We start from the raw sequence: 144179 nt of genomic DNA on the forward strand, positions 1-144179 counted from the left end.
GCCCGAGTTACCTTTCTGGAACACAGATCTCAGTATGTAAGTTAATGTGGCAGCTTCCATGCCAAAACTCTGCAGGCTCACCTTTGCCATTTCTTAATATTGCAGTTTTCCAAATTGCTCATCTCTCTCCGAAGTCTTGACTTAGCCTTGACATATAAAGATTCATGCAGAATGCTGTCTCCCGTGTTCCTCCCCATGGACTAACTCAAAGTTTAGCTTTCAAGACTTTAATCTGAAGTTACATCTTGGCAGATCCCTCACACCCAGTGGGCTCTGTACTGTCTTATGTGCTCGAATAACTCCACATTTCTTTGTGTTTAATACCCTGTATTATAAATATGCATTTATTTGTCTCCTTCCTGGATACAGCTTTTTATTTCTGTGTCCTGTACCTACCACAGAGGGGTACGTTAGACATGTCCTGAAATGTGTGTTGAATGGATAAATGTGTAAGTGAAGATCAAAATTTCATAAATTTGAACAATCTAAATTGTGACATCAGAATTGAAACAGCATATTTGAACAGAGATAAGCAAGCTTTTATAGCTTGTGTTGCTCTATTACTTTGAAAAACACATAGTAAAAGAATAAAAAGTCCTGTCAGAGTTTAATAATGCATCAATATCTAGTGAACAAAGGGAGTTCTGATGCCTAAACTACTATACAGGCTATGTTGCTTTCAACTGATTTAAATTCCTGTTGTCTTCTATTTTCCTGGGCAGTACAAATGTTAACCATATTTTATCCTTTATTTTAATAAAATAATGTGTTGACTTTAGGAATTTTAGCAATTGGAGTCCTTTGCACAGCCCTGTAGCGAGTGTTGATATTTCTGCCCACTCCACTAACTTTCTCATTCCTCCTCCCCACCAATACCTTCTAGTCCTTTAGAACATCTCAGAATCCAACTCAAAATTTTATCTTAAACAAAAAAATTTTTTAAAGAGCTTTCATTGTTTAGTTTTGATCACTGAAAGTTTGTCTTTAAACAAATTCATCAAAAGAAAAAAATGTCGGTTCTGCTTGCTTTTTCCCTGGGTCTTCATCTTTGAGGCATTTAAATCGATTTATGCAAAATGAATTACTGAGTATCTACTCTACTTCTTTATAGAAGATGACTCTTTCCTAGTTGAAGAAGGCTATGCAATGAATCAGGGCCTTACTCCCTGTTAGCATTGCTAATCTGTAGGCGGGAGTAAGTTCCAGTATGTGTTCCAGTATTCATGAAAAGGCACAGTGACCTACTTATGGCATGTTCTGAATTAATGTGTATTAAATGAGTGAAAAATAGGTGAATGATTCAATTATTTTGGAGTCTTAAGTTATACATATTTACGTAATGTCTGCTTTGATTGTGATTAATGAACTGAATTTATCCTACTCTAGTATAGATAAAAAGAAAACTGGAATTATGCATAAATTCATGATGCATTCATGACATACGCATTTTTTTCATTTGATATTTACAAATGTGTTTGCACTGAATCTAGAAGGTCAGTTACATGCTCAGTTTGTCAGTTGAGCTCTTTATTGAGGATATATCATATTACTACATAATAATAACTGACATTTGTTGAGCTCTTAGCATGTGACAGGTGCTGAGCTATATGCTTCGAAACGTGTTCTCTCATTTAATCCCCACATCATCTTATGCTCTAGGAACTCTTCTCATAGACTCTTTTATAGACGAGGAGACTAAAACTTAGAGAGATCAAGTGTTGGGAGCTGGCATTGAAATCCAAGGAGTCCTTCTCTAGAGTTTAGGTTTAACAACCTTGTTGAACGGCCTGGGCCTGCTACTTACATGCTTCTTAAAAAATGAGGCTATTATCTATCAACTTTTTTTTTTCTAATTTTACTCCTTTAGTTGGTCAGTTAAATAATCACTTCCATAATCTTATTCTTAAAGCTCATTGGACCTATGCTATGGCATACTTATGTCCTTGCAGTGGTGCTGGGGAATCAACACACTTTGGAGAGTCTTTTTCCCCTCCCCGCTTTAATTTTACTTCTCAGTAGCTAGTGTGACCATAAAATTTATCATCCAGATGCTGAGAATGAAAGAAGGTGCTATTTCTGATTTCACCAGGACATCAGGCAGAAGTGGACTGCGTGGTCACACTTTTAGCCTGCAGAGGGGAGCTAAGTACTTTCCGGATGCTCTAGCCTACATATAGCAGTAGCATCTGTGGCAAGTTTAAACAAAAAACAGAAATTCACTTTCAGGGAAAGAATTACTTTTAGCAAATGCCAGGTGTGTCTAACTATAAGAAGTGCCTATAATGAGACAATTTAGTAAGCTTAAAGATTTATTACTTTCCAAATGTAATATGATTATGATTTATTATTCAAAAGTGTGATTCATAAATTGTAAGAGAAGCTGGAAAAGAAAGTCATGTTTTTCATGGCCTGTGAAATGAACTGGTCAGTTCTCTCAACTTGCTTATCTTCTTGATTAATGTGTTGCATTAATAATATCTGTGTGATTCTCAATGAATCAGGAATGCCTGATTATGCTTTTGCAATAAAATTTACTTAGGAAATTGGTGAAGATCACTCATGAATAACATTGTAAAAATTACTTTTAATCACATGATTAACCTTTACCATCTATATTTCTTGCTCTTTCATTTCCCAAATGAGAAAATGCCAGGGAAAATTCTTTAGGGTATTAGTTGAAATCTGTATATTATTTTGGTGTGTTATCTATTATTTTAAAGAAATTTTGTTCATAAAAATTGACTTTATTTAATTTGCAATTTATACAAATTCAGACAATGTAACTAACTATAATGGTATTTAATGTTACAATATCATAAAAATATGATTATATTAATTGCTTTTGAATCTTTTAAGATAGAAATTTGCCCATAAACTTTACCTATTTTAAAGTCAAGGACCAGAAATTTATTATGACATATTTCCTAATAAAATTTTCCTTTTTTTGCATATGTGTCTAAATTCTCATTAATGCCTTTCTGTATTATGTAAATAGCACAGAAAATGTCTGTGTTGGAATGTTTTAAAAAACATTTTTTGTTGCATATAACTCAGGATATATCTAATATGCAACCAAATTCAATAAAAGGTACTCTGAATTAAAGATTTAAGTGAGTACTGGAAAATATATTTTCAATTTTCCATTTTTAATAATGGTTTAAAAGTAAATTTAAAGGCACTAGATAATAGAAAGTAATGATTTTTTCCCTTTGTTATACTCATAACAAATTCAAGTTTTGTAAAACAATTCATCCTTCTCAAGCCCAACAAAAAAGTGTGCCTAAAGTGGGAATCTTATATTTTGACTCATCAAATAGGAAGTTAGAAAGGAATTTTCAAAACATACCAAAATATATTTGGAAAATTTAAAAGACAACCATGGCCTTTACATAAATGGACCAAAAAAATGAATAATTTCAAAAATGAAATTAGTGCATAGAACATATTTGCTTGTTGTCCTGGGTACATTTTTTTTCAACTTTGCAGTGTCATTTTAAATTGATTCAGCAAAAATAGTTACAAAATATTTAAAAATTTGCATTCTGTGAAAACGTCTGTGCCATAAAAGAGAATCAGCATTCCAAATAGGGCATTTTAATGATTTTAACCATCAAGGAAAAAGAAAACCATGAGGAAGGATAATAGAATATTTCAGTATGTGTTATATTTGAGTCAATAAAATTTATTAAATATATATGTTAAAATGATTAATGCCCAATAAAGAAGTGTTTGTGTTCTAAAGCATGTGAGGCCAATTTACAGCAGTGACTAATTGTGTTTGGGCACTGACCACATTAAATAACAGTGGTTAGGGAGATCCACTTCTGGCGAGATGAGGTAGACATGTTTTCCCCTATTCCTTTCCCTACTTACAGCTAACAACCTTGGGCCTTTTTGAACAAACACTAAGAGATTCTCAAAGGTGAAGAGACGAATTCAGACCAACTAGGTACTTTGGGACATGAGGTATGACACACCAATGAGATTCCTGATTTTTTTTTTTTTGCTTCATATGTACCAGACTAGGTGCTGGGGAAGCCAACAGCCTGGAAAATGCTAAAGCGTTCAGATACAGAAAGCTTCCCCAAAAGCCTGCTCTCTTTAGCCAAAAAACCAGAAAAGGACAAATCTAGCAAGACAGAAAACATTAGATAATAACTATTCTACTCTGGCCAAACACCACCACTGTGGACTTACCTGCACGACCAGCAGCAAAGGCTGAGTGGGGAGCTGAGACTTCCACCTCCGCTGGTGGTAGTGAGGTGCACTCTTTCCACTGCTGGTGGGAAGCCTGAACTCCCACTTCCTCCTTTGAGGAAAAAGGTACCCCTCCTCCCCTGGAGCATCAATGGAGGCAAAGTGAAGAACATGTATTTCCAAATCCATGTGACGGTAATGAGACAAAATACCTCTTTTCCCACCAAAGTGTCTCATAATACCTAAAATATCCAGGTTCTAATAAAAACTCACTTGTCATACCAAGAATCATGAAATTCTCAACTTGGGTGAGGAAAATACAATCAACAGATGAAAACACCAAGATGAAACAGAATTATCTAGTGATGATTTTAAAACAGCGAACTTCAAAATGCTTCAATGAGTAATTATAAACAAATGAAAAAATAAACAGCCTCTGCAAAAAATAGAAAGTATCAGAAAATAAATACAAGATATTAGGAAGAACCAAATAGAAATTTTAGAACTGAAAAATACAAGAACTGAAATTTTAAAAACTCAGTAGATAAGCTCAACAGCAAAATGGAGATGGTAGAAGAGCAAACCAGTGAAACTGAAGACAGAACAGTTAGAAATTGCCCAGTCTGTGTACACCAGAGATAATAATAGAGCAAAGAACATGGGCAGAACCTCAGAGTCCTGTGGGACCATAACAAAAGGTACAACATTTGTGTCATTGAAGAAGAGAAAGGGTGAAAAAGTATTCCAAGAAATAATGGTTGAAACTTTCCCCAAATTTAGCAAGGGACGTAAACCTACAGATTCAAGAAACTGTGCAAACTCCAGACAGTAAACCCAAAGAAATCCATGCCAAGACACATTGTAATCAAAACTGTGAAAACTAAAGATAAAGAAAAAATCTTGAAAACAGTAATAGAGAAACACTATCTATTGGGAAAAAATCAAATGACAGTGGATTTCTTATCAAAAACCATGAAGGACAGAAAGAAGTATCACCACATTTTTCAAATGTTCAAGGTACTGTAAACCCAGAATTCTCTGTCTGGTGAAGTGATTCTTCAATAATGAAATGGAAATCAAGACATTCTCAACGAAGGGCAACTGAGAAACTTTGTCACCAGCACACCTACCCTAAAAGAATGGTAAAGAAAGTTATCTGAAGAGAAAGGAAATGATAAGAGAAGGAATTTTGGAAGATCCTGGAGAAAGAAATAATAATAGAGTAAAAATATCAAAAAATACAATAGACTCTTCCTCTTGATTTTTCTCTATTATGTTTGTTAAAGCAAAAATTTCACCATTGCTCTGGTTGTCAATGTAATATAAATATTTAATATACTTATATAATAAATGGGGATGGTAAAGAGACATAAAAGGAGGTAAGATTTGTACACCTCACTCAAACTGGTAAGATGTTGACACCAGTAAATTATAATACATTGTGTATTATGATGTGATACCTAGAGCAACCACTAACAAAGATATACAAAGACATGCAGTAAAGGCATTATAGATAAATCAAAATGGAATTCAAAAAAATGTTTTGGTAATGCACAGGAATGCAGGAAAAAGAAAATAGAGAAAGGAAAACAGAGAAAAATTAGTGAGAGGATAGAAATATATGCCATGTAAACTTTAATCAAAAGAAAGCAGGAGTGAGACTATCAATATCAGATAAAGTGGTTGTCAGAGCAAAGAAAATTACCAGAAACAGGAAGGGACATTACATAATGATAAAAGAATCAACCCACCAAGGAAATATAGATCGAACAACAGATTTGCAAAATATGTGAAACAAAAACTGATAAAGAAGAAATTGACAAATCCACATCTATGGTTGGAGACTTCAACATCCTTCTCTCAAAAACTGATAGATCAACCAGACAGAAAAATGGCAAGTTTCTAAAATAATGACACCATCAGTAAATAGTATCTAATTTACATGTATAGAACACTAACCTAAAACACTAGAATACACATGTGCCCATGGAACATACACCAAGATAGTCTATATTCTGGATCATAAAACAAGCATCAACAAATTTAAAAGAATTGAAATCAGGGTATGTTTTTTGACCAAAATGGAATCAAACTAGAAATCAGTAACAGAGAGCTAACAGGACAATATCCGTATTTAGAAATGAAACAACACACTTGTAAATAAGAAAGTGTCAAAGGAAATTTAAAAAGTACATTGGACAGAAAGAAAATAAAAATACAACATATCAAAATTTATAGAACACAGCTACCGCAATGCTGAGGGATATTTATAACAATAAATTCTTTTGTTAGAAAAGAGGAAAAGTCTCAAATCAATTTAAGCTCTTACATCAAGAAACTAGAAAATGAAGAACAAAATAAATCCAAAGCAAGCAGAAGGAGGAGAATAATAAATATAAGAACAGAAATCCATTAACTTGAAAGCAAAAACAACAGAGAAAATCAATGAAACAAAAATCTGGTTCTTTGAAAAGATCGATAAAATTGACAAACCTCCAGCAAGACTGACAAAGCAAAAAGAGAGAAGACACAAATTACCAATATCAGAATGACACAAGGTGCTATCGTTACAGACCCTGCAGACATTAGAAGGATAATAAAGAAATAGTATGAACAACTCTACACACATAAATTTGATAACTTAGATGAAACAAAACACACAACTACCACACAAACTACGATGAATCACACAATGTACAAAAGATAATTAGATAGCTCTAAAACTATTAAGGAAATTCAATTTGTAACTTAAAACTCTCAAAAAAGAAATCTCCAGGTCCAGATGATTTCACTGGAGAATACTACCAAAGATTTAAAGAGGAAGTAACACTAATTCTACACAATTTCTTCCAGAAAACAAAAGAGGAAATAACATTTCCCAAATCATTTTTATAAAATCAGTATTACCTTGATACCAGAACCAAAGACAATACCAAAAAAGAAAGCTACTGACCAATATCCCTCACAAATATAGAGCAAAATCCTTAACAAAATATTAGGAAATGGAATTCAGCAATATATAAAAAAGAGTTATACCCCACAACCGAGTGGAGTTTATTCCAGGGATCTAAAACTGGTTCAATATTTGAAAATCAACTATTGTAATTCACCATATTATCAGTGTAAAGAAGATAAATCATAATATCATATCAACTGGTGCAAAATAAGTATTTGACAAAATTCAATACCTAATCGTGATAAAAACTTAGAAAACTAGGAACAGAGAGGAACATCCTCAACTTGATGAAGAATATCTCCAAAAATCCTATAGCTAACATCATACCTAATAGTGAAAGAGGAATGCTTTCTTCTTAAGTAATTGGGAACAATGAGGTGGTGTCTTCTGTCCCCACTACTATTCATCACACTACGGAAAGTTCTCGGAAGCTCAATAAGGTGAGAAAAGGAAAAAAAGACATACAAATTGGAAAGGAAGATATAAATGTGTACCTACTTGCAGATGACATGATGGTCTACCTAAAAATCCTAAGGAATGTAACCCAAACTCCTAGAACTGATAAGTGAGTTCAGTAATGTCTCAAGATCCCAGGAGATCATACAAAAATTAGTTGCATTTTTATATAAAAGCAATGATCATGTGGAAACTGAAATTAAGAATTTAAGAATGATACCATGCATAAATCTCTCAAAATAAAAAATGAAACTCTTAGGTATACAGCTAACAAGACATGCAGATGACTCCTATGCTGAAAACTACAAATAACTGTTGAAATAAACCAAAAGAGCTCTAAATAAATAGACATCCTGTGTTCATGGATTGGAAGACTGAACAGAGTTAAGATGTCAATTCTCCCCAAAGTGATACACAGATTTAATGCAATTATTATAAAAATCCTGGCAAGATTTTTCTGAAGATAAAAGCAAGATTATTCTAAAATTTATTTTAGGAAAGGAAAAAGAAATTACAATAGCTGAAACAATTTTGAAGAATCAGATAAAGTTGGAGGAATCATTTCATTTGCTTTCAAGATTTATTATACCACTACCTGTATAATCAAGACTGTGTGGTACTGGCAGAAGGATAGATATACAGAACAATGAAACAGAGTAAAGAACTCAGAAATAGCTGCACACGAGTACCACCAAAGAGTCTTTTCAACAAATGTTGCTGGAGGAATTGGATATCCAAAAAGATGAACACCATCTTAAACTTCACACATTTTTCAAAAATTATCTTAAAATGGATCACAGATTTAATTATAAAGCTTAAAACTATAAATCTTTCACACCTATGTTCATAGCAGCACTATTCACAATAGCCAAGAGGTGGAAGCAACCCAGATGTCCATTAACAGATGAATAGATAAGCAAAATATAGTATATTCATACGATGGAGTATTATTCGGCTTTGAAAAAGAAAGCAACCCTGTCACATGCTACAGAACTTCGAGGACATTATGCTAAGTGAAATAAGCCAGTAAGAAAAAGAAAAAAACTGTATGATTTCACTTTTATGAGGTATCTTAAGTAGTCAAACCCCTAAAAACAAGGTAACATGGTGGTTACGAGGGCTGGGGCGGAGGGGAAAAAGGGAGCTGTTTAGTGGGTAGAGTTTCAGTCCTGCAAGATGAAAAAATTCTGGAGATCTGTTTTACAACAATGTGAATACACTTAACACTACTGAAATGTACACTTAAAAATGGTTAAGATGGTAAACTTTATGTGCCCTTTTTTTGCCACAATAAAAAAAGAGTGATAGGATAAAAAAAATAACCTATAATCCTTTAGCAAAAAAATAGAAAATCTTTGGAACCTCGGCCTTGGTAAAGAGTGCATGCATGACACCAAAAGAATGATCCATGAAAGAAAAAATTGATAAATTATCAATTTTAAATCAAAATTTAAAACTTTTACTCTGCAAAAGACCCTCTTAAGAGGAGGAAAAGACAAACTATACACTGGGAGAAAATATTTTGCAAGTCACATATCTGACAAAGAACTCCTATTTAGAACATATAAAGATCTTTCAAAACTCAACAGTAACAACAAAACCAACAATCTAACTAGAAAATGGGCAAAAGACATGAAGAGACATTTCACCAAAGAGGATATATAGGTGGCAAATAAGTACATACAAAGATGTTCAGCATCACTAGTCATTAAGGAAATGCAAATTAGGATCACAATGAGCTATCACTACATAGGTTTGAGAATGGCTAAACTAAAGAATGTTGGCAATACCAAATGCTGGCAAGGATGCACAGAAATGAACTCTCTCTTACACTGCTTGTGGAAATATACAGACATCCTGAAAGGCAGTGTAACAGTTTCTTTTTTTTTAAATTTTTTCCTTTTTCTCCCCAAAGCCCCCCAGTACATAGTTGTATATTTCTCGTTGTGGGTTCTTCTAGTTGTGGTATGTGGGACGCTGCCTCAGCGTGGTCTGACGAGCAGTGCCATGTCCGCGCCCAGGATTCGAACCAACAAAACACTGGGATGCCTGCAGCGGAGCACGGGAACTTAACCACTCGGCCATGGGGCCAGCCCCTGTAGCAGTTTCTTAAAAGAATCAATATACGCTTCCCATATGACCCAGTAATCACACTCCTAGGCATTTATCTCAGATAAATGAAAACTTATGTCCACATAAAAAACTATGCATAATTGTACATAGCAGCTTTAATTATAATAGCCCCAGAGTGGAAGCAGCCCAAATGTCTCACAATAGTGACTATTTAAATAAACCATGTTACATCCATACCATGGAATATAACTGAGCAATAAAAAGGAACAAACTATCGATGCATGCAAAAACTTAGGTGGAGTTCAAGGACATCATGCTGAGTAAAAAAAGCCCAACTCAAAAGGTATGATTCCATTTATATTAGATTCTCAAGATGACAAGATTATAGAGATGGAGAACAAATTAGTGTTTGCTAAGGGTTAGGAATGCTGGGAGGGAAGAGGGGGTGGATGTGACTACAAAGAGAGCATTGGGAGATCTTTGTGATGATAGGTTAGTTCAACATCTTAGTGGTTATGACCCGACATATGTGATAAAAGACATGGAACTGTACATACACATTAGACCAATGTCAATTTCCTTCTTTTGATATTGTACTATAATTACGTAAGATGCAACCCTTGGGGGAAATGGGATAAAGGGTAAATGGGACCTCTTTGTACTATCTTTGCAATTTCCTATGAATCTGTAACTTTTTTCAAAATAAAGTGTTTAAAAAAGTTTGAATCAATTGAGCAGTCTAAGCATTAAATGGTTAGAATTAAAAAAGAATATGGTAAAGATTTTTTTCACTTTTTTGTATAGGTTCAAGTAGAAAATCAGCCTAAAAGGTCACCTAAAACCATTGGTAAAAGCAAAGAATAGGTACATTACAAGCCCATGTGCTCAGATTATAATGTCTTATCAGATAGTCCTCGCCAGAAAAAAAAATCTGTTTCTTATTCTTATTTAAATGATTGTGTGTTTATAAGTTCCACCCCATCATCAAATGATTGACAATGTTTGTATACAAACTTGAGAAAGATCATCTGAGCATAAGGATCTTTATTTTGTGCTATTGTAGTTACATAAGAGATGGAATTTATATTAAATCTCTCATTGTAACTAACCGTAACTACAAGAACCACTTAACTTTATCTGTCAAAGAAAGGTTATTTTATTTTGGAAATAAATCCATAATCAAGGTTGAATCAAAACCTTGCACATTTACAAAAATATATCTGCACATACAAAATACCAGAGTAGACATTAATATTTATGTCACTTCCCTATCAGAACTATATTTACTCATATATTTGTTTCTTTGAATTGGGGTTCTGGAGCCATTATTGTCGCTACCATGTGGAGCAGGAGATAAGGGTGATCATTGGGGTCCACAATGATTTGCAGCGGCAGGAGACTGTGGCTAGAGATACCATTTGGCAGCCCGTGTTTACAAGGGAGACACATCTGCCTCTTATAACACCATGAGCCAGCCTTTTTGCTCTTCCAGCAGGGATAGCTCAGAAAGCTTTAAAATTCATGCTTTAAGATATATTCTATGCTTTTAAATCTTCTCCTGTAATTCTGAAAATGATGATCAAATTATCCTTGGATCCTGCTCTTAGTGATGTCCTGAAGGTTCCTGCATTGGGAGAAACAAAAACTTTTAGTTAAATACAAAATAAGATAGTTTAAAGCAAAATGAAAAATATTTTATCTAAAGAGAAACCAAAGTTTTGTGCTTTTTAAAAGTTATGAAAGCCCATGAAGAGATGACAAAAATGATACAAATCTACTTATAGAGGAGAAACCACAATTAAGAAAATTAATCCTCAGCCATGAAAATTAGATTTCCGTTCTCGTACCTATTAAGTAGTACCTTGCTATTTTCTATGGTATTATTTTGAGCTTAGCAACTCACAATGAAAGTACAGTTTGAGTTGATGATCCACAAACTTGTCCATTAAAGTCAGTGGTAAAAAGAAATGATGATGTTCTCTTGTGAAAGGGCAACAGACATCATCTTATTTGGGGCTCTAATCTGACTTTAAATCATGTGAAATTTATCTGTCATTCTCATTTTTCTGTTTTAATCATAGGAATTTGCCAAAGTACTAATTCCTTTGTATCTGTGTCCCCACCATTGTGCACACACACTAAATGGGCTCCAATTACTATGATAATATGTTTCAGAAAAGTAATCAGTATCTACAGGATTGAGCATAGCCTGGAAGCTTCTCAGCCCAAATGACAGTGGTCAAAAGACAGGAGCTGAAAGGCCTTGCACTGGGCTGACTTGAGAAAGAACATTGCCAAACAAATGAACTACGACACAGTTGAAAATTTGCAAAATCCTGGGAGCTGTGGAAAAATGTTTTACTTTCATGAGCTTTGAACCACTGAGATCATAAATAAGAACTTACATGTTCATTTTCTATCAATTTTCCTTTTACACTACACAGAATGTGGCGGCTTACTAAGTTACATATGGCAAAACTGTTGCTAACTAGTATCTGTAAGGGAGAAAGTAGGGCCTCAGCCAGTCCTTTCTTTTGCTTCAGTCTCAGAAATCCCAAGAACTTACATTTGGGGAGGGAAGTTAAGGTATTTAGAGAGATCGTAATTTGAACATGTGCTGTTTTCTTGGAATTAGGTCACAGTTGGGCTGAGAGGAAAGGACCCTTTGACTCCCATGTGTCTTCCCTGGCTCTTCTCCACCCCAAATACTAGTTTTGTGTGTCTTGAAAGACAGAATAAGAATTGCAAAAATGTGGGAATGAACTTCTTGAATTAATTAATTTATATATTTATTATTATTACTTTTTGAGGAAGATTAGCCCTGAGCTAACATCTGCCACCAATCCTCCTCTTTTTTTTTGCTGAGGAAGACTAGCCCTGAGTTAACATCCATGCCCATCTTCCTCTACTTTATTTGTGGGATCCCTGCCGCAGCATGGCTTGACAAGTGGTGCGTAGGTCCGTGCCCGGGATCCGAACTGGCAAACCCTGGGACCCCAAAGTGGAACGTGCAAACTTAACTGCTGCACCACCAGGCGGGCCTCAACTTCTTGAATTTAAATCATACAGAGCATTCTTCCACTTCATTTCATCCCCTCTTCTATGACAACACCCAAGTATTTTTGCAATAAGAGTATACTGAAATTTTCCTCGCTCATTTTTTTTTAGCGTTTTTTTCAGGCCCTTGCCACTACTTAAGCTTCAATTAACATTATTATGACAGATATTTCATATATGTTATTTCATTCACATTATAGGAATGACTGTAAATGCTATTAGAAAGTCTTGTTTATGCCTTCCCCAATCAATCACTGAGGGCTGAGTTTGCTCAGCAGTGTGCTAGCCACTGGGAATACGTGGATGAAAGAAGCAGATACTAAAGAATTTACAGGCTAGTGTTGGATAGAAAAATAAGCAACAATTTTCAATACAATGTGAAAAATGCTTTCTTCTTTGCTAACTAAGTTCTGGAATATAAATAGAAAAGTGCCTATAAAAGAGATCTTACCTAGGGCGCCTTTGTTAAAATGGGAAGACTTCTCCACAGGCTTTAGTGTAGAAATGAACAGCTTTTCAAATTCTCTGCTGAGGTGGCAGCTGTACTTTCTGGGTTGATTGACTCTGTTTTGAGCACGGCCCCATCCTTGGTGAGACCAGCACCCTGAATTTTGGAAGGTCTCTGCTTTCTCTCTGACTGCTTCATCCTAAAATGTGGAATAGTTCCTTTCCCTGAATTCCTCATGACAGAGAGAGCATTTATCATGATATTACTGAAGGCTTGCCCGTACTGGATTACAGCATAGAAAATAATTTACAATTATTACACAGTTGCAGCCCTGTACTACAGAGTTGTTACCAGGCTCTGTTCCTGTTTGAGTCCAGGCTGCTCCACCAGAGGGAGAACTCCCAGAGTCTCGCTCAGGGTCCAGGCCACATGTTCAAAGCGCTTAGAGAAAACGAAGGCTTTTCATACTTCTCAGCCTGTGGGGCATCTGTAGAGGCTCGTCCTCTTCCCCAGGATTCCCAGCTTTCCAGGGTGATTGACTGTGGGAATATCCATTGATGGAAAATTCCACTCCTGTCCATAAAACAATCACACAGCCAAACAATTCCACACAAGTGTGAAATGAGCATGTTTCCTGAATTTGGAATTGTATGATATTAGGTGACACCTTGTGGAGTCAAAGAACAGTCCAGTTCAGAATGGAGAACACCAAATTCATTGCATTTCCTTTTCAGCCTCTTCGCATCAAATTAAAAAAACAAAACTAAGCTAAACGTAGGGTCTAATCTCACCACGATTATTCTTATTTCCTGTGTGTAAAAATTAAACCAACACCATGATAATTCACCAAGTGGCACTTTGAAGGAGATCTTTAACAAAAAGTTAACAAAAAAACCATCCAAAAAAGGCCAGTGTCACACCAGTTTGTCACCCTAACTATCCTGGGTATAAAAGATAGAATATATACTTCATGACACTATAAGAAGAGTATAGATGGATAATTACATGTATAAGCAATTATTCGTGCATTCATACACTCAAGAAATACATATCGTGCAACTGTGCCTAGAATGGTTCTTGGTCTGGGAGATGGAGTGGCAAACCAAATGAAGTGCCTACTTCGTGGAACTTGCCTTCTAGTAGAGAAGACAGATGAGCAAGCAGGCAAACAAAATATATAACATATTACCTGGGATTAATGAGTGCCATAAAGAAAAATACAGCAGACAAAGAAAGGCTAACTTGTGCTTTAATTTAAGATATAGTGGTTAGAAGGATTTTCTGCAAGAGGTCCAAGGAAGAGCTAGTCTAAAGTTATGTATACATCTAGGGAAAGAGCAGGACAAGCTGAGGGACAGAAAGCATGTGGACCCTAAGATAACAATGTTCTCAATGTGTTCAAGGAACAGCAAGAAGTCAAGTTCAGCCAAACAGAGTGAATGACGATAGAGGGTAAGAAGTAAGGGATACAGTTAGCCAAGGGCTGAATCATGGAAGAACATGCAAGCCATGGAAAGGATTTTAATTTTATTCTGAATCATGTGGAGAGTTAGAATTAGGTACAGCTGGAAGTGATGAAAAATTTATTATTTAGAATTGTTTAAGAAAGAAGATTAATTCTCTGTCATATAAAGAAATCAAGATATAGGCATCCTGTTCAGCTTCAAAAGAATGTCAGGGACATGGCTCCTTCTATCTTGCTGTTCAATCATCCTCTGAACCTGGCTTTAACCTCAGGGGCTGAGAAGGCTGAATGAGCTCCAGCCATCAATTCTGCATTTTAATCATGAGAAAGTACAAAGGAGCAAAGAAAATGCTTCTATTTACAAAATTATATCCCAGAAGGTGTTCAAGACATTCATACTTATATTTCAACGAATACAACTTGGTTTTATGGCCACATCTGGCTCTGAGAGAAAATAGAAAATGTATTTTCCATTATAGGCATTTGTGAATATATTGGGGGGCTAAATTCTGAAAGAAAAATGGTAAATAGGTATTGGAAGAAAATGAGTAAGATCTGACATAAGAAGCCATTGGGTGATGTTGAGCAGAAGCATGGCATGATCTGATTTACATTATTTAGGGATCACTTGCAGCATGGAAGGTCACCTTACTAATGGTTTAATAGATTTGTAGTTGTAGGGTCTACTTTGGAACAAGTCAAATACCAGTTTTTTATGGTACTTCTCCAAATTTACCCTTCCTTGATTATTCACTTAATATTTGTTTCAAAAAAATACAAAGTCAATTGCCAGCATAGAAGCTTTTTTCTGTACTCCTTTTCCGATGAGGTACATGTCAAACCTCACTGACAAGAAATTCTACCTGTATATTACATATATAAACTCCTGCAAATGTGACAAAACAGATTAGCATATGTTTAGTGATAATAGCAACCTTTAAATAAATCATTGAAATCAATGTGATTCGGTGCACAGCATAATTTCAGGACAAAACATGTTGCATGTTGCCGTCATTCTCTTGCCAATCCAGGTGGATTAGACTTTGAAATATAATTTCCATTTAGTACAAATCTCTTCCCAGTGAGAAGCAAGACTAAAGTTCAAAGAAAGAAAGGAAGAAAGGAGGAAGGGAGGAGGGAGGGAGGGAGGAAGAGAAGAAGAAAAGGAAGGAAGAAAGGAAGGAAGGGAGGAAGGAAGGGAGGAAGGAAGTGGGGGAAAGAAAGAGAGAGAAAGAGAGAGCTAGAGAAAGAAAGAAAGAAAAAGTGGAAGTCATCGTTATGAAAGACCACAGTTGAAGCAGCAAGAAAATAATCTGGTAAAGTTACTTACAGTTTTGACTGACTTCCTGTGATTTTTCATATCACCTATCCCTACCAAATGTTTGTTTTAATAATGCATGAATTTTTTCACTAAGAAAAGAAAAAGTAATGCTTTGTTTCTGAGCAGATGTATCTTCCACCTTGGCTATGAAAAGGCAGTTTCTGTTGTGCATGCTTGAGGGTAAGGTAGAGGGAGAGAAAAACGCAAGAATAAAAAGAAGCCAGGAAACAGGTCATGAGTTTTTCATCAGCTAAAGAGCATTAAATTTGATTTCCAAAATGATCTGATGTGTTTGGTATCTTGATATCAAGGCCAGCTGTCTGTGCAGTGGTCTGATTTGAGGAGTATTAGGAAAATTCCACCAATTATAAATATTTCTTCCGCTCCCTCAGTGAAATCATTCATTTTTGGGAAAGCACCACTTAGAAAACCAGGGGCACATAAAGAGGAGGACACCAAAAGCCAGTCTCCTAAGGGGCAGTGTGGTGGATGTTGCAGCGCCTGCCATTACACAGACTAGGAAGAGTAATGTCCTAACACTTTTACACCACTTTTTAGTATGCTTTGGAACTTAGAATTATTTCAGGAAGTTCTTTAATAAACAAAATGTACCAAGTCAGCAACAAATCTATACTACCAAATTGACCTATGAGGGCCCGGTACATTTAGTTTAACCTTACCAGACCAATCCCCACAGTCTAAGAATGGTCAGGAACTGAACTGTAGTAGTTAGTTCAGTTCTTAAGAGTCTTCATGGATTGTGGGTGAATTAAATTTCTCAAAGGTTTACTTCGTTCTTATTCTACTGTAGGTGTTTGGATAGAACCCAAAGAACACCCTTGTTTATGCGTGCAAACGATGGTAGAGGTCAACTCCCACAGTTATCAATTAGAAAACATCAAAGTCTTCTTTTTATAAAAGCATGGCTTCGTTTTAAAATTTAGAATTGGCATCCAAGCTCTTGATTATGTCTCATGTAGCAGTTAATCAAGAATAGAAGATACTCATGCTGTGAAAAAAATTCATACCTTTAATACTTTAAAACTTCCTATATCTTTAAAATATCTTTTTGGACAAATAAGAAATATTGCAGGAATTAAAGCTTGATATCCAAAATGTTTATCAAGGAAAAGGTCACCATACGTTACCCAAATGCTAAGGGGGGAGTTCAACTTTAATGACTCATAGATGATTGATTTAGTTGAATTTATTCCTTCCATGGTAATTATCTTCTGAAAGAGAGAAAAATATTATCTTGCTTGTATGTTGCTTCTGGTTATCCCACTAAGTGTCACCAATCTCAAGTGGGAAAAGACTCCTGATTTGATTTCATTCCATATAATCATAGAACAAGTACTTAATTACAACTAAAGGGAAAGGTAGAAACTCAATGGAAAAATAGTATTTTCAACTAGGGAATAATTAATGGGGGGATTTTCAGAGAGCACAAGCAGAGGTGTAGAGATGAGAAATATGAGGGAAAATCAAGAAATGCTAAAAATTGTGCCACCAATTATTAAAATTGAGGCTGGAAGTGAGAGGCTGGAAGTTAAGTGTTGGTTGATGAATCTTTAAAGTCGATTGGAGCCATATTGTGAAAAACCTTGAGGTTTCTTAAATTACATACATTGACTCCAGATGGCCAAAGTAATGGTGGCCACCTAAATTAAAATCTCCCAACATGTTCTTCATAACTATAAAATTTAACAAGAACAACAAAGAAAATCACACAAATCAAGCCTTCAGTATAAGTAGAAAACAGATAACACTACAATTTCAACTTATCTGTAAGTAGAAAAACAAACACCACTTCTTAGTGAAGCTATTTCTTGAGTTCTCACCAAACCTTTGCAGAGGATAGACATCTTGCAAAACTGTCTGGAAGATAGGAGAAGGAAATGGAGGGCCTGCTACTGAAGGAAAATCACTACCAGGACAAAGAAAGTCTGTATTAAGTGCTGAAACATCAAAGGAGAGCCCTTGTATATCAGAGCACTGGTTACAGATATGGGACTTCAAAGTATGTGGTCTTGGAAAGTGATTGCTTTTGGGAAAAACAGGGTAAAAAGAAAGACAGAGTGGACTCTAGAAATAGCACAGTGAAAAGAAAAAGGAGCAAGTAGGGAGAAATTTTGAGAGCCAAAAGAAAGAAAATCACAGAATGCAAACAAAAACTGTCCCACAGGAAGCATCAATTAGAAACACTGCATTTTCCTACACTAACGAAGAGGGAAAGGAGTCACCGCTCAACTAAGCATATTCTAACCTACCCTAAACCAGTAACCTTGCTCATGAAATGCAAAGCAAAAGAAATTTTGATCTCCACAAATCTGGCATATGAAGACAACCAAAAATGAAAATAAAACTATTTTAGCTAATGAAAGCTTCCAACACACACACACACAGACACACACACACACACATACACACCACACTCACAGTAGAAGGAAACTATTCAATATTCTGAAATAAAATAAATATTCTCAAACATTTGGTGTTACAAAAAAAATGCCAATAACTTTGAATTAGAAATTAAAAAAATGGACAGAAATGTACAGAAACCACAAAAAATAAAAGGGTAGTTGATTGACCTCAGGAAAGAAATAGAAGAATCAAGAGAAAATCATATAATAAATGAACACTAAATTACAGGATCACAGGATGCTTGAGAAATAAAAGCAGGAAAACATCAAAGAGAATGAAAATTGAGATAAAGAAAGGAGTAAAATTGGTCAGAGAGGCAATGGGTGAGATTGACAAGCAAAGAAGATCCACATAAATAGAACTGAAGTTACTGAAGAAGAAAACACACTGGAATAACACTAATATTTATATTTATTAGGTAAGAACACTTCCCAGAAATAAAATAGACGTAGATCTACAGGGCATCTCGGTTACCTGTGAAAAATGACCCAGAATAATCAAGCCATAGACATATTTTAGTAAAACCATTAAACTTTAAATATAAGGAAAAATTTAATCAGGGTCTTCAGGCCTAAAAAACCAGAGAATAAATAAGTTTCATGACAATTAGACTGTCAGCAGTCTTCTCAAATGCAGTTATAAAGGAAGAAAACAATGAGCATCTTTTTCAGGATATTCAAGGGAGGAACATATGAAGAAAGGCTCTCTTACCTTCAAATGTTAAGGCTGTAGATGAAAAACTTAAAACGTTCAAGACACTAGGTATTCTTGAGCAATCTAAGAGAGGATGAGCTTTATCCAACCAAGGAAACTTCGGCAAAAGAACTGATGGTGAGCACTTAATGTTTTTAACTGATGATCTATGACTAAAACAAACCTGGTGAGGTGGGTTAAAGAATAATATACAAATATATTTTTTCATGGTAGAAATAACAGGTACAGATAAAAATGGGTAAAGAGAGTGGAAGAGAGGTAGGCAGAATAAACTCATTAATTGCAATATAGACAATAAGTATAGTCAAAGGATACCACTGCAAACTGACTAACTAGATAGTAAAATATTATATAAGAAAACTAGAACCAAGAGGCCCTTGAAAAAGTAAAAAGATAACCATTAGGACAAAAATACAAAATACAAATCTATTTATTTTTTAAAATAAACAAGTAAAGAAAGCACATCACATAAAGAAAACAAATGTAACAGACGTAGTAATTGTAACATAAGTATTTGGATAGAGACCAAACATATTGGTCTTTTCAATAATTGTGGGTGGGCTTAACTCATGTGTTGAAAGAAAATGATTCTCAGTGTAACTCAGAAAGCAAGACTCAACTGTGTGAAGCATACAGGAGCACAGCCAAACAAAGGGATTCAGAAAGGTTAAGAGCAAAGGGATGGACAAAGGTATAGCAGGCAAATGAAAACAATAAGAAAGCATACGTTGCAATTATGATGTCAGACAAGTAGAATTTAAGTCAACATGTATTAAGCATGGTGAAGAATGGCACATTTCATCTCAAAGCCACAATTCAAAATGAAAATATAATAGTTAGAGGGGCCGGGCTGGTTACACAGCGGTTAAGTACGCATGTTTCGCTTCCGTGGCCCGGGGTTCTTGCCGGTTCAGATCCCTGGTGTGGACCTATACACTGCTTGTCAAGCCATGCTATGGCAGGCATCCCACATATAAAGTAGAGGAAGATGGGCATGGATGTTAGCTCAGGGCCAGTCTTCCTCAGCAAAAAGAGGAGGATTGGCAACAGATGTTAGCTCAGGGCTGATCTTCCTCAAAAAAAGGGAAAGAAAATATAATAGTTATAAATATCTGTGCACCAAATAACTAACTTTATAAATCAGACACTGATTTATAGGCAATGTAAGAAGACAGTGATCGAAACATGCTTTTAAAAATAAGAAACTTTTATACACTTCTTTAAGATTAAAAGAACAAATAATAAGTAAGTATATAGAAGATCTGTAGAACAAAATCAATAAGGGAGACCTTACAGTTAGAGACTGATCTCTAAACTCTGATAAAAAAGAACACACTGATAACATTTTATAACAATGCAATAAAACTAGATTTACTTACAAGATATTCTATCAGGAACAAAACCTTCTATTAAATAACTCTTTGATTATTTTAAAATATGCTTTATTTTTATTTATTTATGGCCAGGCCAACAGATGAGGAGACAATTGCCATTGAAAAGATAATCTGTTACACTCACAGATCCCAAGAGGGAGGGTCGTGCTTCACTATGGGGGGCCACGCAGGGAAGCACACTGGTTTGCTTGCATTGCTTTCTTAGAAGCACTTGGTGGAGTCACTGCAGTTTCTACTTTTAGTGGAATTTATTCAGCCACTGTTGCTTGGTCCTCAGTCTTCACCCTTCTGCTGTCTGCTGTTCTATTACTAACTCTAGCGATCACTCTTTGTCAAGTGCACGAGCTGGAATGAGGAAAGCTATGTACTTTTTATACAAGAAGAATCCAGTGAAGACACTTTAGAGAGGTGGTTAATTGTGAGTTAAAAGAAACCAACTGAATGTTCATATCATATACTCTGACTTCTGAAGAATATAAACTACTCCATAATCAACAAGAAAAAAAAGGGAAAAAAAGCACAAGGGTGCTTTCCTGTGTAGGAGGAAGCATAGGTGGCAAATAGTGGCCCAGAGTTTGAGAACTTGATACAGGAGGTGGTTGGGAGTGTGGGCTCCGGACTGGGTGGTTTGCATATGAAAGGCACGCTGCAGGTGGTTTGTTTGCTTTCTCTAGGAATTAGCTAGCCTTCGGAGTGCCAGTCTCTCCAGAGTCAGCAAGACCCTAACATGTCAAAGCATAGAAAGTTCAGAATAAAAGGATATGATTTAGATCTTTGTGAAAGAGGAAATACAAACTAAAATGAAAAAAAATTTAAATAATCATAAAAAATACAACAGCCAGTGCAATACAGTAAGAAAAATAATATAAATGTTTACAGTAGAAAGGAAAAACTAAAATCATCCCTATTTGTAGATTATATTATTGTTTACGTAAAATATTGTAAAGATCTACAAAAAAGGAATTCCTAGAACAAGTAAACTCAGGTTACAGGATACGAGGCTAACAGATAAAAATTAATTCACATACTAAGAACAAAATTGGAATAAAAAATACAACATCATTTACAATTGCTCAAAAGAAAATGAAATTTTATATACAAATCTAAAAAAAGGGAACCATAGATGTATGGTTAAAATTATAAAATACTGCTGAAAGAAGTCAAAAAGACCTAAATAGTGAAGAGGCATACTATGTTCATTGATTGGAGTCTTAATATAGTAAAAATCAATTCTCCCCAAATTGATCTATAGGTGTAATGCAATTCCTACTAAAAGAAAAATCCCAGCAAAGTTTTTTGTAGACACAGATAAGCATATTTTAAAATTTATATGGAAAGGCACTGGACCTAGAATAGCCAAGAGAGTTAAAAAAAAGAACAACAAAGAATAAAGTGGGAAGAATGAAGTAACGAAGACTGTGTGGTACTGGTAGAGGAATAGACATATGTTTTTAAGAATTTACAAAGATGTGAAAGCAATTCAATGGAGAAAGGATAGGCTTTTCATCATGTGGTGCTGGAGCAATGGAGCATCCACAGGAGAAAAATAAAGCTCAATCTAAATCACACAGTTTACACAGAAATTAACCAAAGTAGATCACGAACTTAATTGTAAAATGTAACACTATACAATTTTAGGAAAAACATAGGAGAAAATCTTCAAGTCCTAGGGCTGGGTGTTCTTTGACTTGATACTGAAAGCAAGATCCGTTGAAGTAAAAATTGATAAAATGGACCTCATCAAAGTTATAAATCTTTACTCTATAAAAGAAGTTTACTTTAAAAACCTTGGCTCTATCCTGTGGAAAGGATAAAATGACAAGCTACAGACTAGGAGAAAATATTTGCCAACCACATATCTGAAAAAGGACTTGTATTTAGAATACATAAAATAAAACTCCCAAACCCAACTCTAAAAAAAGAAAAAATCCTATTAGAAAGTTGGCAAAAGACATGAACTGAAATTTCACTGAAGAAGATGTACAGATGGCAGATAAGTATGTGGAAGATGTTCAACATCATTTGCCGTTAGGAAATGCAAATTAAAACACACTGAGATAGCCCTAGACATGTATCAGTACAGCTAAAATAAAAAAAAAATTATAGCACCAAATACTAACAAGATCTAGAGAAACTGGACCACTCGTATATGGCTGGAGGGAATGTAAAATGGTACAATCACTCTGGACAAGAGTATGACAGTTTTTCTATAACTAAACTCATAATGACTGAATGTTGTTGTTAGTTCCAGTCAGTGGATGCTGACTTCTAGCAACCCTGCGTACAGCAGAGTGAAACCCTGCCCAGTCTTTTTGTGCCATCCTCCCACCTTTCGGCACTCTATCAGAAAATGCTCCACTGAAATTCATAGGGTTTTCATGGCCAATTTTTTTGAAAGTGGGTGCCCGCGTCCTCTTCATAGTCTGTCAGTCTGCAAACTCTACTGAAACTTGTCCACCATAAGTGACCTTGCTGGTATTGGAACTACCAGTGGCATAGCTTTCAGCATCACAGCAACACGCAGCTACCACAGTATGACAACTGACAGACAGGTGGTGAGGTTCCCTGACTGGGAAATGAACCCAAGGCTGCAGTGGGGAGAGCACTGAATCTCAACCGCTGCATCACCAAGACGGTCTGTAATGACTGCAAAATCCGGTAATTGAACTCTTGGACTGTAGCTAAGGGAAATGAAAACTGAAGTCCATACAAAATCCTGTACGTGAATTTCATGAGGAGCTTAATTCATAATAGCTAAAAACTGGAAACAATCTAGACGTCCTTCAAAAGGCAAATGGTTAAACAAAGGGTGGTATCTCCATGCCATGGAATACTACTTTGCAATAAAAATGAATGAGCTGTTGATACACACACAACCTGGATGGATCTCAAGGGACAAGGCTGAGTAAAAAAAGCCAATCGCAAAAGACTACGTACTGTATGATTCCATTTATAGAGCATTTTTGAAGTGATAAAATTATGGAGATGGGGAACAGATTTATCTGTTGCCAGGGGTAAGGGAGCAGGGCGAAAACTAGTTTGTTGTGGCTCTAAAAGGACAGCATGAGGGATCTTTGTAATGGAACTGTTCTGTATCTTGATTGTGGTGGTAGTCACACAAATCTATATATGTGATAAAATTGCACAGAATTAAATACATGTGCATAAATAAATACATGAAAAACTGGTGAAATCAGAATAAGGTTGATAGCTATACAAATTGTTACCCCTGGGGGAAGCTGAATGAAGGACATACTGGATCTCTGCATTATTTCTTAAAAGTGCATGTGAATCTACAACTATCTCAAAATAAAGTGTTAAAAAATCACTATGTCTCAAAATCTATGAAACGTATTTAAAGCAAAGCAGAGTGGAAAATGTGTAACCTTAAACACCTGTGTTAGTGAAAAGGAAAGAAGGAAAATTAATATAACTCCCAACTCAGAAACCTAGAGAAAGAACACCAAATAAAGCAGCACACACACGGAAATAATAAGTATAAAAATGGAAGTTAAATGAGGTAGGAAATTGACATTGTTATATGTAATTAATAATTCAAAATCCTGTTTTTTGAAAAAAATTAAAAGAAACCACTAACAGATTTAATTAGAAAAATGGAAGAAAACACCAATATTCACATAATCCATGACAAGGGATGAAATAAACATTAAAGGAAATAAATTTAAAACATATGAAACTGCTGACATTTCCTACAAATAAATATGAAAACCTAGATTAAGTGGATATTGTCTCTGGAAGATGTAGGAAGTTCTATAGAAGACATGGAGAAAGTTATCTAGGAAATACTCTAAAAAGAAAGCACTAATGTTAGATATTTTCACAGGAAAATTCTACAAAACTTTCAGAAACAAGGTGGTCTTTTGGCTACTGAATTGTCCCAAAGCATAGAAAATAAAGGGAAATTTCTTAATCCTTTTTTTGAATGGAGGTATAACAATGTTACCTAAATCTGATAAGGGTAATACAATAGAAGAAAATTACACAGCAAAGTCCCTTATGAATATTATGGCAAAAACACTAAGTAAAATATTAGTGAATAGAATCTAATAACACATTAATAAAGTAATACATTATACACAAATGGAATTTATTCTAGGAATTCAAGATGGGTTCAATATTTTAAAAACCTATTAATATAAAGCACCTAGCAATCCTACTTCTAGGAACTAACTCTGAAGATACAGTTCCAAAAATACAAAAACTTATATACTTAAATTTATGAATTGCAACATTCTTTGTAATTGCAAAATATTAGGAACAATCTAAAATATGCTAACATAGGTGATTAGTTGAATAAACCATGGATATGCACTCTTTCGAGAACCAGTCAGTTGTATACAAGACTGAGCAGCTTTTTTATGAACTGATAATGGAGGAATTTCCAAGATATATGCTTAAGTTAAAGAAGTAAAGAGAAAAAGATGAACCGTAGTATGCTACCCATGTGTAAGAAACAAGAAGAAATAAGAAAACAAACATGTTATGTGTTTAACGTTACAAAAAAGAAACACAGGAAGAAATACCAGAAACTACTGACTGGTTATTTACAGGAAATGTGTGGGTTTGGGGTGGGAGAACTGAGGGTGCGCCAATGGGGGACGGGGATGCAGAGACAGTGATAGTTCTCCGAGTATGTATCTTCCAGAGATTTACTTTTTGCACCCTGTTAATGTTTCCCATTCCAAATTGAATGAATGAATGAATAAATAAAGTCACGAATAAAATCAAGAGAGATTGAATAAAAGACCTTAAAGGGAAATGCAAACATATATAAATCAATCTAAGCGTATTTCAAATGAATACCATAGGCACACTGAAAGGGAGAAAAAAAGAGCTAACACTAGTAACCTTTGAACACAGCATCTTAACTACGTACCTTAAGAGAAAAAGATCGCTAAACCAATATTGAACTCTAGTTACTAGTTTTTCTTCTCCACATCCCCAGTGGGATGGGTTGGCAGTTTTGAAACTAGTTTTGGTGTATTCTAGTACTGAGTAAATAGATATATTGATAGTGATCAGATTCAGGAATCTGTGTTGAAGAGAGGATCATAGTGAACACTGTGTTCGTCCCCAAATCCCCTTGTAGAACTGAAGGCATTTCTCTTCTGGCTGCTGGGAATGCTGCTTGCTGACAGCCCTCAGCCCTTAGCCATCCATGAGACCCACCCTTGGCTAAATATAGTTGCCTAACCTATTACAGAGCGCATGATCCCCAATACAGCACACCACACAGTTTTTAGAACTATTTGGTTCTTAGTTTAAATAATGCACATGAAAAAATAGTGTTAACCAGGGATTTGCAATCTAAAACCCAAGGGCCACATCCAGACCACCATCTGTGTTTGTAGATAAAGTGTTATTGGGCCACAGGCCTGTCCAACTGTTTACACTGTCCATGGCTGCTTTTCTCTGTATCTGCAGAGCTGAGTAGCAGCGACAGAGACCATATGGCTCACAAAGCCTGAAATATGGACTACCCGGCCCTTTACAGAAAAAGCTGACCCCAGCTCTAACCTACAAACTTATAAATTTAGTTGTTCTAAAATATGCCTCAAGGTTAAAGGACTCACGGGACTTCAGTCAATTACATTTAATCATCTTCTTTATAATTAACAACAACAAGGAATCCATTCAATGGATATTTTATTGGTTGGTGAAGTCAGAGTTTTCTAGCAGTTCTTGCACGGAATATTGGTCTCTGCAGATATTCTTTTTAAAAAAGGTTCTGCAGTTAAATAACCTCGAGATACGCTGCATAGCATCTTCTCTCCTGGGAAGTCCCCATACTCATTGCTGTAATAAAAGCTCTAAAAACCAGACTTCCCATTTTCTCTGTGTGTGGAAAATAAAACGTGTTCCTATGACTTGCGATTTATTTTTAAAGCACATAATAACCCAGGAAAGGAGAAAAATTATAGCCTCTAATCTCACTGTATATAATACTAGCGGGATTAAGAACAATAATAAAATCTATACACATGCGTGGACAGAAAGCTAAACAGCATAAAAAGTTACAGGATTAGAAAGATAAAAATCTCCTTCCTTCATTTTTCCTAATTCCAAAGATAATTTTTCCCTAATTCTCAAAGATAATTGTTAAATAATTTTATTCCTAATTCTTCCAGTTTTTTTAAAAAGAAGAAAAAGGAAAACAGAAGTGTATCTACTTTATATTTTTGTTGTCGTTTTATGGAAAAGGGAGATCATATGACACATGGTGTTTTGCACCTTGCATTTGATATCTAAATATGTCCTTCGAAGAGCTTTAACTTCAGTGTTCATTTTTATTTTCTATGGTAGCTGTTTTTTTCGGTAGGTATCCCAAAACTTATTTAACCAGTCTTCTGTAGATGAAACAGCTGTGTTTTGTATTTGCTGTCTTCTTGTTGCTGTTTATTTATTTTTGCAATGACAAAAATGCTGAAATGAAATCCTTGTACATATATTTTGATACAATTTGTGTATCTATCTACAGAGTAAAATACTGGCACTGTGATTTCTAGGTAAAAATTTAAAATATAATTAAATTGGCTTCCACAAAAGTTGCACTATTATATGCTTAACAGTGAATGGAGTGTTCTTTCTCCACACTCCTACTAGCAATAGAAATCCTTTTCTTTGAGAAATACCTTTAAATGTCTCATATTTAAATGTAAATATTGAGGAAATATAGTGCTCTATTTGCTCCTCCTTTTATGAAATAAGGCACATGAATGGTGACAAGGATAAATAAACGGAACATGAATTAAGAAATAAGCACATGATGTTTATGACTAATATTTTACTATTATATTATTATTTACAAGGATACTATTTTCCTTTATATCATGTTTATAAGGTCAAAATTTATAAAAATGTGTCATTGAGTTCAAGGAAGTTGTGAATTGAGCACTATTAAAGAAAGAAAGATTTCAGGTGTTCATTGGGCAAAGTTATCATTACATGATTATTAAACACATCAGTAATAATTCCTAAGAATTCCCTTCCTAAAATTAGATGGCTCAAAGCCCAGAGAAAGTATACTGGTGTTCTGTAGATGTTGTTATTTTTATAATTGCTTACATTTGTTTGCTAGAGTCAAATGGCCAGGGATTTGAAACATATCTAAATGACCTCCACCTGTTTTCCTGTTTGTCCTTATTGTTAGGTACTAATCCTGTTGGGTATTTTAGATTTCTCTCAGGACTATCATGTTTATGTTAACCACAGGCTAACAATGCGAGGTTACAGCAGTGGAAGGAATCAGGGGCAGGCTTAGGAGGACAGCTGTTTTCACAAAGAATTCCTCTCTGGCAGCGTTTCTGGTAGCCTTACGTCTGAGAGACAATTATTAGTCTCTTCCAAAATTAAGGCTTTTGGGGATTTGGGGCCAACTAAATGCTTTTATATGTATATGATGCTGAATGTAGTGACACAATAAGAATCTACATCTAAAGCATGTTGTAAAAGTTTTTCATAGCCATTGGAAAGTTGGCTTCTTGTCTGATTTGGAAAGTTGAGATATTCTCTTAACTAAAGGAACAGGATGATAAGTTCTTACTACTCCTTCCCCGTCTGTGATTCTGTGATCTTTGTGATACAATTGGTTTGACTGGCAATGGCTGCTTTTATTTTTCTAAACAAAGTCCTGATATTTCATAGAGCCAGATTTAGCAATTCACTGAAAATGCTGGAAAATCCCATAGGTCCAAGTGTCAAAAGAGTGACGGCAAAAGGCTTCTTTTTTCAATGTCTTAGAAAAGGATGAGGGTTGGTTAGGTTGGTTTTCTTGTGGTTCAGGGAAAACGCTATGTTCTTTCCTGAATTCTGGCCCTTCTCCCTTCCTCTGGCTGGAACACTTTCTTTTCTCTAGCTCCTTATTCTAAGGGTATTCACATTTATGAGCTCAGCTACACTTTCCTCCTGGAAGTGTTCCCTAAAAACTTCAGAATTCGTTGCCAGATTCTCCTCTGAATTTCTTTATGACTGTTCTTTACTTTTGCAAACACTTCATTTCAACTGATTCCACAATTGAATATTAGACAGGCACAGCATATAGAAACCTGCTTATTTTAGAGATGGTAATAACGAGGCTCATAGACTAAATAATTCGTGCAAAATTGGCCAACTGGTAAAAGATAGAGCCAGAACTAAAGCTCAAGTCTATGTTCCACTTCAGTGCTCTTTTGCCTCAACATGCTGCCTGTATAATTATAATAGGATTTATTCTGCAATTGTTTATTGAGTGCAGACTACGTGCTTAAGAATTTATTTGGAATTGAAGGAGGATATAAAAGATGTAAAGCATATCCAGAGTTTCTCATGCACTTATAAGCTACTTGGATGGAAAGAAACACGCATAAAATAATGGAGGAATAATGTAAACTAAAGGAATATCAAGAAGGAGAAAAATAATGTGATTCAGAAAGATTAAAGTCAACTGTAAAGTAAGATCCAAAAGATGGGTAGAATATAAATTATTAGAGTGAAAGGCAAGGGACAGGTACTTGAGACGAGAGGTGCTTTTGGAAGAATATCTTACCTGGAGTTGTGGGCAATGTTAGGAGAGAAGGTGAGATCAGAGATAGAGAACGGGAACTGAATGCAGTGGACATTTGTCCACTTCTTCACTGACACTCATGCCTTCTTTCTCTTGCCCTAAGTACTCTTTCTTGTTTTCAGCTTTGAGGTTTGGGTGGGATTAACTTCCCCCAAGTTTCTGAAGCCGATAAATTTATACCACCTCCTATCCACAATGATTAGTACAGATTTGGGCAAATTAAAGTCAGTGAGATGTGAAGAGATGTTAAGAGACACTATGCGGAGTGGGAAATATCTCTTTCTTTCATAAGAAGTGAGATCTGAAACTTTGATAATCATTTTCCTATCATAAGGGAAGAGTCCAGATATTCCAGAGAAAACTAGGTAAGTCGGAGCATCAACAAAGCTCCTCAGGAGGCAGAAGGAAGACAAAGGAAGACATTTGTTATTGGTGATATAGTTTGAGCTAGATCAAGCCTTGCCTGAAGATGTCATTGCTCCTTTTACACAAAATAGTAGATCTTACTTTTTGTTTAAATAACTCTGAGTTCTCCCTCTCTCTTTCTATATATATATATACTTAGACATATAAGTCTGAAAATTAAATGTGTGGCAGGTTTAAATAAAAAGTCATAAACAGGATCTCTTTATGAAGGATCCCAAGACTCAGTTTTGTAGAATGTCTACTCTTAGGAGGCAAGAGGTATAAAGGAGTTAGAGTGGTAGAAGCAAACCTAGATCAATATAATAAAAGTGAAGAAGGGACAAAAATTTCTATAAGAGTTAGATGTCAATGCCAAGTCTGGAGTTGTTGAGCTCTTCATTAGGATGAGAAGCTACTGGAGCCTATAGATTTGAGATCTATTGTCATCCCAGTTAAATGAGCTGAGTCCTCTGGCCATTGACCCCAGTGCCCACTGTCTTCTAAGACCTTCCTCTCCACGCTGCGGTTCATGGACCAGCACAGGCACCTCGGACAAGCAGAAGCTTCGTTCGTATTCTAGACCCACTGATTCAGAATTTGTGTCTTAATGGGTTGGCCAGGTGAATAAACGTGGAGCCTAAATTTGCTCTGTTTCTTACCCTATATAGGCAATGGTGATAGTATCCTCCCAAACAATGATCTTTTATTACCTGGTTGTCCCTATAATGTTCTCTTTTCTCTTCTTCCTGAACTGGCTACCTCCCCAACGTTAATTTCTCCATTTTGAAAAGCAGATCTCCCTCTGTCTCTTTATCCTAATGAAAAACCCTACTCTTTCCTCCAGATCAATCACTTACCCCTATATACTATGTTGCATTTATATAGTAGAGTAAATTTTATTTAATTTATTTATTCATTCACTCATTCATGCTTCAGGCCGTCTGGATTTGATGAAGAATAAAAATAGGATACAGCTTGATAACAGTGGGTAAGAAAGTCCATAGCAGCCACGAGTTCTCCTACGTCTTGCTTGATTACTACATTCTGAGTTCACTATCCTCTGTCCATTTCTCCATCTCTCCTCTTCCATGCTCCTATGGAATGGAACAAACGAATTCTTATCCATATGGAAAGAACAGGGAGATGAAGGGGGGCAATGAAGCATCAGTGAGGAAAAAAGAAAAGGAAATACCATTGTCCGCTTAGGCTGTATGTTTACAGAATTAGTGCTGTTGTATTCAACCAAATCAGATGTCTGGAGGAGAAGCTTACAGAAGGCCAGAACACCACCTACATTTTTCTTTTCCAGAGACATTCTGTCCCTATAAATCCTGAGTTCTTAGATGGCTACTTTTAGTTCTGTCATTTTGATGATTTTCCCCCTCAGTGTGTGGAAAACTCAACTGTCACCCACACATGATAAACTTGAAATGATTCACATATCCCTGGGTCATTTGGTTGGGAGACTCAGGGAGTGTCAGAGAGCACAGACTCCCAGACAAGTGTGAGTGTATTGTGACTAAGTGATCACTTAGTCATTTCCTGAGAAAAATAAAGTCAATATAGTGAGCTGTTTAGAAATTACATTTATTAAATGTAAAGGATTGTCCTTTATTCTAATATTATGTCTTTCCCATATTTTGTTGTTACAATATCTTTTATATCATGAAATGATGGTTAGAAAAGGTAGTTGCTTTGAACAAATTGTCTTTGACAAAATAAAAAGTTGGCAACCCCAAGCCTGCGTATATATATTTGGAAGTTTGTCATAGGGTCTACAGGATGTGGAGCTTCCTTCCCATTGGTACTTGTCTGGAGAACTCTTTTCTTCCTGTCACAGCCTTTGTAGCCTAAGAACCTTCCCACAGCAAGAAAGTAAATCAAGCAGCAAACATTTGCAGACAACGCGAGGGGAGAGCCCGGCTGAGGAGGATGGCACTCCTGAGGTGATGAGTGGTAGGGATTTCAGATGACAGGAAAATCTCCCAAATTATATATTTTGTAGACCTAAATAGTAATTATAAGACTTATGGACAACTAGAGTGATAGAAATACTATTGTTTTGACAGTATGTCATGTAGTTGCAAACTGAGTATAGATCTATTCTTCAAAAAGCCAACATGGTCTAATAACAGGGTTAGCAAATGCACAGCCCTGGGACAAGGAAGAAAAAGACTTCTACAGACTCTTTGTTACAACTTCTTAAGTGTCTGTGTTTTACTTCCTCGGTAAGGATGGAATGGAAGTTAACATTAGAACCTTTAGGATGACTCAGGAGGCAATCTGGGAACTTAGCATGCCTTGAGATGTCACTCTGGGTATTTATGATCATGGTACTAATCTTGCCTAGCTGCAAAACATCATCCTCTACCACTCTGAGTTTGGATGGGTGATTTTTTGCAAGAGATTCCCAGAACATCCGACTTGGAAATGACTTAGGGAACTTATAATTCATTGTCTTCATTTTAAGGATAAGAAAATTGAGAGTCAGAAAGTTTAAGAAATTTTCCTATGGTCACAGGTTTAGAAAGCGGCAAAATCGGGACCTAGATTTAGGTCTTCTGACTCCAATATAAAATTCTTTTTATTATACTACAGCATTTCTAATATTTTCCAAAATGAGCATTCAATGCAAAGTGAACATTTTAGTCAAAATTATTAATGATGAATACAAAATTGTTAATGGAAAATGCTCTGGAAATTAAATTACTAGTAAATTTGGATTCTGCTGGATTTGTCAACTGAAGCATCACATTAACATGTGGCCCTCCTTTAAGTACACAATGTAGAATTTACCATTCATTTATTCAATAAATATTTACTAGAGGTTTATTAACTGCCAGGAAGGAAGACAAAGATAAAATCAAGGATCTCATAGTATAAAATGGATCCCAATCAAAAGGAATTATTATTTCAAATATTATTTTCAAAGTAGAATTTTAATTTAGTCTTTATTTGTTCAATAATTAGTTAATTCTTTCAACAAGCATTTTCTGACAATACCCCATTCTAGGTATTGTTCTAGGCATCGTTCTAGGTAGCAGGTATACATCAGTGAACAAAAAGAAGTTTCCTACTCTCCTGTGGCTTACATTCCAGTTGGAGAGACAGAAAATAGACATAAAAATGTATTAATTGTGTGGAAATTTACAAAGTGATGAGTGTTATCGGAAATTATATCACTGATAAGAAGGGTAGTATGGAAGTGCTAGGAGATTTGTCATTTTAAAAGGGATGATCACAGTAGGCATCAACGAGAGAATAATATTTGAGTAAAACTTTGAAGGAGGTGAATTTTCTATACTTTCAGATATACAAAACAGACAGTACAATGTTCTGAGTTGGGAGGACACTGGGAATATTCAGCAAAAGAGCAAACAAGCCCGTGTGGCCACGTAATAGTGAGCAAGAAGGAGAGCAGACAGAGATGAGGGCCAAGAGGTCACAGGATGAAATTATTAAAACTCACTAAACACGAGAAAAGTCTTAAAAGCCCTCCCCTTCTCCGCGGTAGATTGGGGGCTGAGTTACACAAGAAGAAATAAAAATAAAGATGATAGTAGATTTCTCATAGGAAACAGCATACGTTAGAATATCAAATATGTAAGGAAGGAAAAAACGTTTAGAGAAAATGGAAGAGGAGAGGATATTTACCAACTCATTTTATGAGGCCAACATCACCCTAATACCCAAATTAGTCAAAGATATCACAGGAAAAAAACTACAGACCAATATCTCTCATGAAATTACATGCAAAAATTCTTAACAAAATTTTAACAAATAAAATCCAACAATGTGTTAAAAGAAAAGCACATCGTGACCAAATGGGATTTACCCCAGGAATGCGAAGTTCGTTTAACATTCAAAAATCAAGCAATAAAATTTATCTTAGTAACAAACTAAAAAAGAAAAAGTGTATGAGCGTCTCAATAGATGCAGGACAAGGCATTTCAAAAAACTGACAACCATTCCTAATCAAAACCCTCTTGAAACTAAGAATAGAAAGGAACTTCTTCAACCTGATAAAAAGCGCCAATTAAAACCTACAACTAACGTCATGTTTAATAGTGAGAAGCTGAATACTTTCCCTCTAAGATCAGGAACAAGGACTTCTACTCTCAGCACTTCTATTCAACATCTAGCCAGTGCAATAAAAGAAAGAAAAAGTTCTCAGACTGGAAAGGAAAAAGCAAAGCTCTATTTATGGACAACATGATAGTCAATATAGAAAATCCTATGGAATCAGAAAGAAAAACAAACAAATAACTCAGAAAAATTAATGCAAGAGTTTAGCAAGTTTGCAGGATACAAGATTAACACATAAAAATTAATTATACTTCTCTACACCATCAAAGACTACCAGTAAGACACATGTAATTAAACACATTGGAAGAACATACACCATAGGGAACTGTGGGGGTCTCAATAAAAGTGTGTTGGAAAGGACTTGTTACAGGATTTGAGTTTTACTTAGGTGATTTGGAGAAGGATCTATTTAAGCAGGGGTTCTGAATTGGGTGCTGCCAGGAAGTAGGGACAATTCTATCATTGTGTATCTTAATTAATCTTAGCTAAAAGGAGGACAGAATAGAGCTGGGCTAAAACCATAACTGGTAAAGAAGCAGCAGATAAAGTATATTAGCATGTAGTGTATTACCATAAAGAGGTAATATACTCAATACAGTCATATTAGCCTGGAGAGAAAGCTATTGGCTATTTTGCTATTTGCCCAGTGACCTGGGTTTTTTCTCTGCTTAGGCAAAATTATCAAATGGTCTTGTCTTGTCACACAGCTTCATGGTTGCAGAGCAACATTGCTGTTCTGGGAGATGCTTTATGTCCAAGACAAGCACATGGCCTAAACGTGAGCTTCTAAAAACACCCTAGCCTGGTTGTGTCGGGCTGGTTCTCGAATGTCAGACTGATTTTTTTCTTGCTAACATAGCTCCTCTAAGGAGGTCAAGTTTCTGAGAGACGAAGCAAGAGTGAGGAAGGGGTTGGGAAAATCGGACAGGCTGTTTCACAAGCTCTCTTTCCCATTGCTTAACACAGTAGCTACAATTTTAGCTGTTTCATATGTTGAGCATCTTCATAAAATTCTTTCCATTACTTGAAAAAACTTGAAAGCCACACTGTATGTGTGGTCTTTATTAATATATCGTAAACAGAGGCAGCGATGTATAATGTGTGTCTTGAATTGCCCTCGGGTCTGATCTTGTAAAGAATCAGTAAATCCAGGAAAATAATTAGATCCAGAGAAACCTAGACTTATTAGTATTCTTTCTACTACACTGTGCTGCAAATGCTTTTTTTTTAATTAGTAGGAATTTATGCAGTAAATCCCAGATAATATCACTTCAATGTGAAGTAATACTATCTCGTAGGTTTCTCGTATTAATGATCCAGATCATGAAATACATCCAAGATAAAAATCATAATTTTATTAATATATAGAAATGGAATAAGTGAAGGAAAAAAATGGAATTCACGCCTCCATTTTTCGTTTAATTTCTATTAATGAAGTCTTCCTTTAAATATTCCTAAGGGCCATATTTTTCTTTGACTTCTATCATTGCAAGGATTCATTTCTGCTTTGCATTAGGAATGTTTTCCACATCTCATCTCCACACACAAACAGTATTTTCCACTGCAACAAATGAGACAATTGTGTCTCATTCCTTCCTATGCTTAAGTCAGTGCTTCACACAAATGAGGACCCATGTCCATCGGAAACATTTGGGATAGAACATAAAGCTGTCTCATAGTTAGCTTTGCTTTAGAACTTGAATATATTTAATATTAGCTTTAAATTCCCAAAAGAACATTCATCTTGGACAGTACCTTCAATCTCTGATGTGTAAGGATGTCTTATTTTTCTAAATAAAGAAACATGTCTATGCATAAAGATATGCATTTCAGTATAATTTTAAGTCAAGCTAAGTTGGAAACTGTGACCACTTCAACAAAAAGCGGATAATTAAATAAGTCAAGATGTACTCAAAACATCCATGAAAAATAAAGATGCTAATAATTACGTGAAAGAAAAAAAAGAAAAATCCTAAGCAGATAGTGATAAATGCAAAGATCAAAATATTGCCATAGAGTCTTTATGATTATAACTCTGGTAAGCTGAACATAGCATATAGGAACTGGTAGTAAGATATCTTGAATGGGAATATAATTTGCATTTGTATGGCGGGGCAATATTTCTTCAAGTTTTACTTAATGGTTTAAAAATAATAAATTTGGTAATAATATTATTTCACAAGAAAAATTGTAAGGATATTTATATTTGAACTTAGTTTAGAATATTATCATATGACAGTTTTTAAATAAAATTTAAGTAATATTGAGGTTTAAGTCTTTCTTAAAACTTCTATTTAAAATATTGATCCATCATTTCGAGAGTCAAAAAATACAAAACGATGAGCAAATGGATTAAGAAAAGTAGAACCTCGGATGCCTGCAAAAAAGATCGCTACCTGATTTTTACTTCACAAGAGAACGCTGAGACCCAGTTCTTGTTTTGTAAACTGAAACTGAAATGTAAATTCCAACCGGTAACAACTGTGCAACTTCAAAGACAGCCAGCAGGTGTCAGACTCACACTACCTCATGCAACATTGCAAATTAAAACCAGGCAAGCAGTTAGCGTTTTGAGACTTTTTTGAGATATTCAATAAAGTAAATTGGATATAAGGGGAAAATATGCAGCACTACTCTAGAAGTTGGCAGAACAACATTTAAAACATGCTTCTAAATGAGAGGCATTAATCTACTGATTGTGAAATGGCAAGGTCTGGGAAGTAATTTGGCATTTATTCACAGTTGAGATAAAAAATTCACAGTTTGAATTTAAAAATGAGGCAAACATTTGTTCATAATATGAAAATGATTTCGTAATATTGTTAAGTGTAAAACATCAGTATACATTTCATTACGTGTATGTGTATACGTATGTATATGAAATGGGTGTGACATATATTAGAGGGTCACAGTTTTAAAAAGTGTGTATATTAAAGGGCATCACACTGTTAGCAATGATTATGGGTGGTGATATTGTATTCAAGTGGTTTACTTCTCTGCACCTTTTTTCTCACCTTTCTAAAATATCTGTATTTAGAACACACATAGTGCTTTATTACAAAATATAGATACCAAAAAGAAACATTTTTCTGAATTATTTCTGCTCGGCATGAACTCCTGATTCATTCTGGTGATGCAATCTGATGAAATCATAATGGCAATATGAGACGAAGACCTTTTCCAAAGGAATCTCGCTTTGACTGGCACGCTGTTGGAATTTGATTCATTCCCTCCCTTACCTCGCTCTCCACAGTGTTTTATTTAGTGTTTGTTTTACCTTTGAGCATAATGGCTCAGTTGCTTCTTTTGTGCTGTCAAGTATTTTTGTATTTTGGTTTCTTGTTTCATTTCTCAAACACTTCAGTAGTGCAGATATTGACTTACTTATCCTCATAACAGCCTTAGAAGGTAGGTGCTATTTTATTAAATTAGGAGACTCAAGACAGAGCAGATAAGTGACTTGCTCAGCTCGTCATTAGAGGAGCTGGGATTTGAGATCTAGCAGTCAGATTCCATGTTCTTAGCTCCTCTTCTACACCCAGAGATGCCATATGGATGGATGATAATATTTTAAAGTGAACGTTATTTTGAAAATTAGCTGGATGCAGATCTCAGCCCACAAAAGTGAGATGCAAAGAAATATAAGTGAATGTCGTTTCTGTCTTTAACATAGCACTTCAGGTCTAGCGGGTTTTTCTGCTGTTCATATGCCGTTCTTGTGAACGTGGGAATTGCACGGCTGCCTCCATGTCCCACTGGCTCAGTGAACTCTCTCTGAGGATTTAGTTTACAGCTCTGTCTGTCCAGGCAGAACAGATATCTCTTCTTTCCCTGGGGTCATCCTGCTTCCGGGGTGTTTCACTCACCAAGCAGCACACCGACCCTCCTGTCCTCAGATCCCACCAAATTCTCTGTGGCATAGATTCTTTCGCAGGCATCTCTAGGCCACTGAGCACCTGTCTGCTCTCTCCCAGATCCTCTCATTTCTCTTACCCAATGTTTCCCTCTCCTGAGGTAATGAGCCTTAGAAAGAAACCAGAATAGCTTGAACACAGGAAAAGGACGGTATGGAAGAAATTACCAGGAAAAAAATAGTTATGGATATTTTCCAATACAGCACGAAACATTAAAAGGAGAAGATTAAATTTTAAAAGCCATATGTATACTTATGACATCACTGCAACTTTTACTAGATCTCATAATGCATTATTAACTCAGAGGGAATTTCCCACAATTTCTAAAATGAATGGGAATAATTTTATTTGTGGATAGGTGAATAGTAGCCACATGAAGACTATGATTTTCAAATTTCTCTTCTCTTTCTTTGTTTCATAAAGGAGAGAGAGACGGAGACAGACAGTGACAGAGACCGAGAGAAAGAGAAAGACATGATTACTCTGGGACAAGTTAATCTTTCCCCTTCTGCTGCTATTTCCCCACTCTCCACTGTTTGGGCCATTGCTTTATTCTTCAGTGGGTCTCTTTACTGACATTTGTTTAATTTTTGTGTGCTTTTTACAATATTTACATTTGCTTAGCAGTTTCTCAGATATGCAGTTTCCAACTCCAATTAGCATGTGCCTTTTTAGTGAAATTACTATTTAGCGTATTGCCCCTTGTCTGACCGAAAGGACAAACTCTGTTGGCTCCTGTAGATGGTTTTGCCTCCCTGTTTGATACTAAGTGGCGTAGGACACTAGTAAAACTATTTAAGAAGTTGCCATCTGATAAAGGTTAGGCATTCTGAAGCTTGGGCGATAGCTTTCAATCATCTATTGAATTGCATTACTACGCTTGCTTGGAAATCAACGTATGTATGTACAGTCAAGATTCTGTTACTGTTTTTGTTAATTTGCCTGCTTGTTTTTTGATGTGAGCCGACCAGATATGGTCAATGCACCCTGGAATGAAAGGTAAATGTGCTGTATGTTACAATAGATGTGCCAGGCTATTGTGACCATATATTTCTTGCTAGAGTAGTCTTTCAAGCTGCTGGGATAAGGCTATTTGGCTATGCATAGCACAGTATTCTAGAATATACCTCCCTAACTATGTAAGATGAGTGCTGATTTGGAAGGAACAAAATAGATTATTTTTTATAGGAGAAACTATGAGTAAAAGTACTGTCTATTCTTCATAGCTTCCAGACATATTTCTCCGTTAGAAAGCAATTTTCATATCCCCTAAAACAAAAATTCTGACAGAAAGTGTTGCAATTGCTTCCATCAATGACTCAAAGGCTTTTAGAATATTTTTACCTTATAAATAAAGTTCTGAAAAAAGCTGGCCACTTATCATAAATGTAATTTAAAAAGTATCTTAATTGTGAAATCATATAGAAAGGCTTCTAATTGAATATCTTCAGCTCTGAACACTAAAACCTTCTAGGCTATTCAAGCAGCCATCAGCTGTTTAGGCATAGGATTTTTAGTTTCTTGTGAATGCATGTAATCAATGCAACCTTTATGCAAAAAAACTCCGTTAAATATTAGAAGTACATTAGAATGCATTTTATGTTTTCTTTCAAAATTGCTGGAGTCTTTTTTGTAAGCTTTGTTTGGAGTTTTAATCACAGACTTAAACTACTTTGAAGGTAACGCAAAAGTATTCTGAATGACTTAATAGTTATTTCAAATATTTAAAATTTACCTAAAATTATAATACCAATAACACTTTATGAATTTTTTATGTTACATTATATTGTGTCCAAATGCTTTTGATAACAAGTAATTCTATATGAAAAGAAAGTCTTAATAATGATCAGTGGTGAAGAGCCAAACAAAGCCAAAGAAAACAAAAACGTATGGTATTGGGAGTTGGAAGGCAACCAGTACCTAAGGAAAGAAGAAAAAAGGAAGAGAAGGGAAGAGAAATATTTTTTTCGTGAAGGTTGACCATACTTGTCAAGCCAATATTTCAAGCTTATCATGGAACTGAACAAAGTAAATGGGCCCTTAGGTGTTTACAGCCCACATGAAGAGCAGCTCACGCATGGAAAAGATCTGTAGGAAAAGATGAGTGTGTGTGACAACAGGCAGCACTATCTGTCGGTAGCCAGGGAGGGCAGAGTCAATGAAGATTTTGGTATAGCCCATCCTTCCTTTCCTCTGATAACCACGGCTGGACTCTTAAAACTTTCCAAGAAGGCTAGATGACTTGACTGTATTTATTAGTTTATTTTTCTAAACACAGAGTTGTTTTTTTAGGGTTGGTTTTGCCGTTCTTTCTTTTTCCTGGAGGGGCGGGGCTTCTGGCACAACATTGGCTGAAATAACATTTATTATTTTGAGAAAGAACTTACCAAGCCACCAATAGTCCCCAAACATGAGAAACATCTGCTCTTTCTCTAGGAAGACCATCTTATTGATTCCACTTAATCCCCACTTTCACAAGTTTTTCTTCAATTGCTGAATAAACATCAAATACTTTTGCATAACACATCATCACTCGAAGATGTCTGAATGGTCTTGAACTCCATAAAATAAAATAAAGAATGATATGCGTCACTCTAAGTGTCCCTTAAAACCTTTTAAATAATTCTATATTTTAAGACTCTCTACTGAATTCATGGCATGATCAACCAAACAACTGATAGAAATCTCTTTTCCATACATCTAGAGGTGGCTCTTAACTGGACAGTTAGTAACTCAGTTTTGAGACTCTAAAATAAGTGGTTTGATATTATTGTGTGAATTTAAAGCATCTGCTCTTCCATTAGCCTGTATCTATAGTTGTCTGACTCTGCCCCCTGTCTTCTTTAACTCTATTCAAGAGCCCATTTCTGAAATATAAGGAGACTTCTGTGTCATATGAACAAGTTGTCTTAACTATCTAAGTCATTTTCCCAAGGTCTGTGAATCTTGAGCCCAATTTTGCCTTCATCCTTCTCTATATTCCCTAACGTTAGTCAGGGAGACATCAAGCTTCATATCATGATTATTCTCTATTGTTGTGGGTTGGATATTGACTTATGAAAGTAGTATCTGTTAAGATCAGGAAGCTTTCATTTACACACAAAAATGATTCCTTCACAGAGTAGTGTCCTGAAACGGTAATACACTTTTACTCCTTTCTCCAATCTTTCTTCCATTCCTTTCATTTTTCTCACATTTTCAGTTTGACCAGATGGAATCAGAGGCACAGTCAGTAGAACATGCTCTTGGATTGCAAAGACTAGTCCTAACTCAGCATGGATTTCTCCTTAGATTGTGGCCCAGGCCTGGCTGGTACTAACTGTAACCATAGGACCAGGAACAGAATTCGCCACCCCAAAATATGCCTCTTTGGCACAAAGGCTATTTTGAGCTGATGATTATTAAAAGACAGCAGACACAGGAAAAATTGAGAAAACCTACTAGAAGTTACTCTTTTGTAAGAGAAGTCTATACTTGTAAGAGAAATCTCCGTTTGTAAGAGTGCCTCCATCTCTGCCAGGAAGGGGAAGATGACTCTAAATCTCTGGAAACTCTTATTAATGGAGAAGGCAATGACTTAAATCTACATAACAACCTGAGCTAACATCCGTTGCCAATCTTCTCTCTCTCTTTTTTTTCCTTCTTATCCCCAAAGCCCCCAAGTACATAATTGTATATTCTAGTTGTAGGTCCTTCTGGTCCTGCTATGTGGGATGCTGCCTCAGCATGGCTTGATGAAGGGTGCCCAGGATCTGAACCAGTGAAACCCCGGATGGCTGAAGTGGAGCAAGCGAACTTAATCACCTGGCCACAGGCTGACCCCCTATGTAACAACTTTACCATTGTTTACTGTGCTTTTCCTGATAACCTCCTGTAACTGGCCCCATATTAACAACAGGATGTTAAAGCTATTTTTCAGGGGCTGTGAGCCAGCCAGGAGCATGTGTAGAAAATTTTGATCTGCCAAACGAAACTCATCCTACCAGTGCTTCTGCATACCAGCCTGCCCTCCTTGATCCCTTAAACTTTACCCCATACCCTGTATCAGGGGAGACAGACTTCAGAGGCTAGCCTTCTGTCTCCTTGTGCAATAAAGCCTTTCTTCTTTCAAAGACTGGTGTGCCACGATCTCGGCTTCTGTGCACATCAGGTGGCGAGCCCTTGCTGGGTAATATAACCACTTAGTAAATGGCTGAATGAATGACTACATACAACTTCTGGATGAGGAACAAAAGAAGCTAATTAGTCCCTAAGGGAATTGACCTTGTAACCTTAGCTTCATCAGTATAAGTGTCTATATCTGAATATAAAAGTCTGGATCCTACATAAAGAAGCTTTTTGCAGCGACAGTTTGGATGAGATATTTCTCAAATATCACTTTTTTTTTCTTTGTACTACTTAGTGAATCAAAATGTGGAAACACCTTAAAATAAAAGCTGAGCTCAGACAAGAGATCTAACCATGCTTGTCAGGCTGCTGAATCAAGTCTGTGCAGGAAGCCTGACAGAGCAAGTGCTCTCTTGGGCCCTAAAGTTGTTGAAGAACATGAACTGCAGCTCAGGGATTCAGCCTTCTGGGGAGAAGGCCAGCTAGATAGTGTCACACTATAGGAGCACCCCTTGTCACTGAGAGAGGCATCAAGGAGGGCAACTGCTGAAACTTACGTTTATTTTCTCCTAATTTTAAGCCACAAAGTATTAGCATCTACTGTCTTAACTGCCATGTTTTTACCTCATTCAAATTCCCCTCTTCCACACTAGCACCAACAGCGAAGAAAATCTCCAATCTGAGATACTGAAGCTTCCATTACCTGAATTTGTAATGCTATTTAGAAAAACCATTCTAAATACAGTATTGCTCTTCTTACTATAGATAAATCCCAACTTTCTTAGCAACCCAACCCTTCCAGGAAAGCAATATTGCTGAGAAAATGTGATATTTGGACAACAGTATCTTATTCAGTATTTATTGCACCTAGAAAGAATCAATTACAACACGCATTTAAAATTTTTTGAGTGTGAAGGTTTCTTTCAGTTCTAATGTTTCGTGATTCTAAGAATAAAAGGGTATTCTTTAATGGTTGAAATAAGAGTCATCAATATTTATCGAGCATTTTCTATGTGCCAGACACTGTTAAGTAACATGCCTTATTTCATCTCATTCTCAAAAAACGTCCACAAGGAAGGTGTTACCCCACAAAGGGCAAGGTCTGCTCACCGCAAGACAAAAGCAAATAGCCAAGAGGCAAGATGGTGGCAGAGAAAGGGCATTTATTAAGAGATAAGCTAGCAAATCAGAAGATGGGGGACTAGCGTCCTAAAGAACCATCTTAAGGGAGGCACAGACTCTTGAAGCAGTTATTTGGGCAGTGTGTTATGGGGGGCGGTTAGGAATGTTGCCTCTCTGGTGTTACAGACTGGGAGTCGCCACACCAGATACCCTCTCCGTCAGGGAGCATTCCTAAGGAACTCAAAAGAACAGAGTTATCATCTTATTGCAGCTAGGAGGTACGTATACAAGCAGGGGTCATAAAATCTACACAGCAGCTAGATCTCCTAGAGGGTGCATATCCAGCTGGGTTAGGTTGTCAGAGGTCATTCAAAGTTACAATATGGTTTCTTTTCTACAACGTGGCTTCCCTTATGTCAACTTTGTGCTGAGTCGGTATCAAAGGCAGCGCCCATTGACAGGTGGGAAAGTGAGGCTTAATGTGGGTGAAGCTCATCCAAGTTTCCAGAGAGTAAAAGGTAGGACTGAGCTTTTAACCCAGGCAGTTTGACTTGAGGGTCCAAGTTTTTGGCACTCTATACTACAACCAAAATGCAGACAGTCCTTGTTTGTTGCCAAAAGGTTTTACCTGAAATACTTTTATCAAGTGTGCAGATTCAATAGAAATTCTAAAGATGGTATTTGTAGGATAAGAGGGAAGACCATAATTTCTGTATAGACTCCGTTCTCCCTGTCAAACCCTAAAAACATGAACAAAAAGTGGAAAGGAGAAAAAAGGAACTAACAGTCAATTTACCAACACCATTCACATAGGGTAAATAGCATAATTTAATTAAAAACCACAGCAAACAAATAAACAAAAACCAAAACCATTCAGTAAAAAATGAAACATAAAAGCACAGCCTGGCATGCTTCCTCCCGCTAACCTCAAGCCCAGAAGCCCTCCTAGCAAGGGGAGGATATCCACTAACATCCCCAAACTTGCAGCGAAACAGAATGCTGATCATTTTCTTCCCCCTTAGTCCTGAGGAAGCATAGTGGAGACCCCTACTGGTAGGAATGAAGGGAAAGGAAATAAGAGGCCTTTTGAATTGAAGTTCTAGGGCTATATTCAGATTTGGGGAAAGGATCCGAAGTTCAATGGTATTTCTCCCATAGGAATTGCCTACCCCTCCTCTCTACCCCGCTCCAAACTTGGTGGGGTTTGGGGCTGCCAGACAAAATGCTTATGCTAAACGATTATTCACTGTTTATCTGAAATTCAAATTTAACTGTCATATTTTTATTTGCTACAGGATATGTAGTTAAATTTGAATTTCAGATAAAGAATGAATATTATTTTAGAATAGGTATACCGGAAATATTGCATGGGACATATTTATACGAAAAAGACATACTGCTTATCTAAAGTTCAAATTTAACTGTGTATCTTGTGTTCTTCTTTGCTAGATCTGGCAACTCTAGTGACGTAGGATCCTGAGTATGGAACAAATAACAAAGTCTCAGGATTAAAAACAAACAACAAAACAGAGACCATGCGGTCTTAAAAGACAAGTTAAAAATATCGAGCCCAAGAAGATGCTATAAATGGATACAGAACAGAAGATGAAAAGTGGGATATGTTATCATATAAAGCTGAGATATACGTTAACATGACAGTATAACTAACACAAATGTTTGAGGTGCTTGAGAGAAGATGAGAAGACCCGTGAGAGCACTAAAATCTTCATCCTTCAAAGCAAGGGGTCAGCAGAAATAGAAACAGAGTTCAAATAACTATGAACTATTAGTGTTTTGTTTTTCTTCATTTCAACCTTGACGAGATTCTTTAGGAAATAATATTTCTTGTAGTAAAGAAATATTCAAAGTTCAATTTTTTTGAGTTTCATCTTTTCTTCAAGTAAAAAATAAATGAAATGTTTTTAATTTAAAAAACTCTCTTTATTCTGATCCCATTTTAACAAAAATATTCCTAGCATCTCTCTATCTATCTGCTCAGTGATTTACCTACCAGTCTATCTTGCACATTTCCTCTTTTCTATCTCTATGTATTCCAAAAAGTTAGTTAAGATGATATGTAACTAAAGGTATTGATGATAATTTTTCAGTAGCTGTTTCTGGGTGATTTGTAGGTGTTTTGTACTTTCTGCATTGTCTGATTCTTTATAATGAGTATATGTAATGCTTATAGAAACAAGGGAGTGAATAAAAAAGATAACTTTGATCCAGAAGGATAAGCTTTTAAGAGTGGATAAACCTGGGTGTTGAGTAATTGTTATTTTCTTCTAGGTACTGTTCTCTATCTTTTAAAAATTTAAAGAACTTCTAAGCGCATTTATAATCTCCAGTATAATTAGAACTAAAAAGCTAGAAGAAATAGAATGAAGGCTTATAACATATTAGAAATTATTTGATTTGTCCCCAAGAAATGAATCTGTCTGCTTGTGAGGAAAGAGACAGTGATACACATCTTGGGCACAGAGGGGAAAAAAGGCAAGAAGAGGGAATGAAAACAGACAAGGAAATAAGAGAGATTTAAAAAATTCTTCTGTCTACAGCTAATTTTACACATTTTATAGAAAACCAGCCTTGCGTTGTAAGATTATTTCATGGAACGATCCTCATTTACTACCTGGTATGAGGGCTGGCATTATCCCAGGTGAGCACTGTCAAATTTCCATCTGATCATCCTCCACTCATGGAATTTGTTTGCTGATTATGGAGAAGTAGGGAGAGTTACGACTTTCTCATCCCAGTTTTCCGCTTTCCTTAATGTTTGACAGAGTGAGAGGACAGACTTGTGCCCGGGGAATGACAGTGATGGCTGATGAGCTGTTATGTCCAGACACTCTTTTTCTCCACTGTTAGGATACTTGTCTCAACTTCCTTTCCCAGGTCTTGAACTAAGCTCAAATATTTCATTCGGAAGTATCAGTTATATTATCCAAGCCATGAATCTTAAATGACTAGCTAGATTATTAAATTAAATCTAAATAGATAAACTAGGGGTTTTTTTTGGATTGAGAAACTTTATGGAATGTTTTCTTCTTGCTGCTGCAGCTGCTTCTGTTGCTGCTACAACTACCAAACCTGAAAAAGTAATAGTAACAATAAAAAAGGTAATAATTACAATGATGATGAATAATACTGATGAAATTATAATTGTTTACATTTGTTTATTTTTTACCTAGATGTATAACTTATGATTTCCCTGTCAGGGAACTATATCACCTGTCTGTTAGTTGTCATTCTGTGGCAGCTGCATGTTGCTGTGATGCTGAAAGCTATGCTATTTCCAATACCAGCAGGGTCACCCATGGTGGACAGGTTTCAGCAGAGCTTCCAGACTAAGACAGACTAGGAAGAGGGACCTGGCCACCCACTTCCAAAAAAATTGGCCATGAAAATCCTATGAATTGCAGAGGAGCATTGTGTCATACAGTGCTGGAAGGTGAGAGGATGGTGCAAAAAGACTGGGTAGGGTTCCCCTTTGCTGTACCCAGGCTGGCTAGAAGTGATATCAACTCCATGGCACTAACGACAACAAATAATTTATGATAGTCTATGTTTTCCACTTAAGGTTACCTAATTTACACATATAAAAAAATTTATGATAATCATAATTATAATTGTTATTTTGGCTATAAAACTCAGGATCCCCCATCCCACTTGAATAATGTATCTCAGCACGGTAGATGCCCATTGGCCCACATGGGCCGCCTGTGTCACCCGGAAACAGGCTACTCTGCCATCCCACCCTTGCCCTCCTGCCCTGGCTCACATCGGGTCAATCTCCAGAGACCACGTCTAAGCAATTTTGCCACAAGTGCATTAAGGAGATGACCTCTCCACCCGGCATCCTGAAGCCCGAAGCTAAGGACCAGATAGTGCCAACAAACAAATGGTTGACCAGGCATTTCAGGGACTCCATCGACACTCTTCATTACAGAGTCCGGCTCACACCACTTACGAAGCAAACCTGAATCTTCATGGAAACTTCCCCTGACACAATGGTCAGAGTCACACTGAGACTGTGATTTGTCCCAGGCACTGGCAAGGAGTGAGGGACCAGACTCGGTCCCAACAGGTGCAAGGGCCCGGTTTGGGGAGGGAACTACACATATGCCCAGCCAGAGTGGATCACCTTCCAGGATGCCCAGGGCCCCCGGAGCCAAAGCCCCAGGATACAAGCACAGGCTCCTGGGCTGCCAGGTCTATGTCCTGCAAGGTCAAAGGCCGCAGCAACCCAAATTCATGGTTCCATTGTCCTCAAGGCCAGTTGTTGCTCCAGAGAGCTGAGAGGTATCTAGAATTGTCCCAGGAGATTATCTACAGGTGAAGTAAAAGAAAGAATACTTTACATATTTTGGATATTAACCCCTTATCAGATATGTAATTTGCAAATATCTTCTCCCAATGGGTAGGTTTTTTTCCTTTTGTTGATGGTTTACTTTGCTAGGCAGCCTTCTAGTTTGATGTAGTCCCATTTGTTTATTTGTTTTTTTGTTTCCCTGCCCTGAGGAGACATTCCAGAAAGACAATGCTAAGACTGATGTCAAAGAGTATACTGCCATGTTTTCTTCTAGAAGTTTTATGGTTTCAGATCTTACATTCAAGTCTTTAATCAAAATAAGTCAGACCAAGAAAGACAAATACCATATAATTTCACTCGTATGTGGAAGATAAATAAATAAATAACACATATATACAGAGAACAGATCCGTGGCTAGTAGGGTGGGAGGGGGGAGGGCGAAAGGGGTAAAGGGGACATTTGTATGGTGACCAACGGAAACTAGACTGATGGTGGGGAGTACAATGTAGTCTATAGAGAAGTCACAATATAATGATGTGTACATGAAATTTATATAATGTTGTAAACCAACGTTACCTCAATTAAAAAAAAGGAAATACTTAAATTGTTTCTAATGATAATCATACCACTCCTACCAAAATAGCAGGGGAGACAGATACGGGTTGCAAGCTAGCTATGTGTTTTGGAAAGCCTCTCCTTTCCATGATCTTACACATCACCACCTAATATTTTAAATATCATTTTTAAACAGTTGTTATTTGTAGGCTATTTGTTTATTATTCATTTCAGCAATTTTGTCTAGATATTTGTTGTACAAATGAAGTGAAAAATTTTTTCTCTTTAATAATGTCAATGGAGGGCAAATACTGTATATTGTGATTTGTATTTCCTGTGATTGGTATCGAATATTCTAGCATATAGTAAAGTGAAGAGTATAATCAAAATAGAGCAGCATGCTGGGAAACGTAAGTGGAGATTTCATTTTTAGTTTGCCACTAACTAGCTCTAGGCCTATGAATGGGTTCCATCAATGTTTAATAGTTGTATTTTCTGCACAAGATTCAGTTCTGGGTAGAGAGAGATGCAAGTTTTATTGGCCAGTCTGGGACCATCTACCCACCTATTGGTCAGAGGAGAGTTGAGGCCCTTGATTTACAGTCTTACCAAGGCTGCACCCAATGGGGAAAGGTTATTTCCTTAAAGTAAAACTGAGATGTTACCAGAAGGAGGAATAGATCCTGGGCAGACAATAAAATGGATTTCCACTTATGCTAGGTGGTTATTAGAGTCCTAACAGCCTTAGTTTCTTAACATTCTAAAGTTGTTTTTTTCTATTTACTGGTATTTTCTTGGCTGCCATTTTTTGTTTAGAAGTTGCTAGAAACTCCTCCAAGTTCAAATCTTCCATCTCAGATGAAAATAATCACAGTCAATTTTTTAAATGTGACATACTCTATTGCACTTGCACTGTAAATTTTTCTCCCCTTCTGTTAAAAGATAATCTAAAGCCCATTAAAATTTTAAAGAATTTGAGCAAACATTGACTTGAACCAGGCAGGGCCAAACCAAAAGTGGTTAGGATCACTCCTCTGGAAGGACCTAGGGGAAGGGTTTTTATAGAGCAGTTATGGAAACAAAGCAAGGAAATTATTGGATTGGCTATAGCTTAAGTGGTTGCCTTATTTGGGAAAGCCTAGTTGGCTGTTTGTGATTGGTTCTTAAATTTTGTTTTCTCAGATTCAAGTGTATTTATAACACTTGACCCTGGCTTAGATGTTGGTATGCTTACATTCACTACTAACGAATTAGAGCTACCTCAGTCTAACGGCCTCTTTGTTTAATTAAACAGTTCTTTTCCTTCTTTTTTTTTTGCTAAGGAAGATTCACCCTGAGCTAACATTTGTTGCCAATCTTTCTCTTTTTGCTTGAGGAAGACTTGCCCTTAGCTAATGTCCGTGCCAATCTTCCTCTATTTTATATGTGGGTTACTGCCACAGCATGGCTGATGAGTGGTGTAGATCTGTGCCGAGGATCCAAACTTGGGAACTTGGGCCACCCAAGCAGAGTGCACTGAACTTAGCCACTATGCCATCGGGCCAGCCCTGGTTTAATACTTCTTAAAATCATTACCCAACTGAAGAAATGATGAGGTGGGAAAATGAATAGGTAGAAAGATCCGTACATAATTATATCCAAGAATACATTAGAACTATGCAATACATTGGAAAGAGTAAGAGATGTTAGCTTACTCTCAGTGCAGTCAGATTACATGCTACTTGAATTTTGATATACTAGAGGGAAAGAAGTCTCATTTAAATCCCTGAGTGAATTTATCCTCTCCTGTGTTTCCACTCTACCTATGCAATGATGAATCCTACCCTTAAATCTAGAGCAGACCTCTCCTTCTGAGCACTGTTTGTCTCACTGCTTACTTGACATCCCTGCCTAGACATCTTTCTTCCCAAACTTTCTCTTCTTCTAGTACTCTGTCTTAGTTACTGGCTAAGCTAGAAACCTTGGAGTCATCTCTGACTTCCCTGATGACCTATCCAATTATTTAAAAATTAGTTGGCTCTACCTTCCAAATCACTTTGTTCTCTGCCCACATTTTGATCCATGTGGCTAACACTTCCCATTAGTTTATTAACACAGAATGCTGCCTGCTAATTAAGTAACTCACATAGTGGAGAAGATATAACAACAAAATAATTTTAGTTATGTAATAAATGCTATTATTGTGGTATGGTAGATAAATTGGCTTACCTACTCCTAGGCTCTGTGCACTAGTGGGAAAGAGACGTTATAGAAAGACAAACAGGCCTGGATTTGAATTCTGATTAGCTGTATGACTTTGGGAAGATTATATAATCTCTCTTAACCTCCTTTGCCCCATCTAGTAAAATGGAGATAAAAATATTTACCTTATGGGACTCATGCAAGCATTACATAAGATTATATATATGTATCTAACATATACGTATATTGTATGTATATTACATGAGATTATGGATACACATATTTCAATTTCACATTTGACATACATTTATTAAGCAGGTACTGTTTGTCAGCACTGTTAAATGCTTTATAGTGCCAGCACTGAAAGAATTTATAATCTAGGGGAAAAGACAGACAAATACAAAATGAAGTTTAACATTTAGAGGTGGTTTACTATGTGATCAGTGCTGTTTTAAGCAGACTAAGGATAATAATCCAATTATTCATAGGATAATCCATTGAGATAGGTGTTATTACTATACTGTCATTACAGATAAAGACTTTGAACCACAGATCTGATAACTAACTTGCTCAAGGTCATACACCTCGTAAGTAGTGGAGCTTGGGTTTGAATTTAGGGACTAGTAGATTTGGGGGTTTGGATATGCTTTCCAAAGGAGGTGAACTGTATACCTAGTTCTGACAATTAGTAGGTTTCTTGTGCCTCTTTCCTTTATCTTATGTCCTCTTGAACTGGTTTTCTCTCTCTGTACTTAACATTGCATTATTGACATATAAAGTCAGGAAATTCATTATAAAAACACAGTATTCGTCTCTTTCTCCTCCATGATTGTTTCACAAAATGGAGGGAGCCTAGGTCTCCAAATGACTGTTAAAGTGTAGAGCTGACCTCTACTAGACAGTGACATGGATGAGGGCTGTGTGTGTGTCCATGTGTGTGTGTATGTCTGTGTGCTTAACAGTAGACAGCGTTGTTTATGACGAATAATACAAAGAGAGAAAAGTATTTTTTCTTGTAGCTGAATCACTGAATATTCACCATTCATTCCAGGATTTGGGAGTAAAAGGAACAAAAGGAATACAGTAATAATGTTAAATTAGTATTATATTTTGAAAGGGCAACATTTGAGTGGTGAGAGTTAGGAGAAGAGGTTTAGCAGAGAGATTGATATTAGTTATATAAAACATTAAATAATATCTAAGTGAAGACTGAGTATTGTAAGGGGGTTTCTCTCCCCACTGCCTTGGAGACAAAAGTCTTAAAGGTAAAGTTTAGTAAAAACAAGTGCAGTTAAGAATAAAAAGTAATTGATTTGTGAGAGTTTAGATCTGATAGATACTATATTCTTGATGAAGTACTATTTAAATTAATCTTCTAAGAGGTAAGGGAGGTGCTGGGAATTTTACAGTTTATCTTACAACTGAGATGTGTTTCCTGGAGGCAGCTTATTATTGGGTCTTATTTTTGAATCCATCCAGCCACTCTGTGTTTTTAGATTGGTGAATTCCATCCACCTACATTTAGAGTGATCATTGATATACGAGGGTTTAATGCTGCCATTTTATCTCCTGCTTTCCAGTTCTGTATTTCCATTGTTTCTTTTCTGTTGTATTTCTGACTGCCATTTCAGTTTGGTGGTTTTCTGTGATGGTTTTCTCAGTTTTTCTCTTTATTTATGATTTGCGACGCTGCTCTGATCTTTTGTTTTGTGGTCACCATGAGGTTTACATAAAAGATCTCGTAGATGAGATAGTTCATTTTCTGATAGCCTCTTATCTCTGTTAGCATAAGAAGGTTCCCTCCCTTTCCTCTTTCCCTTGTATGTTTTTGTGGTCCCAAAGGGTTCTTTTTTGTGTTGTGAGTTTGTGACTAAATTCAAATGTTTATAGCTATTTTTGATGCTTTCTTTCTCTTTATCTTTTATGTTATAATTGTTTGCTAACCTATTCTGATAGAGAGCTACAATTTTCTGATTTTGTCTATTTACCTCCTTGCTCTGAACTTTATAATGCTTTGCCTTTTTATTTCAGGTAGGAGGGCTCCCTTCATCATTTCTTCTAAGGCAGGCCTGGTGGAGATGAGCTCCCTCAGCTTTTATTTATCTGGGAAACCTTTTATTTCTTTGTCATATCTGAGGGATAATTCTGCTGGATAGAGTATTCTGATAGTTTTTCTTTCAGTATTTTGAAAATATCATTCCATTCTCTCCTAGCCTGGAAGGTTTCTACTGAGAAATCTCTGAAAGCTTGATGGGAGTTCTTTTGTAGGTTATTTTCTTCTCTCGTTGCCCTTAATAGTTTTTCTTTATCATTGACTTTTGACGGTTTTACTATTATATGCCTCAGAGAAGGTCTTTCTGCATTGATGTAATTTGGAGTTCTGTTGGCTTCGTGTACTTATACATCCAGTTCCTTCCTCAGGTTTGGGAAATTCTTAGCTGTTATTTCTTTGAACAAGTTCTCTGCTCCTCTCTCTTCCTTCTCCTTCTGGGATACCTATAATCCTTACGTCACTTTTGCTAATTCAGTTGGATATTTCTTGAAGAATTTCTTCATTTTTTAAAATCTTAGCTCTCTTTCGTCCCCCACTTGAAGCATTTCTAGGTTTTTATATTTAAGGTCACTAACTCTCTCCTCTATAAGCTCTGCTCTATTTTTTATGTTTTCTACATTATTTTTTATCTCAATAATTGTGTTGGGGCCGGCTTGGTGGCTGAGTGGTTAAATTTGCGCGCTCCACTTTGGCAGCCCAGGGTCTTGCTGGTTTGAATCCTGGGCGCGGACATGGCACCACTCATCAGGCCACGCTGAGGCAGCATTCCACATGCCACAACTAGAAGGACTCACAACTAAAAGTACACAACTATGTACCAGGGGGCTTTGGGAGAAAAAGGAAAAATAAAATCTTTAAAAAAAGTGAAAATAAAAAATAATTGTGTTATTCACATCCAGAATTTCTGGGTTTATTTTAGGGCTTCAGACTCTTCGATGAAGTATTCCTTCTGTTCATTAATTTTATGCCTGATCTCATTGAACTGTCTTCCTGAGTTTTCTTGTAACTCATTGAGTTTCCTTATGACAGCTATTTTGAATTCTCTGTTACTTAGTTGTAATCTTCTGTGACTTCAAGTTTAGCTTCTGGAGAGCTGTCATTTTCCTTCTGTTCTGCAGGGTTACTGTAGTTCTTCATGGCGTTTGCTGGATTGATCCTCTGCCAGTGCATTTGTGATAGTAAACATCTTTTCTTATTTGGATACAGCTTTGGTTACTTTGGTTCTGGTCACCTGGGTCTCATGTTCCTCTGCTGGCTCTCCTTGGGCTCAGATGCTACTGTCCCATGTACCACCTGCACTGCTTTTCTGGTTTTTTTGGGGGTGCTGGTTGCATTGCTGCCAGGGGTGCTAAGTTCATGGATGTCACAGTCGGTGGTGGAGATCTGGGGACCTGAGGACTTGCATACAGCTCCTGCTACTGGTGGAGCTGGCTTTGGGGTTGCTGCCACTGGGGGTTGGGTTACCAGTTCTACTGTGGTTCCTATTCCTTATGATCACAGATTCCACCTGCCACTACTGGAGGGGGGCAGGGGCTGTTTTTTCTGTTCCCACCCATCTGCTTGTAGTTGTGCCAATAGGGCCATTCTGGATTTGTGTAGGCCAGGGCTGCAGCTGCTTGGTGGGGTGCCTTTGTGCAGGGCAGGCCACTGCTTCTTGGCGGGTTGTGCTCGTGCAGGCAAGGCTGCCACCAGGTGGGGCTCCTTTGTGTGAGTGGGGTCGCTGTGGCACGGTGGGCGCTCCTGCAGGCTGGGCTACCATGGCTCCGTAAACGTTCATGCGCAGGCCAGGCTGCCTCCACCTCCACCCACAGTTGTGGGGGTCGCTGTGTGAAGATCTGTGACCTGGATTGCTGCTGCTGGAGAAGGGGAAGGGGCCCCTCCCCTAGCTCCACTGCTTCCCTGTGTAGAGCTATCTGTGTATAGCTGCATAGATCTCTTAGGCATCCTGTTGTGCTCTGTAGAGAATCCTTTGTTGATTAACTGATGTGCGTTTAGTTCTAACTTGGAGGGGAAAGACAAAGGGAACAACTCACTCCACCGTGATGCTGATGCTGACATCACTCCACTATCTACAGTTTATCTTAGACTTTAGTGAATTCCACATTCAAGTAAACTATTGGACTTATAAATCACAAAAATAGATGAATAATTTTGTAACTTTACAAAATATATTTTGTGAACAAAACCTAATTTATGGTATTGAATTAAATTTCCTGCAATGAGATCACTTGGATAAATCTATTCATCGAACACGTCTGTCAGTACAATTGTCTTTCTTTGGGTGCATGCATGCCGAGAGTCATCTCATTTTTTTAATAGAATGCCTTAACCAAATGCCAGAAATTGGGCTGAGAGTGGGGAGGATGAGATTTAAATTTTTTACCTTCCTCTAGATGATGAATGCAATTTCACAGTCTTATCTACTTTACCTTTATAGGTTGCTATCCTTAAAGAAATTTATCATCTCCCAAAAAGGACCGTGAGTCAATAGAAATTGCTGAGAGCAACCGCTTCCTATTTTTCCCCAAGGGGAAAGTAACTAACTTGAGTCAGACGCTATACCTGTCTTTTACAGCTGGTACAGCATGGAGTTTAGAAGTTTGAGTTTAGAAGAAGTTTGGAGTTTAGAAGATTTATCTGTACCCTGCTCAGTAGAGCTTAGCAGTTTTAAAAAAATGTATCATTAGGTTAGCAAGATCACTTATAAAAGTAAATCTAAAGAAAGAGTCTGAATTCCATTTGGATTTCTCTCTGAGCTTTTGAAATACTGACCCACTGGCAGACACTTACACGAACACTTGATATTGTTCTTTGACACCATCCTGAACTAAAATAAACCTTTCTTTGAGTTTTGCATACTCCATGGGAAACCACAAAATGTAAGGAGGTGCCAGATGCAAAGATCAGCAAGGCTATAAAAGGACAAACAACCCAAGGTACCAAATGTTTCTTTTCTGGTTGGAAATTCTGCACAGAGCATGAACGATGAAAATGAGATCAGGAATGAGCAAGAGCAGCACCAAAAAAACAATTGGAGACTTTTAAAATAAAAAGGAAATGTGAATTTTGTGAGAATATAGTCTCACATCTTTATTGCCTTCCTCAGATCCCCTGTACTTGACAATACTGTTATCATGCCATCTTTAAGTGAATGATATTGGTGCTGAAGCAGTTTTTAAATTTTTTTTTTTTGGTGAAGAAGATTGGCCCTAAACTAACACCTGTTGCCAATCTTCCTCTTTTTCTTTTTCTCTCCAAAGCCCCAGTTCATAGTTCTATATCCTAGTTGTAGGTACTTCTAGTTCTTCTATGTGGGATGCTGCCTCAGCATGGCTTGACAAGCAGTGCATAGGTCCACACCCAGGATCCGAACTGGTGAACACTGGGCCGCCAAGGCAGAGTGTGTGAAATCAACCACTATGCCACTGGGCTGGCCACTTTGGCACTCAAACATTTTTGAAGAAGATACTCTTTCTTAAGGTGGTTGAAAAACTCCATTGAAAGAAAATTTTTACTAAGATTTCAGTGTAGAATGAAAACATTTGGGCTGTTATCATTTCTGTTAGATGTTTATATCAATTTACGATCTTCAAATCAGTAGTTCCTCTGCATGTACTTTTATGCAAAATTTTTTCATGTATTTTTAAAAGTTTTTGATATGAAATAAATATAAGCTTATCCAAAATACATTTTCTATGAAACAGGCTGGATATATCATAAAACTTGTGATGAGGATTTGAAATGATTGTTTCAATTAGGGTAAATGAATATACTTTAAAACTGAAATAGTCTTTTTAAAAAAATTCCATATATCATGTGGAAATAAGCAGTGATAAAATTTTAGCTCATACTCTTAAATAGCAGAAGCAGATAGGTACGGTCTAGTTCACATAATTTTAGAGGATGGCGGTAGGCCTCTACTGCAGTCCCTGGAGATTAATCATGATTTGTTGAATTATGATAATCCCTAGGTCCTTCAGTAGTGATTGGATACACAATCAGGATACAGCGATGGGTAAGTGACTCAGTTCTGGCCCATGAAATGTAAGGAGAAGTCTGCTGGAAGTGAGTGGCTTTCTGGAAAGGCTTTGATTTCTTGAAAATGAGGGCAGGTTATGCTTCCCTCTTAACCCTCCTCTTTCAGGTTTAAGCAAGATCTTAGTGTCTGAAGCTGCAGTGGCCATATTTTGGCCAAGAGGCAACAAGCACGAAGATGAAAAGTCAACAGGCTAAGGATAATGAACTGAAAATGGAAAATGCCTGTAGCCTTGACCGCATTCTTGAGCAGCTAACAGTACCAGAAACTGCTTCTTTTGGGACTTCTTAGATATGAAAAATAAACCTTTATTTGATTAATTCAATATTAATTTAGCTTCCTAATTTTTGAGGCTGAGAATATCCCTGGCTAATACAAATAGCTTCTGTTGATCCTACTATATTTTATTTTATATAAATTAAATAACTTTTTTGTGCAGTTCTTTGAATTTTAATAGCTCTATAGATTCATGCAAGTGCTATCATCATCAGAGCATGGAACAGCTCCATCACTCCTCAAATCTCCTTCCTGCTATCTCTTTGTAGTGACACCCTCCCCCTACTTTTAAACTCTTGCACCTACGATCTGTTTTCTGTCGCTAGAGATTTGCTTTTTGTCATAAAAATCTCATTCAATGACATAAGAATGTCATAAGAATGACAAAATGACATAAGAATGTCATAAAAATGGAATTGTATAATATATAACCTTTTGAGACTGGCATATGTCACTCACCGTAATGTTTTTTGAGATTCCTTCAGTACATTGCATATATTGACTTTGTTCTCTTTTACTCTTGAGTCCGTTACATGGATATACCACAGTTTGTTTAATTATTTACCTATTAAAGGACACTGGGTCTTTCCTAGTTTTAGAGGATCATGACTAGAGCTTCCAGGAACATTGTGTAAAGGTTTTTGTGTAAACATATGTTTTCCTTACTCTAGGGTAAATACTCAAGAGTGGGAGTGCTGGGTCTTATGGTAAATACATATTTCACTTTGTGAGAAATTATTAAACTGTTTCCCAGAGTGGCTGTTTTGTTTTGCATTCCCACAGCAACGTATGAGAGTTCTAGTTGTTCCATATCCACACCATCACTTGATATTGTCAGAATTTTAAAATTTTAAATCATTTCAATATGTAATAATCATGGTATATCTCTTCATTTATTTAGGTCATGTTTAATTTTTCATCAGTGTTTTTTAGTTTCCAGCATTCAGATGTTTTATTAGATTTATGCCTAATAATTTCATATTTGGGGGATACTGTAACTATTTTTAATTTAGCTATGTTAAATTAAATATTGTGTTAAACATTATGTTAAAATTTAAATGTCTTTAAATTTTTTGTTTGAATTTTTGTTTTAATTTAAAATTTAAAATGTTAATTCTTAAAAATTAAATAATTTTTAAGTATTACATATTAAAATTAAAATATTTACATATTATGTTAAAAATTAAATAACTATGTTTAATGTAACTATTTTTAACTTTGATTTCTAATTGTTCTAATTGCCAATTGCTGGCATATAGAAATATGATTAATGTGTGTTTTCCTCGTATCTTGTGACCTTACTCAACTCACTAATTAGTTCTAGGAGTTTTGAAAGCAGATTTCATAGGATCTTTTACATAGATAATCATGTTATCTATGAACAGGAAGTGTTTTATTTCTTCCTTTCCAATCCATATGCCTTTAATTTCTATTTCTTGCTTTATTGCACTGGTTAGGACTTCTAGTAAGATGCTGAATAAAATGGTGAGAGTGGACATCCTTACCTTGTTTCCAGTGTTAGACGGAAACCATTCCGTTTTTCACATTTAAGTAAGACATTAGCTGTAGGGTTTTTGTGGATACACTTTAGTTAGGTCAAAGAAGTTCCCTCCTATTCCAAATTAGCTGAGTTTTTATCATGAATGAATTTTGAATTTTTGACAAATGCTTTTTCTTCACTAAATGATTTCATTGTGTATGTGTGTGTTTCTGTACTGTTAAAGTGATGGATTATATTGACTGATTTTCGAACATTGAACCAGCCTTCCAGTCTAGGGATAATTACCCACTTGGTTGTGGTTCACTTTTTATGTATTGCTGGATTTAATTTTGCTGAAAAATATCGGTAGGCAGTTGTCTCTTCTTATCCTGTCTTTTCCCAGTTTCGGTGTCAGAGTAATACCAACTTCATAAAATGAATTGGGAAAGTTTTCCACTCTTCTTTTTTCTGGAAGATGTTTTATAGAATTGGTGTTATTTCTTCCTTAAATGTTTGGTAGAAATCACCAGTAAAATGTTTCAGACCTGTAGATTTCTTTTTCAGAAGTTTTTAAACTATGAATTCAATTTCTTTCATGGCTGTAAAACTCTTCAGATTATTTATTTAATTTTGGGTGCGTTTTGGTAGCTTATGGTTTTCAAGAAATTAGTTCATTTCATGTAAGTTGTTGAAGTTATGTGCATAGAGTTGTTTACATTATTGCTGTTGCCATTTGAAGGTCTGCGTGGTCTATAGTGATATCCTTTCTTTTATTCCCCATATTGGTAATTTATGTCTTCTCTCTTTTTTCTTTGTGAGTCTTGCTAGAACTTTATCAGTTTTATTGATCTTTTCTAAGAACCGGGTTTTGGCTTCATTGATTTTCTCTGTTGTTTTTTGTTTCTATTTCATTGATTTCTACTTTTATTTTTATTATTTGCTTTCTACCTTCTTTGACATCATCTTACTCTGCTTCCTTTAGTTTCTTCGAAGCTTAAGCTGTTGATCTGAGTTTTTCTTTTCTATGATAAGATTTTTTTCTTTTTTTCATTGAGTTCATAATAGTTTACAGCATTGAGAAATTTCAGTTGTATGTTATTTCTTGTCTGTCAACATATAAGTGCTCTCCTTCACCCCTGTGCCCATCCCCCACCCCTCTTCCCCTGGTAACCACTGAACTGTTCTCTTTGTCCATGTGTTTGTTTATATATGAGTGAAATCATATGGTGTTTGTCTTTCTCAGTCTGGCTTATTTCGCTTAGCATAATACCCTCAAGGTCCACTCATGTTGTTGCAAATGGGATGATTTTGTCTTTTTTTATGGCTGAGTAGTGTTCCATTGTATATATATACCACATCTTCTTTATTCAATCATCAGTTGATGGGCACTTGGATTGCTTTCATGTCTTGGCTATTGTGTGTGAATAGCGCTGCAATGAACATAAGGGTCATATGTCACTTTGGATTGTTGATTTCAAGTTGTTTGAGTAGATACCCAGTAGTGGGATAGCTGGGTTATATGGTATTTCTAGTTTTAGTTTTTTGAGGAATCTGTATACTGTTTTCCATAGTGGCTGCACAAGTTTGCATTCCCACCAGCAGTGTATGAGGGTTCCCTTTTCTCCATACCCTCTACAACATTTGTTTTTAGTCTTAGTGATTATAGCCATTTTAACAGGTGTAAGGTGGTATCTTAGTGTAGTTTTGATTTATATTTCCCTGATGATTAGTGATGTTGAACATCTTTTCATGTGCTTATTGGCCATCTGTATATCTTCTCTAGAAAAATGTCTGTTCATATCCTTTGCCCAATTTTTGATTGGGCTATCTGTTTTTTTGTTGTTCAGTTGTGTGTTCCTTATATATTATGGAGATTAACCACTTGTCAGATATATGATTTTGCAAGTATTTTCTCCCAGTTGGTGGGTTGTCTTTTTGTTTTGATCCTAGGTTTTTTTTGCCTTGCAAAAGTTCTTTAGTCTGATGAAGTCTGCTCGTGTATTTTTTCTTTTGTTTCCTTTGTCTGAGAAGATATGGTATTCGAAAAGGTCCTTTTAAGTTTGATGTCAAAGAGTGTACTTCCAGGAGTTTTATGGTTTCAGGACTTATCTTCAAGTCTTTGATCCATTTTGAGTTTATTTTTGTGTATGGAGTGAGATAATGGTCTACTTTCATTCTTTTGCAAGTGGTTGTCCAGATTTCCCAACACCATTTATTGAAGACACTATCTTTTCTCCATTGTATGTTCTTGGCACCTTTGTAGGAAATTAGCTGTCCACAGATGTGTGGTTTTATTTCTGGGCTTTCAGTTCTGTTCCATTGACCTGTGTGCCTGTTTTTGTACCAGTACCATGCTGTTTAGATCACTATGCCTTTGTAGTACATTTTGAAGTCAGGGATTGTGATGCCTCTAGCTTTGTTCTTTTTTTTCAGGATTGCTGTAGCAATTTGGGGTCTTTGGTTGCCCCCCATGAATTTTAGGATTCTTTGCTCTCTTTCTGTCAAGAATGTCTTTGAGATTCTGATTGGGATTACATTGAATCTGTAGAGTTCTTTGGGTAGTATGGACATTTTAAATATGTTTATTTTTCCAATCTGTGTGCGTGGAATCTCTTTCCATTTCTTTATGACATCGTCTATTTCTTTCAATAATGTCTTATAGTTTTAATTGTATAAGTCCTTCACCTCCTTGGTTAAATTTATTCCTAGATAACTTATTACCTGTGTTGTGATTGTAAATGGAATTGTATTCCTGAGTTCTCTTTCTGTAAGCTCATTATTAGAGTATAGAAATGCAACTGATTTTTGTAAGTTGATTTTGTACCCTGCAACTTTACTGTAGTTGTTAATTATTTCTAATAGTTTTGCAATGGATTCTTTAGGGTTTTCTATATGTAAGATCATGTTGTCTGCAAACAGTAAGAGTTTCACTTCTTCACTCCCTATTTGAATTCCTTTTATTACTTTCTCTTGTCTCATTGCTCTGGCCAAACATCCAGTACTATGTTGAATAAGAGTGGTGATAGTGGGCACCCTTGAATTGTTCCTGTTCTCAGAGGGATGGTGTTCAGTTTTTCCCCATTGAGTATGATGTTGGCTGTGGGTTTGTCAAAATTTCCATTTTAGGTATAACCTTTTATTTCTTTATAATGTCTTTCTAGTTTCCCATTCATTTCAAGACTTTTTGTCTTCATTTTTTGCAATATTCTTTTTTCTTTTTGGCTGAGGAAGACTATCACTGAGCTAACATCTGTGCCATTCTTCCTCCACTTTATATGTGGGTCACTGCCACAGCATGGCTGATGAGTGGTATAGGTCTACACCTGGGGTCTGAATCCATGAACCTGGGTCACAGAATTGGAGCCTGCCAAACTTAACCACTACACTACAGGGCTGGCTCCTGCAACATTTTTTAAATAGCTGCATTAAAGTCTTTATCAAACAATTCCTGCATCTCTGTCAACTTGGTGTTGGCATGTGTTGATTATTTTTTCCATGCAAAATGAGATTTTCTTGGTTTTTCGTGTTCCAAGTAATTTGGGATTGTGTCCTGGACATTTTGCATATTATGTTATGAAACATTGAGTATTTTAAATTCTATCGAGAATGTTGACACTTTTGTTTTAGTAGGAAAAACACCAAATGGCATTCAGACCACCTGTTCCAATCAGTCTTCTGGTAATTGTGGTTACAATGTTAGTTCTGTTTTCTAAACCTTTGCAGTGCCATTTAGAACTGCCCTATATGTGTGCTACTCAGTGGCCAGTTTGAGATATGGGCAGTGATCTATATCTTTGTTCAGTTTTTAAAGTCTATGGAATACAATTTAGGGTCAAAAACCACATACAACTCAATGGTGAGCTCAGCAGTTCATAAACTAATTTATAGGGTTGGTTTCCCATGCTTCTCCCCCTTTACAGTGTCACTGGTACTTTCTGATTCTCAGAGAGTCCTCTAGCTGGAAATGTTAGATTTTATTTACTCTGCTTTGCCACTCATTTCCCTTAGATATGCTCATGTCTGGAGTCAAGTGCTGGGAGAATAGAGAGAAACCAAAAGCAGTAGGGGTACACCCACATTTTGGGGCCATGGTTCCACTTATTAGAGGGGATGTTTCCCTCTCCCAGAGTTTTAAACACCTGTGGGCCTCATGGGGTGGGACAAGAGACTACAATGAGAAGAAAACAAATAACATCTTTCCATTTCTCTCTCCAAGCACTCTGAGACCGCTTTCCTAATCCTCTAGCCAAAATTGAAGGCTTCTCTTCAATTTCCTGTTTGTGGTGATACCCACTTATAGATTTGGGGCTGTGTTAAGAACAGGTTAGGGAATACTAGAGGGAAATAAAAATGGTAAACTCACCACCCATTCAGAGTACTTCTACTTCTGGTCTTCTTCTACAATCCATCAGCTTCTACCTACTTTTCAGAGTCCTCAAATGGTTGCTCCATGCATTATGTCCAGGATTTGTAGATACACTCAGTAGGAGAGGCAAAATGTAGGGTGCTTGCAGCATCTTACTTGGAACTGGAAAGTAATCCATTATCTTTTATTTTATTTTATTATGTTTCTATTTTTTTCTCCTCCCCAAAGCCTCCCCAGTACATAGTTGTATATTCTAGTTGCACCATTATATTTTAATAACAGCTATGATAACTGGTATTTATCATGTACTTGGTACTGTGATAAATACTTTTCTTGCTTTGTATGATTTTATCTTTATTTATTAGCAGTATACAATTGAGTGCTATTATTTGAGATGGGAAAATTGGATCCTAGAGAATTTATTAATATCTCTAAGATCATACAGCTGGAAAAAAATGTGCCACCAGGATTGAAACCCATGTTATTTGACTCTAGCATTTAGTCTCTTGGTCATTCAGTGCTAATTTACCTCCCATGTAACTCATGTTAATCCATGAGAAGACTCAAGCTACGTATTACTAAAATTGAAGTACAATAAGTTTTCTGCTAAATAGTATAGTTCTGGCTAATTAAATCTACTGCATTAATAAGGAATTTTTATTTCGAGAATAACAAAAATATTAGAGTGCTTCCTTATAGAAATATTATAAAAATTGTCAATACATTCTACGTATAGAATATGTCAGTCAATTCTTGCTCTATAACAAGCTCTTGCTATCTTTTTCATACCTTCTTCCACTTATTTTCTTTAAAGTCAGATGGAGAAAGACAAATATCATATGATTTCACTGATATGTGGAAGATAAAAAAAACAATAGTAACAAACAAACACATAGATACAGAGAACAGATTACTAGTCACCAGAGGGGAAAGTTGGGGGGGAGGGAAAAAAGGGTAAAGGGGGACATTTGTCCAGTGACAGATGGAATCTAGACTTTTGGTGGTAAATATGATAGTCTATACAGAAGTCTAAATACAATGATGTACACCTGAAATTTATATAATGTTATAGACCAATGTTACCTCAATAAAAAAGAGAGCAAAAAAGTTATTATATTAAATTATTTTTGTGACACTTTCAGCTAGTATGTCCTGTGATGTCCATCACATCAATAACAAAGGCAATAAAGATAACTAGTACTGTCTAGTGTGTTGTAATACAACTTGACACACTATTTTAAAGTGATTTTGAAGATTCTGGTGAGTTGAACGGCTGCACCGTCACTGAAGTTTGTTCAGTCACTGATCTGTTCAGCATAATCTAACTGGAGGACATTACCACTGTCAAAATTTACCTTCTTCAAAAAGCAATTAGCTAGACATAAGGAAAACTTGCACTTCCATATAGGCATGATCTCTATCTGTATACATACACACACATGCACACATACACTAGTAGAATGTTAATGTGATTAATAACACAGATGTTGTGGTCAGACCACTTAGGATTGAATCCCATCCTGGCTGTCTATTAGCTGGGTGAGCTTGGGCAAGATATTTATCTCACTGAATCTTTGTTCTCTCGTTTACAAAATGGCCATGATGATATATTACCTTTCTCATAGTGTCGAGCATTAAATGTTATATTACATATAAAACACTTGGCCCTGTGCCTGGATATTGTATAATCTTTCTAAATGTCATGATTTACCTATTTGCTTGTACATATATGCATTTTGCCCTGAAATTTTTGTGTTAAATTAGTCTGTATTTTGACCATCATTGGAGCATCGCCTTAGTTCCAGGAAGGCAAATAATTGTAATTATATCTATGAAGTATAATGGTTGATTGAACGAAGAGAAAAAACATTTTGTTATTTCTTGGGGTTTGTCTAAGTCTGGAGTTAGAAATCAAAAGCCCTCAGAAAGTGCCAGAGTAATTATCCGTATGTGTGGGGCAAACTAGAATAAAATATGTGAAGTGATACCAACTGTAGCCAACTGGTCCACACACGGCCCTCCTAAACGTGTTCAATTTTACAAACACAGCTGCCTGCGGGCATTCTGCCTATGAGCCTTGAGTTTTCGACCCTTGATGTTGGGGCAGTGGGAACCCCTGCTCTATACAATCAAGGTTATTAGTGTAATATTTGAAAAAAATCAGTGAAAGAAGGGAATAATAAAAATTATACATTCAGAATTTGAATTTTTAATTTTAAATTAAAATTTAAACATGCCTTCATTACCAGTCTTTTGATATGGGGCAATTATCTTTCTTTTGAGTATGCAAAATGCTGGCTGCCATCTTTCTGATATAAACCGCACCATCTTCTACAATTTCAATTTTTAGTTTCATGAAAGTAAAATGGGAAATTGAAATCAACTTTGAAGTAATCTGAAGACAGAATCTTTCCAGATTTTACGATTTCCCTTCCAAAATCCCTTATACCGAATTTGGTGGCATTTTTATTTTTTTGTGATTGCATTTATCAAAAATTTTCAAAGCCTCCAGAAGAATTTTGACAGAAGCAACAACATTATTTATTGGGAAGATCACATTTATTTGTTTAGAAAATATTTAATTAAATTTACAATTTCATTGACAAATCAAGGGAATGGTTTTGTAAATGATGCAATTGCTTCTATTTATATTATTTATGCTTATTTTATCTATTTATACATATATATATATATGTATGTATGCACTAGTATTTACTCACTAGGAGTGAGGTAGGAAATTTTGTGAAGAGCTATTGCCCTGTAATAATGAAACATGAAGTCAACTTAAAATTCCATATATTTTAACTTGAAACTTTGGCAGTCACTATAATCTGAACCTTCCTTACAACACCTTCCATTTAATTTTAGGAGGAAGTCATGCCAGCTTTATTTTAAAACATTTAATTCAACAACCACCCTTTTTTAGGTTTAGGTGTGACTTGTCAGTTAATGAACAATATTTTATTGAGCACCTTTTCTGTTAACACTGTGCCAATCTCTGAGCACAAAACAGTGAAGAAGTTAGAACTAGCTCCTGATCTCATGGCACTAATAAGAAGAATGCTCTTAAGGAAATAATTATAAGAGCTATGTATGATATGTAGAAGTATAGAATGATTTGGCCATCTCAAAAGTGAGAGTTGGAAGGGATCTTAAAGGCTGTGTCTGTCCTCAAAATCTCTGCTAAGTGGTCTTTGGGCCTGTGATTGACCTCATGGTGGGAAATCCACAGTCTGCTGACTCACCCAGCCTGTTGGCTCCTGAAAAGATTGACAATTTGTAGCTGATGAGCTAGGGGTGCCCCACTCTCATTGTATTTGACTACAGTGCTAAGATAGGTGACAAAATGCCTGAGCAGAATCTATGTGCCACTATATGCTTTAGCTCTTAAATTTCTTGACTTTTGTGGAAATGAATTTTCATTCCTACAGGAAATTCTATTTCTGTGTCAACGTTTTAGGGATGGGGCTCCCATCTGTGTGTCTAAACCACAAATCTGGGAATCAAATTTCTTTCCTTTTATCATTTATCCCTTGTGGCAATCTATGCATTTCCTTACTCTTTATATAAAAACATCCTGATTCTCTTACTTTGCCAGTGCTATAGCGGCAGGACAGCAATGTCAGATTAAAAATTTGTTATTTTCCTCTTGGTTATCTCCGTCAGAGATTAATAAAGTATGGAGTGTTCACATGTAGTGACCTTGCAAAGGAATTTGTCCTATAGCCCCAAACAACAGTCATTTGTTGTTTGCGGTGAGCCATTAATTTTATCTGACAGACTGAAGATGGTATGGGAATTAAGGTGCAGCCTGCGGACCACCTGTCTCAGCCGACTTAGCCAATGACATCATTCTACTTTCCACTGTCCAATCACGTTTGTTCTGAGTCTCTGCCCAATGCATGCCAGTTCCAGAAGACACCCTTCCAAATGACCTGAATCATGACTAATAACATTTATGTCTGAGGTTTTCACCTGTCCTGCATGATAAATAGGGGTTGAAGCTGATTAATATTTTACAATCTGTGTTCACAGTTACTTGGGGGAAATAACCAACAAGTCATAATTCATTGAAGAGGGACTGCTGTTTCTTATGTGTTTTAGATTGCCTCTCTCTCTATTTTAAAAAAAAATTTGCATCTTTGTTTTTTGAAAGAGCACCAATGAATAAGACATTCCTTTTATCCATATACTTTTCCAATTTATTGCCATTAAGCTGGCTGAATTGTGTCCTCATTTTAAGCCATTCTAGCAGGTATCGTGTTTAACAGTCTCTACTAACAGCATGATGTGAATGTGAATGAAGGGCACTTCAGCAGCACTCATAGCTGCCGAGGGTGGCATGCCAATTAGGTGTCATGACTGATTGACTTCTCCGGGCAAACATAAATGAATTTGGGAAAGGAAAGACAGATCTGATTTCTTTCAGTTCAGAAGATGAACTATTACAGAAAAATTTTAAAGGTTTCTGCAAACATGCATAAACTTCCCATAAATAGAAGTGTGTTAAGAGAGAGAGAGGGAGCATGAAGCTAAATATTGTTATTACTCATTTGCCATTGGTATCTGGTAGACAAATGATCATTGTTTATTCTTGTGATATTGATATTTAGTGAGGACCCACTATGTGTAAGGGAGTGGAAATAAGAGAGACCATTCCTTTCACTAAAAGTTCATAGAGTGAAGTTGAGAATACAAATGTTCATCAATTTAGGAAGTGTCTATGGGGATATGTGGGCAGAGAACAAAACCAATCCTGGAGAGTCAAGAGAAGCCCCTCTAAGGGAACAATGGCTAGACTGAGACCTGCAGGGTGAATAGGAGTTTAGCTGCTCATCTGTGCAGGCCCAGCACCTCTCTTTATCTCATGTGTTCAGGTAATAGCACCTTTCCGCATGGGGAGGCCATTCTTCCCCACCCCAGTCAGAATGTTCTGGTTCCAATTTCCAGTCACAGTTCCCCACCCTCTACTGTCTGACTGCTATGAGGTCTAAAAGCTCACGGTTTTATGTTGGCTCAATCATGGCTTGAATTTTCAGTTCAACTCCTGTTGATCTAAAGACGAGCATGACCTAAGCTGAGAAAATCACTGTATTTCCCTTGAATTCTTCTTAGTTTGACTGAAGTGTACAAGTTCTTTTCCTTCTCTGATCTCAAGGCATGACCAGTAGTACCTGTGCCACTGGCTTTCCCAAGTAATGAAGAAACTCTAAAAAAATATCAACAGCATTCACTCAATGAAGAGCAAGTCATCCTCCATCTCTGGAGTCCTGGAGGCCTCAACATTCTCCTCAGGTGTGTAACCTTCACAGAGAAACCTTTAGATTACGTCTTGGTCATGCTTTTCAAGCTGAGTATGCTTAGGTATACAAAGCCAGAAATAAGCATGTTTATATTTGAGAACACTGATTTCATTCAAAGATTTATGAAAAGGCTTAATAAATTATAGGTAGCTGAAACCATTTTTATATTAAAAAAAACATTTATATATGAACGAATAGAATACCAAATTTCAAGCATTTTTAAAGATTATACTGGCAGTTTAAATATTTCAAATTTTAAATGCACCTTTGGGCTATGCCCCTAGGCTTCCTGAGGGCCTTATTAAATTTTCTAGGCCTTGAACTCAATGGAAAAGTTTAGGAGGATTATCCCAGATGCTTGTTGGTTAAAAAAATAATAGTCTAGATATTTGTATCTTCCACTGAACATCCTTGTTTTAAGTAGGTAAGGACCTCTCTGTCTCTTCTTTGAAGATGTCAACATTTTCTTTGGTCTCCTCTAGTGGTGTGACCAAAGGCTGGTGCAGGAGAATCCTAGAGGCACAGCTTAAGCAATTTTCCATTTCTAATTGGTAGCCTGGGAATTCAAGTAAGAAAAAGCCTAGCAGATGTGATACTTTCTCCCAAGGATCTAATATAAAAGTGCTTACTAAGGATTTTAATGTTTTTCACTTTAAAGTTTTCTTGTCTCGTATCCTTTCTTTGAATTCTCTTCCAACAATCTATCAAGGAACTATGTTTAAGCATATTTACTTGATTCCTAAAATTTCCCAAAGCTATCTCTTCAGTAGACTTCTGGATTCAAATTGTTATTTTCCTTTAATAATGGATCCTAACCATATGGTTATAAGCCATTAATTCCTCATTCCTATAAATTAGAGAAAAATTAAACAGTGTTACATTAAACCCAGACAAAGGCTGAAGTCTGAGAAGTGAAGCTAGAATATCTCATGCTGTTAGGAAGATAACATTCTGTACACGGCATCTGACAGAAATAAAATGAAAAACTCCTTGAGATGTACTTTTTTACAGTATTCAGTATATATTATTTGTGAAGAAAAAAGCTGAAATAAAAAATTAGGGAAATTGAGTCTTGGGATGCAATCAAACTACTCATTCACTGACCAAATTTTAAAAGGTAAAGATTGGCTTAAACAAAATCAGACTGCAGTAGAGGCGTAGCTCTCTTAGTATAATAGGTGGATTTAAAACAATGCAAAGTGCATATTAAAACATGGTTTCTTTCTCCCTTGCGTAATCATTTCTCTGGGGCCTTGTCTTCCTTTGCCAGAATCAATTGGCTCCTGGCACTAAAGTTGTTTAGTTTATTGTTTGTTCATTGGCTTCAAGTGAATAGTCTGTGATCTTTGAGGAAAAAATTTCAGTGTTCATGGGTAGATTAACACACAAGTGAAAGATCTTCAAAGTTAATTATCTTCTAATAATGTGAACAATCTTCCTTGAATTATTTTTTTCTTTGGTTTAGTTTTTAATCCTCACGTTTGCATACCAACTTTTCATAAATGATACATATCTCTCTTTATATTAATTCCTATCATTAACAGCTTCCACTATTTAATCTCTGTTGGCATGAATATGGCATGCTTTCTCCAGGCTCAATAGGTTAGATTTGGTTCATTTAATCAAAAAAATCAACCATGGGCTGGCTCAGTGGCACAGTGGTTAAGTGTGCACGTTCCAATTCAGCAGCCGGGGTTCGGTGGTTCGGATCTTGGGTGCGGACGTGGCACTGCTCAGCAAGCCATGCTGTGGTAGGCGTCCCACATATAAAGTAGAGGAAGATGGGCATAGACATTAGCTCAGGGCAGTTTTCCTCAGCAAAAAGAGGAGGATTGGCAGCAGATGTTAGCTCAGGGCTAATCATGCTCAAAAAAAAAATCAACCATGATTTTCTTCGAATTGTTGGGAAACTTTAAGGTCATTTCTATATGATACTGACCAGGAAGTCATTTTGACCCACAAGTTTGAATAACTACTCTGTTGGAAAGTCATGGATCAATGAGCATGCCATCCCCTTCATTACCATTGCTTTTATTGAGATGTAATTGGCATATAACATTATGTTAGTTTCAGTTGTACAACATAATCATTCGATATCTGTATATGTCTAGCTGACAAGAAGTTTTTGATTTTTAAGGCTTCACATTGTCTCCAGAAAAATGTTGCAACTCTTTAGCAGCATGTACTCTTCTTCTTTCTAGATCCCCAGTCAGTGAGGCTTTCCAGACTCTTCTTCCACTCTTTCCACATTATCCTTAGCGGCCAAGTCACCTGAGTGTGCTCTTCCCCAACTCTTTCGTGCTGTTTCAGGCTTCTACAGGGATACTCATCACTTGACTCTGCCAACAGTACCCTCCCTGCTCGTGTTTTCTTTTTTCTTTTGTTTTGGTGAGGAAGATTGGCCCTGAGCTAACATTTGTTGGAAATCCTCCTCTTTTTGCTTGAGAAAGATTGTCGCTGAGCTAAAATCTGTGCCAGTCTTCCTTCATTTTGTATGTGGGACGCTGTCTCAGCATGGCTTGATGAGCGGTGCGTAGGTCCTTGCCCAGGATCTGAACCCGTGAATCCCAGACTCCCGAAGCAGTGTGTGTGAACTTAACCACTACACCACTGGGCCAGGCCCCTGCTTGTGTATTTTTTGAGCCCCTATGCACGCATCAGTCCCCGTGGAAACGTTTGCTTGACGTCTGTAGGCAGAATTATTTTCTTCATCTTCTGTCAAGTATCTTGCTACCTACCTCTAGTACTATATCCATTACAAATTACAATAATTATATGTATTTACATCCCTTTAATTAGCTATTGGACTATGAAGTCAGGGACTTGCTTTTATTTTTCTTTGCAACCTCAGTGCCTCTGTCTTTGGCATGTAGTATAGGATTAAGTTTTTTAGCATTTTATTATGAAAATATGCAAATATGCCAAAAAGATGCAAAATTGATATAAATAGCACATATATCCACAACCTACATTCAATAATTTTGATATTTGTTTAATCTTTATTGTCATCTATAATTTTGTGTATTTATTTTTTGATTGGACCTATTAACAAGTAACTTGCAGATGTCATGACACTTTATCTATAAACAGTTCAATTAGTATTTCCTAAAAGTAAAGACTTTTCCGTACAAACTGCAAGAGCATTATTACACCTAAGAAAAATAGCATAGTTTCCTAATATCATCTAACACCCAGTCCATAACTAACATTTCCCCAATCTTTCCAAAAATAACTTTAGAGGGTTTTTTTTTTACCAGCTTATTAATAAATTTTTGATCAAATAAATAATCCTGAAACCCAATATTGGCACAGTTTGAATGTTTTTGTAGGGAGAGAAATATGGAATGCATATTTGATATTTGAAATTCTGTTTTTTGAAATGTCAGATTAAAGCTCGTAGTTATGACAATTGGCATGAAGCATGTAGGATTTAGATTATAGTTGAAAGAACTAATTAAAGCAGAGCATTATAGCTGCGTTGGCACTTACTGCAGCAATAGAAAAGCCTTTGAGAGCAACTGTAATAGGAGAGATTGGCATGAATCAATCCTGGTAGTTATCAAGGCATCTGCTGCTACTGTGAACACATGAGGGCAGTGGAAGGTCATTGCTTATAGACATTATCTAGCTAAGCTATTCTTATTTAATGCTGTACCATAAAATTTCTTGGTTGTATATAAATTGTGGCAACATATGCAAACTCTCAGGTTATTTTTTACCATTAGTTCACCTAAAATTGCTTACTGCAGTCCTACATTCTAGATCATTGCCATCTACTGTTAGACGGAGAAGGAAAAACTGTTAAGAGATCCATGCAAAAAGTGCTGTGTAGCTTTTAAGGGAAACTTCAGTCTTGTTCCCAGAATTTTCCATTCCAGCCCCTCCATAGCCTTTGCTGTCATCAGCAGATGCCCTTCGTGATTCTTCCTTTGTTAGTTTTCCTACCGCTCTGATTCAAGGTGGAAATTGCCATCACATGGTAATCCTGCTGGAGGAAAGTACCTCATTAGCAATATTTTCCACAGACACTAAGACAGAATAAAGGGAAATTAGAACAATGTAGTACCAAAGATAAGTCCTGAAACTGCATGATTTAAAGAATAAATCAGCTCAGGATTTGGAAGCATTAATCTTGAGGTGATGACTTTGGAAAAACCACTTGTCTTACCCTTCAGTTTCCTCATCTATAACATGGAAATAAGGCACTTGTCTGTCCCAGGATGATTACAAGGAAGAAAGCAGATGAAGCCTATCTATGAGTGTTCTGTGAGCTAACACAGCGTCTAATATACATCAACAATATTGATTTATTTCTAGGGACTCAGTGTTTTTACATCTGATCTATTATAATCCTGAGGCATGAAAAAGAGTTTAGCTTGTTCCCTTTAAAAATATTTACGTGAACCAAGCTAGCAGCATCAGCAATTTTATTTAGGAAAATCTTTAGAGGAGTTAAACAGGTGATGACATTTCTCCATATATTTTCTTGAATCATGGGCTTTGGGTATTCTCAAGTATCAGAAAGGATATTTGTTTTAGTTTTTAGCTGTCAGGAGTATGGCATTGAAAGCAAATCCATCTGTTTCAAATCAAAGCACATACTTGAAGCTGTCGGGACAGAGGGGCTGCAGCCTTGGTTTTATTTTTGGTCCGTGTGCCCAAACCTCTTCTGAGAAGACCCCATAGGTGGCATTTCCTTGGATGCTTTCACAGAAGGCAGGGCTGTTTATTCACTCCTGTAATGGATTCATTACCCACTGTGCTCCGCTAAGAACAGCATGGGCTCCAGAAAGAGAACCATTATGCAACATTTTAAACCCAAACCCAAATACAATGCAATATTATTGATTCAACACACAATTAATGGCTTACTGTATGAAGAGAATTGGGATCGGTGCTGTGGGAGGGTTCTAAGATAAAGAAGACACCGGCCCTGCCCTCAGGAGGTTTACAGTTTGGTGGAAAGGATTAGATAAATAAACAGGTTTAAGTGTAAAACATGAAATATTGTGAAGGGCTATATAAAGCGAAGTTTTAAATCAAGTCCTTTCAAAGGGAAATACTCATAATTTCTATTTACTCTATTGAAAAATCCAGCTGGTTCCAATCCTCTGCTTACCACCTCTCTAATGTCAATTCTCCTGAAAGAGTGTGCTGCACAGAGAAAACCCGTTTCCTTCCCCTTCCTGGACTCTCAGATCACTTGTGCTAGCTTTTGGCATAGAGAAAAAGCGGAGGCATAATGAAGAGTGAATTTAGAGCAGGGCTCGCTCCTGGCAGCTTGGAAGGATGTGGCGATGGGTGGAGGCAGTGATATATGTCGAGTTGCCACTTCGTGCCAGATACTAAGTTGTCTCGCCTGGGTCAGGGAAGAAATAAATTCATGTTCATACAGTACTATACAGTATTTTATTAAAGCTGGCAGTATAACTTAGATTTTAGACGTGAGGAAAGCAGAAACTCACAGAGAGAAGAGTACCTGCCCAATATCTCACAATTAAAAATAGCGCAAATTATTTTTGAACCAGGTCTCTTGGACCCCAGCATTTCTACCATATCATTCTTCTTGGCAGGTAACTGAAGACCAGAGTGAGAGAGTGAAAAGAGCAGAGGACCAGGACTCATAGGTGAAGCCTGCATGTTAGGGAGCCCAGAGCCAAAATTTGGAAAACAGAACTAACCAACGAAGCGAGCAAAGTTAACGGTACTTGGAACTGAAATAGCGTACTATAAACTGCATTTGTCTATTTTGAATGGACTAGTTATTGTGGTATGCAGAACGGAAGTCTCAATGTTCATATACACGGTCACAGTTAATAATAAGCATTCGAAAGCTTTCACAGTTAGTAATAAACATTATGCAAAGCATTGAAGTCGGAGCTGTTTTTTAAGCTCAAGGCCATGGCAAATGCCTTTGCTAGTATGATGGTTAATTTTATATGTCAACTTGACTGGGCTAAGGGATGCCCTGATAATTGGTAAAACATTATTTCTAAGCGTGACTGTGAGTGTCCCCAGAAGCAATTAGCGTTTGACTTGGTGGACTTCGTAAAGCAGGGCACTCTTCCTAACGCCGGTGGGCATCATCCGACCCAGTGAGGGCCGGAATAGAGCAAAAAGGCAGAGGAGGGCAAATTCTCTCTGCTTGAGTTGAACCTCCCTCTCCTGTCCTCGGATATTGGTGCTCCTGGTTGCCAGGCTTTCAGACTCAGACAGGGACTTACCCCATCAACTCTCCCAGTTCTCATGCCTTCAGACTTAGACTGAATTACACCACCGGCTTTCCTGGTTCTTCGTCAGAAAACCTGGGTTTTGGTACAAGAAGGATTGCTTAGCTCAGTGGTTCTCCAGGCACTTTCTCAGACCCCACCCAGACTTATTGGATCAGAAACTGATAATGGGGCCAAGCAACCTGCCTTTTAATAAGCCCTCCAGATATTTCTAATGAACTCATCCTAAGATTTGAAAACAACTGCTTCATACCCCTTGCTATACAGAAATGGTTGCTGCACAAATTGTATAAGAAGCCCAGGGCTGAGCGTATGGCAGAGAAATTCTGAGATTCACCACCTGTCCTTTGTGAGGTGCAGATTAGAAGACGATTCCAAACAAATCGTTTGATAGAACATCTGGGCTGGTGTTTTTTACTCGACATAAGTTTGATTTTAAAAAGTTTTGTAACCTTTATAGAGATATAATTCACATAATGTCAAACTTGCCCTTTTAAAGTGCACAGTTTATGATTTTTAGAATATTCATAGAATTGTGCAACCATTGCCACCTCTAAAATGATATATGGAAGCAGATTTTGGTAAAGTATGTGAATAATGCTGGAAGTTTGTTGAAGCTAGAATCTCCAACCCATCGAGAGGTTTTGGAAAACTGACTGCGCATGTGCATATAAACTAGGTCACAGTGAAGCCAGATCAGGAGAGATACCTTGCAGCAAGGACTGGTAGGAAAAGAGCCTCACGAGAGAGGCAACCAGTGTGTTCCAGAAAAATGTTTAGGACCATCCTTTGGCAGAAATCCTTTGTGGGAGCAAGGAGAATGGCAGTGGGCTGGTTATACCTGATTGCCGAAGACAAGTCTGATTCATCTGTGTCATCTTGGAGTATTTATTAAGAGCATGCCCTTTCACTCCCAGATGGTCTAGTTTACGATAAGTCATATGATCACTTTAATTAGACCCCCCAGTTCTCTCTGTTGGAGATCCTTTCTATCCAGCCTCCTCTGAGCCCCAAATTCAAATTTCTGTCCCTAAAGCTCAGTAAGACCACCACTCTGTGTCTGCACTGTCGTCCATCACCAAGTGCACAGGTACCACTAGTCATGGGGCACTTCAGGGGCTCGCTTCATTTGTTCCCTTTGCCACCTGTTGTCCAACATCTGAAAAACTGTATCAGATATTTTGAGTTGCAATTGTAGTCTGTTATCAGTTACTCCACCATGGCATTATGTCTGTAAAGTTTCTACATGTCAGTAATTCATTCTTATTCTTTGTTGTTTAGAATTTCTTGCATGAATGATAAACAACAATGCATTTACTTATTCAAATTTTGATGGATATTTTGGTTATTCCAGTTTTTGATCATTATAAATTGTCCATATCATTTGGTAGACATATGCACTTATTTCCATTGGATGTATATATCTTGGAGAATTTTTGAGATATATATTATGTTAATCTTTTTTAGATACTGAATTAGTTCTCTGAAGTGGTTGACTATTTTACGTTCTACCGTCAATGCATGAACAATTCAGTTGTTTATATTGTCACTAACAAATGGTATTGTTAGTGCTTTAAATTCTAGCCATTTTGGTGGGAATTTTGAAACTCCATAATTCTTAATGCTGAACACTGTATGCTTTATTTATTTCATATTCAATCTCTTTAAATTGAAATAAATTCTTATCTCTAAAATTTACACCCTATATCTTTAAGGGAAAAACATCTAAATCTGTAAAATTTGAGAACTTTCTGCAAAAGTTTAAAAAGAAAAGTAATATTTTATTTTATTGTATGTGTTCCAATAAGTGAGGGCATTAGACTACATCATTTCTAAAATATCTTATAATTTTTAAATCCTTTAAGCTTAACTAATATACTTTGCACTATACTTTGAATTCTTAAATATGGAATTTTTTGAAAGTTCTTAGTCTTTCTAGACATTAAATTATCACATCTCAAAATACTATACCTACTAAATTCTTCAAATAAGGAGCAGAATTCACTGATTTATGTTTTTCAATAAGTATTCTCTGTTGTATACATGGCACTGTGCTACATACAGCACTGCACACACCTGTGGGTAAGGCCTGGCACTTGTTTTTCTACGAATATGCTCTCAAAGCAGCTGTTAGGTAAAGACACCAATGATTACAAACGATCATTTCCCAGATGTTTTCCAAAGGACATCTTGCTTAAGATGGTAACTAGGAAAAAAAGCAAAACATTAAAAAAAAGTTCTTTTATCAAATAATTTGAGGAAACAATGCTATAAAATACGATAGAATTTATGAGAAATACCAGCTACTGTGTATTTCAGAAAAAGGAGAGTCCATATTTACTGCAAAGGGCAGACCAGTGTCTTTAAGTAATATTGGTGTTCACATAACATGGTTTAATAAGCAGAAATTGATTTTTTTCTTGGAGTCTTAGCATGGGGCTTACAAGCGAATCTATGGTTGAACATCTCTGATGGAACTTTGGCTCTTGGCGTTGCTTGCCCTTCTGTTTATAGCATCTATAGTGTTTATTAGGACTGCTGAGTTCATTTTTGTTACTTTCATATATTATTGATCTGTTAGTTTGTTTATCTATGTGTTGGAAACCCTTTCCTGTTTGTTGCTGTTTTAGACTAAAATAAAATAATATTGTCAAAGTGACACGGAATTGCTCTTATTCTATTTATGATATTGTATATTTTTAATAATGATTTAGTATTGAAGAATCTCTTCAATTTAGCTAGGTCCTGGTCTTGATTTCTCTAGATCCCAGTGGTTGATAAGAATATTTATGAAGTTTCAGCTAAAAATTGTGCTTGCTTATTTTAAAAGAGCTTCGATAAACAAAATTAATTGTATTATTATAGAGTTGATATTTTCAACATTTGCCTGAAAAATAGAATGAACATGATTAGCTCCCAGGACATGGGATTTTCCAGGAAATTTTAATGGCTACAATATTCCAGGGAGTCACTTTCCTAAAGTTTTCTTTTTTTTTCAATTTAATTAAGTTTATATAACCAGTCCTCTGAAAAGCTGCTTGTCCCGTAAGTGGGGGATGTTTGCTACATCATTATAGAAGAAGTTAAATACCTCTTATTATTTTGGATTATTGTTATCACTTTCTGTAACTTAGCCATTTTAAATTTTATGAGGTGCTTTTATACGTTGTATGTTTTAAACATTGGATTTTCTTGAAACTCAATACAACTCTGTGATTGGTGCGAAAGGAATATTCATTCTCAGGTTTTACGAGGGGGAGTCATATGCTGGTAATTGATTCAGCAAAGTTTGCACAATCTATTAGTGGCAGCGAGTACTAGAACCTTGGTACCTGGCCTCTATTTCAATTAGATCCTGTGTCAGATTAATGCTTAGTTTTTTTTTATGAGCGCTTAAGTGAAGCGGTGTTTAAATAAATAGCATTTTATTCAAGAAGAAGTTTAATGACTTTTTAAAAGCTGAATTTGGTTGGAAATGATTTTAGCTTAAATGCCCATTGTGGATTAATTTATAGCAAAGCTGTTTTCCCAATAGATACATTTTTGCATCAAATTCAAAAGCTCAGTATACTAAAAATGTGCTCATTTTCCAATCTGCTTTTATTTAATCAGCTGTATAGTTTTAATTACTTCTTAGGAAAGAATTTTACTTCTTACTCTTAAAATCTCAGGACAGTTAGTTTGAAAATAAAGACTAATATGACTGATTTCTTAAGTCATGCATGAACAAAAATCTCTTTATTTAAATCTCATCTCCTTTGTACTTGGGCTGGTGATGTCTATTATTTTTATTTTTATTTTTTTGAGGAAGATTAGCCCTGACTAACATCCACCGCTAATCCTCTTCTTTTTGGTGAGGAAGATTGGCCCTGAGCTAACATCTGTGCCCATCTTTCTCTACTTTATATGTGGGATGCCTGCCACAGCATGGCTTGATAAGCAGTGCATAGGTCTGTGCCCAGGATCCAAATGGGCAAAGCCCAGGCCGCTAAAGGGGAGTGCATGAACTCAACCACTATGCCACTGCACTGGACCCCAGTGACATCCATTATTGTAGCAATGGCCCTATCTAAAATTTCAAAATGTTATTTGTTAAATATAGAGATTCCAGTCTGAAAGGGGTCTCATTTTTTTGTGGTCTGCTTCTTTTCGGTCCTCATCTGTGTTTCATTTAGCTGTTTACTCTGACTCTTTCCTTTCTCATTCTCCCTTCTCTGATACCCTTTCCCTGTAACAGAGAACACTTTTCTCAGGATTGCCTATAGGTTTCCAGGTAGATTTGGCCACTTTCCACTGGTGGAAGGTGGAGAGTTAACTATCAAGGCATTTCTCGCTGTCTAGTTCTGCCTGAAGCAGTGTGTCCAGTAGCTTCTGAGTTTCTCCCACGGCTCCAGTGCCAGATAGACAGTTTCTCTCTCACAGTTCCAGCTTCCAACACAAACTCAGACTCCTGGGCTCTAATAACCCTCCCTCTTGTCTCCATTTTCTTTTCAATTCTAAGGATGGAACAGGCTTGAGGTTGCTGACCTTTCAATTGTCTTACGTTCTTCTGTTTGACTCCACATCTTTTTCATTATCTATGTAACCAATTCCTTGCCCTAAGTCCCCACTGTTTGTAAGACCTAGACAGGCTTCTGTTCGGAAGCTGACAGATGCTGCATTCTATTCAATCATTCTGTAAAAGCTGATTTGGTAGATCACTTTCATTTTATCATTTTCATCCTTTGTCTTCATTAATTGTTTTCCTGGTTCGTGTCCCATCACCTTGTCTTTTCAACAGCTTGTTAATCACCTTCTCTGGCTCCTCTTCCTACTTACTTTTAGAATTTTTTGTATTTATTATTTTTTTCCAGTAATTATTATGTATCCAAATCTTCCCAGGCCTCATTTGGTTAGCAATGAGGTCATATAAACAGGAAATCTCTCATTTTGTTTGGTGTTCCCAGCCCCCACCTTTATGGCTATGATGTCTGAGCCGAATCAGCAATATTTCTCACTACCAAGTATTTCAGGGGCTCCTTGGGCATTGTCTTATACACACTTAAGCACTGGTTCTATGATTACTCACTCTGCTTTTTATGCTCTAGCTAAGCAGTGCCTGGACCTTTGACCCATGGAAATGCTGAGCTAACAAATGTATGTTGCCTTAAGCTGCTAAATTTGTGGTAATTTTTATATAGCAATATAAAACTAATACAGTTGCAGCCATTTATTTTCAATCGTCCACTAGACGTATGTTTCTATATATTTCCATAACTTCCATATGAATGTCTGGAAGCCATCTTGCATACACCTTATCCTAAATGAAATTATTTTGTTCCTAAAAGCTTCTTCCCTTCTCATGTTGAACGTCCTCTCTTATTTAATATACTACCAAATATATAGCTACTCAAGCCAGAACTTAGTCTTTTCCCTTTGCCTCTTTCCTAATAGATCACTAAATGCTGTGAATTCCACCACAGAAAAACACTGAAATTAATTCAGACTGTTTACTCTCTTGATGAAATGACCACAAATCTTTCTTCATCTAGTTTTTTGAATTATAACCAGGTCATCAGCTTTTCATGAGTTAGATTTCTGGAAAAAAACAAAAAAAACCCAACCCCCCCAGCCCACAAAACACCATTAAATCCCCCAAAAGAAAAAGGCATAAAACAAAAAGGAAGCAAACAAACGAAATAACAAATCTAGTCATTCTGTTGATGGCTCCACTTCATTGCCAGCATGATTAAGTTCAAACATTTGGATAGATAAAGAAGTACAAATTCTAACCATAATCCTGTTTTTTCCTTAGTATTCTATTCTAATATCTCCTCATTCCAATTCTATGTTTCAGCTTTTCCAAATTATTCACTGTTATCTCAGCATTTATCATATTTTCCTCTCTTCTTTGTCTTGTGATTTGCCTCTTATTTTCAATCACTCATTCATTTATTTTCTTATTTAATGTGCCTAGCCTCGTTCATTAGTTCAGAACAAGATGGACAATGTCCCCGAATTTGTGGAGTTTACGCTCCTATGGGGGAGACAGATGGTGAAGAAATAAACATAAATATAAACAAACAAACACATAATATCAAAGTATATTTTATGAAGAAAATAAATAATGTAGAGTGAACATCAGTCCTATTTTTGGAAATGTAGACCAAAGCAGCCCCTCGAAGGAGGGAGAATATAAGAAGAGGCCTTGATGTTGAGATGGAATAAGCCATGGGAGAATCTGGTGCTGGAGAGATGCGGGCAGAGAGAAGAGCCAGTGTCAAGACCCTGACACGAGTGTGAGCCTGGCAGGTTTAAGCAGAAGCAAGAGGTCTAGTGTCTACAAAATATCATGCTGGGATTTGATTGGAATTGCATCGACTCTGTATATGGAGTCGAAAAGAATTGACCTAGTCACAATGTGTTAAATATATGGACCAGGTTGGAAAGAATTGACATTTTAACAATATTGAATCTCCTAATTCAGGAACACATACTATCTGTTTATTTAGGTCTTCTTTAATTTCTTTCATCAGTGTTTTGCAGTTTTCTGCATATAGATTTTATAATATTTTGTTAAAGTTTTACTTAAGTATTTCATTTTTTTGGTGCTTTTGTAAATGGCTTTTTGTTTAAAATTTCAAATTTTTCATAGGAAAACAATTGACTTTTGTATACTAACCTTGTATCCTGATGATAATGAACCTGAAGTGAGTTCGCTCACCCCTTGTGCAGCAAGCCAATCTCCAACATCGGGTGTAGTGGAAGAAAGTAGGAATTTTATTATTGCACAGTGCTGAGCAAGGAGAGAGGGCAGCTAATGTGGAAATCCCAAATTCCCTGAAAAGCTAAAAGGAAGGGTTTTTATTTGGGGTTTTAGGTAGGGGAGGGGCAGCATATGGCCTTACTGGTTGGAGCTTTCCCACCAGTCTGTCTTTGGCCTTGATACTACTTGCAGAGAGGAGGGAGCCTGTGACCTTGCTGGTCAGCAGCTTTCCCACCAGCCTGTATATCTTTGCGGGGAGGAGATAACGAATCCAGGTGCATGTCCTTGGCGGTGTCTGTCTCCATGGAGGATAGTGGATTCTGGAGCCAGGAAGCCAGAGAGTAAGCAGGGAATGAGTGTTTTGGTTTTAACCCCATATACGCTGGGTTTAATGTAGGGAAACTCATATCAGGATCAGTATCACTGAGACCTTGCTATACATGCTTGTTAGTTTCAGAAGTTTTTTTGTAGATTCTTTGGGATTTTCTGTAGAGACAATTATGTCATGTGAAATAAACAGTTCTAGTTCCTACTTTCTACTTTCTAATGTGTATACCTATCTCTCTCTCTCTCTTTTTTTTTTTGTCTTATTGTATTAACTGGGACTCCCAGAACAGTGTTAAATAGGAATGGTAAGAGGGCCTATTCTTGCCTTGTTACCAATCTTAGAGGGCAAGTGTCAAGTGTTTCACCTGTATGTATGATGTTAGCTGTGGGCATTTTTTGTGGATGTTCTTTATCAAGTTGTAGAAATCCCCCTCTATTACTAGTTTTCTGAGAGTTTTTTAAATTACGATTGATTGTTTCAATTTGTCTAATGATTTTTCTGAGTCAATTGATATAAGCAAGTGATTTTTCTTGCTTAGCCTCTTGATGTGGTGATTTACATTGATTTTGAATGTTGAACCAGCTTTGGATATGCGTAATAAATCTCACATGATTGTAGTGTCTTATTCTTTTTATACATTATTGTATTGAATTTTCTAATATTTTAACATTAATCTATGTCCATGAGAGATATTGATTTGTAGGTTTCTTTTCTTGTAATGTCTTTGTCTAGTTTTGGTATTAGGGTAATACTGGCCTCACAGAATGTGTTGGCAAATGTTCCCTCTGCTTGTTTTTTTTCTGGAAGAGATTGTGAAGTATTAGTATCATTTCTTCCTTAAATGTTCAGTAGAATTCAGTAGTAAAACCATCTAGACCTGGAGCTATCTTTTATAGAATGTTATTAATTATTGATTTAATTTCTTTAACAGTTATAGGCCTATTCAGATTATCTATTTCATCTTTTATGTGAAATACTTTTGGTATTTTGAGTCAAGGACTTTGTCCATTGTACCTAAGCTATGAAGTTGTAGGGCAGAATTACTTGTAGAATTCTTTTGTTATCCACTAAAGAAATACTTTATTTTTTAGAATACTTTTGGGTTCATAGCAAAATTGAGCAGAAAATGGAGTTCTCCATATACCCTCTTTCCCTACAAAGGCATAGCCTCCCCTACTGTCAAGATCCCCCACCAGATTGGTACATTTGTTAAAATTGATGAACCTATATTGACACATCATCACACTAAGTCCATAGTTTACATTAGGGTTCACTCTTGTACATTCTATGGATTTTGACAAATGTACAATAACATGTATCTACCATTGCACTATCATACAGAATAGTTTCCCTGCCCTAAACATCTCGTATTCTACCTGTTCTTCTCTCCCTCCCCACCTAACACCTGGCAATCACTGATCTCTTTACTGTATCTATGGTTTTGCCTTTTCTAGAATGTCATATAGTTGGAATAATGCAGTAGGTAGTTTTTTCAGATTGGCTTCTTTCACTCAAAATTATGCATTTGAGTTTCCTCCACTTATTTTGATGGCTTGATAGCTCATTTCTTTTTAGCACTGAATCATAGTCCATTGTCTAGACATATTGTGGTTTATTTATCCATCCTTCTACTGAAGGACATCTTGGATGATTTGAAGTTTTGGCAATTATGAACAAAGTTACTATAGACATTCACGTACAGGTTTTTGTGTGGGTATAAGTTTTAATACTGTGTGTAAAGAGCTCACCTAAAAACCACAGGAGCTTCTGAATTGAGAAGATTCAAACAGTAACATCCAAATGACCTTATTACATAGTATGGGTTAGCAAAATTAAGCACCTAACTTTTGTATTTGCCAAAGTATTTTATTTTGATTGTGCCACAGGGAGTATTTATGTGGACATGTGCGAATGCCCAGTTCTTGAAAACAATGCAGTTAGTTGTAAACCAGAGAATGGATATTGCATCGTCATGATGATGTAATCATTATCATAGATAACAGGATCAAGGGCTCAGTATGGTCAGGGACTCTTCTTTCCTTCCTTCCTTCCTTCCTTCCTCTCTCCCTCCATTCCTTCCCTGATTTATTCTTCCCAATCTCACATGGACTACATATTACAATTTTACTCTGTTTTACTTAGAAGGGAGCCAGATCTTAGAGAAGCTCTATGACCTGTCTACAGCATACAATTTGTAATAATAGTGCCAGAGTTAGAGAGCACATTAAATTCAGAATACGAGCTTTTATCCATTATGCCACACTGTGGCACATTTCCTAAAATAATAATATAACTTGGGACCATAGATTTGTTTCTCAGGCTTATCATTTGCTTAACTCTAGCTAATGAATCATCATTATGAAATATTGGCCAAGTCATTTGAAAAATGACTTGCTCGTTCAAATTTGCTGAAAGACTATATTTTTTGGATTGTTCTTCATCATTCACTGTTAAAATATAGAAGGATCTTGGCCATAAATCAAGACTATATATTTTGTATTAAGCCAACACTTAACATTAGAGGATCATTATGTGAAAGGAGCTATGTATTTATCATGAACACAACCGATATAGATTAAAAATGACCCATTTAATTTGAACAAGATTGTGTAGATTCTATAGCAATTTATTTTTTAATTGAGGTAACATTGGTTTATAACACTACATAAATTTCAAGTGTACATCATTATATTTCTACTTTTGTATAGACTACAACGTGATCACCACCAAAAGTCTAGTTGCCATCTATCACTGGCATCCATCACTGGCAAAGGAGTAAATGTCCTCCTTTACTCCTTTTGCCCTCCCCCACTCCTTCCACCTCTGTTAACCACCAATCTATTCTCTATATCTATGAATTTGTTGTTGTTTTTTTATCTTCCTCACATGAATGAAGTCATACAGTATTTGGTTTTCTCTGTCTGACTTATTTTGCTTAGCATCATACCTGCAAGTTTCATTCATGTTATCACAAATGGCAAGATTTCATCTTTTTCTATGGCTTAGTAGTACTCTACTCTATACATATATATACATACATACACACATACATAAGATACATACATACCATATCTTCTTTATCAGTTCATCTTTTGGTGGGCACTTAGGTTGTTTCCAAGTCTTGGCTATTGTGAATAATGCTGCAATGAATATAGGGGTGTATATATCTTATCAGTTTAGTGTTTTTGTGTTCTTTGGATAAATACCCAGAATTGGAAAGCTGGGTCACATGATAGTTTTATTTTTAATTTTTTGTGGAATTTCCATACTGTTTTCCATAGTGGCTACACCAATTTACATTCCTACCAGCAGTATGTGAGGGTTCCCTTTTCTTCACATCCCTCCAACACTTATTTCTTATCTTTTTCATAATAACCATTCTGATGGGTGTGAGGTGATATCTCATTGTGGTTTTGATTTGCATTTCCCCAATAATTAGTGATGTTGAAGGTATTTTCTGATGCCTGTTGACCATCTGTATATCTTCTTTGAAAAAATATCTGTTCAGATCCTCTGCCCACTTTTTAATCAGATGGTTTGCTTTTTGTCATTGAGTTGTATGAGTTCTTTATATATTTTGAATATTAACTCCTTATCAGATATATGATTTAAAAATGTCTTCTCCCAATTAGTGATTGTCTTTCTGTTTTGTTGATGGTTTCCTTTCTTTGCAGAAGCTTTTTAGTTTGATGTAGTCTCCTTTGTTTATTTTTTCTTTTGTTTCCTTGCCTTAGGAAACATAATATTCAGAAAGATCCTGCTAGGGCCATTGTTGAAGAGCATAATGCCTATATTTCCTCTGGGAGTTTTATGGTTTCAAGTCTTACATTCAAGTCTTCAATCCATTTTGAGTTAATTTTTGTGTATGGTGTAAGATAGTGGTCTACTTTCATTTCTTTTGCATGTGGCTGTCCAGTTTTACCCAACACCATTTATTAAAGAGACTTTCCTTTCTCTATTGTGTGTTCTTGGCGCCTTTGTAAAAAACTACCTATCTATATGTGTGTGGGTTTGTTTCTGGGCTCTCAATTCTTTTCCATTGATCTGTTTGCCTGTTTTTCTGCCCATACCATAATTTTTTGATTATATAGATTTGTAGTATACTTTGAAATCAGGCAGTGTGGTGCCTCCAGCTTTGTTTTTTGTCTTAGGATTGCTTTGGCTGTTCAAGATCTTTTGTTGTTCCATATAAATTTTAGAATTCTTTCTTCTATTTCCTTGAAAAATGTCATTGGGACTTTGATAAGGATTTCATTCATTCTCTATATTGCTTTAGGTAGTATGGATATTTTAACCATGTCAATTTTTCCAACCTATGAGTCTAGAATATCTTTTTATTTCTTTGTGTCTTCTTTGATTTCTTTCAACTATGTTTTATAGTTTTCAGTGTATAGGTCTTTCTCCTCCTTGGTTGAATTGATTCCTAGGTATGTTATTCTTTTTGTTGTGATTGTAAGTGAGATTGTATTCTTGTTTTTTCTTTCTACTATTTTGTTGTTAGTATAGAAACATGACTGATTTTTGTATGTTGATTTTGTACCCTGTAACTTTATTGTGTTCATTTATTATTTCTAATAGTTTTTTGGTAGATTCTTTAGGGTTTTCCATCTATAAAATCATGTCATCTATAAATAGTGACAGTTTTACTTCTTCTTTTCCAATTTGGATCCTTTTTATTCTTTTTCTTGTCTAGTTTCTCTGGCTAGGGCTTCCAATACTATATTGAATAAGAGTGGCAAAAGTGGGCATCCTTGTCTTGTTCTTGTTCTTAGAGGGATAGCTTTCAGTTTTTCACTGTTGAGTATGATGGCAGTTGTGGGTTTGTTGTATATGGTCACTATTATGTTGAGGTGTATTCCTTCCATACCCATTTTATTCAGAATTTATCATAAATGGATGCTGTATCTTGTCAAATGCTTTCTCTGCATCTATTGAGATGACCATGTGATTTTTATACTTCATTTTGTTACTGTGGTATGTCATGCTGATTGATTCATAGATGTTGAACCATCCTTGTATCCCTAGAATAAATCCTACTTGATCATGATGTATGATCCTTTTAATGTATTGTATTCAATTTGCTAATATTTTGTTGAGGATTTCTGCATCTACATTAATCTGTGATATCTGCCTGTAATTTTCTTTTTTGGTCTTGTCCTTGTCTGGTTTTGGTATCAGGGTAATATTGGCCTCGTAAAATTAGTTAGGAAATGTCCCCTTCTCTTCAACGTTTTGGAAGAGTTTTAAAAGAATAGGCATTCAACATCCTTTGAATATTTGGTAGAATTCACTGGGGAAGTCGTCTGGTCCTGAACTTTTGTTTTTTGGGAGGTTTTTGATTACGGTTTCAATCTCCTTACTAGTGATTAGTCTATTCAGATTATTTTTCTTGATTCAGTTTTGGAAGGTTGTATGATTCTATGAATCAGTCCATTTCTTCTAGTTATCCAATCTGTTGGTGTATAGCTTTTCATAGTATTCTCTTATAATTCATTTTATTTCTGTTGTATCCATTGCAATTTCTCTTATTTTGTTTGAGGCTTCTCTCGTTTTTTCTTAGTGAGTCCAGCTAAAAGTTTGCCAGTTTTGTTTATCTTTTCAGAGAACCAGCTCTTAACTTCATTGACCTTTCCTATTGTCTTTTCTTAGTCTCTATTTCATTTATTTCTGCTCTAATTTTAATTATTTACATCCCACTACTGACTTTGGGCTACATTTGTTCTTCTTTTTCTAGTTCCTTTAAGTGAAATGTTAGATTGTTTATTTGAGATTTTTCTTATTTCTTGAGGAAGTTCTGTATTACTGTAAACTTTTCTGTTAGTACCGCTTTTGCTAAATAAATTTTGATATGCCATATTTTCATTTTCAATTGTCTCCATGTATTTTTTTAATTTCGCCTTTGATTTCTTCATTGACCCAATAGTTTTTCAGTAGTATTTTGTTCAATCTCCACATAGTTGTGACTTTTCTAGTTTTCTTCTTGTAGTTGATGTCTAGTTTCATACCATTGTGTTCAGAAAAGATTCTTGATATTATTTCAATATTCTTAAATATATTGAGACTTGTTTTGTGGCCTAACATGTGTCTATCCTGGAGAATATTCCATGTGCATTTGACAGGGAAGTATATTCTGCTGTTTTTGGATGGAATGTTCTATATACATCTATTAAGTCCATTTGGTCTAATATGTCATTTAAGACCAATTTTTCCTTATTGATTGTCTGTCTGGATGATCTATCCATTGACGTAAGTGGGGTTATATTGATTTATTAATTTTTTTCTATTTATGTCACTTTCATGAATAACTATGCCCACTTTATAGATAACTGGAAACTGAGAAGGAAATCAGATCACAAATCACAAGAATGAATCTCAGTTGGTATAATTCAAGGGTTTTTTATCCTATGTTTTCTTCTCCTTGACTTCATGAAAAGCGTATAGCTAATATATGTATGACTAAACACATGAGTATCTCAGATGAGGAAAAGCTCTTTATTGTAGGGATTCTAGGCCTTGCGAGTTCCTGGTGACTACATATCAATTCCTTTGATTTGGGTTATATTTATATCTCTGCTTTCTTTTCCTAGAAATCAGAGTCCATTAATTTAGGATCAGAGAGACCTCCCTAGCTAGCCACCAGTTTCTTCTCTTACATACTTTATTTTCTTAATTAATCTTACAGTTCTTTCAATAGCTATTTGGAAATTTGTTTTGAGGGCCATTTCATCTTAATTTCCTTTGTGGATGTTTTCTAATGTATTCTATACTGGTTACTATTGCTCATTATTCCCTTCACATTCTATCTTGCTTTATTTAATTTGGTTCACTATTTTACACTCTGGCATCAACTACACTTATATATTGATAACTTGCAGTCCTACCTTTTCCTTTAGTTTCATTTTCTTCTGTCCAGCTATTTATAAATATTTGCTCTGACACAGATATCTTTGACACACCATGTCAAAACCAAAACTTTTAATTTTTCTCTAAAACCCACTTCTCTACCTGCTTTTCCCATTAGTTCATGGTCTTAAAATAAAAAAAAAAAATTATACTAAGATAGAAACCTTGACATAATCCCTGTTCTTTCAACCCAATATCTGATTGCTTCATAAGACCATTTATTAATACATTTTGACATGGTTTGGCTTTTGCCTCTCCTTTCCTGATGTGTCATACCTCCCACAACTATTCCACCCCCTTACAACCTATTTATCTCTTCCTTGTGTTCTGTTGATCTTTAGATTCCAAGACAAAAGCATGGTGCTAAATAGAGTAGGCCATGCTGTTTCATGTCCCCTTGCTTTCATATATGGTTGTTCTTCCCCATTGTGATCCTCCTAAAGAACTCAGAATTATCTTTAAGATCAATCAAATTTCTTCTGATCTTGCAGGGTAGAGTTTCATGGCTTTTTCTTTCAATACACTGTGAGACCTTAAAGACTAGCTGTTATTCTATCTGGCTGTGGCATAGGACAAGCAAGGAGCCAGGTACTTCAGACATATTTAATAAATGTTTGATAAATGGATAAATGAATAAAAGAAATATAAATACAAGTATTCATACTTCTTGGGAAGAAAAGCATCTAGTTCAGCTCTGATACTTAATCTTTGTTGTATTCTTTCTTTTTTATCATCAAGGCAGATTTTTTTTTCAACATTTATCCTTATTTTTGATGGCTTGACCATACCAGGTATGCCTTGACCCAGTAAATGAAAACGTTAAGACTATTTTTTATAATTATTTTCATAAAGGGGTACAATTTGAGATCTTAATTAATAACAACCCTGTTGGTTGAATGAATAAATAGAGCCAACTGTCTCTGTTTTTCATTTCAGTACCATCTGTCTGATTTAATTTTTCTCAAATGATATACAAGTATATTTCTATTGTACAGCATTTAAGCACTGTATGAGTATGTAAGTAAACTTTGGGAATCTCCCCTTCTGCTATCATCCAGTTCCCAATTCCTTTTTCAAGGTAATGGTTTCGTTTGTACATTTTCTCTCTTTTTAAAATCTAGCACATGCATAGTACTAGCATAGTAGTATGTATATTTGTGTGTTTTCATAATATATTTCCCCATGATTTTTCTTTCATTATTTTTAATTAACAGTATTTCTTAGTGATATCTTCATATCGTATGAAATTCTTCTTTATATTCTTCACTTGGTAGAATATTCAGTCATGAATTAGGTAGACTTTCCTCTAATAATAGATATTTCGATTGTTTCCAATTTTTTTTTCACTTCAATAAACAATGCTGTAGTAAGTATCCTTTTATATACTTTTGGAGACATTTCTGATAGTAGAATTGTTCCATGAAAGGTTATGCATATTTAGGTTTTAATAGATATTATCTAATAGCTCTCCAAAAGAGAAAAAAGCCTTTATCAACCTCTAAGCTCCTGTACCCTTGCCAGCACTTGCTCTTATGCACTATTCTAATATGTGCCCTTGTGCTGTGGAGAACAAAAACATAAATAGCTCATCTCACTTCAGTTTGCATTTCCCTGATTTTTTCTACACCATTTTCTTGCAACTTTGGCTATTTGTATAGTTTTGTGACTTACTTATAATCATAGTGTATGTTTCTATTGGATTACTTAAGATGTTTTATATGTTATTTTATTGTTCAGAGGTTTTAAATTGTAAGTAGTCAGATCTCACAACCGTTTCCCACTTAGGCTTTCTGATATCTACTTGGAGACTCCCATGGAAGGGGACAGCGTAAGTCCTCCGATTATAAACATTTTTATTTGGATATAACGTTGTACCTATTGCATTTCTCTTTTTTAACAGTTTTTGTCTACTTCATTCTAACAAAGAACTTATGAGATAAGTAAGGAAGTTATTATTATTCATATTTTATATTTGAGGAATCTGAGGATACCCAGGTTAAAATAATACAAAGAAACAACTAGAAACTCCACTACATTTTAAGCATTCAATAGATAGTTGTATAATGTGACTATGAGGCGAACTTTTATTTGTTACTCTCTTGACCAAGAGAGTTTAGATTCTTTCTTGGCAGATCCTGAGAAAATTTAAATCTGAGAGATTGGAGTGGAGTTCTGAATCGAAACTAGTTGATAAACCCAGTGATGACAACCTCTGATATATCCTGACGGTGGTCAAATGTTGCACTCCCTTCAGTCAGGGTAGAAGTTCAGGTCTGTTTCATTCCAGATCCAAGTAACTAAACGAGCTTTGCACAAGCAAGGCCTATATGACCTTTTTCATTGTACTTGTGTGTGTATCCAGGATTAACAACTTTTTGGCACATTTGCAATTTTAAAAAGTTAGATTACATTAATTTTACCTCTGCAAACTTCTTATTGGTAACGTGAACTGGCTTTTCAGAAAAATTAAGTGGGTTGGCAAAATGTTCCAGTTATTCTCATAGTTGCATGTCCTTATAAGAAGAGGGTGCAGTAGTGGCTTTTTCTGGAGATTAGAATGTAGGTGGAATTTTCCATTTTCTACGGGTCTGTATTATAAACTAATAGTTTTGGATATTAGCATTTGAATATGTACTTAAAATGCTATACAGGCTATTGCCTCTTTGGAACACGTTCTGACTCATTTTGCTGGGTAACTAATTCCAAACTCCAAGATGAAATTGAGTGTATTAATGCACATGAAAGCATTTAGAAAAATACGATATTACACATGTTTGAAAAGGCAGTGTACATTATTGTTGGTCTAATTTTTGAATATTTAGCTATATATACTATAGCTTAAAATATGTAATTAGGTGCACAAATAAAAAGTGCTGAGAATGCTAGATTTTTTAAAGTTTTAAAAAATTATTTCTTTGGCATCTGATTTAAGATAGTTGGTGTTCTCAACACAATTCAGCATCTTTAACTAGAACTTTAGAAAATTGCAGTGTTGATTGGGGCCGTATAATATTTATGTGGTAAAGAGATTCAAATAAGGCATTTCCATTGAAATATAGATGAAATTCTAATTGCTTCTTCTTTTTTTCTTTAAGAGGATCATGTTATCTCAGTATTTGCAATTTTGTCTTTTGTGGTACAGTTCAAGAAAGAATCCAAAGCTCCAATAAAAATGCAAAATATGGGGCCGGCTCCGTGGCCGAGTGGTTAAGTTCACGCGCTCCGCTGCGCTCCGCTGCGCTCCGCTGCGGTGGCCCAGGGTTTGGATCCTGGGCTCGGACATGGCACTGCTCGTCAGGCCACGTTGAGACGGCGTCCCACATCCCACAACTAGAAGGACATGCAACTAAGATATACAACTGTGTACAGCGGGGGTTTGGGGAGATAAAGCAGAGAAAAAAAAAAAGATTGGCAACAGTTGTTAGCCCAGGTGCCAATCTTAAAAAAAAACAAAACGCAAAATGTGACGACAAAAAAAAATACAAATGTCTTTTATTTTGCCTCTAGCAAATAAAAATAATGCTTTTCTTAATCCAATAAATCCTAGTACAGACACCTGGGGGCAGTAAAACTTCACTACCTACAATTTAAACTCAAGGAATTACTTCTTTCCGTTAAAAAATGTGCTATAATCGCAAGAAGACTATAATAGGAACTCCTGGGCATCATTTTTCACTTAGAGAGGAGGCCATCAATTCACACACTTTACACAGTAACAGCAGTATTTCCAGACCTTTTCATTTTGGTGAAGGTTTCCTATTAAATTAAAGAAATGGTTAATTTTTTCCCTTGCCTAGACATCTCTTCTTGCTGCTTATATTACCTACGTAATGACTGTGTCCTCAAAGTAATAGTACATAGTTACATTGAATTTTACACACAAAATGAATCATTTGTAACTTTTAGTGAACTGAAATCTCTAGTGATTAATTTTTTATGATCCTAGAATAGCTTACGCTCATATTAGAAGAACTACATGCATATGTGTATTTAATAAATCATCTAACATCACTATCAGTTTTCTTTTTTCTTAATGTCATGTCCATACCCTCATTCAATAATTCTTATCTTGACCTATGCAATTCAAAATGATTGAGGCCAGATTGTTAAATCTATAAAGATATGGGAAATACATCTATAACCTCTTATCCCACTCGACCTCATCCCCACGAAGAAAGGAGATTTGGATTTAGCATGGACTATTCTAAGGCTCAGAAAAATGTACCATGATAATCAGAGAAGGGTTTAATTTAATTTAATTTATTTGTTTCCCAACTTTATTGAGGTATAATTGATAAATAAAATTATAATATATATTATATTATATATAATATAAACAATATTATAATATATTTATACGTGATGATTTGATATATGTATTGTGAAATGATTTACACAGTCGAGTTAATAAACATCCATCACCTCACATAGTTATTATTATTTTTTTTGGTGAGGTTTACTCTAACAAATTTTAAGTTCACAATGCAATATTATTAACTTTAGTCATCATGCTATCTATATATGGGAAACTCAGAGCTTACTCATTTTATAACCAACCTCTTGACTGACCTTTCTCCATTTGCCCCAGTCTCCAGCCTCCAGCAACCACCATTCTACTTTCTGGTTCAATTATTATTTTTTTTTAGATTTCACATACAAGTGATACAATGCAGTATTTGTCTTTCTCTGTCCGGCTTATTTCACTTAACATAATATCCTCCACGTTCATCCATGTTGTAAATAGCAGGATTTCTTTCTTTTTTAAGGCTGAATGATATTCCATTATGTGTGTATATATATATATATATATATATATATATATATATCACATTTTTCCTTTCATCTGTTGACAGACACTTAGGTTGCTTCCATGTCTTGGCTATTATAAATAATGCTGCAATAAATATGGGGAATGTTGATATCTCTTTGAGATAGAGATTTCATTTCCTGAGGATATATACCCAGAAGTGGGATTGCTGGTAGTTCTCTCTTTAATTTTTTTTTTTTTTTTGAGGAAGACTAGACCTGAGCTAACATCCCCTGCCAATCTTCCTCTTTTTGCTGAGGAAGGCTGGCCCTGAGCTAACATCTGTGCCCATTTCCTCTACTTTATATGTGGAACGCCTACCACAGCATGGCGTGCCAAGAGGTGCCATGTCCGCACCCAGGATCCGAACCGGTGAACCCCGGGCCGCCGAAGCGGAACATGCACACTTAACTGCTGCTTCACCGGGCCGGCCGCCTCTATCTTTAGTTTTTAATATTCATATAGTAGTTCTATTTTTAATTGTTTTGAGGAACCTCCATACTGTTTTTTACAATAGCTGTGCCAATGTACATTCCTACCAACAGTGTACAAGGGTTCTCTTTTGTCTACATCCTCTCCAACATATGTTATCTTTATCTTTTTGATAATAGTCATCCTAAGAGGTGATCTTAACAGGTGAGATGATAATTAATTGTGGTTTTGATCTGCATTTCCCTGATGATTAGTGACGCTGAGCACCTTTTCATATACCTATTGGCCATTTCTTCTTGTATATCTTCTTTGGAAAATGTCTATTCAGGTCCTTTGCTCATTTTTTAATTAGGTTATTTGTTCTTTTGCTACTTTTTTGAATTCCTTATATATTTTAGATATTAACTCCTTATCAAATATATGGTTTACAAATATTTTCTCCATTTCATAGGTTGCCTTTTCATTTTTTTTGATTTTTTCCTTTGCTGTGCAGAAACTTTTTAGTTTGATGTAGTCCCACTTGTTTATTTTTGCTTCTGTTGGCCTTGCTTTTGGTATCAAGTCCAAAAAATCGTAGCCAAGACTAAAGTCAAGTAGCTTTTCCTATATGTTTTCTTCTAAGAGTTTTTTAGTTTCAAGTCTTATGTTTAAGTCTTTAACCCACTTCGAGTTGACATCTATGTGTGGTGTAAAATAGGGGTCCAGTTTCATCCTTTTGCATCTGGCTCTCCAGTTTTCCCAACACCAATTATTGTAGAGACTATCCTTTCTCCATCGTGTATTCTTGGCTCCTTTGTTGAAAACTAGTTGACCAAATATGCGTGGGTTTATTTCTGGGGTTCTACTATGTTTTATTGATCTATGTGTCTGTTTTTATGCCACAGCCATACTGTTTTCATTACTATAGCTTTATAATATAGTTTGAAATCAGGAACTATGATGCCTCCAAATCTTCTCTCTTAATCAATAAATATAATATACCATTTAACAAAGTGAAGGATAAAAATCATAAGGCCATCTCAATAGTTGTAGAAAAAGCATTTGACAAAATTCAACACTCTTTCCTGATAAAAACTCTCAACAAATTAGGTATAGATCAAATGCACGTGAATATAATAAAGGCCGTATATGACAAAACCACAGATAGCATTATACTCACTGGTGAAAAAGCTAAAAGCTTTTATTCTAAGATCAGGAAGAAGACAAGGATGCCCACTCTTATCATTTCTATTCAGTGTGGTACTGGAAGTCCTAGCCAGAGCAATTAGCCAAGAAAAAGAAACAGAAGGCATCCAAATCTGAAAGGAAGAAGTAAAATTGTTTCTGTTTCCAGATGATATGATCTCATACATATAAAACACTAAAGACTGCACCAAAAAACTGTTAGAACTGAGAAACAAATTCAGTAAAGTTGCAGGATACAAAACAAACATACAGAAATCAGTTGTGTTTCTATATACTAACAATGAACTGACCAAAAAAGAAATTAAGAAAACAATCTCATTTACAATAGTATCAAAAGAAGGAAATAATAACAAGTGTAACCAAGAAGGTGGCGGGTATGTACACTGAAAACTATAAAAGATTGATGAAGGAAACTGAAGAAGACACAAATAAAGGGAAAGATATCTCACATTCATGGTTTGGAAGAATTAATATTGTTAAAATGCCCATAATACCCAAAATAATCTACAGATTCAATGCAATCCTTATGAAAATGCCAATGGCATTTTGTGCAAAAATAGGAAAAACAATCCTAAAATTCATATGGAACCACAAAAGACCCTGAATAGCTAAAGCAGTCTTGAGAGAAAAGGGAATTCTAAATGATTACTTCAAACATATTTTGGCATTGTATCTTTTAGCTTATTCAAAATATGTATTTTTTAAGTAAATGGTGCTGCCAATGAAGTAGTTTCAGCATTATCTTCCATATGGTTTTGGATATTTAACATATTTTCCAACCAATATTTCAGAGATTAGGCTCTAGTAAACCTATGAAACAACGTTGTCTTTGATATGTAAAGAGCTAGCACTACATTCAGTTTATCTGACTGGTTTCTCTGTCTCTTGGGTTGCTGAGAACATAATCTTGTCTTAACATCGAAACAACGGTCTCCAAAGACTTAAGACTGGTTTTTGTCTTCACTTGTGGAAAACATCTACACTGCTTTGTTGCCATCTAGAACTTGTCTATTGGGTAACATCACCATGGCAGTGTTGACCATGACAGATTTCAGAAGGTAACCAGAAAACTTTGCTCTTTTTCTCTGTTCTCAGAGAGTGTATCTTTCTCTCAGAGAACACACCACAGGGGAAAATTAGGGAGAGAAGGGTAGATTTTTCTGCTAGAAAAGACGTTCTTATGATGAGATTATGTTTTGATCAGATCATCAGATCAGATTGATCAAAAGACTAATTTGTGGCTTACAGCGCTTTTTTTCCTGCACTAAGCTCATATGATTTCATATGCTATTATTTGGGAAATTCTGCCTCTTTCTCAATCTAGAAACATGAAAATGCTTATTTTTTTAAAGCCATTCAGTTTCTAATATGAAGTTTCCCTCTCTTGTTTCCACATGTATAGAATGCATTGTCTTTAAATTTGTAATGTGACAGGGTATATTCTAAATAATCATTTATATAATTGGCTGAATTTTTTATTGTAGACAGTTGAAGAGTCTCCACATTGACCTGGATTGGAAAGAACAGATGGCCACTTTCTGAAGTTTCTTTTGTATTTTTTAAACATTTGGCTCTGGTTACCAGAAAGGGAACACGTTTTTGTCTATCTCAGCAGAGGAGATGGACAGTTCAATTGTCTGATAAGGTAAGCAACGACTACCCGACCCCTCTTGTAGTTGCAGACATGCAGGTTTTGTGACCTGATTTGACTGCAATCTAAATATCTGAGTTGATCAGATTCAGTGGATAAATGCTTGGATTTGTGCTTCGCTCTGCATTTTCAGACAGGCCAAGTGAGAGCCCCAGAATAGAACATAGAGGGCCTCTCTCCTAGGATTTGCCTACCTACCCTCTTAGGTAACATTATTTTTTCTGAGCTTTCTAAAAGGACTTGCCTGCTTTTTAAATACTTCTTTTTTCATTTAAAGAGATGTGCTAAAAGGCCAGTTGGAAATCCAGGCCTGGTCCCCAGGCATGCGATACCTTTGTGGGGCTAGTGGTCCTTTGAGATTGAATTTTTAGCTTTGTAAGGCCAGAAACTCAATCCCATCATTAAACACAGATTTGATCTGACTCAAGGGAACTGACTCATGCTAATGAAACTCATAAGAGACTCATGATAAGCCAGAAGGCTAGTTCATTAATTCATAATTAGAAATAGATCTGCCAAGAGGAAGGAAATACAGCTGGTCAGCACATTCTCTCCCAGAAAGAAAATTTACATGCAAATTCAAAAAGGTAGCTTCGTGGATACAGAACTGGTGGAAAGTGAGCTGCAGAATATTAGTGCACAGTTTGATCTAGTTATGCCAGCTTCAGATTCCCTTTTCCTTACAGGTTTCTGCCTAGAAAAGGGACTGCGGTCCCCCTTTTCACAAGGCAGAGTCCTTCTGAGCTGAAGAGACACTGGTTCAAGCTTGCAGCTGGGGTCATTTCAAGTCAGTCAGTTTACAATATAAATGAATGGCTAATTTCTTTACATTAACGTGTTCATAGCATCTTATGAATGTAACTTGATCTTCTTCATGGAGTCTAAGAGAAACTCAATTTCAACCAGCAACAACATATTTACAAATCATCCCTAAGGATGAGTTACTATGGAAGTGGGTAGTTTCTCATTTCGGAGTGATTTTCAGTCTCAAAGAGTGGCCTCGCTAAGCTTAGGTCCCCATATCCTGTAAGAGACCCTTATACTTTATACAGGTTTATGTAGATATGAATATTCTGTATCAGTAATCAGCCTCATTTGAAAATAAATGATATATCACAGTACATTCTCTGGGATACTTTAAGGTAGAGCAAAGAAATGCCCTCATTAATTTGGGGGTCCAGCTATCTTCAGATCATTTGTGATATTCTTTCTACAGCATCCATGCAACATGATGAGAAAAGAAAACAACTGACCCATGTGAACAGTTTAACTTCCTTTTCCTGAACAGTTTGAACCCCCATTCCATGTGAGCACAGACTATTAGCGAGGTAATATTGATAAGGTGAGGATGAACAAGAATGCCAGTCTCAATTCCTTCTTACACGGAGCTGACAAATATATAATAATGCAGTTTTTTCCTGCTTAATAAAAATACACATAATTTAACACTAGTCAAAATATAATTTTCTGTATCTTGGGTGACTTAGAAGGAATTCTAGGGCCAATGTCATGAATATCCATTGTCACTCTAGGCCACAGCAGTCTAATAGACCTTAAACAGTCTACTTTATTTAAAAACGTACCATAGAGATATCAAATAAGGAGAGAGATGGAAAGCTAATTATATTAGTAGATAGCTTAATGGCAAGTTCTAACTCATTCACAGGTAATTTATGGGTTAGAATAGATTGGGAAACACCAATAAATCCAAAGACTTTTAGCTCCATCTCATAGAAATGATTTTATATTTAAAAAATTAAGGGGCTGGCTGGGTTGCATAGTGGTTAGGTTTGTAAACTCCACTTTGGTGGCCCAGGGTTTGCAGGTTTGGATGCTGGGTGTGCACCTACACACAGCTCATCAAATCATGTTCTGGTGGTGTCCCATATGCTGGGTGGAGGAAGATTGGCACAGATGTTAGCTCAGGGACAATCGTCATCAAGCAGAAAGAGGAAGATTGGCAAGAGATGTTCATTCAGGGCCAATCTTCCTCACCAAAATAAGAAAAAAGAAAAGAAAAAGAAAACTTTCATTTTGGGAATCTAGTGTCCTTAGAGAAAATGAGACGATTAGAATAAATTTTGCCCTAATTTTGACCCAAATTTCCTTAATCATGATAAAAGTTCGGTTGAAATTTTTTTTTTTTCCTTTTTCTCCCCAAAGCCCCCTGGTGCATAGTTGTATATTCTTAGTTGTGGGTCCTTCTAGTTGTGGCATGTGGGACGCTGCCTCAGCGTGGTTTGATGAACAGTGCCATGTCCGCGCCCAGGATTCGAACCAACGAAACACTGGGCCGCCTGCAGCGGAGTGCGCGAACTTAACCACTCGGCCAGGGGGCCAGCCCTCGGTTGAAATTTTTATTTAATACTTTATGGAATGGTATTTTGGGAGTAACTTGCCTGATTTTTTTCTTAAAAATGCCAACATTTTAGTGTTGGGGCTTTACTTAGCTATTTAGTGCTAATAAATTTTACCACAGAAAATCACAGTACGTGAATCTAGATTTTTTTAACCACGTAGCTGAGAATTCTGGAAGACAGATTATTTACATTTCTTGCAAACTCTTCTTATACATTCAAGCTTAAAAGGTGAATCATGCATACTATTTCTCTCTATGTATCTATATTATGGATTCATTTATTTTTGAGACATTTGGCAGTTGCAAGCAAGAAAATACTTCCCATAATTTGCCACCCATCCACCACACTCTTGTGAAGAAGAGTCATCAAAAATGGAAAAGGACAAGCAAAGGTTGTAACCTGAGAGAGTGCACATTCCTGCAACCCACACCATGCCCTGTCAGGGGTTTGCTCCCACACCTGCTGCCACCTCCCTACCCCCAGCTCTGTGAGAGCAGGTGCCAACGTCCGTCCCTCTCCAGTGTAAGAAGTTCCAAGTGTTTGAGGGGAAAGTCTTTTAGACAACAGAAATATTGTGTTAGATATATGCTTTTAAAAAGAGAGTATCATGGAATCTGTAACTTTTTTTTCAGTCTTCTGATTCACTCTAGAATCAGCAAAAAGTGCATGAAGAAACTCAAGAAATGCTTCTGCTCTATTTTCTGTTTCTTGTCTCCTTTACTTTTCATTCTCCAAACTCTTAAGATAAGAACATTTTGTAAATTTTGTTCTTATTCAGATAAAACATTTTTTTTTATAAAGATGACGCCTGGGAAGTACTCTGGTTTAAAAAAAAGTCAACAATAGCAACAACAAATCGACCCTCTGGTAGGAAGTTTGTCTAACTCTGTCTCTATGCTTCTTATTTAAAGGGGTGTGGATTTAAGTTGAGTTCTCACACCACCACACACATTTTTCTCCACACCAAATAGATAGTGACTTCTAAACAGAATAGTGTCTTCCTTTATTCTTAGTTCTTGACTATAGAATTCTGCCCAGGTTACATGAATCAGCCAACACTAACGCCAAATAAATATTTTAAAAATCCACTGAAAGAGTGAGAGTATAAAACTTCAGGTTTGGGCTTCACCTGAGTAAAAATTGTTTTATAAATTCATGCATAATATAGTTACTAACTCTGGATACAGGGACACTATTTTTTTCTCAATGTTACAATTGCAGTTTGAGAATATTTTCTCTAAGTCTCATGTTTTCCATAATTTCACAGAAAGAACAAGAATTTTTATGGATTGAAAAAATCTTTTAGTGCTCTTCCTCAAGCGAAAGGAAAAGTTCTTGGTGGTAGGATGGATTGCATCTAGAAAATGATACCTTCTCACAATGATGATGTTGCAGTTAAGGCAGAGAGAGAGAAAAGGAAGAAGGGAAAAATGACACAGAATAAAAAATACTGAGGTAGTGAGACTCGCTGCCAGATGGCTCTTGAGGGTGTGGGCACACTCAGAATTTTATGCCAGGCAGACAGACACGTGTTAAAACTTAAGACATCTTGCTTTGCTTGTCCACTGTTGCCTCAAGTATCAAAGTCGGTGGCTTTAAACAACTGTTGGTTTCTCCTTTGGGATAGCTCATGTATTTGGAGTCTTGGCACTTGGGCTGGGAGTCATCTGATGGCTGGACTGGACATCCAAAATGACTTCTTATTCATATGTCTGATACCTCAGAGCCTGGTTTTCCAGCAGAGAAGTCTGGGATGCTGTTTTCTTTTTTTTTTTAAACAGCTTTATTGGGCTATAGTTTACATATCATAAAAACCATTCATTTTAAATAAACAATTCAGTGATTTTTAGCAAAGTTTTAGAGTTGTCAGAAATCACCACAATCCAGTTTTAGAACATTTTCATCACCCCAAAAACTTCCCTCAAGCCTGTTTTTTTAAGGTCAAAACTGAAGTCACTGTTTTGAAATTTTCCTTTTGTTCTGATATGAGTGTTTCAAACTATAAATTTCCCTATGAACACTACTTCAGCTGCATCTCATAAATTTTGATATGTTTTTCTTTCATTTGCTTCCAGGTCAAAACACTTTTTAATTTCCCTGCAATTTCTTCTTTGACTGTGGATTATTTAGAAGTCAGCAGCTTAATTGCCAAAAATTTGTGATGGTCCAGCATTTTCTGTTGTAGAGCTCTAATTTAATTCTATTTTGATCAGAAACTTATTTGTATTATCTTGGCTTTCTAAAATTTATTGAGAATTGTTTTGTAGCCCAATTATAGTCTATATTGGAGAACGTTTTTTATGTACCTGAAAAGAAGGCATATTCTGCAATCATTGGGTGGAGTGTTCTGTAAATGTCAATCTGGCTATTTGGTCGATAGTGTCGTTCAAGTCACCTTCACTGATGTTCTGTCTAGTTGTTCTATTACTTATTGGGAGTGGGGTATTGAACTCTTCAATCATAATTGTTGAAATGTCTACTCTTTCAATTTAGTCGGTCTTTGTTTTAGGGTTCAGTCCTTGTATCTGGGACTCCTAAATTGAATCTCAGGCTTCAAGAGGCAGAAGGCAGAAACTGAAGATTAGGTCAAATGGGCACAGTAGCAGCTCTATCTTATTCTGTTGGTAAGAGCAGTCACAGGCCAGTCAGATACAAAGGAGTGCAGGAATAGACCCCATTTTTCAGTGAGGGAAGTTCTCCCCCAGGAGAGAAGGAAATGATGGAGGCCAGCCTGGGAGACAAGCTACCACATACCTTGAGGCTTTTTATTGTTCATTTATCCTAGGTTTTAAGTGCTGAGAGTTTTTTGGTTACTCTTTTTTTTTTTTTCATTTATACCAACTAGAATTTCAGTATATGTGAAAACAAAGGGAAATAGCCAGAGGCAGTTAAAAGCCTCTAGGACCTTGCTACTTAAAGTGTGGTTCAAGACAAGTAGCATCAGCATCACCTCGGAGTCGGCTATCAGTGCAGAATCTTGGTCCCTGTGCTCACCTTACCAAGTCAGAACCCGCACTTTAACAAGATCCACAGTAGGTAGATTCGTAGGCACATTAGAGTTCAAGAAGCACTGGTCTAGGACACTTCATGGGTCAGAAAAGATCATTGACTTTTTCTTCAAAGAATGAATTTACTGCAATTTTTGTGTTAATATTTACACCATCTGCACTGGCACCTTCCCATTTAATAACCTACCTCTGTAAAAAGTGAAATTCGCTCATTCATTTATTGCAATAGTTTTCTGGATGATTTCTCTCCTAGGTAATGTATTTCAGTCCAAACCATACTCCACACTGTGTGCAGTGATCATTACTGTGTTTGCCTTAAGTATTGTTACTTCCTTGTTTTCAAAGGATACAGTTTATTGAGAAATAGTCTAGGTATTAAGAGAATTAATCATGAAAAGTTTTATGGTCTTTGGGGCCTTAGATGAATATTAGTCTCTCATTTGGATTGCTTCATTTGGAAAGGTGGAAAAAAAGTCAGAACTACAGCCATGGGCTGTGAAGGACAGAATTTCCCAGAATGAGTTTGCATGTTTGACTCTAAGATTAGATTTAGAGTCAAGAATTGGGACTGCCACTTACTTAAGCTGCAGTTAATAATAACCAACCAGCTGTTACAGACCAGTTGCAACTGTATCCTTCATCTTGGCTCTTGAAGTATCACATTTAGCCTGCTTTTGAGAGTGTTACTTAAATTCTGCTGTTTTAATAAACGATAATATTTTTGTAAAAATCAAAAGAGGGACCGCACAATTACCATCTTTGTTCAGGTAAAAGCCATCAGCAGCAACAACACAAGCCTGGCTGGGCCTTGCAGCCTTGGCCACTGTATACTGCCTTCCCTGGTAGCAACATTCTTTAACATTAGGTCCTATGTTTTCGATAATTGAAGGTAAATATGACAATTATGAAAGTGCAGAATGTAAGCAAAACTCTTATTTAAACACTTTGTTGTAATCCTTAAATTAGGTTATTTAGCACACGCTAGTACACTTCTCGACATAACAGGGAGACCCCATAAGGAAAATCAAAGCTTTACTAATTTACTAGCAGGTATTAAGTGGATCCATGGGGGCAGTGTCTGGACATGACTTTTTGGACACTTACTAGCACAATACATGGCACAAAGTAAATGCCTCATAACTGATTGTTGGGTGAATAACTAAACAATTGAATGAATCGATGAGTAAATTAATGAATGAGTAAATGACCTGTTGCTAGGTTATTGCAAGAAATAAACCATGAGGCTACTCTTGTTTTTGAAGCAGAACTGGCCAAACTTCATATTCTGTCTGGGAGACAAAGGTAGATTTGAGGGTTTGAACCAATGTCAGTTTCTGGGTGTCAGAACAGAAGATGATAAAAGCCAAATTATGTGAAAGAGCAGAGACAGACTTGGGAACAGAAGCCAAAGACAGTGAGCAGCAGAGGCAGAGAAGCTTCCAGAAGGAGCGCTGGAAGTAGATGTGGGACCTTGAAACAAAAGCCTGAAAACCAATGTCTTGCTCTTGTGTGACTTCTTTTAAAAGGCAGGGTTTAGGTCTTGCTGAAGGCTTCCCTTGGATCTGCCACTGAGCAGGGAAGACTGGGAAGCAAGTGGTATATCATGACTTTATATTCGGAGAGTCATTTGAAAAGAGCTTTCTCCATGCTTCCCGTTGTCGGTGTTACTCTAGCAAATCTATTCTGTCATCCTGACAGCGTCTCTAAAATGCCACACTGGAAGATTTGGTCTCACTCAGAGCACTCCTGCAGCAGTTCAGATCTCTGACACGAACAGGATCACAAGAGTTGCTCTATCCTGAGAGGACGTTGACATTTATTCTCCTCACCTGACAAAGCTGCTCAAACCCAGAAGCTGCTTCTGGAATGCACATTATAATGGTAATATGAAAAGGTTAATTAGTTTGAGCTATCCACATCTTTGAATTTCAGAGCACTATTCTATGGAATCCTACTGTTTTAAGCCACGATACCTTTTTTTTTTAAAGGAAAATTCTCATCAGGTCTGCATCTACCTTTATTTATGCCCTCATATTTTTTACTTGAGACCAATTAATTATGCAATTATTTTTTAAACAAGGCCTCACCTACTTTCATATGGATGCTCTTACCTTTAAGTCTGATTCTGTACAGATTACACTTTGTTTCCTTTCTAGATAGAATGTTGACTTAGTATTTTACCTGAATCTTTTGTGTAGATTGATTATCTATGTTCCTGATGCCAACATACTCCCATTCCTTATTTTCTGATTTCCTGGAATTTCCCAAGTCTTCAGGGATTTCAGATTGATTTTTCAAAAACAGATTTAATTGGGCCAGCCCAGTGGTATAGCAAAGTTCTTGTGCTCTGCTTCCACGGCCCGGGGTTTGCTGCTTTGGATCCTGGGCATGGACCTATGCACTACTTGGCAAGCCATGCTGTGGCAGGTATCCCACATATAAAATGGAGGAAGATGGGCACAGATGTTAGCTCAGGGCCAGTCTTTCCCAGTGAAAAGAGGAGGATTGGCGGCAGATGTTAGCTCAGGGCTAATCTTTCTCAAAAAAAAGATTTAATTTTTTAGAGCAATTTTAGGTGCACAGCAAAATTGAGTGGAAAGTCCAGAGAATTCCCCTACACTCCCTGACCCCCACAGGCACTGACTCCGCAACTATCAACATCCACCACAGGGTGGCAGATTTGTTATCATCGATGAACCTACAGTGACACATCATTATCACTTAAAGTCCAGAGTTGACATTACAGTTAACTCTTGGTGGTGTACATTCCATGGATTTTGACAAGTATGTAATGACACATATCATATCCACCATTACAATATCGTACAGAATAATTTCACTTTCCTAAAAATCCTTTGTGCTTTGCCTATTTATCCCTCCCCTCCCCTTCCCTCCAACTCCTGGCAACCACTGATTTTTTTACTGTCGCCATATTTTGCCTTTTCTAGGTTGTCGTATAGTTGGAATCATGTGGTATGTAGTCTTTTCAAATTGCCTTCTTTCACTTAGTAATATGTATTTAAAGTTCCTCCAATTCTTTTCATGACTTGATGGCTCAGTTCTTTTTAGCACTGAATAATCCATTATCTGGATATACCCCAGTTTATTTATCCATTCACTTACTGAAAGACTTCTTGGTTGCTTCCAAGTTTTGGCAATTATGAACAAAGTTGCTATAAACATCTGTGTGTAGGTTTTTGTGTGGACATAAATTTCAACTCATTTCTATAAATACCAAGGAGTATGTTTGCTGGATCTTATGATTAGAGTATGTTTAGTTTTGTTAGAAACTGCCAACCTGTCTTCCAAAGTAGCTGAACCATTTTGTATTCCTACTAGCAATGAATGAGTGTTCCTGTTGTTCCACATACGTGCCAGGATTTGGTGTTGTTAGTGTTGTAGATTTTGGCCGTTCTAATAGGTGTATAATGGTATCTCATTGTTTTAAATTGGGAGTTTCTTAATGGCATATGATGTTGAGCATCTTTTTCTATGCTTACTTGCCATCTGCACATCTTGTTTGGTGAGTTGTCTGTTCAGGTCTTTTGCCCATTTTTTAATCAGGTTGTTCATTTTCCTATTGCTGAGCCTTAAGAGTTTTTGTATATTTTGGTAACAGTCCTTTATCAGATGTATCTTTGCAAATATTCTTTTCCAATCTGTGTCTTTTCTTCTTATTCTCTTGACAGATTCTCTTTTACACTTTGAAATTTCCCCTATGTTATTTCTATCTTGCTACTCGACTGCTTGCCTGAGTTAACTACTGCCTTGCCCTGACACTGTCCACCAGGATAAGTTGTGTCTTCCAACTAGATTCATATGTCCAGCTTCAACTTGTTTGTCTGCTTCTGATTTCTGTGGGGCAGTGAGCTCACTCAGAGATCTTACCATGCTCTCAGACAGCTTTCGTGGCCTTGTTGTGGCCCTATCTCCTGTCCTCATGCATGCAGCCTTGGAGCTGAGTCATTAATGTAGAAAACAATCAAGGAACTATGTGACCTCTTTCCAGTAACTATGTACACAGTGAGCCTTCCTTAACCTTGCATCAGCCCTCTGTAATGTATGAACATGACATTATTTACCTTCTGTGCTCCTTTCAGAAGTTAATAATATTTGATGTATATCAAAAGGTATATGGAACAAATATGTAAATTATGAATCATGACGTTAAAATAAACACCTGGCAATCCACCTTCCAATTTAAGATTAATTACATTGCAATAACATTGACACTACTCTGCCAGCTTCCCTCAGGTAACCACAAACCTAAATTTCATTTCATTATTCTGTTGGTTTTAAAAAAATTGTTTTACCATAGATGTCTAGTCCTAAATGGTATATTGTTTAGGTTTGATTATTTTGAGTGCTTTAAAACTTCTAATATACTGTGCAGTCTTTGGCAACTTGCTTTGTTTTCCTCATCCCGTTTCCTGAGATTCATCAAAGTCCCATATGGGTATTGAAGAAGGCTTTTGGATGTTCTCCCAGAAACTACTCCTCGTCTCTGCACAAGTGTTCCTTCTTTCCGTACTATATCCCAGAATCGTCATGCTATTTCCCATTCAAATTATATTCTGTTTTCAAATTTATTGAGATATCTTTGACGTGAAAATTATATAGATTCAATGTATACAACTTGATATCTTGATATATTTATATATTGTGAAAGGATCACTCCAATCAAGCTAAATAACTTGTCCATCACTTCCACCTAGTTACCATTGTGTGTGTGTGTGTTTTGAGAAGATTTAGTTTAAGATCTCTCTTCTTAGCAAATTTCAAGTGTACAATACAATGCTATTAACTGTAGTCCCCATGCTGTACATTAGATCTCCGGAACTCACTCATCTTGCATAACTGCAACTTTGTACCCTTTGATCAGTATCTTCTCATCCTGGCTCCCCCACCCCAACTACCCGCAGCAGCCACCATTCTGCTCTTCCACACATAAGTGCCATCGAGCAGTATTTATCCTTCTATGTCTGGCTTGTTTCATTTAATATAATGTCCTCTGGGTTCATCCATGTTGTTGCAAATGGCAAGATTTCCTTATTTTTTAAGGCAGCATAATGTTCCATTATAAATATTTAAGCCACATTTTCTTCATCCGTCAATGGACATTTAAGTTGTTTCCATATCTTGGTTATTTTGAATAATGCTGCAATGAACGTGGGAGTACAGACATCTCTTTGGGATACAGGTTTCATTTCCTTTGGGTATATCCCCAGAAGTGGGATTCCTGGGTCATATGGTAGTCTATTTTTAACCTGTTGAGCAATCTCCGTACGGTTTCCCAAAGTGACTGTGCCAATTTACATTCTCACTGCTGGTGCACTAGGGTTCCCTTTCTCCACATCCTCACCCACACAACTTTGTCTCGTTGATAATAGCCATTTTAATCTGAAACTCCCTTATTCTGAAGGATATTTACCTGATACTTCCTCAGAATGCTAATGGAATGAAAACCACGAGCTGAAGGATTATAAACGTCTATACAGGAAGTGTAGGGACCAACGAACATGTAGAGATTGATCTGGGGAAGTGGCGATCTTTCCAGCAATCTTGAAATTACAACAAGAAAGTAGTTTTTGCTTCCAGCCACATATAAGCTCAGCCTTTCATTATAACAAGGAACGTATTTTTAAAAGGTCTGCTTTTGACATGCACGCTAATGTAGTTTACTGACTGGCTAGCTGGGAGCCATCAGAAACGAAAGGAGTTTTCATGATAAATTGAAGGATGCATAAATGGTCTAGTTTCATGTACAGTGCAGAGATACATACTTTGTGAATTAAACTCAATTAAGTTCAATTCTACACTATTCTATATTAGACTGTCTTGGTAGAACTAAGAAATATCTTTTTATAGTAGATATTTCCAATTTTTCTAGAGTCAGTGAATCTACTGGATAACATAGTTTCGTGCATATTAAATTGTTTGAGTTGAACAGTCTTTGGGATTTCAGCAACAAATGTTATTTGTTTTCAATTCCTGTTGCCTTTATGATTGTTACCTTAAAATATTTGTCTTCTTTTCTCATCAACACACTAACATTCAAAGTGAACATATGCCTTTGTAAGTAAACATAAATCCAATTCTCAAAAAAATCTGAGTTAAAGCTAAATATAATCTTGCTTTTCCACCATCACATGTCTGGCATCTGCACTGACTTTACACTAACAAACTGAATATTTCTTAGAAAATTCCCACCTAAGAAAGTGCTACAGTTGAGGAGATTTAAAATTTCTAATGTTCAGGAGAAAAGAACCCAGCTTAACATATGACAATTTTCTATTTTTCATCATCCCATTCTGTTCTCTTTTCAGCCATGATTTTGAGGTGCATTTTTTTCTCTCAATATTATTACTCTAATCCACTTCCGTAACTGTACCAGTTTTTATTTTAATCTCACTTCTATAACAGCTAGGACTTTTTCAGTAATCAGTTTTGACAACCCCAGAAAATAGCTAACTAAGCAAGTAAATATAAGTAAATAATGGAGTCAGCACATTTTCTAATTCCAAATATACTACCTCTATTTTCCATGAGGAATTACTCTCAGCTAAGAAGCACATTATCAAATGAGAAATAAAAAGGAACAACAAATATATTCTGAGAAATTTCTTCATTGCTTCTTGAACAAAACATACTTCTTTCTGCACTTTCTTTTCTTTACTGGTCTTCCTTACTCTTTCAGCTCAACTTGTAAAATCTGCCATCTTTCATGGCTTAGAGTTTGTCTTCTTTCTTCATTTTTTTCCCCTGAATCCTCTTAATTCGTGAACTTTAGTGTGAATGTATTTTTAAAATCTAGGATGTAAATGTTTTTGACATTTTAATTTTTTTACATCTAAAATATGCTCTACACTTGATTTAAATGTTTTGTATGGTAGATTTTGTTATCCCTCAAAGCTGGATATTAAATTGCTTTATTTACTGAGCCATCCTTAGTTTGCTCTTGAGTGGCCTTTTTTCTTGTGGACCCTATTTCATAGGGTGACATTTTATGTGTTTCTCCACCCATATGGGGTACCATTTTTTATTTGACCCTTTAATCAGTCCCAAGTCAGGTTAGGACTTCCTTGAGCTGAAAAGAGAGAAAGAGAATAAGGAGAAAGAAAGAGACTCATTGCTGGTGGCATTTGAGTTCTGTTTTCTATTTTCCCTAGGTCTTACATGGAACCCCGCCTCTGCAAGTCCCATAGTTTGATGACTTAACCTTTACTTTCTTTACATAGAGTACCACAGTAGACTTTTGACAAATTCCCCTCCTACATAGGAAATGTGTAAAGAGTTCTGATTAATACAAGCTATTATTGGATGATGTGTTTTATAATCAGTGTTCTCATTGAATTGAAAAAATTTGCATTTTTTCTCTTTCACTCTATTCATAGTCTGGGGAAATCTTTGTAGCAGCATTGACTAGTCAACTGCCATTTGGAAATCGTCTTCTATCTCAGAGCAGAACCGTTTTGCATTTTATTTGTCCCTATTTCATGTCTGTTAATCTTGTCTCTACATCTGAGTTGTAACTTCTTGAGTTCAGGAATCATCAGAAAATGTTCAGTATCTCCAACATTGTAATTTATTTATCTTTGCCTCGGAGTTTAGGACGTTTCCAGGGATAAGCATTACGTGGGATGAGACTGTGGAGTGATTGTAATTGATTAAATGATTTTTCAAAGCAAGAGATTTCCTGTATTGAGTTCATTAATTTCCAGCCTGATCACTTTCAATCCAACCACTGTCAATTAAGATCCTAATTACAACATGGCCACAGGCTGCACAGCTGACAATAAAATGAACCACAGTTACTGACTACTCTCTTTAGGTAGATGCTGACTTACTATAGTAACTCCCTCAGGTCTTGCCCTGGAATTGAATAAAATGAACTAATACTGATATGACACTTGTTACTGCTTAAAGCTGTTTTGGCTTTCAAAATCTCCTAGAGGTTGAGGTTTTTCCTTTACCATTTTATATTTACCATATCAGAACCAGTATAATTACAAAGTCTTGTATCATTTTATCTTAGGTTGTCTTTTGCAGCAGCAAGGTTATTATCATTTGTCCACTTATTTGTAAGGTGATGAAACTACATTTGAGGTGGATGGAATCTTAATTCCTGGACTCCTCAACTAGCTGTGGGGATAGCTGCCTCAGTGTCACAGAAGGAGATATGCGAGAAGACAACCCCAGGCAATTACTAAATTACCAGCTAGAGACTAGCTTCAAATCTATGTGGTCAACTGACTTCTCTTTTCATTCTAAATTTTAATCCTACCTGAAATATGAGATCATGCTCTGCGGTTCTTTCCTCTACCTCAGACCCTAATCTCACACTTGGTGATAACAGTCAGAAGAGCCAAGTAGAAATGAAGCCAAGTAAAAGCGTACCAAGAGAAAAGGAAACGAATTTGTCCCTAAGGTCTAGTGAGGAGCTGGTCTAGTCTGTCACTCATATCTTCTCATGAGCACAGAGTGGCATAGTTCAGGGAGCAGGAGAGCTCCCTGAAATATCAGGCAAAATTTACCTCCAAATTATTTTACCAAAGGTAAATATTGTTTTACCAGGTCACCTGCATGGGTTGTAGGATTCCAGAAAAGGATGAATAAAATACCCAAACTGAGCCAAACCAAGCACCACTGTTATCACCAACAATGAGAGCAACAATAACAACAACAAACAGCATTCCTTATGTGGCTTAAATTTTATTCTCTAAGTGGAACTCCCTTCTGTGGTCCATCACATGCTTGTTTTGCCTCTAAGCTATACTTCATTCCTCCCTTCAGGGTCAAAATGAGTAAGTAGACTTAGTGTCAGGGAATTATAAGGAACAACACTGTTCCTTTATAAGTTTTAGCTTTTCTGAGGATCAGTGGCCAGAACTATACAAAGATTTCCAACGATGAGCAAACATTGGCTTTGTACAATGGTACATTGACAATTTTGTTATTCTTCTAACAAATTTCTTTCTGACGGCCAGCACTACCGATTTTCCACCTACGGGCATTTAGTCAACACTCCTACCCTGATGGTTTTAGTCAACACTCTGAACTTTAAAATGTAGTTCTTCGGTTTAGCTCTTTCTTTGGAACCCAATTTGTTGTAAGTAGATCTTGGACTTAATTTGGCAAATGTATTATAAAAAGATTGAAAGTCAGTTATTGTTTTTCTACCCACTCAGTATTTTCACGTTAGCCTGCGTTTTATCCCCGTTAGCGTGATCTGTGATTACCTAGAAAATTTAATATTATTTGGAAGAATTGAAGATCTTTATAAAACACCGGGTAAAACTTGTCCAAGTATCATCCCCAGGGAATCCTGCTGTTTACACAAGAAGAGCTTCCGAGAAGTGCTTAGAAGGACTTGTCATTGATCCTTTTTCTGCTTCCTCTTTCTAAGCCAGGAAATAATTCCTTTTACACATTCCTGTCACACTGTGTCTTTTAAAAGAATCCTATCAGATGTTAGAAATAAAAAACTAAACTAAATACATTATAAAGACTGGTTTATCTATACTTGCATCCTTATTTTTCCCCTCGGTGAATACCTCAAGACAAGTTAGCTTGAAGTCCCCCCTGCTCCACAGCCCCCACCAAACACAAACAATTTATATTGGTTTAGTTAGTATTTTACCGCAGAATTTGCCAGCTTGCACAAACTGAGAGGAGATTGTTTGGGCATCTTCCTGGGATGCTTTTGTGTGTGTAGGGCTAATACAGACATGCTGTATTCTCTAACACTGTGGTTGTTCTGAACAACAGGATTCGTGTTTCCTCTCTGAGTTCCTTTGTCACCCTTGAGTGAATGCAATATGAGCTCAGTGATATTCTTACATATAATATGTCAGTTGTCCCCAGCTACACTGTGACACTGCCTTAAACTTCTTTTGAAGCCAGAGAGAGCACTATTACTATTACTTAGTAAAGATTACTTATTTTTATCTCTGCATTGCATATGACAATTGCATTAGGGAACAGCTATTTTTGTAAAACAGACTTTTAAGTAGAATTTTCATTTTGCTTATTATTGATCTCTTTAATAAACAGATAGCAAGTCAGAATTATTCTAGTGAAAAAACGGTGAGTTGAAAGCATGTGCTGATAGATCACTTTAATTAAATTTACTTTCATTCTTTCAGGAAAAGCATAATACATTTCTTCTACCAAAACTATCCTTGAAAGAACATTACCTAATGGAGGGTACACAGGTATTACTATTGTTTTTTAAAATTACACGTACATAGTATTTAATCAAAAAATATTTCAGTCTGTTTTTATAAAAGTTTCTATAAACTTTTTGGATGTTTTCTGGGTGGCATAATCATGGCTAAGAGAGTACTCAATTATAAACATTGTGATAAAGAATTATATATCTAAGGTTTTTTTTAACCATAGTTATGGTTAAAAATTTTAGTTAAAATTATTTGTTATAGGTTGGTTTACTTTCACAACATCAGTAGGCCAGCTACTCACTTAGATTTGTTACTCCCTAGTAGAATTTCTGTGTCTGTCTTTCTCTCTCTGTCTCTCTGTGTCTCTCTTTCCAGTTCACCTAGATGTGTACTCTATGTTGTAAATACAAAATATATAAAAAGAAAGCGTCATCATGACTGAATCTCTGACTGTTGACTTTCTGGTCATCCTAACCTTGTCCTATATTGATAGACTAGAAAATAGTTTCCAAAGTGGTCTGGGCTTGTTGCAAAATGGCTTGAAAACAGAAGATGAATTTATTTTTCAAACCCACAAAAATGTCATTTAGACTCCATTATATGAGCTTAGAACATTTTGTGCTTTCAGTATTTACTTTTCTGTTAATGACATACATGAATCACTCTACTTTTTATAATATTCGACCTGATAAAAATATATTTATATCCACTATAACAAATGGCAAACATAAATTAGAACATACAGAGAGCATGTTAAAAGAAAGAGCACATTTGGGGAGCAGTAGACGATATAAACTGTTGAGTTCAGTAAGGAAACTACAGTGTATACTACTAAACAGGAGAATATCGTTCCCTGACTTCCCTGACATTCTTCAGATACCACTGCCAGTGCTTGATATAATTGTCTCAGGTCATCAAATTTCCCCCCTCTTTCCTGCACCCTCACTGTAAAAAGTGAATATAGTATGGAATCCTGATGTAGTGGCATATTTTTCCCACTATATCACATAGTAAGCACTGACATTTTCAACTACTTGAAAAGATAATTTTATAAACAAAGAACAAGAATGTCTGCTATCTCAGTATTTTCCAGAAGTTTTAGCCAGTGTTAATCACAAAAGAAAATAGATATAAAGTAATTGGAAAAAATCCCATAATTGTACTTAGCATATGAGATGATGGTTTACTTAGAGAATGTTAGAGCGCTAATCAAAAGAACTATGAGAACTATTAAGAGCGCATAGAGATGACTTCATATAAGACAAATATCAAAATCCAGGACCATCTTTGAATATAAGAATAAACCACTTAAAGATATAATGAACACAATATTCCATTTACTGTCATAACATAATCAAACATCAAATACATGAGTAATTGGACACTTCAATACCCCTCAATAATTCATAAAACAACTAGATGGAAAAATCAACAAGGATATTGAAGAATTCACACCATCAACCCACAGAATATTACCAACATTTATAAACAACTTGCAAAATCACAGCAGAATATACACTTTTCAATTGCCCACATGACGTATATCAAGATAAACCATGGCCTGGGCTGTAAAATAAATCTTACCAAATGCAGAAGAACTGAAATGAACAGAGTACAGTCTGTGACGATGATGGAATTGCACTAGAAATCAACACAGATAACAGGAAATCCTTGAAGCACTGGGAACCTAAAGAATATACTTCTAAATAATGCATTGATCAAAGAAGAAGTCTCAAGGGAAACAAATAAATTGAACTGAATGAAAAGGAAAATTCACCACATCAAAATTGTGAGAAGCAGCTAAAGCAGTGTTGAGAGGGATACTTATAGTAGTAAATGCTTACATTTCAAAGAGAAAAAGTCTCAAATCAATGGTCAAAGTTTCCACAACAAGAAACTAGAAAAAGAAGAGCAAATTCAAGCAAACAGAAAGAAGGAAATAATAAATATACAGCAGTCTTCAATGAAAATAAAAACAGAAAAAAATAGAAAAATAAATAAAATAACAAGTTGGTTGTTTGAAAATATCAATGAAACTGACCAACTTCTAGTAAGACTGACAAAGGAAAACAGATAGAAGACACAAATTAGCAATATCCAGAATGAAATGGGATATGTTTATAGATCTTGGAGACATCAAAAATAAAATAAAGGAACATTATTAACAACTCTATGCATGTACATTTAACAATGTATATGAAATTAACCAATTACTTGAAAAGCACAAACTACCATAATTTATTTAATACGAAATAGTAATTTGAATAATTCTGTAACTATTAAAGAAATTGAATTTGTAATTTAAAATCTCTCAAAAAATAAATTTCCAGGCCTTGATGGTTTTCCAGGAGAATTCTACCAAACATTTAAAGTAGGATTAATGTCTATTCTACACTATATTTTCCAAAAAATTGAAGAAGAGGGAACATTTTCCACTTCATTCTATGAAGCCAGTATTACCCTAATACCACATCTAAATATAATACCTCCCCCCAAAATTATAGATCAATATCCCTCATGAATATAGGCATAAAACTTCTTAACACAATATTTCAAATAGAATCCAACAACACATAAAAAGAGTTAAACACCATGACCAAGCGACTTTCGTTTCAGAGGTGCAAATATGATTCAATATTTGAAAATCTATCAGTGTCTATCAGTATCCATTATAGTAACAGGCTAAAGAAGAAGCATCACATGATCATATCAATTTTTTTGTTTGTTTTGAGGAAGATTAGCCCTGAGCTAACATCTGAGGGCAATCCTCCTCCTTTTGCTGAGGAATCCTGGCCCTGAGCTAACATCCGTGCCTAACTTCTTCTACTTTATATGTGGGACACCTGTCACAGCATGGCTTGACAAGCGGTGCTTAGGTCCACACTCAGGATCTGAACTGGAGAACCCCAGGCCTCCGAAGTGGAATATGCGAACTTAACCGCTGCACCACTGGGCTGGCCCCCTGATCGTATCAATTGATGCACAAAAAGTATTTGACAAAATTCAACATCTATTCATGATAAACATCTCAGAAAAGTAGAAAGAGAAGAGAATTTCTTCAACTTGATTAAAAAAACTACAAAAAATTTTAAGAAACTAACATCATACTTAACGGCAAAAGATTAGATGCTTTCCCTAAGACTGGGGAAAGGGCAAGATGTGTCCTCTCCCCGCTGCTATTCAACATATTACTGGAAGTTCTAGCCAGGACAAGAAAGCAAGAAAAGGCAATAATAGGCTTAGGGGTCAGAAAAGGAAGAAATACAACAGTCCTTATTCGTAGATGATGTGACTTTCTACATGGAACAACCAAAGGATTTTGTAAAAACTCTTAAAAACTGGTAAGTAAATTCAAGGTCACAGGATATAAGATAAACACACAAAAATCAATTGTATTTTTATATTCTAGTGATGAAAATGTAGAAACTGAAATTAAAAATCCAGTATCATTTACAATGGCTCAAAAAATGAAACGTGTAAATAAGATGACTTGTACAGTGAAAACCATCACACTCAATGAAAAAATCAAAGAAGGTCTAAATAAATGAAGAGATATGCTGTGTTCATGGATTGGAATACTCAGTGTAGTAAGGCTCTCAAGACCTCCCCAAAATGATATACCAGTTTTACGTAATTCCTACCAAAATCTCAGTAATATTTTTTGCAGATGTAGAAAAGATTATTCTAAAACATATTGAAAGACACAGAAGACAAGATAGCTAAAATACGTTTGAAAAAGAAGATTAAAATTAGAGCTATCACTCTACCATATTTCAAGACTAATTACATAGCTACAATAGTCAAGACTGTGTTGTACTAGGGGAGGAACAGACACATAGATCAACAGAATAAAATAGAAAACTTAGGCATAGCCTTATAAAAGTTTTATCCACTAATTTTTGATAAAGATGCAAAAGTAATTAAGTAGAAGGCTATTATTTTCAACAAATGGAGTTGGAATAATCAGCTATTCATAGGCAAAAAAATGAGCCTTAATCTAAACTTTACACCTTTTACCAAAGAATAGAAATTCTTTGGTAAATCTGAGATTTAAATGCAAAAAGTAAAATTATAAAATTTTCAGAAGATAGCATATGGGAAAATCTATGGTCCTAAGGCATGGTGAGGAGTTTTTAAGCATGGCGCCAAAATCACGAGCCATGGAAAGAAAAGGTAAACTGAACTATGTTAAAATTAAAAACTGTGCTCTTTGAGAGTGTTTATTAAGAGGATGAAAAGAAAAAAATACTTATCAGTATAAACATTTTATACATATATATCTGACAACGACTCATATCCAGAATATACAAATAGCTCTCAAAACTCAACTATAAAAAGACAAAGAATACACTTAGAAAATGGGCAAAAAACATGAAGATTCATTCACTGAAGAGGATATACAGATGGCAAATGAGACATTTGAACTCACTAGCCATTAGGAAAAGGGGAAATTAAGACACTATGAGATGTCACCACACACTTATTATAAAAATTGAAATAGAAATAGCGACAATACCAAATACCAGTGATTATGTTCAGAAACTGGATCAAAGATACGTTGCTAGTGAGAACGTATAATGGTACAGCCATGTTGGAAAACAGTTGGTAGTTTCTTAAGAATTATACATGTACTTACTATACAACCCAGCAATTGTACTACTAGACATTTACCCCAGAGAAAGGAAAACTTGTGCCTGCCTAAACACATGAACACAACGGTTCACAGCAGATTTATTTGTAATAATAAAAAACTGGAAAAAAATCAAAAAGTCCTTCAATAGGTGACTCATTAAACAAACTATGGTATCCCCACACCATGGATACTACTCAGCAATAAAAAGCAATAAACTACTGATACATTCAACAATGTACATGAATCTCAAGAATACTATGTTGAGTGAAAAAAAGCCAATCACAAAGGATAACAAATTGTTTGATATCATTCATATATCTTTCTTGAAATGACAAAATTATAAAGATGGAAAACAGATTACCTGTTGCCAGAGGCTAGAGATGATGGCATGAATTTCAGTGGATGTGGTTATAAAAGGATAGCAAAGAGAAACATTTGTGGTGAAGGAATAGCTCTATACCTCAATAATGGTTGTGGTTACATGAATTGGCACATGTGACAAAATGATCTAGAATTATATACATATGTTGTCCAATGTCAAAATCCTTGTTTGATATTGTACTATAATTATACAAAATGTAACCATCGGGGGAAACTGCATGAAAGGTACAAAGTACCTCTCTGTACTAACTTTTCAACTTCCTGTGAATTTCTAATTTTTTCAAAATAAAAGAATCAAAAAGTATATAATGGAATCAATCTCTCCTTTACAATAGCAACTGTATTAGTCATGGTTCTCCAGAGAAACAAAACCAATAGGGTATCTATATCTATATCCATATCTCCATATAAAGAGATTTGTAATAAGTAGTTGGCTCATGCATTTATGGAGACTGACAAGTCCAGAATCTGCAGTCGATGGCCCAGTTCTAGTATGAAGGCTGGAAGCTGCTGTAGAAGCAGGAAGAGGTGATGTCCTAGTTTGAAGGTCATCAGGCAGGAGGAATTCTTTCTTAATCCAGGGAGGGCCAGCATATTGTTCTGTTTAGGCCTTTCACTGATTGGATGAGGCTCACTCAGTTCAGGGAGGGCAATCTGCTTTATTCAGTCTACTGATTCAGATGTTAATCTATCCAAAACCACTCTGACAGAAACACCCAGAATAATGTTTGACAAATATCTGGGTACCTCAGGTCCAGTCAACTTGACACATAAAATTAACCTTCACAGCAAACCAGTTAAATATTGAGGAACTAAAAGAATGACATGTAAGTGTAAAGCAAAATACTTGATTTAATCTCCAATTTAGACTTGTCTCTCTCTCTTTTGTTTTTCTGCTGAGGAAGATTTGCCCTGAGCTAACATCTGTGCCAATCTTCCTCGAAGATTTGGCCTGAGCTGACGTCTGTGCTGGTCTTACTCTATTCTGTATGTGGGTCATCGCCTCAGCATGGCCACCAATGAGCGGTGTAGGTTCACGCCTGGGAACAGAACCCAGGCTGCTGAAGTGGACTGCGCTGAACTTAACCACCAGGCCATTGGGGCTGGCCCCAGACTTGTTTCTTTTTGACATAATAATTGAGGACAAGGATATTGCCAATAATTTCTTAAGTTCTGTTTTTGGAATTATATTTCACTGGTAGTATATATTTTTGGCTATTCTGAGTGTAGCAGAGCTTAATCCACTGAGGATGGACATTACTTTTGGAAATAGTTAAAATTCATTCTAAGTTAATTTTGATGAAGACAGTCAGTCATTTAGTAAGCTACATAAGGTCATTTGTTCTAAAAGGAAAATATACATTTAAATTAGTCAAACTTGTTTCTTTGTAGCGTAACAAATAAAATTCTCATACGGCAAGACCCAAAAGAAAAATTCAAGAGTATTTTATGTAATAGCAAAATCAACAGAATAAGTATATGCTCTTCCACATGCCAATATTAAAGAACAGGAGTTTTTGATTTTTCAAAATTCCTAGATATTTATTTATTCCTAGGTTAAAATCAGACTCATTATGTTACTGCCATATATTTCATACTCTTTAGAGTCGTGAAAATGACGTTTAACAGCGTCAAGTCCAACTCTTGATATTATTGAGCAAATTGAGACTTAGAGAAGTTAAAGTGCCTTGTCCAGGGTCATGGGGCTGGTTAGTGGCAGAAGCAAGACTAGAATCCAGATGGCTGGAAGTTTTTCAACAATGCATTTGCAATACCACATGAAGGCTTACATTCTCATTTTATTTTTCTGTGCACTCAAAAAATATTTTCACTTTATCTTTTAAATAGAAATAAGACTTCAGGTTTTCTGTAGTAGAATTTTTTGGAGAAGTGAACAGAAGTGAGGAGCTGTTTTTAACCACGTTGTTCTCATTAAAAGAAAACAATTTTTAATCTTAGCTTCTTTCATTTAGGAATTTTAAAACTAGAAATTATTTTTTACATTTCTCCTCATTTCAAAAGGAAAGCTGGCAGAGACAAAATTGAATTGTGTCCTCTGGCATTGTGGAAGTGGAGTTTTACTTTAAATTAAGGTAATTTTTCTCTGTAACTTTTCATTGCTAATTTTATTTTCATTACTACTCTATTCTTCTTCTTCTTTAAGGTCGGGGTAGATAAATCCATACACTGTCTAAAGCTATAGAAAGAAATTTGGAAATTCTAGATCATTATTTGAATAATCTAAATCAAAATGTGATACCCTGTTACAAGCAGCTAATCAAGGTCGACAAACATTTCTATTTGGTTTTACCCTGAATTGACCAGAAAATAATACCTTTTTCCCGTCTCACTTAGATATCTATTGAATTTCCAATTAATCAGAAACTTTAATGAACACACTCAAGTTTATATAAATGAGATTTAAAAAAGTCTTATCCCTTTCTAATATTAAGGAAAGGAGAATTCCGTCTAAGGAGAACTCTGCGTGTTTGTTCAGTTCCCAAGCTTTTTTTCGGAGGTAGAAGAAGCCTATTGGATGGGAGATGAACAGAGACGCACTAGGGAGCTGGGTTTACTTGCTTGGAAAGGATATCGATTTGTACGTGGAAAAGAAGAGGCTAGATCTGTAGCCCATCTGTATTCTCATATCCTCTTGGATCCTTTCACCATTTTCATGCTTTTCGATTCCCTGTGTGCCTTCACGCCAGCCCCTGGGACTCTGTGGAAGGTTGCCCTCAGGCTGATGGAAACTATTTTGCTTGTGCATATGGAAGACAGAAGTACCTGGGAGCTGATATCCTCACTGCGCCAAAGATGGTGCAGCCTATAAATACTCCAGCTTTCTTACCCTAGATTGACACTGTGCGCAGATCTCTGTGGGACTGAGCCAGTGACTGCCCATGGAACTTTGTCTGAGATTGTGTCCTTCTTTAGCCTATTTCCCCTGCCAGAGCAATTTCCATACTTCCATGTTGAGGATCCTTTCTAACAAAGCAGTTTCATGTGAATCTTTGTCTCACTCTCCTTCTAACCTCGTGAGGAAGGGCAGACCACAAGCACAAGCCACAGTGGGTCAGGCTAGGGAATGGAAGCGTTTGGAATGAGAGAAGAGACTAGAAGGGGTAAAGGTGCTTCTGGGAGTGAAAGATCTCCATTGGTAGAAGGAAAGAAGATTTGAAAAGTTTTATTGTAGATTATGAATGGAATCCTGCTGACTTAGATTCTGCGTTCCCTGGAAACAGACTTTGCGGCAGACTTCGTATTGCACATAGTATTGCATGTAGTTATTGACCAGTGCCCTTGGGAGATACACCTTGTTATTGTCATTGCTTTCTGTGGGCTGGTATTTCTTTTGAAGAGCAGTACTATAATGGAAGGTGCTACTATGTAATCTACCTTTTTGTGGTTTACTAGAAGATTTTGTCTTTGTGTATGTTAGAACTGGTAAACAGAAATGAGTTTCAAAAAAATATTTTCCCCAATCAGCAGAAACTGAAAAATTATGCAACAAAAACAGATATTAGAGAAAAAAACTCTTGTGTAGATATACAGATTAACAATATTGGACTGTATGTAAATATTGCCTATAAATCTTGAAGTGATAGAAGATAATAAATTACTACTGAGAAAAGATGTGCCTTAGTCAAGGTATAAACTTAAAAAAATGTATACACAACTTATTCAGGTTTGTTTTGGTAGCTGATGCTCGTGCATTGAGAAAACTGCTCCATTGCGGTACGATGCAACCCCCCAGCAACAGTTGATCAGTCCAAGTTAAACACTTGAGTCAAGCACCCAAAGCTGTTTTTCATGCCGTGTTTGATTCCTCATGGTTAAGCCTCCAGTCCAAACTTGACTAATGTGACATTTTTGCAAAATATTTGGACTTGAGATTTGTAGCATAAGATGTCTCAATGTGTAGCTGATAAAAAAAATGAAAGCTTTTGAACTGTTGTGGCTTTGTTTTCTACTGTGAGGACTGTGGAGAAGAATCCAGTGTGAGAGCACGAGCAGTGTGAAACCCACGTGAGGAAAGAGGCAGAGGAGACAGAGATAAAACCGCCACAGCCTTCCGTTCCCTGGTTGCGTTTATTCCCAAGGCCAAGATATCAACCTACCTTGAAATGGCTTGGGTGTTGAACTCATCTTTAGGTTTCTCCAGCTTATCTCTAGAGCGAGGAAGTGACTTTATTTAAACTCCTTGCAAATTTGGGAGAGATATATACCTGAAATAACCTCAATTAGTGCTAGATTTGAATCAACATAATACAAGAAAAATAGATTTAAAAGAAACTTAACATAGATTTAGTAATTAAGGAAGATGATCTTACAAGTGCAGGGACAAATGCCATTTTAATGAATTTCTTTAAAAGACTACATAAAAAGCAATGCAATTATTATCTACTTATAAACTCCAAAAGAAGATAAGCATGTATTATCAATATTAATTAGAGGATTTGTTGGGTTTCCTGTGCACAAAATCAACTGCATTTGTAACAAACAGTTAAAATCATGAAATGTAATGAGAACCAGATAACATTTTAAACATATCAAATAATTAGGTGAACACAGGAAAATTATAAAATTTTACTGGATAATAAAAACATCTAAACAGAGAGACATGCCGTATTCATGTACTAAAAGATCTCAATATCAAAATGTGAAATTTCTTGTAAACAGTTCCATGATTCAATACAATTCCAATGAAAATACAGGTTTTCTGTTTTTGGCAAGGTGATAATGTAGAAAGAGCATAAGAAAGAATTGTATAAAATTATTTCATTAAATGGGAAGTGAACAAATGTTTCAAAATTCGTCTATTATCATATAGGAGGTTAAAAGTATATATAAATGTATTAAAATAGTCACTCATTTTATCTGTACTCTATATATTTACACATTAAATTTGAACAAAAATTTACTTTTAGAAAATAGAGGATCCCTTTATATTTGTGACTGCATTGTATTTGGGCATACACTGGGAAAAATAAGCTTTTGGGTTTTTTTTAAGGACAATTGTTCAAATTTACTTTTTCTGACTGGGTATTTTTTGGATTGAAATGCTCTGATTAACACTTTAGCTAGAATATGGGCTGTATCATCCCCCTCCTGACTTGATTTTCTCTGTCCTTTGTCTGTCCTCTGTCCCCGAGCTGTGTTTTCTCTCTGCCTAGCCCTTCTCCCAGCTGTCAGACCCACTCTCTGTGATGCTCAGCTTGGCCTGACTGTTCTGTAGGGGGTGGGGTCTCTCCTAAGGCTGCCACAAACCTTTGCTTTTTGGCGAATCATCTTTCCTTTGGCGAATCATCTATTTTTAGCTTCTTTTCTAATATTTCACCACTCCTCTTCCTTCTCTCCTTAAAGGTCTTTTTCCTCTGTTATTTTATTTTTACCTTGGGATTACATAATCAATCTCATTCTCTGCCCTTTGGATCTAAAACTAGATATTGAAATCTTATATGAGTTATACTAGGATGGGGACTTGCTTCCCTCTCTGCCGTCCGGGGCTGCCTTACTGGAGGGAGAGGTTTTCCCTTAAGCAAATCTGAAATTTATAAACATCCCAATAAAAGACTCATTCAATCCCTTGTCATTTTAGTTTTTCTCGAAAAAAATTTTGTTTTTTTGAGGAAGATTAGTCCTGAGTTAACATTTGCTGCCAATCGTCCTCTTTTTGCTGAGGAAGACTGGTCCTGAGCTAACATACGTGCCCTTCTTCCTCTATTTTTTATATGTGGGATGCCTGCCAAGTAGTGCCATGTCCACACCTGGGATCCGAACCGGCAAACCCTGGGTCGCCGCAGCAGAACATGCACACTTAACTGCTGCACCACTAGGGTGGTCCCTTTCTTGAAATTTTATATAAGAATTGCTTCTACTTAAAGTTGCTTAAGTAGCATATTTGTGTTGATTTCTTTTATTATTTTTCTACTTTCTCTAATTCATTCCCAGTATTAATTCTGGTGCTATCCTCCCACTGTATTATAAACTTCTTAAGATAAAGGATGGTTTCTTCTCTTAATTTCGTATTTTTTTTTTTTTTGAGGAAGATTAGCCCTGAGCTAACATCTGCCACCAATTCTCCTCTTCTTTTGCTAAGGAAGACTGGCCCTGAGCTAACGTCTGTGCCCATCTTCTTCTACTTTATATGTGGGATGCCTACCACAGAATGGCTTGCCAGGAGGTGCATAGGTCCGCACCCAGGATCCAAACTGGTAAACCCCAGGCCGCCGAATTGGAACATGTGAGCTTAATCGCTGTGCCACTGGGCAGGCCCCTTAATTTTGTATCTTTATTGAAAGCCAAAATGGAGTATGCAGAGTATTGCAAGCACTAAATAAAAGTTAACTGCTTTGAGTAAGCAAATGCCATCAATTTTTCATTATTCATTTCAGTGGAGAAGAAATTTCATTTCAATGGAGAAGCGATAGGTCTCAAACAATGCAGAGTACTTATACGTTTTTCTTTGAGCTTTCACACTAGAAATTCGTGATATGTATAATAGTAATAATAATAATAATAGATAACATTATTGAGTTATTCTAATTTCCTATGTATGTAAATGCATTATGTCATGCTTTTCTCACAATAGCATCATGAGGAAAGATTTTTTTCCATACAAGAGAAAACTGCAGGACAGAAATGCTGAGTAAGTTGACTAAAGCCATCCAAATGGTAAAGGGTGAAGTTATGAATTGAATCCAGGTATATTCCATGTTAAAGCCTAACTGTCTCTCTTAAGTAAGTAAAAAAGCTTGTGAAGATTTATTTTGGCATGATTTGGGAAATTTTTCACCTTCTCTATCCTATTTCTCTGCCTAGAAATCTTTCCTAAGACTTCTCATTCCATGTTGCATAGATCAGCATTGCAGCCTACACTGATTAAATACCAGTAAAACCATTCTTCCTAAATGTGTAAAGCTCCACATGTAGCTTTCAGCATATAATAGATGCTAATCAAATGATAACTATTATTTTTATTAATCCCACGGCACTGGTGATTGTTCATTTTGAATGTCCCTGATTATGACATAGCTGTTGTGATGTGGTGCAGGAGATGGCAGTTAATATGACTAAATATGATGAATTTCTAAGTTTAAAAAAATATTGTGATCAATTATGTTAGTGCAAATTTTATTCCCAAATCTCTACCCATGGTGGGAAAAAAATTTGCAGATTTTGTTTTTAAATGTAGTGTCATGAGCTTTTTTACAAACTATACAAGTCTGAGGTCCTCTATCAAATCTGTATTTTCCCCTTCCTCTGTATTTTCTTGACATAGTTTCTGTAATTTTGCTTATTTTTCTTTATTTATTCCTCAAAAATGTCGATTTCATTTTTTCTTATCTTAATCGTGTTTTATTGGTCAACAATCTACTTTCTTACACTATATTTTCATTTTTTTCCTGTTTTCCTTGACTTCACCATATTTTTTAAAGGAAACCTAAACATTCATGAAAATATTAATATATTAGACTACATTAAAGTCTGGAATTATTTTCATTAAAAGGCACCATATAAGGGATGAAAACAAACAAAACCTGGGAGAAGATATTTACAACACATACAATTGATGACAGTTATCAACATATTTTCTGAAGCCATTTTGAAGTTTGATATGTGAGATTGATCATTGCTATATATTTGCCAGCCTTGATAACAAAATAAAATGTGTTGTGGTAATTGTAGAAAATATAATTTTAAATTAAACAAGAGACACGTACATTGAAGACATAGTATGAAATTGATAACTGATGATAGAGATTTCACCAAATATAGATGTTTAAATCCATCAGCTGAAGATGGACAAAATTGCCTTGGGATGTTTAACTGGGAGCTATGAGCGGTAGAGTTGCTCATTGCTATTGGTTCATTTATTCTTTCTTCTGGCATAGAATAATTATCAGAAAGCCTGATGATAATTTAATCTTCTGTCTATTGTAAGTCATTTATAAGTCACTACCATATGTCTTGGGTTGGTTTTTCTGGGGATTATGATTTCAGAAACACAATGTGCTCTTTTCATAAGTAGTTTAAATTTTTTTGTTTGGTTGGTTATTTGTTTTAAATTTTATGACTTGGACATATGCATTGAAAGAGCATAACATTCATCTGAGAAGAGAGTCACACTGGCCAAAGATGGGTGTCTTTTTTAGGGATTCCTATTATTTGTATGTTGGATGTTCTTTGCCTATTTGATGTTTAATTTTTTTCTTGAGTTGCTTTAAGCTTTTCATTTCTTTTACTTTTTAAATTGCCCCTCTCTTTAATCTTTCATTTTTCTTAAGACATAATCTGTTATTTTTATATTCTTTGTTCCTTCTACTTTAGTCTTTATTTCTGAAATAATTTTTTTCTACTTCTTTCCTGAGTTCTGTTACCTTACTTTTTAAGCATTTCTATTCTAATTTGTGTTATCTTTCCATGTCTTGAATTATTTCATTAATATAGTTTAGTTTGTTTCAAAATAGAATATTGCTATGTTTGTCTCTTCTGTGAGATGTCTGTCTGGCATTTTAGAGATAACATTCTGTCTTTTTAAAAATTTATATAGGATTTGCACTCAATAGTTTCTCTTGCTCGTTTTAGTGTGAAACTAGTTTTCCTTGAATTTTCAAAGGAGGTGTGGTTCAGAGCTTTTCTGAGTTCACAGCTCCCTCGTCTGTAGTGTTCCTGTTGTTTATTCTTTGAGGTCTCCTGGTTCTGTTTGTCTGCCTCTACTTTTATCTGGTCTTTCTTTTCTCTTCATCACTGCTGCACCTATCCTGCTCAATTTCAATTCCATTCTTAGTTGCTTCTCCTTGGTGTGAGGTCATGTACTAGAAGATAAGCTTTTCAGGTCAGTTAGCAAGTCTCTAGGGGCTGGACTGTACCCACCATGCAGTCCTTCTGTAGATCACTGAAACTTACCTGCTGTATGAAAGGACCAAACCCCTCCCAGTGCTAGCTGCTGTTCTCCCATTATCTGGCCTAACACGCTTTCCAATGAATATCTGTTGTTTATTTTCTGTTCTCAGATTTATAGATGCCCTACTTCTTCCTTCTGCTTGATCCCATACAGCTATCATGCAGCTCTTGTGACTGTGGGGTCTCTCACATCTCTTCTTGTATTTTCACATTAATGGATATTTCCAAGTTTCATCACAAATGTTGTCCGTGGGTTTTGGTTCTTGGCTATCTGATTAGTATACCTATTTTTATGGTGAAATTTGGAGAGATTTAAGAACTGTGACATCATTATTATCATCTCCCCAGAATCTCCTAGATTTATTTTGAACTACATATTCAGTTGCTACTTGTTTATATTTTCTCTACTTTATAGACTTTGAGTGATCTATCGTATATTTATTGACTTTTCTTCAATGCCTCTGCACTTAAATGTTATCTGTTGGAGCTGGTTTCTTTAGGCTAATTTGGAGGACATTTCTAAGCAGTATTCTGAAAGAAGAATAGCAACTGTGTTTTAATTATGTGTTTCTTGAAGAAAATTTACTCTTTTTCCATAGTCATGGAACTTAACGTCCTTCTAATTCACTGTTCATAAGGTATACTAATATACTCTAAATATGCCTTTTTGAAGGTAAATCCTAGGCAATTATTGATAAACCCTGTTTTGTTTTTAATTTATAAAGCAAGATACAAAGATAAGATTTGAAAAGAGTACACATATTATTTTAGAAAATGAGAATCTTAGAATATGGGAAAAATTAGAAATGTGTCAATAATAGAAGAGGTTTGGGAGAAGGAGGATCAGACAAAAATAAATTGTAATTTAAGATATATACAGTTTTTACTTTGAATATACAATTTCCTGGATTCACCAAATCCTTCATAGAGGAAATTATATAATAATATCCATACTTGAATATGTCTCCTTTTTCTTTTTGGCAAGGAAGATTTGCCCTGAGCTAACATCAGTTGCTGATCTTCCCCTGTGTTTTTTTTGAGGAAGATTAGCTCTGAGCTACCATCTGCTGCCAATCCTCCTCTTATTTTGCCAAGGGAGATAGGTCCTGAGATAACATCTGTGCCCATCTTCCTCTACTTTATATGTGGGATGCCTGCCACAGCATGGCTTGATGAGCAGTGCTAGATCCGCGTCTGGGATCTGAACCAATGAACCCTGGGCCACTGAATCGGAGCATGCCAACTTAACTGCTGCACCATCGGTCTGGTCCCTTCCTCTTTTTTTTTTTTTGCTTCAAGAAGCTTAGCCCTGAGCTAACATCTGTGTAAATCTTCCTCTACTTTGTATGTGGGATGCCTCCACAGCACGGCTGATGAGTGGAGCAGGTCTGTGCCCAGGATCCAAACCCACGATCCAAACCAGGGCTGCCAGAGCAGAGAAAGCAGAACTTTAACCACTTGGCCACAGGGCCAGCCCCCATTTTTTATGTTTCACTCTAAGATCTTGATTTGTCTCACAATTCTCTCTTTAGAAAATCTTTTGCAGTAGTAAAGTACTTAACAGCAGAAATTTAATTAAAGATCAGATGCATTTTCAGAGCATATTATACAGCAACACTTTTGTGAAATAGGCATATTTATAGTTTGGGGGGATGGTTCTTGATATAATTCTACCATTATTATTCTATTTCTTATAAGCTGTAACTATACCTTTACTAATTCAACAATATTTAAGTGGGTCCTACTGTATCAAGCACTGTACATAATATTGAGGGGTTCAACAATGATGAACATGTAAAATATCTCCACCCTGTAGGAGTATACATTTAATAAACAAATAGTGAAGTGAACATCTTATTCAGGCTGTGGTAATGCTCTGAAGGCAATGAACAGGATGATGTGAAAAGAGTACCTGAGTTAGTTCGAGAAAGAATCCCTGGAAAAGGGACAAATGAACTGATCTTTTAAAGATGAAAATTAGCCATCCTTTCCAAGAGCTGGGAAAAGAATTCCAGGTGGAGATGGCAGCAAGTGCACCTGACCAGGAAAAGCTTTATACATTCAAAGGACAGAATAATGATAATTATGACTGGAGCTTAGGGAAAGAAGCCTAATATCAGATGTAGTTTGAGAGAGAGGCAAGAGCTACATCAGAAGCATGGGCAGAAGTTTTAATTCTGAAAACAACAGGAAGCCATCAGAGAGGTAGAATTAAACAGTAGTTAAGAGCTTGGTTCATATTCTAGCTTTTCCAAGTATGAATTCTGTTAACTTTGGGCTAGTTACTTAACATCTCTGTTTTGGTTTTCTCATCTTTAAAAAATGGATGATAATAATGATTTATTCCCTTATGTTTGTTGAGAATATTGACTAAAATACTAATATAAAATAAATTGAAGTTTGCCTGGCATAAAACAAGACATCAGTAAGTGATAGCTATTACCATGTTGAAGGACTTTAAGAGAGAAATTGGTATCAAAATAAAGATCACTCTACCTGCTCTACTGAGAATAGATTGAATGAGTAGAGAGTGAGTGTGGGAGCAGGGAAACTTCCTAAGCATGTGCTGCAGTATTTCAGGATGGTGGCAGAAAAGAGAGCAAAGTCAGATCCTTTTTGAACTTAATAAGTTTGAGAGGCATCAGGGGAATCATTTGATGTAAAGAAATCAAATGAGCAGTTAGACACGTCAAACTCAGAGAAGAGATGTGGGCTGGAGGTTATACATTTGGAAGTGAATTAAAACTGTGGAATTGGATGTATTCACCTAAAGAAAGGTTTTAGACAGAGAAACAGGCTTGAGCCTATGGTATAGGATCTATAATATTTTCTTTTCTGGATAAATTAGTCAAGACACAACTGTTAATTTATTTGAGGAGACACAGGTTGGGCTCTACATTGGACCAAATCTGTGCATCTTCACAGATTTCATCCAATTCCTCTTTCTTTTTTATCTCATAGTCATCACTCCATCCACATTGTGTCACACCTTCACTCTTAGACCTGAGGTCATGTCTGCTTCCGAAGAGAACTGTGAAGGGCTGGATAACACAAACCAGATGTGGAGAGGAGTTAGTTTCCCATGGAGTGAACATTGACCAATGGGAACCAAGAGATAGAAAGGGGCTCTGTAGGTAAATTTCCTCATTTTCTCTCTCCAGTGGACCACTACAAGGGACAATCTCTCCTTAAAACCTTTTTAAGAAGTCCCAGATGTCTAGCAAACATATATTCTGAGTGACTTGCTGTTTGCACCTATGGCTTGTGATGAAGCAATGACCAATACAATACTTAGAATTTTTGCAACAAATTATTTCAAATATTTTCTTAACTTGCTTCCATTTTCCCCCTCATTTTCACTAGTCCAAGCTTAAACTTATGAAATAAAATGTTGCTTTTAAACTTGCTTCACACTGAGTTTTGTAGAACCTGGATTAAAACAGAATCCTGAGAAATAAAGATGCTGCAAACACTTAACAAAGATGGATGTATTAGATGTTTATGAAGTTCCCAAGACTTTGTAGTTTTGAAGATTAACTTTCCATCTCTTTGGTAATTCTTCCAATGTCGTTTCCCCAATTTTTCTTCACAAGTGATTTTTTTTGTTGGTTTTCAAGAATATATCGTAGGTAGTGATATGTTCTTTATTGGGAGGCAAAAAAAATGTGAAGTTTTCTTTAAGTGATATTAGTAGCCATTGATTTTCAATGCCTAGTTCTAGTAATTCATCTGGAGTTACAAAATGGTAACATTCTCTCATTCTTTCTTCACTTATTTGCAGGAATAGTCTATAAAGCAAAATTTTACCTCATCGCTATTTGTTCACCCATTGGTACAGTTTATATATGCAAGAGATGGTGTTTGATTATTTACCAGTTCTCAAAATAGTTCCCTAACATCCTCTGAAGTTGACCAATTAGTTGCTTTGTTTTTAAAATTATTATGAAATCAAGTATCTAAGCATATTTGATGCTTTTTGTTTTGCCACAATCATTATCCATAGTGATTCTCAATTTATCCTATCTTTTGGCCAGTGAAAATCCCTTTAAATTAGCTCTCCAGTGCTTTTGACATGTCCCTAGAAGTATTTGAAAGCTTCTTTAATCATTGGTGTGAAAATATATTTCAGGTTCATTTTGAACATTTGTAGTCCCAGACCTGGAATCAGCCATTCCTCCAAATGTATTAGAATGTTCTTGTTTTTTATTCTTGTGAATTATTGCTTCCAGGTATGCAATGTGTACTTTCCTCATGTATTTTCAAATTTTTTTTTTTAATTTTCAGAATCTCAGTCTTGAATTATGGGTTTTATTATTTGTTCTGTTCTCTTGCTTAGGCATTTGTCTTAAGTGGCCACTATTATACATGTGTTGGATCTTCTGGGCCTTCTTGCTATATTGTTATTTTCATGCAAATTCTTTTCACCTTTCTCTTCATTTATTTTTTATTTTAAAAATTTCCCAAATTTCATCTTTTATCCCTTTATAGGTATTATGTGTTGTGTTTATTCACTCTTGAATACCTTCTAGTTTGATCTTCATTTTTGTATGATTTTTTAAGTTCTAAAGTTTTTCTTAAATTCCACCACCTCATTTATGAGTTTTCCTAATTTTGATTTAGATTGCTTTTTATATCTCTGTATAATACTCAGAATATTTTTTCACTCATTTTGAAGTTAAATTAGATTACAGATTTAATGTGTTTTGTGGGTATTTCTGTCACGATTTTTTAAACCTATTGTAATGTTATTCTGCTCCTTATTCTTTAATGCTATCTTTCTATAAGATTTGACTTTTGTTTTTTGTTGTTGCTCATTTAATATGAAATAAGAGCTTTTGAAATCATAGAAGGAAAATGTAATTGAGGACAAAGATTGCAAATTATTTTTGTGAAGTGTTCAAAAAACAATGGTGGCTTATTTTCTCTGATTTCTTGGATTCATGCCTTTCTTCCACTTTTATCTGGATTTTTTTTCTCTTATCCTACTAAATTTGGATTCTATTTCCAGTAGTTTCTCCTTCATCTGGGGTTTTGTCCTTAGTGTAGGTTTTTCTGGTTAGATTTTTAGAATTCATAGTTTTAACTTTTCCATGAACATCTTTTACTCATCTGCCATTCTGAAAATCCATCCCAGTTTTAGCTGTCATTCTCAAATGGCCTTGTTGAGCTATCAATGAAAGGACATGTTGATTTTCAATTATTCAGGCTTATAAGACAACCTATTGCTTCTTCCTTTACAGACACTACCACTATACAGGTCTTGTAGCTATTGCTGTTAGTTGCCACCACTTATGTTTTAGGGGTTTGTGTCTTGTCACTTAGCTTTGATTTTAGGTGATGAATGTGGGAAATTTTTTTCATAGGAAGTTATTTGGAGAAATTCCAAAAATATGCTATTGCTGCTGTGATCTCATAAATACATCCTAGTGAGACACTTGTGGTCCATTCTACCTGTCCTTCAAGCATGACTGAATTTTAAGATGAGAGTAATTTTGTTTCTATTTGAGATTATTGCCATTTAACATTTGATATTTTTGAAGGGTTTATGTAATGGATGGACTTCTTAATCCAGAAAGTCACGATTCATTGTCTTTCTATAACTGAATGGAATTTCTATTTATAAAACTATATTTTATCTTTACATTTTTTTTTTAAAGATTGGCACCTGAGCTAACAACTGTTGCCAATCTTTTTCTTTTCTGCTTTTTTTTCCTCCCCAAATCCCCCCAGCACATAGTTGTGTATTCTTTTTTTGTAGTTGTAGATCCTCCTAGTTGTGGCACATGGGATGCTGCCTCAACGTGGCCTGATGAGTGGTACTGTGTCCGTGCCCAGGATCTGAACCAGTGAAACCCTGGGCCGCAGGAAGCAGAGCGCATAAACTTAACCACTCAGCCATGGGGCTGGCCCCTTGTCTCTACAATTTTGATAGCAGATAATTGACCTCAGTCAATTCAGGACTTTTTCTTTTTCTCCAAGTTTGTTTCTAAATCCCTAAGGAATTGCATGGTGGCAAGGCATTAAATATCTTCTGGTCCTTGGAGATGTCATCAATCAATGATATAATCCATTGAGCTATCTTCGTTTTCACTGGATCTTCTCTCAATAGGATATGCCAGGTCAGGGTGAGTTGTTCCTTATTTTCAACCTCAAGTCTCTCTCTCAATCTCTTTCTTGACAATTTTAGACAGAATCTTCCTCTATGTCTTTATGCTGTACTGGGCCCTAGGGAACTGGGAACTGTGATATTGTCTGAGGTCTTATCTACATTCACTCTTCCCCATTTGTTTCTTTTCAGGGAGCTTGCTGACTTCCCAAGGATCTTTGTGTGAACAAAGCAAAATATTCCCTTTGCCTCTCAGATTTCCCTAAGTTATCAGGGCATTTCAAGGGGATCAGAGTGGGTGAATTGAGAGAGTGATGTAAAATTGGCATGAAGATGTGGGGGCTCATGTGTTCTCAGAGACCCATATGTTTATATACTCTTGGCTTCACTTGTAACTTCTCCTCTCCAAAACAAAAAAAAGAGTTACTAGTGTTTTTTTTTTTTGTTATAAAGTTTTGATCTTGCTTATTATATATGTTTTCAAATATAATTTATGCATTAAGGCCTAGGATTTTGAAATTCTCAAACATTTCCTTTCCCTTTTGCTATAGTAAGATTTTCTGGGGCCTATGGATGCCACAGAGTCTGACTTCTCCATGGAGAGAAACAAGGGATACAGGGCAAGGAAGAGGAAGGGAAAACTTGGCTAATAGTTAAAATATTACATTTTTACACCTCAAGTATTTCAGATATTTTCCCTATTGACATTCTGTGTTATATATAATTCATACAGCAACCTTGGAAAAGTATTAGATGTTGTATTTGACCATGGTTAACTAAAAACTAAAATAAACAGTGGATTAAACAAAATAATTTTCTCATATAAGAAGAAAACGGAGGTGGTTAGTCCATTGTTGATATAGCCCCTCAACTGTTCTACCAGGGTCCTCCAATCATTCTTCCCAGACATTCTTAGCAAGTGACTTTGCACTTATGATTTTCTCTTCATGGTGTCAAGATATTTACACCAACTCTTGCAACACATATGTAATCCAGGCAAGAAAAAGGAGTTGGACAAATGGTAAAGTAAAGGGTCAAACCAGCTGGGTCTATCCCCTTCCAAACAACCTTCGTTGTAAATCAACCCAATGATTTCACTGGGTACTGTTTGGCCATTTATTTATCATTGGTGACTCAGCTGAAAGACTGGTAAGAGTGTTTTTTTTTTTTTCTCTTTAGTTGGGATATCCCATCATTCCAAAAAAATATGAGGTTTTATTAATAAGGAAGGAAGGGAATATTTACTGGCCAACTTACAGTTTTGCTACCTTATTTAATATATGAGGAAACCTTACCATAGAAAATTTAAGGAACTTTGTAGATGTTCACAAATCCAGGAAACAGTAAAGCTGGAAATCACTTCTACTGGCTAAAAAGTTGGTTCTCATTACTATACCAGTACAAATAGACAGAGTTTAATTTTGACGATCTTTTTTCCTTCTTCTTTGCAGTTTTCCCACTTATCTGGAACCCAATTGCTTTAAGGCTACCCTTTCTGTTCAAGTTAGAAATAGTTTTATTAAAAAAATTTTCTTTTCAGCACTTAAAGTTTTAAAGTAATTTCACATATTTTAATTTGTTTCTTGTAGTAACCTTACATTAGGGAGGTCAAAAGGTGCTGTTGTCATGGTCTAGATTAAGAAATTAGAATTATGATTTTAAATGATGTCCAAGGTCACACAAGTAAGCAATGGTGAATTCAGACATCTTACCAGGAAAAAATGGTAAAAATACAATCAGTTGTTTTTTATTTAGGACCTTAGAAGCATCTTGGGAAAGATATGCCTAACCTAGAAATATTCTTTTTGATACATAAATCACACACCTTTATGTTAAGCATCATTTCAGGAAAGACAAGTATACCTTTCATTATTTTGAGTTAAGCATCACTTCCTGAAAATAAAATATTGGTAACACCAAGGTATTAAGCCACTAACCCCTTGGACCCAATTTGTGACCTACTCGAGATGCTGCCAATACATGGCAAGGAGCTCCAAAATTTATGAGCTAAGCCCTTTATGTAGACTTTATGCAAACTCAATAAATACAATATCTCACATGCACTTGAGCACATGAGGCTAACAGGCTTTTCAATCCGACTTGGATTTGAATTCCTTCAGAAACCTAAGATCCCAAGAAAGCAAGTCTATAAGAAGAATTGGCTTTAGAAGGGCAAACAAAGGAACCAGAAGTAGATGAAGAACAGACCATGATTTGCATTATTAGTTAAGAGTAATGTACTTTCCAGGATTGAATTGTCTTTAATTTTAGGATTAACATGTGTGGTACACGTTTTAGGTAATGTGGTTGGGTTCCAAAGACACATAGGAAAATCACTGTCTTTACTTTAAACTTAAACCTCCTTTCCCCAAGCAGCAACTCAAAGGCTTGGTAGTGTTAATTATGTTGCAGTTCAAGGAAAATGCATGTTTGTGAAATGTATCTTTGCTCCTTCAAATGTTTTCCTGTTTTCTGATTCTATTGTGGAGACTACTTACAATAGCTATCCTTTGTGAACAAGTGTGTAAATAATTAATTCAAAAAAGCTGTATCAATAGACCTGTACAGGGCCAGAACTTGAGAATAGAATGAGATTAAATGAACAATATTGTTGTTATACAAGAAAATAGAGACCATATCAGTTAACAAGGACATTGATATTTACATAAAATTTGAGCCTCTGTGCACTTAAATTTGAGCACAGTTTAACCATGTGGCATGCAAATGAAAGACTCATCAAGTGAACAGATGATCATAAGTAGATGCACAGAAAGAAATGAGCTCATTAAATTATACATGGATACATGTCTGCTTAGTCACCTGTATTATATCAATACCAATTCCCTTCTTGATTGAAAATGTTACCTGTTTGTAAAGCCAAGACAAGGAAATCATTAACGGGTCAATTGATGCCAATGATACTGTAGATCAGAATTTTTTGTTTATAAAGTTACATCTAACTCTGAATGGTTGGAAAGTTGAACTAAACTTGACCTTAGCAGAGTTCTACAAGGGAGTGAATCTAGTCAAAATTTTTTTCTCTGACCCAACTCATCCAGAAAGATCTCAGGAATATCTTTTCATGAAATATGTGTTAATAGGCAAAGAAGACTAAATAGTGTAGGCCTATGTGTATTGCTTGTATGTTTAAAACACTTGCCTCTCTTGTTCTTTCTTTAGTTTTACAGCATCTGCAATGTACAGTACTTTTCGAATGTTCTCCATTTCCGAGGCATAACACTCATGTCTTGTCAGGCATCGCTTTTTACAAGTCCTTGTATGTCATGCAAAACACAGTCTGTTAAATGAATATATAACTAGCCCAAATCATGTTGTAATGAACAGCCTGGTTCAAACAGACCTCTTTGAAATGAGTAGTGGACCCACAGACTATAAACTATAAGGGAGAAAACTCTTTAAAACTTAAGAGGAACCACTGAGGCTTATAATCGCACTCTTTACCTTTAAGATGGCCAACGTGTGACTTATGTAACTTCTTCCCAGCTGCTAAGACTTGTATACAGCTCCTCTTTAAACTACATCAGGAAAAGTTTGCTTTATTAGAAATTATTCTTAAAGGAAATGGTATGACAGTTGTCTAATTTTCCAGAGATTTAAGCCTATTTTCTTCCATATTGAATTGTCATCGTAAAAAATCACCTTCTTTTATTAGTTCAATCTCTTTCCAGCTCAGTTATTAAAAATAAAATCCCATAACAATTTGCTGCTCCAGGATTTGCTTTTGGAAATTAACAATCTTATAAGATAACTGTAGAAGTAAAAATGTCTTATTCCATTAATATAACGTGTATTTTCAGTATCTAATTTTAAGGGAAATTATTGTTATGGTCAGAAATATTGCATAATAATTATATTGGTAATGCTGCTTACAGAATTGCAGGAAGGAAATTTTCAGTGTTTGAGAACAATAAATTATGCTTATGTCAAAAATAATGATTTCAGAGTAACAAATCTTGATGATCCAAGAGTTTAACCTTTTTTTTAAAATCTCAGTGGTTCTAAATTAGGAGTGATTTTGCCGCCTTCCCCAAGGGACATTTGGTGATGTCTGGAGAAATTTTGGTTGTGAGGGTGGGGAAGTGCTGCTGGCATAGAGGACAGAGGTCAGGAATGCTGTTAAACATCTTACAATGCATGTGACAGCCTCTCCCTCAACCCAAAGAATTAGCAAGCTCAAAGTGACATTAGTGCCAAAGCGGAGTATCTCTACCCACCTGATTTGCTTTTTGTATTGCAACAATGTGGTCAGGAAGTTACAATATTTAGAATATTGGACTTCTCAGGTTCTGGAGAGAGTCCTTTCTCCAAATACAACTGTTAACTTCAGAGAAATTGTTCCACAGATTAATCTTTGGTGATAGTTATCTTGTCCACGTGCGGTTAATAGTTATTTGAAAGAAAGAAAGAAAAACCAGAATGTTAGATGTAGATGTAAATATGGGGATAGCCTAACACTAGTTTCTCAGAATATATAAGATAATAGAGATTCACAGAGATTGTTTGACTTAGTCGTACTCATATATTTAGTGGCAGGGCTGGGCTTCCCCATCTGTTGCCCTTCAGACTAAACTGAGATACAAATTTTACCCATAATTTATAATATAAGTTAATTAAAAAATAAGTCCTGTTGAAACAAATATGATAACAAATAATTGGTTGAGAAAGGGGGAGTAGACTTGGTTTCAGAATAGTTAAATTATTTCCAATGTGTATAGATGTTGATTTTTATAAAAAGGTGCCCTTTGAATAAGCTCTTAGTTCAGAAATATCCAGTAAACGTTCGTTCCCTAAAAGGATCTGGACCTGAAACGTTTAAATATCACAAGAGTTGAAATGCTATTTCTATTTTAGAAAAAGCAATTATGGAAACTCATAGACATTTTTGCTCTTTTGCCATCAACCTATAATTATTTAGGGTTTGATTATCTTCTGTGTGAAATGTGAAAGTCTTTACTCTCCTGATGCTCTGTTTTTCTCATTTTCTTACTCATTAACACCTGTCCTAAAGAGAGAGGAAGAACAAGGAAAGGAGATGAAGCACCAGGCAGTCAATGTTTTTACTTGTTAATAATCAGAAAGGGAGAAATCGAAAGGTAGAAATAAGATTTTCTTATCCCCTATGCAGCTCGATGTGACTCACTGCAAAAGACGGAGAAAACAGAGAATAAAGCTTCACAAATCCTTTACTAAGAATAATATTCAATTATTAAATAAAATGGCCCATTATCTCTTTAGCTCCTTAATCATAAATGAAAACATGCATTTACTGTGTTTTACAAATTACAATTTTCAGCTTTTCATCATTTATACCATTGTCACAATATTCCTGAAAGGTAATCAGACAGGTATTAATATCTCCTTTTGTGCAGCTAAGGAAACTAAAGTTCAGAGAAGTTGTTTATTTCAAGATCATATGCCTGGAAAAATCATCAAACTGAAAATGAGACTTGGGTCTTATGATTCCTCAACTCAACTAGGACTCTTTTTAATGTTCTAATTAATCCATTTATTTGAAATGAGGTTTGGGTGGGAAATGAATCAATTTATTTATGTTTTTTTGTGGAGCAAGTTTTTATAAAGAATTATTCTAGTAACTACAATAAAGGTATTCACACGTGCCAAACTTAGTGCATCCTTAGAGATCAAAAAGATATTTTGAGGATGTTTAGAACTTTTTGTTTTGGCTTTTCAGTTAGTTTGTATGTTTAAGTGTTTTATTTTAAAGTAGATTTGGGGTGAAGATTGCATATGGGATCCTCCATGGATATTTCAACCGCTTCCATTCAAATATCTTTCTCCAAATAGTAAGGGCTTGGAGAGCAGAGTATCTAAACAATCTTGTATTCTCTGGAGCATTTATCAGAGTGTGTGGCACACAACAGATTTGCAATATATGTAGGAAACAAACAAACTAAAGAATGAGTGAATGGATTGCTTGGGAGCCTTGACAAAGTAAAAATAGTTATGTACTTTGGGTAGCATCCAGGAGGACTGAAGTTCTGATTGAGGAAGAACCACTGTCTTGAGCTACCTTTAGGACTCGGTTGATTATACTCCTGGGAATGAATAGAAATGCAAAATTCGTTCCAAATGAATTTAAGCTGTATCTTTAAATGAGGGTCTGCTACTCTTCATTATGACAAGGCTCAGAGTCAAAATGCAATTAAGATCTAGACAAGTAGGTCAATGAAACATTGAAAAAAAAACGCAACCAATCTAGTCTGGAGCAATCACTTTTTCCTGGGTCACCTTCCTTCCTAGAAATCTAGGTAAATTCAGAGAAGCAAAATGTGCCAAAAAATACATTTTTAATTAAAAATTGGACTAAATTCATGAAAATACGTTCATGAATTCATGGCATACATTCATAGCAACTAGGAATGTTATTGTAGTCACCTTGAGGCTGAGAGGAACTGGTGGTGTTTCTCGAACTTGAAGGATAGAAATCGGAGTCTGAGTAACCCCAGATAATGAGCCTTGGAAGAATAATTTTATTCTTAGTGTTTCAGGGAACAGAGCTGGACAACAGGGGAAGATTAGTCTTAGTCTCGAGGGCAAACCCCAACTAAAATCCAGCTTTAGCGAAATAAGAGAGACGACAGAGCCAGCAGCTCACTTTCTCCAGGTGAGCCTGCATCAGCAGGAGAAAATGGTTTTATTTTTCGTGAGAATATATGAAAAGCAAGCCTTTTCTCTCTACAATAATTTTTCGCAAAGAATAATAGTTCCAAAAGAGGCCAACAATCTTAGTAATGCAAATAATAATCCTTCCCCACTAAACTGCTAAAAATGCACTAACCAACAAAGCTGAAACTTTTGTTTTTGTTATTATCGTCTGCATTCTAGTTTTTGACTAAATAGTTATGCTTGCTGTTCTCTAAGTCACGATGGCACTTTCCTCCCCTTCTTTCTACCTGGAATTCAGATAGTCACTTCTGCAATCCATCTTGTAGGTTGTGTATTCAGTCAAGGTCTTATTCATCTTTGTATTTCTCTTCTCACTCCACAAAGCCTTGAACAGAGTGAGAATTTAATATATGTTTGCAAATAAGGGATGATAGAAAGGACTGGAATATACAAGACAGGGCTAGGGAAATGGTTCAAGAATATTTAAGATCATGTTTGAATATGATTTTTATACTTTCAGAGATCAAATAGAATCATAGAAAATTTGAACTTGAAGAGATTGTAGAAATCATTTGGTCCAACCTTATCATTGTAGCCATAAAAACAGGACTCTTAGAGTGTTTGATCTAATTTAAGAGAGTAAGTTAGTGGGAAAAATATTCTAACACCGGTCTCCTTTTCTCAGTGTATTACTCTTTTCATCTAATCAAATCTCATTAAAATTTCTACATTATTTTAGATATAGTGTCACATTTGTCTTCAAGTTGAAGTAGAGAAAATTGAAGTTTGTGTACATAATGAGATTTAATGAGGTAAAACAGTGAAAGGGAGCAGAATATCAAACCCCAAAATGTGCCACTTTGGCCTGTGGATTTTTTGAGCTAAAGGCAATTAAGACCCGGCAGACTCAGGAAAAGCTTTTTACCTATCCTTAACTGCCTAAAAGAATTTAGATAGGAGGCCTGTACCAGGAAGAGAGCGCTATTACCAGATATCAGTTTTTGTATCAGATTTATCCACATGATGTGGCAAGCATTTGCTCTTCTCATCTTCCTGTGAATTGTCTACCTCCCCTTTGAAGCCCCAGACCACTACCCCTTCTCCTTAGCTCAGAATGGTGTATATGCCTCAATTGCCTGACTCCTTTTGACTCTTTAGGTCTTTGTGGACTCCTGCAATTAAATTTGTTTTTCTCCTATTACTCTGTCTTATGTCAATTTGATTATTAGACCAGCCAAAGAACCTAGAAGTGAAGAAGGGAAAATTTTTCTACCCCCACAGCAGTTATTCTCAAACTTAAGATACATTAAAGTCAGAGGGCTTGTTAAAACACAGATTGCTGGGAGCCACTTTCAGAGAGTCTGATTTATAAGATTTGGGGTGGGCCCCACAAATCTGCATTTCTGTCACATTCTTAGATCTTGCAGATGCATCCAGGAATAGTACCTTGAGGGACAATGCCTAGAGTATTGTTTTGTGTCGGTCATGGGAGGGGAAGGAGAGATGGCACCTTCTTGGTGGAAAAGAGAACTGTTTGTGTGACATTTCTTGCTTCTCTCTTTTTAACCCCTTAAGCCCTTCTGGCAGTGAAGTGGCTTATCTAATAGATCAACACAGGAAGGTCGGTCAACTCTTCCTCTAAGGGCTGCTGGGCCACAGAGCACAAGGTTATTCCAATTCTCCTGCAGAAGCTCTGCCTCTTCGGGGAAATGTCTCTTCCTAGCATTGATGTGACTGAGTGGGAAAGTCAGCTTCGTTCATGTATTAATGAGTCATTTTTGGCCAAATAAATAGAACACATCTAACTCTTTCACCTCTCAGGAATAAGGATGATGTTTTGATCTCTATATTGTCTCATAGTTTTCTTTCTTAATAGAACAGAATTGAGAAGAGAAAGGGAGTGTAATTTATTTGGGGCCTCCTTGGGAAATCCCTACCCTTTGATACAGAGAAGTTTGTTACAAATTGCTCAAGTATTTCAGTCTGTTACATTCACTTCCATATTCTCTAAAGTTTTTAAGTAACTTGATGAGCATCATAACAGCTGTTTCTAGATATTTAACCATGCCCAACAACACTAGACTTCCAATTATATATCTATATATTTATATATCTATATCTATCTATCTATCTATAGATCTATATACCTATCTATAGATCGATCGGATAGATATAGATATAGATTATATATCTATCTATAGATATTTAGATCTATAGATAGATAGATAGATAGGTATTTTTTTTATGCTGAAGAAGATTCTCCCTGAGCTAACATCTGTTGCCAATGCTCCTTTATTTTGTATGTGAACCACCATCAGAGCACGGCCACTGACAGACAAGTGGTGTAGGTCTGCGCCCAGGAATTGAACCCAGGCCACCAAAGTGGAGTGTGCTGAACTTAACCACTATGCTACCGGGGCTGGCCCGATTTTTTATTTTTTTAAAGAAAGAATTGGAGGCCATATGATCTGGAAGTCCTTGAACTCTCTTTCTGGAATAAATCAGTGCAATCTGCAGTCCAGCTCTTACTTGCCAAGTTAAGAAAAAGTTATGGATCTCTCACACTATTTAGCACAAATCAAACCTGGAGTTTGATACATTTTTCCTATATCTTGTTATGTCAATAACCTGCATGGATTTTATATTAAGAAGTTTTTTCTAAGTTTACATTTTATTATTAATATTTAAAAATAAATGAAACAAAAGTACATGAGTGCATTTTTATTGTGAAAAGAAAGTACACCAAAAAGAAAGCTACTCTTTCTGAATCCATTCTCCTTTCCAGAGGTAAAAGCTATTATTAGTTTGCTGTGAATCTTTCCATATTTTTTATCATACATTTAAATGCATAATTTCATATTTTTATTTAAATGACAATGCGTATATTATTTTGTTTCTGATTTTAAATGTTTTGTTATAATATTTAATATGTAAATATGTAATACAAAATAATGTATTTAAATGTTTGGTAAGTTATGAAGCATAATAATGAAACAATTATGAAAGAGTCACATCGGAAGGATTAGAATATTAGTACACTGAAGCTTCTTTTATGGATTACTTTCATCTTCCTGCTAGTTTCCCCCCAGTTAGCTACTATCCTGAATTTTGTGTTCTTTTTTCTCCTGGGTTGGAAAATCATTTTTACCATGTATATACATATCCCTAAACAATATGCTGTTTAGTTTAGATGAAATCTGAAGTTTGTAAAAGTGGTGTCATAGCTTAAGCAGACTTCTGCACATTTATTCTTTATACTACTCAACATTCTGTTTCCATGAATCGCTCGTACTGCTGTAGGTAGCTATGTTTCATTCATTTTTACTGACCTGTCTATCTATCTCTTGAGAGTTATGCATTATTCATGAATTCTCCTGTTGAACAATATGTAAGTTGTTAATAGTTTTGATTTATAAAGATCTATACCACCATGAATATTCATGTATGTCCCTGAGTCACATGTGAATGAGTTTATTTAGGATACAAAATTAGGAGTGCAGTTTCTGAGTTGTGAGGCATGCACATCCTCAGCTTTACAAAATAATGCCAAGTTGTTTTCCAAAGCAAGTGTACCAATTTACAGCCCTATGAATGCTGGGTAAAAGTTTCCGGTGCTCCACATCCTTGTCAACGCTTGATCTTCAATAACTGTTTTATTGTAAATCAAGTTTCTGGGCTCACTATTCTAACATGTTCTACTAATTGTTTTTTCCTTCTGTAAACCCAAACCGTCTCTTTTGGTCTCTAGCATTATCGTAAGTCTTGCTGTATGGTAGGGCAATTTCACCAGGCTGGTTTTTTTCTTCAAGGCATCTTGGTTATACTTGTCTTTGCCCTTTTACATACAATTAAGAATCAGCTTGTAAACTTCCTCAAATATCTTTTTTGGATTTTTTTGGGAAATTACTTTGAATCTAAAGATCAATTAAGGGAAAACTGATATCTTTAGCTACTTGAACTTTCCATCAATAAACATGCCATATCTGTCTGTACAGTATAATGTTCTCTCTGATTCCTCTTCCCCAAACTAGATTTCAAGCCGCAAAGTACCAAAATCTGTGTGCAAAGGAAGACCATTCTCTTACTACCTCAGTTCCCAAAATTCTTCTTATTCTTTTGTTATGAATGACTAACCCAGGTGTTATTATTACAAACAGGATGATCACCTAACAGTTGAGTGGGTATCCATGCCATATTATCCACGGAACAGATAATAGCTTGTTCTCGCAAATAAATTATTAATCCTAGCAGTAGCGGGGATGAGGTGGCCAGCTAGGAGAAGAAAGAACAGAGCTGAGGCCTCAGAAAGAATCGTGGTGTTCTGCTTGTCCTCAGATAGCCCAGAGAAATAAGAATGAGAGCAAAACATCTGAAGTAATGACAAAATCTAATTTAAGACAGGGAGCAACATAGTTGTAAAAAGGTAGAACCTTGTTCTTTTGAAGAACTTCTTATTGTTACTTTCAGTATGGAAAATGAGAATTTAGAGAAGTCAGAATTATGCAGGTGATTATGCTACGTGGATATCACACCTTAAGATCCTGACATATGCCTTGGCTAACTACCAGGATATGCTTGTCCTAAAAGTATAGATATTAGTTTCCAGATGACCCAGTCGATAATATGGCAGTGACTGTCAATGTGAGTTCTCCTTGCCCTTCACTTTCACAGGACTGGCTGCGTCTAACCTACTTCACATATATTTTACATGACTTTGAAGATTTTTATTCACTTAAAAGTACAAAAGAAGTAAAATGTATTTGCTAAATTTTTGCAATGATTTCTTTTCAGTTCTAAAGACTCAGAAGCAGAAGCTTTCCTCTTATTCTCTTCGTCAAATCCCAGACAAGGATTATTGAACATTCTGCTTCCAATGAATACTAGTCAGAAGAGGCCATTTCTACATTACCTGCACCGGTCCCTGCATCTTATGATTTTATTCTCAAGACTGTTATATTTTATGGCTTAAAGTGTGCTGGAAAAAAATCAAGCAAACCAATATGGCACTGACTGATCATCTTTTTGATTATTTGGCTACCCTATATTTTACTAATCGCTTCAGTACAGCATTTACCACCTTATTTCTCTTTGTTTCATTACCCGTTGTTTGGCTTGATGGTTTTATTTAAGGTAGTCACATCACACCAAATTCTCTATGCTAAGGTTCTGGAAGGCATAAATAGTCTATTATCTTTGATGTGAAATAGGAGTTACAGGGCAGAGAAAATAATCTATTTTGGTTTCAGGAACATAGTTTAAAAAATTAGTGAAGTTTTGTTTCGGAAATTGGTGACATATCTACAACATAAAAATAACCTTGTGTCCAGTGTTTTTTCCAGTGACAGTAATGAATAGCAATACCTAGTACCTAGCAATGCCCAGTAACAATAGCAATGCTGGAAGCAGCAGGCGTTTACTATTTTTGTTGTGGACGAAGATTAGCCCTGAACTAACTGCTGCCAATCGTCCTCTTTTTGCTGAGGAAGACTGGCCCTGAGCTAACATCCGTGCCCATCCTCCTCCACTTTATACGTGGGACGCCTACCACAGCATGACTTGCTAAGTGGTGCCATGTGCGCACTTGGGATCCGAACCAGTGAACTCTGGGCTTCCAAAGCGGAACGTGCGCACTTAACCGCTGCACCACCCGACCGGCCCCCCGGGTATTTACTTTTGCATGTGTTATTTTCCCATGATGAAATTCAGCAAAGAAAGATATTCTTCTGTGTAACTATTGACAAAAAAGGTAAACTGTTAAGCAAGAAAAGTAAAAGCCACCCGTTACTCACTAACAGTTGTCTTCTTTCCCTAAACATATAGTTAGAAGTAAGCTTTTGAGATCATACAATATATCCTTTTTGGCTTGCCTTGTAAGCATATTTTCAAAAAAATTAACCAATTTAGCAAAAATTCAACAGATAGATCATTAGAATAGTGTAGTGGTAGTTGTTTTGAGCAAATTGAGGAAGAATTAAGATTTCTTGTACTCTCTTAATGAATTGATGATCCAACATAGTTTGAGGAGAAGGGAATGGACTTAATACTTGTTAAATATTAAATATATGTTAGGAACTATGCTAGATAGGATTAAAAATAGTGAAAAGTATAGACTCGTGTCAACTGTGATATAAGTATGGTCATTCTTACAGACAATTCAAAGAAGGGGAGAAGCCCAAGGGATCTACAGAGTCTGAAAGGAGGAGGAGGAATGAGAGGGGCATCAAAGAGAAGTAGACAAGTGATATGTGGAGAGAAGAAAGTCTAAGGAGAAGAGCATAAATACGTACATGGCGAGGATTGAAGATCATGATGTTGCCTCTGAGCAATATGGAAACATTAATGAAGCTGGAGGCGTGGGCCCTGTGGAAGAGCAGTTGGAGTTACAGTAGAAGGATGTCTTAGGGACAAGGTCC

General features: G+C 36.0%; 1 long non-coding RNA gene across 1 annotated transcript; it reads right to left on the reverse strand.

The window, feature by feature from the left end:
• Positions 1-10616: 10616 nt before the first annotated feature.
• On the reverse strand, positions 10617-80314 carry LOC139077822 (uncharacterized). Its single transcript, XR_011530342.1, has 6 exons — positions 80156-80314; positions 61959-62123; positions 46891-47031; positions 19109-19274; positions 13191-13726; positions 10617-11306 (listed from the first exon to the last, which is right to left on the reverse strand). It is a non-coding gene; the product is annotated as an uncharacterized lncRNA (long non-coding RNA).
• Positions 80315-144179: the final 63865 nt, after the last annotated feature.

The sequence above is a fragment of the Equus przewalskii genome, chromosome 20 (assembly GCF_037783145.1).
Source record: "Equus przewalskii isolate Varuska chromosome 20, EquPr2, whole genome shotgun sequence".
Classification (NCBI taxonomy): Eukaryota; Metazoa; Chordata; class Mammalia; order Perissodactyla; family Equidae; genus Equus; species Equus przewalskii.